Source organism: Strongylocentrotus purpuratus, unplaced genomic scaffold (genome assembly GCF_000002235.5).
Source record: "Strongylocentrotus purpuratus isolate Spur 01 unplaced genomic scaffold, Spur_5.0 spur5_scaffold_5, whole genome shotgun sequence".
NCBI classification, from domain to species: domain Eukaryota; kingdom Metazoa; phylum Echinodermata; class Echinoidea; order Camarodonta; family Strongylocentrotidae; genus Strongylocentrotus; species Strongylocentrotus purpuratus.
In genome coordinates, this window is record NW_022145611.1 from 4,536,216 (window position 1) to 4,680,394 (window position 144,179).

At 37.2% G+C, this 144,179-nt stretch overlaps 3 protein-coding genes across 7 annotated transcripts; 1 reads left to right on the forward strand and 2 right to left on the reverse strand.

Annotated features, from left to right (window-relative positions):
• Positions 1 to 1,675: 1,675 nt before the first annotated feature.
• On the reverse strand, positions 1,676 to 37,690 carry LOC100892670 (equilibrative nucleoside transporter 1). 2 transcript variants are annotated; one of them, XM_030999394.1, is made up of 13 exons: positions 37,613 to 37,690; positions 17,429 to 17,581; positions 16,173 to 16,254; positions 14,422 to 14,627; positions 13,303 to 13,397; positions 12,287 to 12,337; positions 11,501 to 11,635; positions 10,097 to 10,225; positions 7,497 to 7,597; positions 6,397 to 6,502; positions 4,675 to 4,757; positions 3,295 to 3,500; positions 1,676 to 2,629 (listed from the first exon to the last, which is right to left on the reverse strand). In XM_030999394.1, exons 1-13 carry the CDS (start codon positions 37,663 to 37,665, stop codon positions 2,518 to 2,520), a joined length of 1,512 nt encoding a protein of 503 aa, XP_030855254.1. In that variant the 5' UTR covers positions 37,666 to 37,690; the 3' UTR covers positions 1,676 to 2,517. The 2 variants fall into 2 exon arrangements, with proteins under 2 accessions (XP_030855254.1, XP_030855255.1); XM_030999395.1 differs by lacking the exon at positions 37,613 to 37,690 and adding an exon at positions 24,155 to 24,289.
• Positions 29,128 to 59,432, forward strand: LOC589738 (WD repeat-containing protein on Y chromosome). 4 transcript variants are annotated; one of them, XM_030999392.1, is made up of 24 exons: positions 29,128 to 29,262; positions 32,814 to 32,912; positions 34,855 to 34,935; positions 35,676 to 35,681; positions 40,696 to 40,764; positions 41,688 to 41,756; positions 42,647 to 42,649; positions 45,248 to 45,282; positions 45,573 to 45,738; positions 46,125 to 46,227; positions 47,549 to 47,633; positions 48,511 to 48,709; positions 48,931 to 49,049; positions 49,575 to 49,642; positions 50,689 to 50,837; positions 51,066 to 51,203; positions 51,931 to 52,284; positions 52,902 to 52,972; positions 53,338 to 54,022; positions 54,293 to 54,508; positions 54,883 to 55,234; positions 55,733 to 55,880; positions 56,128 to 56,350; positions 57,302 to 59,432. In XM_030999392.1, the coding sequence occupies exons 1-24, from the start codon at positions 29,143 to 29,145 to the stop codon at positions 57,551 to 57,553; spliced, it is 3,810 nt and encodes a 1,269-aa protein (XP_030855252.1). In that variant the 5' UTR covers positions 29,128 to 29,142; the 3' UTR covers positions 57,554 to 59,432. The 4 variants fall into 4 exon arrangements, with proteins under 4 accessions (XP_030855252.1, XP_011671807.2, XP_011671802.2 ...); XM_011673505.2 differs by lacking the exon at positions 29,128 to 29,262 and adding an exon at positions 32,183 to 32,256; XM_011673500.2 differs by lacking the exon at positions 29,128 to 29,262 and having other exon boundaries at positions 32,335 to 32,912.
• A 1,280-nt stretch (positions 59,433 to 60,712) lies between these two features.
• Positions 60,713 to 69,316, reverse strand: LOC100892604 (cysteine-rich PDZ-binding protein). The gene is made up of 4 exons (XM_030999396.1): positions 69,157 to 69,316; positions 64,120 to 64,185; positions 63,154 to 63,309; positions 60,713 to 61,287 (listed from the first exon to the last, which is right to left on the reverse strand). The coding sequence occupies exons 1-4, from the start codon at positions 69,170 to 69,172 to the stop codon at positions 61,223 to 61,225; spliced, it is 303 nt and encodes a 100-aa protein (XP_030855256.1). The 5' UTR covers positions 69,173 to 69,316; the 3' UTR covers positions 60,713 to 61,222.
• Positions 69,317 to 144,179: the final 74,863 nt, after the last annotated feature.

A 144,179-nucleotide genomic window follows, 5' to 3' on the forward strand; every position in this document is an offset into this window, starting at 1 on the left:
GAATTAGGCAGTTACTTCAAATGTATGTATTAGAAGTTTAATTGGACATTACTTGAAGCTCACATGGGTATTGACCATTTATAAAACGTCAGTTTTGGGTGGAGGCAAAGAAACATTGTTGAATGTTTCTGTAAAACTCAGATGACTTGACTTTCATATTGGGAGTCCTGCTCTAGGCAATGGAATCATTTATATGGACATCATACAAGGAAAATTCTTAGAACTATTCTGTGTGTTGGTTTGTTGTTTTGTTTCATTTTCCCCACTGCACATGTATCTCATTCTTTCTTCTTTTTTTACCTGTACAAACTTGCTACACATAACATATGAAATATATTTACCGGTATGCTTAAATATCTTTTGTAGAGAGGGAGGGAAGGATTTTTCCTGTATGACATAATAAATCATGGCTGAATTATCAACAGATTTCCCTAATTCACTTATGATCCCACCTTTAGAAGGTTCAAAACACTTTTTCTTATTCTTGGTCAGATTTTTCTAAATTTTCACTAATTTGTTAGATTTTTATCTGTATTCCACAAAGGTTCAATTTCCCCTTACATCACATTCATCTGACATAAAAGAATTATTCAGAATATCACTTAGCACAGGCCTACCTAGACCTTTGGAATTATGATCAAAGATAGAACAACTTTGTAATTGAAGTACTGAAAATACATACTACCTACATTTTCAGAATTCAATATTTGTAACAAACCTTTAATAGTACAAATATTTCAAGTAAAGTACGCATTTCCACATCCAAATTTATGTATATACTATATACCATATATCTTTCTTTTTTTCTAGGTACACTGTATAACATCAATGCTTTTAAATGCCAGTGGTTTCGGTAAAATATATATTTTTAAGGAGATGACAGAATAAACCAATATAAGTTAGAATATTATCTTTACAAAATTCATTGTTAAGGTACTCTCAAGTTTAAACTCCAGGATTTTTGCTCTTAGACGTATCTATTGAATTACACAGAAATAGACACTCTTTTATCCATGTGTTTACCGTACTTCAGTTTCGATAATCTTGTGAGAAATACTGCTCTCGATATTACATCTACATCATATGAAATCAGCTGTCATATTACACCTTCTAAATATTTCACAACAGATTGCGGATCTAAATAGTCTAATTTCAGTCATCTGATCAATGTTGCAGCTTCCTCTAATGAGTGCCAGATAAAATGCCTCGGTATGTATCTCTTGAATGATATTTGATTTCGTAGTACAAACCCGGTGGGGTCACTCAATGTGACTTCCGGACCGCATGACCGTTACCAAAATCGCGGAAAAAGGGGTCAATTTCAAGCAATGTCCGCGGACAAAATATTCCTCGAAATAAAGAAAATAGGGGGGCACAGGTGTCCCCGAAATTGATAAATAGGGGTCAGGAAAAGGGAAAAGAGAAAACCGGGAAGAAAAATTCTCGGAGCCGAGTCTTGTCCTTGAAATATGGTAAAATAGGGGTAAATTTTCGAAAGTGTCCTTACAATCTTATAAATAGGGGTATTCCAAAGTACGATTTTGTCCTTGTTTTGACGTAAAAAAGGGGGTTAAATTTCACAAAATGTCCTTGAAATTGACCGCAAAAGGGGGTTATATGCATTGGTGGTAACGGTCATACGTGTCACTCTTTGCAGGGGAGTGACCCCACCGGGAGTACAAATCATCTCGTCATCGAGACACAGGTACACCACACAACATATTGCGGATTTAAATGGTCTGTTTTTAAGCTATGGTACATTCTTCAGGTTTACTCCGATGAGCACAAGACAAAATAGCTTTGGTTTGCCTCTTCTCTTCCTTGATTTTGTAGTCCAAATCATCACTTAGCACCACAGATCAAACAATATCTAAAATATATTGGTAATGCAATATTTCACAAAGGTTCCCTTAAGCAGGATAAATCAACGGCATATAATGGCAGGATGTAGCATTCAACTGTAAGACCTTTATGGGATAGCTCCATATATATACCTGTACCTACATTCATTCAGTATCATACAACTCACTCCTAGATCCTAGTCAAATGGTTGGTCAAACATGGTCATGTGTGATTCGTTTATCTATCACACATTTTTTGATGAAAAAGCATGCAATAGTTTCCAGTACTATCCAACAATTTTTAAGTACCCGGTATGCAATGTGCAGCAGGGAATGAAGAGGTTAATGCACTTATACTGTACATGTACATGCGCAGCACTGCAGAGGTAAAGTCACCTCTGCATAAATAACAACGATCTAGGAGTTTTATTGTACAAAACATATAATGATGCACGTTTTCATTCGTTCGTTACAGGATCTATCAGCTTTTTGTTGAGGCTATTCATGCACCTATCATACTCAACCTAGCGGCTTTGTAAGATAGATGCATAGAGCTTCAACTTGAGAGCATCATTTATATAATGTTCTCTTTTTATCTAATCACATGATGCAGCCTTTATACCACCCTGTATCTTGTACTGTAACTTGCTTTGAGACTCATCATCATCATGACCTATCAAAGTACATATAAGACCAAGACTGAAATAGCTGATCCTGTAGCCAATCCTAATACCAGGAAGAATGCCATCATGTTGCCTGCTGTCTCCTGGTGCTCTGGCTGCACATACCTAAAAAAAAAAGTACAAACATAGAACAACACAATTAGTTTTCATGCATCTTCAATACTGGGTTCCCAGCATTTCATAAAAACAAATTCCTTATTTCCAAGATGTTTTGTCAAAATTCTAGAATTATTCATACGGGCACTATACACCATACTTTGCCCATTATTCCATGGATATGCTGTTTGGACATTAGAAAATGTGCCAATGAAATTCCTTGGTTTTTCCTCTTGTGATTTTTCTCAAATTTAACAAGATATTTTCTGGCATTTTTCAAACACTTTTATGACCCAGTGACCTTTGATCTTTGACCCTTTCTGCCTAACATCTGACTAATTCATCCCTGTATGCTCATTCGTATTTGGTTTGAATTGCTTTTTAACACTTTTATGAACCTGTGACTTTTGACCTTTGACCTCTTCCACCCAAAATCGAATCAGTTCATCCTTGCATGCACATACATATATGATCCATGTTTGGTTGAAATCCACTACATGGTTGTTGAGTAATTGCGGTAGCGAAAAGCAGAAAAGACAGACAAACAGACAACCTGAAAACATAATGCCTCTGCCACTGAAATAAGCCTAACCTACAGCTATTCTTCAATTTTGTAGTATTTATGATTTATTTATCTCAAAAACTAAGCTGACAAGCTTATTTTTTTTACTTACTTTGGGCCATACATCATACAGAGTGATCCGAGATAACCATTGGACACAGCAAAGAAGAACATGAAGACGATAGGGTATGCATCATGCATAAAGATAACCTCAGAATTCCTTGAGTCGGGACTGACGTTACACAGCGCAAAGAGAGGGAAGAAACCTAATCGTAGAACGACCAGCAGACTCACTATACCCATGTGGTTTTGGCTGGGCTGTTAAATAAAAGGGGGAAAAATAATGATTAACATATGACTAGATGAATACAACTGCCCTGATCTATGTTTGATTCATAGTCAAATCAATTAATCTATTTACTTATATTTTTGTCACTGTTTATGGTTCATGTAGTAATTCTGTGAGATTTCAATAAAACCTCTTGAAACAGTTTCCTTCACAAACCATATTGTAGCAGACTGACAGGAAAGGATTTATTTTTAGGGCTAAATTGATCACATATTGTTCTTCGAAGTGGCAACAATAATATCTTTCTTTGTATAGCTACATTGTTCAAATAAAATATAATCAATATAACCATGGGCAAGAATGTTGTCTAAAAGTTGAGAAATGGCCAAATTTGATTAACAAAAACAATGATTTGGAATGATTTAAGGATTTAAATGCTTATTTCTGTTTTTTCAATTCTGACATCAAACTCAATAACAAAAGAAAAAATGATGAAGTGAGTGCAGAAATTTTTGCTCTTTCTACTATTAATTGCATCTAGCATATTTTGTAGGGCTCTGAATTATAAGTCAATGAGCCAAACCCACAATATGTGGAATGATTATCGTGAAAGGGTTAAAACATGCACTAGCCCTTTCAGTTACTGTTGGCTAGAAATATATTACGACACCTCAGTCAGTAGAGCGTCCGCCTCACAACCGGGAGGTCGTGGGTTCGAACCCCGGCCGTGTCATACCAAAAGACGTTAAAAGACGGGAGTTGCTGCTACCTTGTTTGGCGTTCAACAATAAGGGATAGAGCAACGTCGATCTGGCGCTGCTCAGTGGCTGCAGGGCTCACGATCAATTGGGCAAAAAGAATTTCCATTTTTGGTTTAACTTAATAAAATTTGGAGTGGACTTTAAAAGATCATTATTATTATTACAACTGAATTAAAGCATGGTTGAAATACCACTTCAATGTGTTTATACTTTATAGTCACATATATACATTGGTATACACTGGCCAGGGAAATTATAGGATTGCAGGGCCCTCATGGAGAACAGTATAAATATTTATGAGGCTACCCTGGGTAAACAAGACATATTTTACTATGCCCATTATTGTTATTAGTTTTTCAATGCAGGGAATATTATTTCAATTGAATTTCACTGAATGAATGAAATATTCTGTTTATAAAGTGTTCAAAACAAAATAACTAACCTGCTGTATAAATGACATAGATCTACCAAAAAAATCCATTCCATTGAATAGCAGAAAGCAGAAGAGTGGCGTGAAGTATTTTTCTGAAAGAGAATACAGTAGAGTGGATTTCAGACAAAGAAACAGCTCTGTTTAATGTTGAAGGAAAATATGATAAAGGATTAAAAGGTATGATACTTTACAGTGGAGATCAAATGGCACACAAATTGGCAACTCTATGAAAACCCTTGGGAGCAGCTCATTCTTTTTTTCATACAATCTTTTTAAAATATCCTTTATATTTAATTATTGATGAAGGAAAAGAGTGATTTCACAGAGAGGTACCGGTACGTGTAACAACATGTCTCCAACAATATATCTATTACTGTTACAGGTTTAAATTGTTTACAAAGCAAATTGCGATAAATTTCCAGACGAAAACAACCTGAATGTGAAAGACACAGCACTTCATGTTTTATATTTTTCCTTCTGCTACACTTCAAGTACATCTTATTCTTCTTAGTTTCTTCACTTATGTGACATCTGAACAAAAGACAAAGTGAAATCTGGCATGGAGATGGGATTCCCCTATAAATGGTGTGTAATGTACACAAACAGGAAACAGGATGAAGTGGTATATTGCGCAGGTCAATGGCTTTTGATGGAGGAGTGGGGGAGCAAAAGACGTGTTGGGGATTTTTCTCTTTTTTTATTTATTTGTTTTTTTAAACAACTCTACTTTACATACATGAAAGGATATTCTCTGCAATTTGGTACAGGCCTTGAAATATGAGGAGAAACTTTCATCATGATCTCATCAATATCGAAACTATAACTTGTAAAGAAACTTCAAATCTTGACAGTATGTAACATGCCAACGTATTAGATTTTGACATATTTCCCTATTTGAGGTCCCAAATGGTCATGTGAATATCAATATTGAGCTTGTACGGTATTTAACTCTTAACATGTATATAACAAACAATTAATCTTTCTATGCCACATTGTATTATCATGGGATAAAGATACCAAAGGATTCTAGAAATATAACTGTTTCTAGGGTAAAATTAATCTAAATCTGTATCGAAAGGGTTGTCATGGAGCTAATCAAGACCAGAAATGGGTATTTTACAAACCAATTGTGTTGAACAAACCAATCCTTATGCAATTGGTGAGTATTGTTTTGTGGAAAAATTGCATGCGTAGTAAACGAGCAACCATGCAAAGAGGTAAATCAGGTAAAGTAAATGTTAAAGAGCAGAAGGAATGTCTAAGGCTATGGGACATGAAAAATCCCAATATATCATACATTATAGCATACAATAATAATAATAATTATAATAATTATTATTATTACAATGTAACTACTTAATCTTATGCATCATTTACATTAAACTGATATGTTTAACTTTATAACTCATGCATCACTTGTATAAGATTGTAGAGGTGTCGTGCACGAGTGGATATGTCAGCGGACATTTGCCACTCTCCACCCAGGTGTTAAATGGGTACCCGGTAGGATGCAAAATTTAATGTGGTTCGATGAGCATGTGTGCGCTTGTAAAAATAATGCCTGGCTGGAATGCTCCCCAGGGAGTGGAGAATGTGCATACATTGTGTGAGGGTAAGCCTGAATCCGCTGACTGGGGTAATATCTGTAAAGCGCTTTGAGAGGGCCTGCAGTCCTGAAAAGCGCTATATAAGAACAAAGTATTATTATAAGATAACAAGAGTTCCTCCTACCTGTCCACTCTGTTTGTTGCATAGATTCTATCTGTGATATAACACCAGGGAAGTTACCCAGCGTCACAGCAAATGTTAAAAATACCATTGATCCTGGAACCCATATCTGCAAGAGAAAAAGAATGTCAGATATAAAGAGTGCTTAAAAAAGTATACCCCTTTTGTGTTTGATTTGATAAATGAACGATTACCTCATTCCTTAAAAACATCATTGCAGTATGATACAACATGAATATTCCACAAGACAAAAAAAAGGCTTGACAATTTTGTCTTCCTTCATTCAAAACAGACCAAGGAAAATTTTCTGTTTCGTTTGTTGGAAGTAATTTTTGGAATATGCTTCCTACTGATCTAAGAATTGAGAAATCAAGAACCTCTTTTCGTAAAAAACTTACAAAATTACTCTTAAGTGAAAACCATGAATCATAACATTCGAACTATTTAGTTGTATATAGCAACCAGTCTCATTTTAATATTATACACAAATCTTATTTATAGGATTTGGAAACCCATCATGTATTTTTCAATTAATTTCATTTTAGGCTTTAAACGACGAGAGTCAGACTCGACTAGCACATTTGCTATTTTTTACTCTATTTTACCATCGATCACAAACTCATTGTAAACAGTCATTTATTGTTTTACTCTTGAAGCAAAGTTTATTTTATATTTGTCATAATGTACATGTATATCGCTGTAGAACATGTATTTTTTATAATTCATGTCATGCATTTATGTTATATTGACATTGTCATTGTACATTTATCTTTTGTTTCAATGTTTTCAATGGTGGTGAATAAATAAATTCAATTAAATTCAATTCAATATTAATTTATTTCATAATTCTCAGAACAAAAATACATGAGAACCAGCCCACTATGTTTAGAGATCAATGCATGAGTTCATCACGCTTACATCATGCGCAACACAAGATTTTTCTGTCGCAAAAATCATCTTTCTTTTTTTTTGCAATCCAGCGTTTTCCACGGTCAGTATTAAATCGACAAATCATTCAGAAGACCATGGTTCCTTTCTCCTTGAGTGTTGTAGCCAAACTTAAACAAACACGTCTTTTCTAAATGAAATGATACCAAGTTTACCTGGCTTAATATTTTCCAAAATGGTGGTTTGGTTGTCTTTTTCTCTTCAAAACTACTACTAAACGATGCAGAGACATCTATCATCCCGGTTCTTGGAGAAGCTGTGTGAAGGAAGAAGGAGAAAGAACAAGAAAAATGTGACTATGTCTCCAATATGCCTCCACCTAAATTCAGTTAAAGGGATCCGGTAACTTTGTCTCAGATTCTGAAACAAAATCCTGGATTTAGCTCATGCTGCAATGATTATTATAAACCTTTAGATCAGTCAGGAAATCCATGACTTTTACAAGCCGATCGCCTGTCTGATTATCAAGATATTTATGATTGGAATTACAAATTTTGAAAACCGTTCGCCGGACGGTTTTCATAACACTACAGTCTATTGGGGAAAACGAGTATGGTAAAACCGGTCACTCAAAGATTTTTACTTTTTTGAGGCACTTCTTGATCATTTTGAAGCGCGATTTTTTTAGGGCTTCAATATTACACCATACCACAGACACTGATAACACGTAGGGCCGTGTATCTCAGATTTTACATTGTTAAACGATCCCTTTAAGATCCTGGCTTGAAATATTCTTGGAATATCACAATGACAACAAAAAGCCTATACTTACATGCAGGCGCGTACGCAGGGGGGGGGGGGGGTTGGGGGGTTTGGGGGTTTTTTTTAGTAAAAGTTCTCGTACCCCCCCCCCCCCCCCCCCCCCCCCCCCCCCCCCCCCCCCCCTCTCCCCGCTTATTCAGCAGCTGGCTGAGTCGTTGCGATATTTTTGGCCTGATTTCAAAATGTTAAACCCCCCTCTTGAAAAAATCCAGTGTACGCCACTGCTTACATGTCAATAGATCTTCATGACCTTACCATTTTGTCCAAAAAGTGGGGTTTTTCAAATATTTACAAGATTTGTGGTTAAGCATTTTTTGAGATAAAAAGTGAAAATAATTCAATAGCATAGTTTCCTCACAATTAATGTCCCCATATGTCATGAGATGGAGTATGACCCCCGTTGTGCTTCTGTAGGGGCATAGGGACAAATCTTGTAAATATTTGAAAAAACCCCACTTTTTGGACAAAATGGTAAGGTTCAGAGTGGTTAAGCATTTTTTGAGATAAAAAGTGAAAATAATTCAATAGCATAGTTTCCTCACAATTAATGTCCCTATATGTCATGAGTTGGAGTATGACCCCCGTTGTACTTCTGTAGGGGCATAGGGACAAATCTTGTAAATATTTGAAAAACCCCACTTTTTTGACAAAATGGTAAGGCTCGGAGTGGTTAAGCATTTTTTGAGATAAAAAGTGAAAATAATTCAATAGCATAGTTTCCTCACAATTAATGTCCCTATATGTCATAAGATGGAGTATGACCCTCTTTGTGCTTTTGTAGGGGCATAGGGACAAATCTTGTAAATATTTGAAAAACCCCACTTTTTTTGACAAAATGACAATCCAAAAATCTGATCACTTGTCTCCCTACAGTGATGCATACTAAGTTCACTGCTAAAATATCTTAAAATAGTCATTGATTTGGTCATAACCAAGGTTAAAAAAAACTTTAATCTCAAGTAAATTGACATGCTGACCTTTGACATTTGACCTTCTTTTACCCAGAATCTGATCAATTTGTCTCACTATGGTGATGCATTCTAATTGGTTTTAGTGTGCATCACCATATGATAGCTCACGGTTCAAATCATATTTGATAAATGTACATTGCGATAACAGGGCTAAAGACCCAAGATTTTTAATGGAAATTAGCCGTTATGACCTTTCACCCCCAAAATTAGATTGTCTTCCTATGGTGCTACTTCATTGATTAAGTTTGAAGCTCGTATTTTTTAGGGCAGTTCTTGACATTTTGCTTGATAATGTGCTTAAAACCTGTATTTTCAGATTTGACCTCTATGACCTTTGACCTACCTATCCCAAAATCTAATCTGATCGTCTTCCTAAGGTGATACACACTATCACTGGGTTTGAATGTCATACCTGAACAAGTAAACTTATGTACTTATGCAAGGCATTTCTGCTACATTGCGTCCCTCTACCCAGGTGTTAATTGGGTACCTGGTAGGATGCAAATGTCATTGCGGTTAAATTAGTATGTATGCACCCGTAAAAAGGCGACTAGCTGGAATGATCGCCAGGGAGTGGAGAATGTGCACTATAATGTGTAGAATAGTAATTGAATCCAGTGACCAGAGTAGCACTTTGTTCATTTAATGGTTACATGTAAGTGCTATATAAGAAACTGGTATTATTATTATTATCGTTTGGATTAGCGGTATAGAAAATTAGTTCTGACAAGTCCAAAATTTGTTCCCCTGTGACGAGTAGAATGTCATGGTTCACACATACATATACTGGGCCAGGATTTGCGAAGCCATCTGGATCGACAGAGCACCTGACATAATGAACATAGACTAGGGCAATCACCAGCTGTCTGACATTTATAATGTGGTGATCACCAATTGGCATCTTGTGGTGATTTCAAAACTGGTAGCTAGGTTCAGTCTTCCAGAACACATCTGAACTAGAGATATTAGTACTGTCACAGGTAAACACTTTTTGGATATGTAATGGTGTAATGCATACATACCTTGCTTATTGAGATAGTACTCAGCATACTTATTTCTGGGTAACACTAGATAAGCCCCATACGTTATGAAGATGCATATGACGGATATGAGGAAATACACAAATCCAACTAGCGAGTTGTCATTCAGAGCTGTTAGGGGGGACACAAGGCAAAAAAAAAAACATAATTAGTCAGCAAAATACACATACACATGCTCATTTACCACATAGAGTAAGGAAACCATTGAGAGTATCATAATTGGATCATTGAGAATTAAAGGGGAAGTCCACCCTGAAATTAAGTTAGTTTTAATAGGAGTAGAAAAATGAGAGAAACAAGTCAGTGAAAGTTTGAGCAAATTCCGATTAAAAATAAGGAAGTTAGGATTTTTGAAGTTGTGATCAATCAAACACAAATTGGCAACTCTATGACGTATCATGCAAGCTCAACTTCCATTTGCTCAGTACTAAAAAAATCTAAAATTTTCATTTTCCCTCAAGAAAAATTTCAACCATACATGCACCCTAAATATAATAATTGCAAATATGTTTCTATACTCCCCCTGCAAGGAACAAATATATATTCCGTCATCAATAACGAAGAAAACATGATTTTATGGAATATTATGCACAAAGCAAATGAAGGAGAGCTCGTATAATAAGTCACAGAGTTGCCAATTTGTATTTGATCACAACTTCAATAATTCATAACTTTCTTATTTTCATTCAGAATTTGCTCAAACTTTCTCTCACCTGATTTTCTTATTATTCTGCCTCTATCGAAACAAACTTATTTTGGGGGTGGACTTTCCCTTTAATAGAGTGAAATGAGTACAGAAAGAATTTTCATCTGTCTTATCATTTTCAGTACAAACCTGGTATCTATAAATATGGTCAGATTGAGCAATTTCATTTTCATTATCAAGATATGATATTGTTGGTAGTGTTCTTTTTAGCATTGGTAATATCCCACTTCAAGAACATCAATGTCCTTTAATACATTTATATCCTTTTCAAATGATATAAAGGATAAGAGATAGAGAGAGAGAGAGAGAGAGAGAGAGAGAGAGAGGGGGGGGGGGCAGGAGGGAGGGATAGTGAAACGAGAGTGAAAGAGAAATAGAGAGGAGAGCATACATATGTATTTATAGGTATGTAAATGCTTGGAAGGAAAGCAGAGAGAGATAGATAGAGAGAAGGGGGCAGGGGTATGGGAGGGAAGGAGTGAAGGACAGATAAGAGAAGAGGAGAGCATACTCTTATGTATTTATAAGCATGTAAATCTATCTAAGCAGAGGAACATAACCTTGGTGAATTTTAGAATTGATAGCTACTGGCAAATAGGAAAGAAACTAACAAAAGACATCAGGTATGGGAACAACACTTATGAAATATAGTGAAGGAAATAAGGATTAAAGCAATTTACTTGCAAGACAGATGATCGAGACCAATGCTGGAACTATTCCACCCAATCCTTGTCCAGCCATCAGAGCTTGGGTATATTTCTTGGGCAGTAACCCTCCTAGTCCAAACACACTGCCCTGGAATACCGCACTAAAACCTGAAAGACAAAATATCTCATGATAAAAATAACAACTTGATTTGTTTTTATGCTCTAAATGCAAACTGACATGATCAGCCTGGCTAGGACCTTGTAACCCTGTTAGGGGTGGTAAGTAGAAATGTTGAGTGTTTGTTGATAATTTTTTTGTGTTTTTGTGTTTTTAATTTAGGGGGGATGGAAATTTTGCTTTTTTAAATTGATTTTCTCTGTCAAAAGGAGCCAACTTCTGTGCTTTTAGAGGAACAAAGGAAGGTTGAAGTATAATAATTAATCTTGTATCTCTATCTAAATACATGGATGCAATATTTGTATGCATGGATGGAGTGAGTTTGCAAGGAAATACCTCAGGCTTGAGTTATACTGAGGAAGGACAGAGCACATGCCATGAACTCATTTTCCCTCTTTCCGTCATAGAATAAACCCACTTTAAACTCTGTATCAGAAGTTTCTCATCGGGTAAATCCTTTCAAATCACACTCTAAATAGTCATTTGCATGGAACTCCAATTTGTTATATTATTCTGTTGCACAAACAAACCATAACTAAAAATGAGCATTCATTTGGGGGGGGGGGGGATGACATTACCCGGTACTTATTTTAAAGGGTAGTACAATCTTTCAGCTGTTTAAATGTGATCTTTGTACTCACAATTGATGACGACAACACTGGCTAGGGTAACCCAGAAAAACTCCTGCTCCCCTGTAAACACAAAGGGGGGAATGAAAAGTTAATAGAAAAACAATTTTTTTTTAAATACATGTATAAATGTTAGCATAAAAATGAATCTTGCCTTATCTCGAAGAAGTGCAAGAGATATTATGTACTAATGAGTGAAAGATCTATGTGTAGTAAGCCACATTTGTCATTAAATGTTCGTACAATTACCATTACATTTAATCAAAAATATAAAGCCATACATAAATACTCTACTATACATCATACGTTGTGCAGATAGTCCTCACTATGCATTCTACATGATCTGAACATGCACCATTAAGTATGCTTGTACTTGTGTGATGTATGATTTTCTGGGGAGCAATGTTTGCACCATGTAGCATTTAAGAAAGAGTAGTTCCTCTTAATACTACAAATAATTAGTTGAAAAATTTGGTGGAATTTGCACTCTCTATCACAATGATAATCACATAGACTGTCAAGTATCTCCATTAACATTCCTTGCCTTTTCCTTCTATCTTTTTTTAATACATTGACCTTATCTTGGACTTTGTTCAATTTGTGCATATCTTGCATTAAAATAAATATTCTTTAAACTTCCTTTTCCCAATAGTATCTGTGCGTTTTACAGGGTTTTTCTTTTAACAACTTCCTTTCACATGAAAAGTCGAAGTAAATATCACTTTTGTTTTTATTGAAAAAATCAAACTAACTTAAACTAGCAACATTCTTTAGATAAGTAACCTATTTTCTCATTAACTGAACCATGCCCATGGAATGCAAATAGTATTTTGTGTACCAGGTAATTTGCAGCTGAGATGGGCTTTCCAGTGTTGTCATATTCTTGAATTGTAACAGAACCTGTTCAGGGCCAAAAGGCTGTTAAATCTGTGCTAAAGTATATGAGTTAGTGCCCTACTGGTACTAAGCAGACAATATGTATAGTTCAATTATGCTATTAGAGAATTGAAAATAAAACTAGTACTCACAGCCATTAGTATCAACCCTGGTGAGTACTGTAGTGAAAATGAATATGACCAGCATGCCAGTAAGCGATGTAATCATTCGCACTTTGAGAGTTATTCTGTAAGAAAGAAAGAAAACAAAGAGATCATGAAATCAACTTGTCTTAAATCAATGTACCCTACTATGGTTTCTATATTTGACCTAAGATTGCATTGAAAAGGTTACCGGTAGGTACCGGTAAATATCAGATAGCAAAATAAACAATGATTACCCACAATAGCTGTAGGAAGGAGACACACTATGCATAATTTTTTGCACTATCTTCACATTCACAAGCTTACAGTATGAGATGTTTTTTTATGATTAAATGTTTATGAATATTTAACATAACATGGCTGACTTATCAGAAAATATTAGGATTCCAAAAAAAGAAAATTACTTGTCTTCAATACCAGTATTGAAAAATCCTATTACTATTGCGGTTATTGCAAACTGCTGGTGTACAAATATGGTAATAAGATTCTACATGATACCACATTCCCTGAGTACTCAATGTGCTATACAATTAGTTTCATTCCTGGTCACTGGGCAGCGTTTCATGAAACAATCAAAAGTACAGTTTTACCAGTTTTACACTGAGACACGTGTTTTTTAAATTATTAGTGTTACACGTTTCAATGGGATGTCAAGCAAACTTGTACTTCTGACAAGTTTGTGAAAGGGTGGCTGCATTTATCCCCTTAGCAATCCTTGTACATGTAAGTATCCATTCTTTACTTCTAGTTCATAAGAGTGGCAATGTTTATTCCTTTCTTTCTTATGATATTGGTACTGGGGCCGGGACTACAAACCATGGACCATTATGATCCACTTATCCACTAGACCATGACACCTCAAAAGTGGCAGAGGTTTTAACTCAGAAAGGGGTCATATTTTATACAATTAATAAGAGGTTATTTTTCTGCTCTGCTAAATATCATGCATTACACCTTTGAATATGAAGTAAGATCAAGAGGACCATGCATGCCTCTATTATTTATAACTCACTTGTGTTTAATGTCAGTATTAACAAGCTGTATGACAACGTTAGGTACTTGAGCTGCTATGGAGGGCCATGCATGCCTCTATTATTTAAAACTCACTTGTGTTTAATGCCAGTATTAACGAGCTGTATAACAACATTGGGTACTTGAGCTGCTATAGAGAAGTAGGATTCATACATGTCTTGTAGTTCTGTCTTAGATTGAGGTGCCGACGTAAAGATGGGGGTCTCTGTCATACCAAAGAGTGTTGCATTAGGTGTTGATGTGTTGCTCTCATCATGGTTAGAAAACTTGTAATCAAAGTACTAAATAAAGCAAACATAGGAAAACAAAGAGAAAGTAGATAAATCAAAACTCCATATTGGAGCTTTACAAGGATTGATAGGAAAATAGTCTTAAGTGAGGGTCCGATTCGCTTTATATTAATAAAAGTATTTACTGCACTTTAGAAGCAATGTGAGCATGAAAACAAACTTGTTTCTAACTTCTGAATAAATCATAAAAATCCTTTTCATAGAAATATAAATATTATATCAACACATGCTACCTATTCTCACTTTTTCTTGGTATGTATATCAAACCTAATGTTACCTAAGTCACTACAAATTCAAAAATATCATTCTTATTCCAAGAAGTGTTGAAGCAAAAATGAGAGAAACATACATTTTTTAAACATATTTAAAAGGATACAACTACTTGCACTATCCTCCAGAGAGAGCGAGTACAAATATGTTACACAAACACAGGTCAATGAAATAACACCCCCAAAAATGTATTACTCTGGTATGAGTGGAAGAAAACTAAACTTAATGATATCTTTATTTTTATTATAATAGTACGCATGAGAGTCCTTTTCACTTCGAAAACAGGCCTTTCTACTTTCTCTTTTTTCACTTTTAGACAATTGTTTTTTATGTTGATATACATGTATAAACAATGTATGTCCGGAGAAAAGGTGAATCAAAGTTACACATTTTTCTTGTTAGTTTCACGAGCAGGATCTTAGTAGTCACTCAAATCAAATACTAAATTTACTTCAACTCTCATTATATTAGTTCACATTCAAACAGAAACAAAAAGAATTAGAGATTGCAGACCTATTCCAGTTCACAAGACAAAGAAAGGGAGCTTTTAGACAAATCTGTTTCCTCCACTAAGAAAAATAACATTTTTTATTAACTTTCACTTCTTTTACAACTTCCTGAGATTAAGGGTGTTGTGTCAGATAGTCAAATGTGAGGGTTCATGTCCTTGCCATGGTTAATGGTTTCATTCTTGTCAAATAATTTCTGTACAAAATTAATTGTGACATTTCAATTGAGTCATGTTTGTTGCATATATACAACAGGGTGATAACAACATTTGCCATCTGTCCACATAAATGATTTGCTTTGATTTGATTAATTAATTTCTTTTTCAATATAAGCATGGCAAGTATATGTACAAAGTACATATAAAATGCAATAATTGACATTTTAATTTTCAAGCAATGTAATGAGATTGTATAAGAGGCAAAATAAATTTATACATTAAACATTAGTACTGCTCTTGCTCAAATTTTGTGACATTTTGGCACTGTTACTCTTGATAATACTAAGAGACCAAGATTTCATTTCTTTATTCATAAATTTTCATTAATTTCAAGTCAAAACTTTAGCATCACAGGCATAGAGCTCACTCATAAGTAAACTTGTATCTCTCCCCAGTGTTTTAAAATAGTACTTGTCCACAAGGGCCAGTGTAGCAGTTGACTGCATGTACAGAGATTTTTTATATTTTGCGCATAGTTTTAACCAGAACCTCTTAAGACAGTTTATATTTGTATACTATATTTGACCAGATACACTTACATTCTGAGCAGTGATGAACATATTCCATGGAAGAACTGAGCACATACCAAAGATGTAGAAGACCACATAAACAAAGCGATACCTGCACAAGAAGGATATCATAGTCGAAGTAAGGGGTGTGGTAAAAAAAAAATTGTTTTTGCATGTTAAGGTGCATCCCTATGGTCTGAAACTAAAATATATGAGTTCTTTATAGTTTAAATATGAATACCATATGTCTACATCCTTTAACTCTTATCCTGCCATGAGACTGCTAGCGCGCTATTGTTATAGTGCCATGTGCACGCGAGCGTGCTATCGATTGAAAGCCACGTTCATGCTAGCGAGCCACCGCTACGGTGCTTTGTGCGCGCTAGCGCGCAGATGTAATAACAGTTATTGTTCATGCCCATTGCACCGTGCTGAGTGCTTTTGCAGCGCTATTGAAAGTACCATCACGTGCATCAGATTATCAGCTTTGGATTACGCGTCTTTGTATACAACAGTCAGATTGGATTTTCTCGAGTAATTCAGCGATTTTTTGGTTGTAAAGATTTAAATAACACGCACTTGAACCAACCTTAAAATTAACTTGGCACGCAGGAGATTAGCACTGTGGCACAATAGGAATTAGCACTGTGGCACTGGGTGCATTGTATGGGTGGCAGCTTAAGAGTTAAAAAAAATGAATTTATCAGTCTGGGGAACATGCGTACGATTGGGTGACCAAATTTTGCGGACATATCAACAACTAATTAGGGATGTGAAACTCAATCCATAATTTCTCATATATATTCTATACAAATTTATTTAGATCAATTAGTACCAAATGAACATCCAACTAGAAAAATGATCGTCAAAAGAATTCGGGCCATATCAATTGATGTTGGATGGGAATGTGCAACAACTGAAGAAATGGTCATTAAAAAAACACATCCTTAATTTACCCATAAGAGTTTTAAAAAGCGATCCTTCAAAGGTAAGGTAATCGCATAAATTGCAAGTTAGATAACACATAATCAGTTGTTATCATTTTTTTCTTACTATTTTGATAACATATTCTCTCAAAATGAAGATTTGCCGGCCCAGTTTCGCACATTTTAAAATAATTTGCGACTCTACAGCAACAACAACAAATTTAATTAAAAAATGGAAGCCTCATCAAAATAATGACTTATACAATGTATGTCAAGCATAAACATGTACCATATACATGTACAGTGTATATATATGTCAAAACTGTTTGTAAAACATAAAAGCTTTGCACATTAACTAACCTGTCTGTAGGTGGATTTTCAGCTGGTCCTACATCACTAGAAGCTCTTCCAGATTTAATCTCTACATCATCATGGTTTACATAGCCATTGGTGTCAGCAGCATCACTGAAATGATCTACATCTTCTAACAAGGCAGTCCTCTCTGACATTGTGCTGTAGGTTCAAACAAATATTAGTTTATATTGACATACATATTAAATATCACACTTCTAAACTAATTGTAAAGTACTATTTACTACTACTGAGAAAAAGAATAAGAGTATTTGTTTCAGTTCCGCTTCCTTTAAGCTTCATAGTATGACTAATCACATTAGAAACTGATGTAAGGTCGTTATTGCTATTAAAGTGGCTGTCATAGAAAAGGCCTAATTTAGGCAACAATTTTATTAGCCAGGCAACAATTTTATTAGCCTGACAATAAGTTACAACAAGGTAGAAAGAACTATTAGCATTTCATGAAAACTAATGTCTCTATTTTTTCCTTAATGAAGCGACCATAGCAAATCATCCGGTAGATAATGGACACAAGACAAATCATATTAAGAGACAACTACTTTCATTATGGGCCTTAAAAATGCACTGATTTTTCTCTGATTTAAGAGACAATTCTCAAATCCTCTGTTTTCCCTGACTGGAAAAATGAACTAATTTTCCAAGTTTTCTCCAATATCCGAGATAGCTGTATACACGTACAAGTACATGTAACCATTCACAAAATATTGATTACAATAAAATTTAAAACAATACAATATTGCATTCTTACTCAATTACAAGACATTGTATGATTAAGCTATGATCTGTCTTTATGCTAAGTTCAGTCATTTTATTTCATTTTACACTTCCACTAAAACCTAAAACACATCATAATGGAGTATTATACAGAACTCACAGAAATAGTCAAGCAAAACATCAAAAAGAGCTGTAGAAAAAATAAATAGAATCTATGGGAATAATGAAGAGCAACAATGCCAAAATAATCACAGAAAAGATCAAGTGAGAAGGTTTGGATGGATGCCACACACATTTTTTTACAATAAAATGTAATTTTTGGCTCAAATTTAAAAGAATGATAATCATTAGGTCTATTATTAGTTTCTTTAACTTTAACTGGGGCCATCTTATTTTCAAGCAATCTGCTCACAATGACAGTGCTCCTTCAGCAAATAATTCTATGTTTGATGAAATATAGTATTTATAGGATGTAGAGGGTATGACAGTTTATCATTTCATTTTTTAAATTAACAATTGTTATATATATTTGCTTATTTATGATTAACTGTCAGAAAAATACTTATTGTATTTTATATTACTATGTACATGAAGCCATGTACATAGGCATATAATGAAACAAATATGTGTAATTTACTCAAAACATACATGTAGGTGTTGAAAAAAGCAAAATATACCTAGACTGACATGTATTATTTCTAGGATTTTTCACCAAAAATGAGTCTTATGAAACATTGATATTTCATTAAAATCATAACTGAAGTTGCATCACCCTAATTTTGCCCTCTCAGTAAAAAAAAAAATCATGTCTGTGCTGGTCTAAGTTATTTAATTTAGAAAGAATATAAAAATAGACCGGGGCTCCCGGTAAATTTTGATAAATTTTAAATAGCGCCTACAGCCGTACAATGGTAGCTGCGACCCTGAAAATCTCAGAATTAGCTAATCGGTCGATTTTAGTCAAGAAACATTGTTTTATAGCTTAATTAATATCTTGACCTTGAGAGGGAGCTATACAACATAAAGAGTTTATCATTTACAATTTCATAACTTAAGACTCAATTTCAACCGCGAGAACAATCACTGAATATTGTAGGATCGCATATGCTTCTAAATATGTTCATTTGAACCAACTTCATGACCCCATACCAAAACTTTGTATTACCTTTAATAAGTAGAGGCGTATTCATGTTTTGAAAGGCTATGTTAGTTGGGTTGGAGTGGCCCTTTAAGTTGGTTTCAATAGAAGCAGACAGTTGAGAGAAACAGGTCAGTAAAAGCTTGAGTAAATAAAATAATTACGATAAGAAAGTTATACATTTTTTAAGGTGGGATCAATAAAACACAAATTGGCAACTCTGTGACATACATGTATCTGGTGAGGTCCCCTCCAATTTGCCCTGTACTGAAAACAAATATTACTTTCAGAAATTTTTCAATCATACATTCAACCTAAATGCAATTAATGCAAATATGTTTTGAAACAGCCCCGGTATGAATAATGAAACATATTCTGTCATCAATATTAAACTAAGAAAATGAAAGTTAATGATATTTCATGTAGAGGGCAAATTGGAGAGGAGCTTGCAAGATACTGTATTCACAGCATTGCCAATCTGTGTCTAACTAATGACAACTTCAAATATTCATAACTTTCCTATTTTTAATTGGATACTGCTTCAAACTTTCACTAAGTTATTTAACTCATTTTGGGGGCTTTTATTAAAACCAACTTAAAATCAGGGTGGAATTCCTCTTTCATTTTGAATATGTGTACATGTATAATGATGTCATTGTTGGTACTATTTAGGAAGCAGAAGGGAAGTCTTAACATTTTGAAAATTATGTTGAATATCATACATAACATCTAGCATTAAAATGTACGTCAAATGGAGGTAATGTATGATCGTCAAGCATTTCTTGTGTACCAAGAATAAAATGGAACCATACAATAAGAGCCATAAACCGATACTTCTTGGTTTAGAACAATACCAGTTTGAGCATACAAGTACCAGTACATGGGATACAGAAAGCAGTCATATACATTTAGCATTCAACCACAACCTCAAGTACATGTACAGTACTTACCCTCTCATGGTATTTACATGTATTCCAAATTCATATTAGGTAATATTCACATTTTTAGAATTTTACTTTAGGTTAAAACACATCTGATTGAAGGGTCTGAGACTCCTAGCAAAATTGTAAGACCAGTAGTTTGAATAAAAGATATACAAATTATAGTAATAACAAAAAAACAAAACAAGAACAATCATCATCATCATCACGAATGTCAACATCACTATAGAACCAACCCATATAAAAATAAAAATTGGTAAAATGTAAATGTGCATGGTAGTAAACATCCATGACAGAAGTCAATCAATTTGAGAACACTAGTGGGAATGATTAGAACTGTCAATTTAGAGGTCAACACACTATTTGAGAATAATTTGTTACCAAGACTGGCAGTATTGCAGGTTACAATAAAGGTACATACATGTACAACACGTTTGTAGCTTTACACAGAAATTAGTTTACTACAATTTACCTTTCGTACATGGTATTTTACTTAAATGGAACATACATTGTACATTAAATACATGACATGAGTACCGGTAGTATAACGGGTCTCATGATAATTCTAAATGACAACTAAAGCATACCGGTACATGTACTTTATACAAGTTTGATGGTAGTTGGTTGCAGGCAGAACCCATTTGCAGTCACTGTGCGTAACAGTGTCTGCACTGTGAGACTAGGCTGACTTTATACTGCATTATGACACAGCCAGGGACTGACAGAGCTAGGCCCTACCCAAGGCTTTGGGAAATTGTGGCAAAGCGTCCGATTAGAGTATATGCTTGCAGACTAGTTTGAATGCTATGGCTTTTTCCAATAATTTGAGCACAAAGTTTATTTGATATTCCTACTCAGATGTAGAATAAAATATATAGTCACATGTTATCCCATATGACTCACAACAGGAAGACAAAGAACAATTTACCGGTAAACTTTACATAACGATAAGAAAGTCCAGTCCCGAAGGACATCCTTAGATAAACCAGGGGATAGTGATACCCAAGGATAAACAAATTAGCAGTAGATCAGACCACAGATATACTATCACACACACATTACTGTAATACAGCAGCACTTACATGTAGATAAGGTCAATCAGAAGGTCAATCAGTATCTCAGGGCAGTTCATATACATGTACATGTAATACCAGGGATTTGTGACTAAACAAAACACAGGATTACATATACACTGTAGTACTGCACTGGAAACAAATTCAAATTTACAAAGAATATTGTCAATGAGCTGTCAATTTATTTCTACTAGATGTAGTCTGATATCCCGTGACAGAAGTGATCTAGTGGAGGCAATTTTTGTTTTCTTTACATTTCCTGTTTCTCTAACAAAATTGGTAGTCAAGGACTTATACTGTTTTCACACTGGCAATATTTTGCTTAACCCCGTACTATAGGTGGGGTTAAGGGGGGGTCTTAGCCCCACCTATAGTACGGGGTTAAGCCTATTCCACTTTCTGTTCAGACTGGTTTTTACCAAAGTGGGCTAAAGTTGGCTAACCCCACCTATAGTACGGGGTTAACTAACCCTGCAAAATAGCAGGGCTAACTCCGCAATTGTGGTGCTAACTCCTGCTAACCCCGCAATTGCGGTGCTAAGCAAATGAATGAGAACAGAAACGAAAAATAGTCCGGTACTACGCAATGGAGCGTATCGCAGCTGGCCAGATGCGAAGTATGTCCAATCATAACATACACGATATCCGGGGTTAACGAAATGCAGTGAGAACAGCGGGAATTTTCTTATTCCGGAATAGGCGCTAGTACGGGACTAAAAACAGCAGATAGTACGGGGCTAAGCAAAGTACGGGGTTAAGCAAAACCAGTGTGAAAAGAGTATTAGTGGGTCAAGGTACAGTATTGAACAAAAGCAATTGACTCCTCATTACTGTTGATAAATACAACAATCATCAAGTACTCCGATTCCATAACACCCACTGTAACCAAGAGTAATGAAATACATGATGTACATGTGTGTATTAGTAAAAACCAGGTTGCAAAAGTGTGAGCATTGCGGCCATTGCCAGTTTGATTGAAACAATGCACACAGTGTTTATGGCCTCTAGTAGATATACTGTAGTAACAAAACAATCTCTTTTTAAAGTACAATTCATAATTTTGATTTGATAGGATGTGTTGTGGTCTAGTGGATAAGTCACTGGACTATAGATCACAAGGTACGGAGTTCGAAACCCAGCGCGGCGCTAACGTCCAATGGCAAGACGTTAATCTACATTTACCAGTCTCCACCCAGGTGTTAAATGATTACCTGGTAGGAAGTAAAATTTAATGTAGTTTCACATGTCGCCGTCACCGGAAAAGCGGCGCCTATTGGTTAGTCCGATGAAAGTTATTACTTGACATTGAAACATATTTACAGCTGATATTACAATTTACAATATACAGCAAAATTTTACATTTTAATCAAAATGTGAATTTGACTAAGAGTAAGAGTAAAAATAAAAACTAAGAGTAAAAATCTCTGCGAACTTTGGTCGCCCACCATACATCAAAAGACAGGAATGCATCTCATTTTTCAGAATATCTATACACTTATTAAGGTTTCCTTCAACAAAAATAAAGCCATCACTTTTGGATTTGGATTTTAACAAAAAGTATGCATCAGTGGGCAGCACCAATACATGTCATTCATTGGGTAGACTATGGATGGCAAAAAAGGACAAGAAATCCTACAGCTACATGTATTACCTTTGTACACATTCACTTAAACAGGGAGTTATTTTTTTTTATATTTGAAAATCTTTTGAAAATATGCCATTTTTTATATCTAAGGCTTTACACGTTTTTCCACATTATAACATCCTTGAAGGGAAGGGTAATCGGTCACAGCAGGCAAGCCATAGTCAGAAGTGGATTTTCTAGTTTTCAGACCCAGAGACCAATATTAATTTAATCTTAAAATGTGTAAACTGAATACTTTAAAACATACATGTTTGGAATGTTGAAGTTTTGTCATTTTTAATATTGTGCTGACGCCCAAAACATTCATAACATCGTATTTTTGTTAAGAATAATATAAGGGTGTATTTTTATAAACTATCAATTATCAAATGAAAATATTCAGGGGGTAGTCTATACCCATCTCAAAAACAAAACTGACTCATCGATCATGAAATGAAATACTCACAATTATATTTCACAGGTAATTCTATGGTATAATCCACACAAATGTTGAAGTTTATTGCATTTTTTATTCCCTGGTACTATTTTTTAAATCTGTTTTTTATTCCTATCTAATTCATTTAAATAATTGCAGTTTTCCCCAACATTACTTTTTTTTTTAAATCCGGTGAAATTGCGACCAAGGCTATGTCTACGTCTTGGCTCCTCTTCTCGCCGATAGTATCAATTTCACGAGATGTCTAGCTAGTAAGCTCTTCGTGAAACAGTTTAGGAAGATCGTAGCATAGTTTGCAGATAAAGTTACGGCTGTCTTGTTGTTGGTTTCGAGAAACTGGCCCCAGGCCCAGAAGGCAGAACACAGCAGAACTGAAGACAGTCTATTTAATTTTATTGAAGAAAAATAATTGGTATTCTAGATTCTATGCCAGTATAAATAAACATGTTATTTAATATTAACCAACGCAAATGCCTCTTTGCTTGGCGATCGCTAAGTAATACTAACTAACTAACACTAAATCATTAATCAATCATGCTTTGAAGCACTTGAACCCATACTGCTTCCGGTCCATGCTCTGTCTACGTATAGCCCGCGCCGCCGAAGTACCCGGCGGTATCGTAACCAACGACAAGGGTCCGTCTGCCTGGTCGGACTTCGAGGAGGAAGGAAGGTCGAAGGCGGGATATGTTTAGGCTGTAATATTTACTGTAATTAGTTTCAATCTATGTCAGCATGGCATTTAAAATGTTTAAGTTACATACCTATCTTCCATGATCCAAGCTAAGAATATTTTACTCCAATAATAATGCCAGCACTGAAGCTTCTCCGCGTTTCATGTTATTTTGTTAGAGATGTTGTTTACTCGATATGTGATCAGCTGACAAAATTTGTGATGATCTTCGACGTCGTCTATAGCTGGCAGCATAACGGATCAGCTTAATGCTAAACGAGCGAGCTGTCAACTCTCAAAAAAATAATAATAGTGGGTTCTTGTATATCGCTCATGTCAGATTTGACCCCCCCCCCCCCCTGCATGGCGCTCCCGATCATTAAAATAAAATGGAGTTGAATTATTTGCATATGGAGCAAACAAATGAGGAATTCATAAACAATATTCTTATTTTGCTTTTTTTATAATTTATTTAATTTGCTTTTATTCGACAATGTCGAGGCAAAGAAATTAAATATATAACGAAGGAAAAATTTACCTGGCAGGATATTACATGAAAGTTGTCAATTAGCTTAATTTCACTGGGGTCCTAAGACATTAAAATTCTATTTCTAATAAAAATTCCAAAGACATTGCTCATAATAGCAAACAGAAGTCATGAACTTCTAATATAGGGGCAACTTGTCCCCGGAAAAATGCACATCAAAGAAATAGAAAGATAACTTGCTTCACAATCAAAATGGGCACTAAACTTTAGGTATGATAATCATCAAATTGCTCATGAAGCCTTAAAATTACAGACATTTACTTTATAATATTGTGTTCAATCGCAATGCGACCTTCCAAACATTCTACTTCTTTAATTTCTTCTTATTCTTCTACCTCTTCTTCTTCTCCTTCCTCTTCTTCTTCTCCTTCCTCTTCTTCTTCTCCTTCCTCTTCTTCTTCTCCTTCCACTTCTTCTTCTTCTTCTTCTTCTTCTTCTTCTTCTTCTTCTTCTTCTTCTTCTTCTTCTTCTTCTTCTTCTTCTTCTTCTTCTCATTCTTCTTCTTCTTCTTCTTCTTCTTCTTCTTCTTCTTCTTCTTCTTCTTCTCATTCTTCTTCTTCTTCTTCTTCTTCTTCTTCTTCTTCTTCTTCTTCTTCTTCTTTCTTCTTCTTCTTCTTCTTCTTCTTCTTCTTCTTCTTCTTCTTCTTCTTCTTCTTCTTCTTCTTCTTCTTCCGGTTCGCTTATAATATACGTAATTGCGCTGTCACAGATTATTTATATAGGCTCATATTTTGTAAATATTGGTAAATTTGTACTTATATGAAAATTAAAAAAATAACATGAAGGATGGCGAAAGTATAAAATAAATCGGACCATTGGGGGTTTCGTGCGAAGGTAACCATTTTTTTCCTATTTGCAAAATTATGAAATTTGATTGATATGGTTATCGTTATATCATGTATTCATACATGTAATGTATCCATTTTCAGCTATCTTGTAAACAACCTAAGTGTATTAGTTAAAGAGCAATTGAATAAAAATTATGTTTATAACAATTTTGGTATCCCGTGCGTTAAGCTATATCAGATTATTAAATGAACGTTTTTAAAAAATGTATTTAATTTGAAAATTCCATTCACCTATTTCTTGTAAATGATCAAGGATGATTCTTGAATGATCAGTTATTTTCATGGGGATACCAATTAATTTGTATTTTACCTGTTATGCTTGTGTATTTATCTATTTTGTTTTTGATGCTGTTATTTGTTTTATTATTACCAAACAGGGCCTCATGGAAGACCACCAAATTGGTGATATGTGCCACCCTGTATACATATCAGAAATAAAATAAAAAGAAATTTGTGAATGTTTGAAATATGAGAATAAGTCTATGCGAATCTCAAGTTGGCAGTTTGGTCAGTCATTGTGACGTAGTCGCAAATAACTCTCCCGGATGGTGTACACAAATATCATATACATTTCTGTTTTTATCCTAAGTGTCTCCTCATTTGGAGGACTGCTCAAATTATTATGGATAACATAATTGTATAGGTATTAAAGACAAAGGAACTCCTGAGTCATATAACTTTTTGACAAACCGATATTTTAGTAATTTTAATTGTGTGTCGGAACAAGCGCGGGGGGAGAGGGGGGGGGGGGGGGGGGGTAGTGAGCACTACTTTTGATTATTGCTCCCAAAAATTTGTACCGGCCTGTTAACACCCCCCCCCCCCCCCCCCCCCCCCCCCCTTGAGCGTAAGGGGAGGGGGCCCGTCTCCTTTTTTTAAACAAAAAGATAAAATTCACGTGTTTTTTGCCAGGAGAGGGGGCACCCCCCCCCCCCCCTGGATCCGCCACTGGGAAAAGATTTAATATAGTATTTTTGAAGATGGACTTTTCTTTCTCTAGCAAATTAAGCTAAGAGCTAGAGCGCACCACGCCCAACAATGCAATACGCACAGGGGATAATCAATGGGCGCGCGCGCGGAGTTTTTTTTTTCTTCAGAAATCACGACCAAATTTTCTACACACGTTTACCACGCCAAAAAATATCATTAAGTTTGGCTGGTAAAATTCTTGTTTACCAGTCGAGTAAAAGAAACATTTTTCCATATTGCAGTTTCGATGGAAACTCGCTGGAACTGATCAACAATCATTTGCATCGTTTGTATGGTAAGATGCTTGTGCTTCGCAGAAACAGAATAATCGGGTTCAGGCAGATCTAGAATAGTCTACGGTAAGTTCTAATCTTCTTGTCTTCTTCTTGTCATCAAATTGCTAATGAAGCCTCCAAATTACAGATCATTATTTTCTCTAAAAATATTTTGTTCAATCGCGATGCAACCTGCCAAATATTGCGAGCATATAAAATTCTTCTTCTTTTCTTCCTCTTATTATTATTCTTCTTCTCATTTTTCTTCTTCTTCTTCTTCTTCTTCTTCTTCTTCTTCTTCTTCTTCTTCTTCTTCTTCTTCTTCTTCTTCTTCTTCTTCTTCTTCTTCTTCATGTTTATTTTCAATCCTGTATTTCTTCCGATAATTTCGAAGATCTGGGCCCTGTCTTACAAAAAGTTTACATCAGTCGCAACTTATTTTCGATTGATATCAATATCGCAACTATGTACATAAGAGCTTGGAGACTGCAAACTTGCGATTGATTTGGGTCTTACAAAGAGTTACGATTGAACCAAATCAATCGCAAGTCCTCCAATCAATCGCAAGTTTGCAGTCTCCTATCTCTTATGTATAGCTGCGATCGATTGTAAGACGGGGCCCAGAGAGAGGTAATAAATGCTGAAATCTTAAACATGAGTACTATTGTGTAGCGTTAGATCTGAGCATAAAGACTTTATGAAACAGGCAGAGAGAGGCACGAGTTGAGCAGACTGAATTAATGACGGTTTTCAATCATTAATCAAGTCTCAACTCTATTTGAATCATAATGCTGTTTACCATTTGTATTTAGGTGTGGCCAGTGGCGTTCGCAGAATTTTTTAAAAGGGGGTGTTTGAAATTCGATGGCATATTTTTTTTAATGACCCAGCGAGGGAGCAAAGCGCTTGCATTTTCGTGGGGGAACAAGGAAATACGATTTTTTTTTTTCCTTTTCTTTCTTTCCAGTGGTGGTGGTAGCGGGAAGAAGCATAGTTATCACTCTGTTTTCCACTGCGTCAAATTTTTAACGGTTAATATTACATGTTATGAGTGTGAACTTGGACAATAATTATTAATGAATTTGGTTACCTGAAGTGTTCCATTTTGGCAACATGCAATAATACTCGGGTCGAAATTGCTTTTCTGGGGGCGAATTTTTCATTTTTCAGGGAGGCAAAAGTGCCCTTCTAGAGCCAAAAATTGCCATATTCCGTTACTAAAATTGGCCAGTCAGGGGCGATTTTTAATTCCTTCAAGGAGGTAAAATTGTCCTTTTCGAAGGGCAAATTCAGTGCCCTTCTAAATTAGATCCCATCACTGTTCAAGCAGGGCGTGGCCCTACTATTGAGTGTTTTTTCCCCTCTGTGTCAATTTTTTACGATTCATTTTCACATGTTTATATTTAACATGGACAATATTGTGAATGAATTTGGTAACCTCAAGTGTTCCATCGGGGAAACATGCATTTGTTAACCCTCAAGGGAACGAAAGTGCCTTTTAGAGCATTATACTTTCCTAGTTACATAGAGTAACCCGTTATTAGGGGCGAAATTTTTATTTTTCTAATGGGACAAAATATGTGCCCTTCTAGGATCAAAATTACCCTATTCGGTTCTTAAGGTGGCCCGTCATGGATGACATTATCATTTTCAAGTGGCATAAAGTGCCCTTCTATAAAGAGGAAAGTGCCCCGTCATGGTCGAAAAATTCTCAGAGCCATTATCGAGTTATATAGTTCAATACAAAAGTTTCCCCGTCAGGGAAAAGGATAATATTTTTCAAGGGGCAAGAGTTTGCTTCTGGAGCCGAAATTGCCCAATGTGGTTATATAAAGTGCCCCCATCATGGTCGAAAAATTATTTTTCAATTCTAGCAAAGTGCCCCCCTAAAGCCAATATTGCGTTATTTCAAGTTGCCCCGTCAAGGGCGAAGGAAATATCCATTATCAAGGGGGCAAAAGTTCCCTTCTATAGCCAAAATTGCTCTTTTTGATAACTTAAAGAAAGAGTTGAGTTCTGGGAAGGGTCAGAAAGTTCAAATAATCTAATTGAGAAATTTGATTAAAGTATTATAAAATACTAATTACACTATTTAAGAGATCCCTTCAAAACAATTCAACCTAAAACTGCACAAAATCCAGTTTTTAGCCACATAAGATCTTTTTATGGTGGCGCACCATCATTACCCCCTTATACTGTTCCGCTTTTTTTTCAGGTTGTAGCCTTTGTCTAAACACTTTTTTTTTTTAAATGTTAGTAAACCTGTCTATTCAGATTTCAGCTGTCGAATTCATTTCCATTAGTATGATGGCATTTCTTAGAAAGCCCGTGTCTTTCTTCGTAGATGCACTGCTTTTTATGCATAATGCTAGACAATAAACTCTTTGCAACGTATACATTTTATATTCCATTTTTTCCTGTTGAAACTGCGCCATGATAGATGAAGTCTTCGCGGGATCAGAGAAAGAGCATGTTCCTCCCCCCAGGGTCCGCCTCTCAAACATCTATCCCAACCCCTGATGGTAGTAGCTCTACACCAGCAGATGCAAAGGCATCCAAGGTATGACAACATTAACTTAAGTATTTGTTTCATTTGCGGAGAAGGGGGCTATGAAAGATTAATTTGAAATATGATAATCATTGACTTTCTGCTGAGAATCAGAATTTTTGAGGCCGTCATTCTAGTCAAGTGTCGCTTATGATGGCGGTCTCCTGCACTTTTCCACAGATTGTTAGGATAATAAATCATTGTAAATTCATAATACTATATTATAGAAATATTGAGTTCGTTATTATTTGTATGTAAATCACATTTTGACATGAATTTATTATTGTTTGCATACAGTATTTGTTTTTTACCTAACGTGTACATTGTCATTTGTTCTTCAGTTATTGTATTTGGAAAAAGGCAGAAATCAAATCAAATCAAATTAAAACAAATATAAATATATATGTGTGTTCAGCAAAAGACAGAACGCCCTTCCGGCACAGCAGATGATAATTTATTTAAATTGACTGGGGAAAACACACACAAAAAGCAGTAAAGCACAAATAGAATTATTATATATATTGTTTTTTTTCTCCTCGAAGGGTATATAGGCCTACATGCATGATGGGGTCGTGTGTCCGGACACTTAACAAAATAATATAGCCGTCAGTTTTGCCTTTGAATTTACGAAAAATATGCATTAAATAGCACTAACTATCATAAATATTTGTCCTTTACAATATTCTTGTTATTGTTTGATTATAAGTCTCAAAATTTTTCTGAAACGTTGCATGTAAACTTCTTCAAATATCTGTTCAATCAACTATCTGGACAGACAACGTCTTACATCTCTAGATTGGGAGTCTAACTTGACTGAATATTTTGTAGGTCATTTTTTCCACATTGTAGGGATCGGTATGAAATCATGATACACCAATCCATAGTTCAATAAAAGCTTGATCATTGTAGTTGGAGCCGAATGAATATCAGCGATGAATAACTTAGAAACGAAGCACAGAGCCATGATAAAATTGACCAATTATATAGAGCTCTTATAGAGGGTTTTACATTCAGGATATTCTACTTCATTATCATTAGAGGATATAAAAGGAACTTTTAGATTTGCACAACGACAACGTGGATTGCTACGATCGACGTCCTTTTAATGCACTGCCTTGAATGGACGTCACACGTATCAGTCCACGCAAATCTAAAAGGCCCTATAAAGTCAATCATCAGTGGCATGGCATGGCGTGAATTCAGGCGATAAAGGGCAACGGTGTTATGGGTGGGGGCAGGGGGCAGGGGGCAGGGGGACCACTCTTACTCTATGGATGAAACGCAATGAATGCAGGACCTTTATGGGTACGATCCGTGTCATTCATTTTTACATAACCTTTCCCCTTCCAATTCCCCCTTTTTTATTATGTTCTTCGTTCGCCATTTGATAAGAGGGGGGGGGGGGGGCACGCGCCCCAAACTCATGCCATTGATTTAGTCAGCGTATGTGTTATGAGACTCGGGTGCATTTTATCATGCAATTATTTGGAGGAGCTGATATAGCGAGAAACATGCAGTTACTAAGGAAGTATGTTTGACTGAATATCAACGCAATCATGCACATGATAATTCGTATGAAAACATCTTCATCACAAAAAGAATGTGTCACTTGCTATAAATATATAGGAACACCTGCCGCGCTCCTTAAAAGACGCACAAAATTACGAAGTCGAAGACATGGGAGTCCACTGGTGTTTTGCAAATGTGATAAAGTCAAGAATTGATTTTTTTTTCCCCCTTCTTCATCATGCCACGCACCGAGCCTTATTTCTTTCTCTTTTTTTGTCTGGGAGCAAGCGGGGCAACGCTGATGCGGGAACAAAGAAACGTGTTAAAAAAATGATCACTTAATATTCCTCTCAAGATCTCCAGGTTACTAATAAATGATGATGATTCACAGCATTATGATGACATACTGTTCATAAACATCAAAGGCACAGGCTCCTCAGCTGAAGTCAGTACTAATATAGTGTTGACTATCAGCGATTCACTACTTTAGTTCTGTAATTATTGAATACATTATTTGTTCAATGGTTAAATGATACTCTGTTATGAGACCTATAAATAGAGAGGGCAACACGTGCATTATCATACTGTTTAGTGTATAGTTAAAACCTGAACCAAGCAATATTCTTTTTTTTTCTTTCATAGTGGCAAGAGAGACACATGGATGGGCACTGAAATACCCTCATTAACAATATACAAGTCATGTATAGAAAATAATTATTGTCTTGGACCCGCAACTCCAATAAATGGGATCCTGTATTATATACGAGTGTAGCAATCACCATTTCCATGATTGTAGTCTCAGTGCCTGTACCGAATGCCCGTAAGATTTGGCACACTACCTTAGTCATTCACAAATAGGTAACCAGGGGAATCCTCGAAAAAGACCCCGAAGTCTGGTTGAGTTCACCCCCAAGCGAGCCCATGAACCAAATGACTGTAACTATTACCACAATTATAAAACGTGCAAGTAATTTAATGAGATATCAACAACATTTCCGTCGTTTTGTTGACAATACTGTATATCTTTTTTTCTAATACCACCATTCCCGAAAAATATATTATTTTATCAAAATAAAATCTCTGCGATATAGAAGTTTTGGACAGGATCCTCTTGTCAAATAATAACTGCTTATGAGCACACCTTGACTGAGAAAAAAGAAAAAAGGAAGACACAAAAACTGATAACTGATTGAAATATGCGTTACAGACAGCATAGCTCGGTAAAAGCCAACATACCAAAATATTTGGAGCACTTTATCTATTTGCGATATGCGCTACTTATTGTCCTTATAACTCTGCCCACTTTTCAACAATCAACACTGCCAATGTATTGTAATAGAACCATAAAGTCTGTTTATCAACAAAAGACAAATCTTCAAAGCTTGCTCGTGCAAGGTTAGATGATGGTTAACCGCAGAACATTGTGTGACCATCCAAAATACACCGTCTATACCACCAGCGGACAAAGACCTAAGACCAATGCCTCACCATGTAACGGTATTATCAACTTATATTGGATTGATCAATATTATAGATTCATGCAAATGAGCGGGCTAAGACCTCCATTGACCGTACGGACTCACCTGTAGAGGAGTATCAAAGGAAATAGCAAGAATTGGACAAGCAATGTACTCCCCCGTTACCACTGTAAATAAAACACGGTGCATCATGGGAAGACTTTAAACCATCCACACTCATCTGATACTTATTGTATCACTTTGATCATCACGACGTGTCTTAAGATGTTTTCTTATAACGTATTTCGACTCGATTTGGAATGAAAATCAGCCTATAAGGAACAGCATTTGTTTAAGGAGATAACCCTTATTTTGTAATAAAGTGCAAACTGGTATATTATATCCGGGCTCGAGCGAAAGATGTATCTGAGTTCGAACCCCAACACTCCTGACCCTGGGTCGGTGAAACGGGGTGGTGGTGGTGGTGGTGGTGGTGGTGGTGGAGGGCCTGGATGGCGAGGGAGATCAAGCAGGATGACGGCGAGATCGAGTTACATATCCGACGATGACAGTAATGATTCTGACTCTGATTCACAGGGTTCGAAGACTTCGATGTCGGGTAAGCAGGAGGTTGGAGCACGCCTCGAAGATGAGATGAACAACGATCATTTACAGAAACTACAGGAAATATTCGAGGTGAGCATGTTATATTATTTTGTTCCTCTTCTTCTGCTTCTTCTCAAGTTCTCTCGTCCTCTTATTTGTCTCTGTGCTCTTTCTTAATATGTTTTTGTTTTTTCTGGTTGCCCTTCTTCATCCATTCCATAGGAATTATTCTACATAAACTAGTATATTTTACTATAGAGTCATTAGTATATAACCAATCAATCATTGAATTTACTCATTTAAAACGTATTTTTATTTGTAAAGTCATCAATGCAAATACATTTTCACTTTGATTCTTTAATGATGGATTTATGAAGTCAGATTATCAAAATCACATATTTACCTCAGCCTTATTGGCGTGACGGAAAGATTCTTGTCAATGATATAGATTTTATTTGAAATAGTTTTTTGATGTGTTAAACATTATCTTTTTACTTCCCATAATATTATGAGGCAAAAACCTCACGATTTATCAAAACAATATCTAGATTAAAATCTTGGAATAAACGAAAGAATAATTACTCTGACCCAAACTACTACTAATCATAATCCCGCAAACTTCATTCTTATTGATGTCGGTGAAACTTAATAACAACGAGAAGCATTTTATTGGAACGATACAAGAGGCGGCATTGAAATATTTGATTATACATGTACATTTAACAGTATAATTTTCTATAATAAATATAAAAAATAAGTTAAAATAGCTATCTTAATGCACTATGTTACTACAATCGTATAGCTAAAAGTGACCAAAACAGATGCGTTTTCAAAAGACTCTTGAACGATTCTACAGTAGCTGTTCTTTCCGTATATATTATAGTGGTGCTCAGTTATAGACGAAACCATTGAATAGATACAGAGGTATTGTAACTTTGAGAGGATTTAGGGCTTAGAAGAGAGATGACGCACTTGTCAATGAGAATCCCTTCTTAAATCTTAAAAGCGGCTCTCGATCCTTTGTGAACCACTGAGATACTTCTTCTAATTCCAATAACAAATAGTAAACAAAGGAACAGTGGATAGAATCTAGAAACTCTCGTTAAGAACGTTAGCATAGAAAACAGAATCCTTGTAAAGAAGAGCGTGCAAATAGACTGACCAATCTAGTGTAAATGCACTGAATGGAGCAGCACGATATCATTTATTTGCCGAAATAGATTCTTTTAAAAAGTATTTTTAATTCAATTCGTTTTACCTTGTTAAGCAATAAAATGTCAGGAAGCCTGACCACTACATAAAAATACTTGATGCAATTGCCTGTGTTGCCCGGGGGATGTGATCTCAGGGAGAGGACGGGAGGTAGATATACATTCAGCGTGCCAAGCAAACATAAAACTAAAATAGCGAAATGAATTTGAAATCACAACTCGATATTGAGATTGGGTGACTAACCTTGTCTTTCATTTCTCTTCTAACTCATTTTAGCATCCAATGGGAGCAAAGTACACTCTATTTAATAATATCAATTCGCTAGCTAAAATCAGACCAACTATAGATCGAAGGATTAGAAGAGGGGGAGGGAGTGGGGCAAAACAGACAGAGAAAGAATTAGAGAAGAGGGGGAGGGGGCAAAACAGACAGGGGGAGAAATGAGAGAAGAGAAAGGAGTAGAGTGGGGTGGCTATAGGAAATTACCATGGCAGAGCGGAAAAGCACCAAATTTTGCATAAACACTCCCGTTGACCTAGACTGTATACCTGTCAATATCAGTCGAGGTGCTCTTTTTTCAAAGCCACTCGATGTGTAAATCACAGAAATCCAAAATGGCCGACATCCACTATCATACAACAATTATGTTTCAGGCTCAATCATTTTATGAACATATTGTTTTGTTTGATGCAAATGAAATTTGGAGAGCATTGCACATATCCTTTCATATTCCATGGCAAATTGTTCCCTACTCAAATCTCTCAAGTTGGACTCTTGTTTTATAATATTGTTGTTTTGGCATTGATTTTGTTTATTATAGGAAGCTGATGAAGATGGCGGTGGTGGTTTGGATATTGATGAGTTCCGTGGTGCAATGCGTAAGATCATGGGTGAGGGAATGGTAAGTCTGCATGTAGCAATCCTTCCTTTACAGTAAAATCTCACACTAATTTCAATAAATGATTTTTCGTTCAACGCAAAAGCCATGACCTTCTTAACCCTCAATAATTGAATGAACAATTTTGTCAGTATGACCGATTTTCTTGCAGTAAAATTGCATCTCTCTATTATCATTTAAGCCAAAGTATTTATTATTGTGGATGTACCCTTACAATACTCTATTGATCGTTATGTTGTAAAATTTATTGCAATATCATATTTAATGTATTTTTAAAGTTGTTTGTATAGCCACATGTAGTAATCACGATTTGTTTTAAACCAAGAATAACTCAAAAATATTCCATTACTTAAGAACAAAATATAAAATATTCCTAACTAAAGCCCCTAAATGGTTAATCTTACTTTCTGAAACCATTTAGTCAGGTCACTATCATTTCATATTTTTCACTATGTTGATTTAAAACAATGTTCGAAGTAATAACGCATCAATTTGAGCCATACTTCTCCGCTGTTAACATGGTTTAACCTTAATTTAATCCGGTTAGGAATATTCATTCTGAGGCACTTATGACTCGAGTTACTGGATGAGTAAAGAAGGTTTGTTGACGGAATACAGTGAATGATTATTACGTTCTTCATATACTGTGCTATATAATCATGATCTTTAAGCGTTTCTTTGATATATCCGTTTCAATAATAATTAAATTTGTTCGTTTTGCATGCTTCTATTACATACAACAGGATGAAGTAAGTTAACCAGTTCCTTGTAATTACTGTTCAGTCCATCACCTGCATTTACAAAGCAGCACTCACTACATCCTTTAATACGCATCCATTATGTTTAGTTATGCACTACATCACTGGACACCTGCACTTGTGACGTCATGCACTAAAGATTATGGTGAAGCGGGAAAATCGAGACTTTTCCACCAATTTTGCCGATTATGCGACTGTTTCAATCGATGTGGTTAAATGTTACAATATTATACAATCATGTATACTTTATCAGCTCTAAACAATGTCTAACATAATGAGTCCAGGGTATGCGGTTGCACCTTTAACAGCAGTGGGATACAAGCCCATGCCACCAAATGGACTGGTGAATCTTTCATTACTAACATGGTGCCAGCGATGGGATACAAACCCATGCATTGCCATTGAACTGACTGGTGACTCTTTCATTAATAACATACGGTGGCAGCGGTGGGATACAAACCCATGCCACCAAAATGACTGGTGAATCTTTCATTACTAGCATGGTGGCAGCACTGGGATACAAACCCATGTCACCAAAACGCCTGGTGACTCTTTCATTATTAACATGGTGGCAGCGGTGGGATACAAACCCATGCTACCAAAATGACTGGTGAATCTTTCATTACTAACATGGTGGCAGCAGTGGGATACAAACCCATGTCACCAAAACGCCTGGTGACTCTTTCATTATTAACATGGTGGCAGCGGTGGGATACAAACCCATGCTACCAAAATGACTGGTGAATCTTTCATTACTAACATGGTGGCAGCAGTGGGATACAAACCCATGTCACCAAAACGCCTGGTGACTCTTTCATTATTAACATGGTGGCAGCGGTGGGATACAAACCCATGCTACCAAAATGACTGGTAAATCTTTCATTACTAACATGGTGGCAGCAGTGGGATACAAACCCATGTCACCAAAACGCCTGGTGACTCTTTCATTACTAACATGGTGGCAGCAGTGGGATACAAACCCATGCCGTCAAAACGCCTGGTGACTCTTTCATTATTAACATGGTGGCAGCGGTGGGATACAAACCCATGCCATCAAAATGACAAGTGACTCTTTCATTACTGACTTGGTGGGAAGTGATTTAAAAACCCATATCATCAAAATGAAACTGAGCCCTAACACCATTATCCATCAAAATACCAAATACCCTAACGGTTATCTAGAGGCGTTACCTTAGCAGGGCATATTCGAGTGCCCGTTTTTATTTATATAAATAATGTTTTCAACGGGAAACCGTTAAAAACGAATCAAACTAAAACTCACAGGACACTATATGTAAAACATATTTTGTATCTATACAATGTATACCTGATTCTTTTTATCCTGATTAAATATATTTCAATTAATAAAATAAATAAATATGATCCGACTACGATCCGATTTTAGAAGAATTTGCAATAGCATTAAATTTGAAACGTACATTCAAACATGTAAAAATGAGGATCTGAATAGTCATACGATTGGGCAAGTGTGCAGTGGGCTTTAATTAGGCAACTCAAACTGCCAACATGGAACTTAAGCAATTAATTAAAATTGTAATGAACGTATTGGGAAAGTAGCAGTTATAGTCGTTTTTATACTGACAGTCGTTTTGTTACTGACAGATGCCCGTCTTTGCGAATAAAAATGTTTTACATGGAGACCATTATCCACGAATCAAAATTTGGCAACCAAAACTACGTAAAGGAAGCCTACATGCAACTTCTACAAGTTTATTAAATTGTAATAAACTTTGAAACAATGGCTAAAATATCATCATGAATGGTGGCGGGACATGTAACGAACATTCGGCAGCTCCAGACATGCCAGAGTGTTGCATTGATTTTTTGTTTTGTTTTAAAGATCAGAAGTTAACCCCCAAAATAAGAACAAAACTTGAAATGAATGAAACTGAACAACTTACCGTTTGTGAAGTATTCCAGATCTCATGTAAAATATCCAGAATTTCGGATACATTTAGGTTCGTATTACAATGGACCTATGAGACGAGGTCTTTCCTGTCATGTGCCAGCTAGGTAATCTTCGGACTACCGGCATCAAGTTTCCGCAACGTTGGTATCCAAACTTTTATCTTAAAGGTAATACAAAGTTTTGGGAAATTTTTGAAAATTGGGTGGGTAGTAATTCTTTACAATGTTGATATATTTGGATGCCCCTGTGGATGTATTATAAGCACTAAACAAATTAGCCCCTAAAACACTTCTGCTTTCGAAACAACTTGAATATAAAAATTTACCGGTACTCCCGGTAAATTTTGAGAAATTTCAAATAGCGCCTACGGCCGTACAATGGTAGCTGCGACCATGAAAATCTCAGAATATGTAGTTGTGGTATATAATATCTAAACGGGAATAGCTAATCTGTCGATTTTAGTCAAGAAACATTGTTTCATAGCTAAATTAATATCTTGACCTTGAGAGGGAGCTATACAGCATAAAGAGTTTATTATTTACAATTTCATAACTTTAGACTCGATTTCAACTACAACGATCAATGAATATTGTAGGACCGCATATGCTTCCAATATGTTCATTTGAACCAAATTCATGACCCCATACCTAAACTTTGTAATACCTTTAAATAGAAAGACTAATAGGAAATTACTTAACGTAAACACATTGTGTGACTATGATACGTACATTGTCAAACGCAGCTTCGATAATAATTATGTACATGTATGTTTACGGAGTAGACAAAACTCATGCTAAATATGTCGAAGACTGAGGTAGTCAATTTTACCTTGCGATTTCGTAAAAACTTCTGTAAGAGATCTTGGTATCATACTTGATAGCAAAAAAGACAAATGGACGGACATATTCGTAATGTACATATATCGTGTGACCTCGTATGGAATATACAATATAGATATATTAAGGCGATATCTTGACCAGCGTTTTTCAGCCGTGGTGCCGCATGAGAAACTGATTTTCGATTTTGATCGTTCGCTTCGCTCGCTCGCACATTTTAAAAACAAAATGTGTCCGTAACTGTGTACATGGCACTTGATGTGTACCAAAGTGATGGAAAATGAATCTTCTGTAATGATTGTGGGATTAGGGTGACGCGAAAAAAATTATTTCTCAAAAAGGCGCCGTGACTATAAAAAGGTTTTAAAAAAACGCTGATCTATAGACCATCATTCCACTGAACGTTACTTTTGTATCATCACACTCATATTATTGTAAGTCTCCTTTTGGGTTTTCCATCAACACATTGAGTGCTAAGAGCAAAAATACCATGTATTATCTGATATCTTACCTTAACTACTAACCTATATCTCTTGTCTTCCATTTCCCTATAATGGTATGACAATAAATATTGACCCCATCACTTCTCCCCGGCCACCCTTCTTTACCGTACCAAGTACTTTGTATGTATGTCACACTCACAGAGAAGGGCAGAGAAGATTTGTTGCGTTATACTGAAAGTTAACATGGTTTTAAACCTTATTTCATGTTCGAAAATTCAAACCTTCAGGGGGGGGGGGGGAGACGTGTATACAATATTTGCACCTTTCACACACCAGCAACAATAGATTAATGGTTTAGATCAAACAACAGCACAATGTTCTCATGTTGTAAAATTATGGGTTCTTTATTTTCTGTTATGTTTTCTCTTACACATTATACATCTTGATTAACCGTAAAAACTTTCGGAACAGCCATTGTAAAACCGAAAACGGTTCATCCAAGTATTCAACATGCGAAGAGTGAAATATGACATTGTCCTTCTAAATTTGTAATTAATTGTTGATTTAACACTTGGTGTTTTAGAGTGTGATCTAAAATGATTCATAGTTACATGTACCCTGAAATTCACTTTGAGATACTGATACTTTTTGTGTGTTCACTTTTAATTATCACACCTGTATTGGATGTCATGACTTGTGTGCCGATTTTTTACCTTTCTTTTTACTTAATAATTAAACTACTCCTTTAATAACTGTCGTATAATTAAACTACTCAATCAATATCTGTCGTATCTGCCCGACTAACTTGCTGTTCTATAGACACTAACTGCGATAGATTTTTTTTACATGCTAAACGATATAATGATCTGGTTAATGTTCAGGGTTATTATACAACCTAACTGTGTTGACAAAGCGGCTATACCTTATCACGATTGTCTGCACTACAAACAATGAATAAACATTGGAGCATAAATTATGTTCTTACTTCTTTAAGCATTAGAATAGTTCGGGGTCTTAAATGAAATAGAATGCAAGACAAAATTAGGACTGCGTTGTCAGGTTTTGACTCTTTCAAAATTAAAAATTAAAAAATATATATATACATTTTTGGAAGATCGCAAAGTGACCACGAAACAATGCGCTGTTATCATTTATCGATATAGAAATGATGAACTCTCAGCAGGCGTTTGTGACTCTCTCTCTCGCTCTGTTTCTTTCCCTCTCTGATCAACTGAGTTTGATGCGCTGTCATATAAAAAATACTAAGAAATTGATTATTATTTTATTGTCAAACTCATATTAGTTTAAATTTATCACATGAATGAAAAAAAGCAAAGTGAATTCATCTTGCAATAGCGCGCCTTTATATTTCCTTCATGATAATTAATAAATGTACATATAGCTACTCAACAAAAATCAAGTTGACCTTTAACCAATCGTTGTCCATCAAAATGACTGTGACAATATGGTTAATTCTTGATAAATAAAGTTTATATCTTATCAGAATGTTATTGATCAATCTATATGACTCTTTAAACTGATCAATAAAGTTCTGAGAAGATATTATCTATCACGAAAAAAGCACATAATTATTGGCATAATCATTTCATAAAAAGAGGTAACTAAAAGTAATTTTACTTTATGGGCACCAATGCATTTTGGACGCATGTAGATTTAATTGTGCACACACAAAAAACATAAAACATGTAAAGGGTGAAACTTTGTGAGTGAGAATTACATTTCGGCCTATTCAGTATACACTGAAATCATAACATGTTGTGTGGTTTGTTTCTCAGGTTGACGATAAGGAGTTAGCGATCGTCTTCATGAAAGTTGACGCAAACTGCGACGGAACTGTTGACTGGGTGAGTATAGCATCTGATGTCATTCATAGATAGAGTCACTCATAACGTTTTACAAACTTTGATTATAATAAGACATGTTGCACACGAGGCGTCGATCATTCGATCGCGTCATCCCTTTCGGGGTAAGCATTCCACATTGTGTGGTTTGGATCAGTAACTTTTGATTCAAAGCCCTGAAAATATACCACATGAATGAAAAGAAGGGGCAACTATTTCTGCGCATTTTATGTCCATCATTGTTACATGACTACATTACGTTTGGCGCCATACATTTTTAAAAAAGTACAAGCTTTAAAATCCTTAAAATGGCAATACATTGAGAAGTTCCAAATAATTTTTTTCTAACAATATGTGATCAATTAATCCTAAAATAATCCAAGTCCTGAGTCTGAGTTGCCCCCCCCCCCCAAAAAAAAAAAAGAGAAGAAGATTGATTTGGTACAAATATCTACAAACGTGAAGGAAGAAGTATTATGCAGTTTGGTTGCTTTGTAGAACCAAAGGCGGATCCAGGGTTTTGTGGGGGGGGGGGAAGACATATACTTAAGACCCATATGACCCACCCCCCCCCCCCCCCGTCCCCGATACACCTTTATTGCTGGGTGATGATGTTAGAGATCCTAATATTCTCCGTTACGTGACTGTTAATCATGCTAATAGTGGGTTAATTAGGCCTGTTTATGTTTCTTATCCTGATACATGTTTATGTGTAAAATGTGGATAGATAAGTGTATCCACTAAAAACAGAGATATACACACCAATATCAAATAGAAATGGGATTTCTTTATCTTAACCGATACAAAAAGCTGATCTACACATCTTAATGTGTTTCCCCTTAATATCCTCTCCAAATTTGTTATAACACTTAAATCCAAGATGATAAACCTGTATTTTTGTTGTTCTAATTTGTTATTCTTGACAGGACGAGTATTTATCCTACATGCTTCTGGAGTACCAAGAGAGAGATCACATGAGTAATCTATTTAAAGATGTAAGTTATACTTAAACAGTCCCGCATCATCATGATTGTTTATAACACACGATACGTAATTTGTTCATTGAATCTCAAACATATTAAAAATGTATGACAATTAATACGTCCGATTCACATTGTTTTTTGTTTTCGGTATAGGAATTATCTTTACTTAAAAATGTGTTTATTCATAAGATAGTACAAACAAGATGTAACGCATGTATGATCGTTTTTGTGCCGTACCATGTCAGGAATATGTTAAACAAAAATATTATCTACTACTAAAGACTTAACCTTCATCATTAAACAGGCGTAGATCTTTCTAAAAATAAAACACTCATTGATTTACATGTTAACCATATTTTATAGTGTAGTTTCATAATACGTTACTGCTTCAGTGGGAGCTCATAAGATAGGATTTCTTGAATTATAGGGATTGCTAAATCAAATTGTTGCTTGTCGCAATTGACTGGTCGTCACGTTTGAGTGAAAGAGGAAGTTTGATGGAACATGAAATATAAAGCTATATGTTTGAAAGTTTGAGGCTCTAAAACTTAACAGAATAAGGCTGGTAAATCCATGGAAGATAACAAAAAGTGTGAAGCATTTAAAAGGGAAAACCTGACAAAAAGGAAGGTTAACAATTAAACCTCAAAATGTTTTAATTTCATTCTTAAAAATAAATTATTATGACATAATTGTAACACATTAACAATGTATGCAAACATTTGGTTTACCAAGGCCACTATTTGTACCCTAAGAATGTCCTTAGCACTTAGTAATTAATTAAACTGAATGATTGTACACAAAAAAAGAAGATAAAATTTGTTTTCCACATTGCCACGTCGAGTCATAATAATGTTTTCTTATTTTATCTGATATGCTACATTCTTTTGTTTGGTATACAGCGAGTAAGTAAACTCAAAGTTTCGATGTCATATAGATGTGATGTGAATATAATATCTAACTAGCTTAGAGTTGTATGCCTTATCCATTATTTTGCAATAGAAACTTTTGATTGTGTTTTTTTATCAACTTGAATTTTTTGTTTTCAAAGAGAATTTCATATAATTACATTGATGAGAAGGATGCTCGAGACAAGAAGAGGGGGAGGAAGTGTTGTCATGGCGCCGAAGTCAGTAACCCCTCGTATAAGGGAAAATTCTGACTTTAATAATGGCTGATGATGATGAATGACATAGATAGCCTGTGTTACCTACATTTTACAACAACGACGGTTTCATTATATTTGTATACTGGTGTGAAGCATTAGACTTCCATGTCATTATACATGTATTAATAATTATGTCTAGTCCATGTTTGATGTGCTTTGCTGTGCCTGACAATCTATATCCAACCCCTTAGTATATTGTGTTTAATATGCATTGATTTATGATGAGGATACTTTTGCAAGGCGTATGAAGGAAATAATGCTGAATTTAATGATGATAATGATGATGAAAAGTATAGACGGTCTGTGTTATTTTCATTTTACAACAATGTTTCGTCACCACATTAAATCATTAAGAATGCCAACGCTAGGATTGATGGTGAGCGGGATTAAGATAGGGAACAATCTTTCAAAATGTAATCTACGCTGACAGTCCCGGGACAGTCCAGAGAACTTTCAGGGACTACTTCTAAGGCATCTAATGCCCTTATCCCAATAAACAAAAGTTGTCCTCCTCACACCACTTGTAATCTTTGGTTCATTTTCATGATAGGAAACGTAGCCCTTTGAAGATTAACAGAAGAAGGAGAATAGACAACTGATCATAATGTTTACAAAAAATAACAAATAATCGTTATTATTGTCTTCTTGGCCATTGTCATCCGAAGCCCCATGTTCAAGTCGATGTGAATATTATGTGAAATGGGATCGTTTTTCTGAGCAGTCTCTGTATAGCTTATAGCTAATATATGTGTGCTTGCTGCAGGCGCGGATCCAGGATTTCTTAGGGGAGGGGGCCCAACTTTTTTTTTTTTTTGCTCCCGAAAATTTGAAAATCGCGCCGGCCGAAAAGTCGCTCAGTGGGGGGGGGGGGGGGGGGGTACAGAGCACAATTTTTTTTTTTTTTTTTTTTTTTTTTTTTTTTTTTTTTGCTCCCGAAAATTTGAAAAACGCGCCGGCCAAAAATTCGCTCAGTGGGGGGGAGGGGGGGGGGGGGGGGGGGGGGGGGTAGTGAGCACATTTTTTTTTTTTTGATCCTCAAAAAAATTTCAATTTGCACCCCCCCCCCCTTGAGCGCCAGGGGGGGGGGGGGGGCCCAACCCCCAAAAAAGGTAAAAATCACGTGATTTTACATGATTTTTTTCTCAAGGGGTGGGGGGGCCCGGGCCCCCCCCCCCCCCCCCTGGATCCGCCACTGGCTTGCTGAACTGGTCCTCATATTCATCAGCGTTCATTAAATTATACAACATAATATGAAGTTTAAATACAGGCCAATCAGTTAATTAAATAGCACAGGCTGCTTTTTGAAATTGTTATGATTTAAATTAGGTAACTTATGAAGGGGATGCTAGATCTTCCCGTCCCGCCTAGATTATAGGCGGAGAGGTCGAATATGGATAGGGACTGCAAAATCGAAAAAGCAACGAAAACGAGCATACTAAAGCTTTTCGTCTTGCCGTAATCGGAGTAAATCGCAAGAATGAATTGATCGCCGAAATCAGACAATATAATCGAAAGCTAAAGGAACAAACGCACGAAAGATTAAAGGGGTGTGATTGGCCGACGGATATTTGTGAGGGGGGGGGGGGGTGGGGACGCGCATAAAAATCACATCGGAACTTCTAGTTAAAACCCTCCTGCCATGCAGTCCCGCCGCTGAGATGGATGGAAAGACTTGAATTATCATGTCAGGAGGAACCGTGTAGGGATTAACTCGCCGTTTTTAATATTTCAGCTTTGAGACAATTCTGGACCCCCCCCCCCTTGAGCCGAGAAGCCAATTTGTTTTATTGCTCAGTAAACGCTAATTAAACGGTGTTACTCCTTTATATAAATTATAGATGCGGAAATAGTGTTAACAATTATTATGGTGTCGGTGTATCCCATATATCTCCTCGCTAGCATGTAATATGAGCACTTTGAAGTGTATTCAGCGACAATGAGTTCGCCGGTATATGCCTACTTAAACTTTTAAAAACCTTTCGATGGTACTTAATTGCTCTCAATTACCATCAACAGAAATATGTCTCCAGTGCATGGGCTTTCAACAGTAATATGGCACTAAGTATGTTTTCCTTGATACGGTCTATTTCATTATTTCCCGACTGCTTTTCTAAACCAGTTTGGTATGATCTTAACCTTGAGTAAACAGATAGCTTCAGTCTCTTATATACCACTGGCTGATCCTTTTGAGACTACGTCTAGCTCCGATGACAAGGTTGACAACTAGGTTTCAGTTTTATCGAAGAATTCCCCATGCATACCAGTCTGTTACTTCATTCTATCTTAAAGTAAACCTATGTATTTGATGTTTTCTTTATCTTTTTTTAACGTGCAGATTCCGTTTCCCAAACCTCTGAAAAACATCTTCAGGTAAGGTTTCATTGATTAAGCATAAAAGGGTATAGAAAAAATAAAAATGCACGTCAGTGACGTCGTGATTCAGAGAGAAAAAAGAGTGTTTAATCTTTTAGCCTAAGTATAACTTTATACAAAAATAATATTGAAAGGTTAAAAAACAAACTAATGTGTGTAGATGCATTTGATGATTCGGATTCTTGCCAATAATCTGTTTTCGATCCAAACATTTTGTTTAACTACACATCAAATCATTTAGTAAAGAACGACTTTAACTTTGTGTAATTTATTTTCCATGAATTTAGTAATCACCGTGACATGATTGCTAAGATCGGTTTCTATCAGACCATCAACCTGCGTCACGGGGGTATTGCAGATGAAGGCGAAACTAATGGAAGACATATCTCGGTCAGCAAAGAAGGCATCATTAACTTCTGGAACATGGAGATGAATCTCCTTAAATCGGTCACGGTCTGTATTATCCTCCACTTCCCTCCCCTTCAAATACTTCTAGTTCCCAAAAATCATCACCATCATCGTCATCTTCATTATCATCATTACCAACACCATCATCACCATCATCATCATCACTATCATCATCTTTATTTAAATAATGAAGATGTTTCCAATATTGCTGAATAAAATCACATTCTTAAGCGTTTTGATTTGCCATAATAATCTCAAATATTAAAGGCATTTATTTCTGTTTATTCTTGATACTTGACACTCCAGCATTCCTGAAATGCATTTACGTATCATGAGTTTGTATGAAGTGATTGAAGTTTGGAGCTAACCGATGTATGTCGTTTTAATTGAGTAAATATATTATTCTTCATGATTGATCTCTATCCAAACAGTTGGAGCTGCCTCGAGAAAAGACGAAAGCAATGTGGCTTACAGACATGATATGCATGCCAAATGTTAACATGATTGCTATATCATCTACAGAGAGAGAAATCAGTAAGTTTGTTTTTGAAATCAGGATCCTGTTTCATAAATATAAAAATTATCAGTAAGAAATGCTAAGATGCTATGCCAAATTTTCTACCGGACAATCAAATGCAATGATTTCAGTAGCTTATCACAGTTATGGAAACTTTAAATTAAAAAAATGAATAACAAGTTCTATGAAACGGAACATTGACCGGCGTTGGACTTAAGATTCTGGTTGATAAACCTTCTGCGGACATACTTGCGGCTCATTAATTTTGAACAAAATTATTTAACTAATACATCCTACTATATGCATAATTTTCGGGAAATTCGTTTAAGAAATATTGTCAAAAATTGAAATGCCGGTCACTTCGTTATAAGCTTTCAAATGTAGTATGGCGTTATTAAGATTTTAAAACCAACCCTTCTTTTTCTATCTCTTTTCCTCTCTCCCTCTCTGTCATTCCCCGCTCTCCTTCTGTCTTTCTATATATCCACATCTCTATTTCTCTCTCAGTTCACTATCTCTCTATCTTTCAATCCCTCACCATATCTACTGCTCTTTCAATCTCCCCTTTCCCCCATCCTCTCTCTCTCTCTCTCTCTCTCTCTCTTTCTCTCTCATGCTGTCTCTCAAATTTCTTGGTATCGGTTCTGTAAATGATTGCGAAATTACGAAGTAATTTTTGCTTACAAAACCAAGCAAAATTAATTTTGTACTCGACTCTTTTGTTGAAAGTCTTGTGATCCTGATCAATGATTGACGAAGCACAATACAGAAATAATATCATACTGGGTGTTTAAATGATATCATGGATAGGCACACAATTATTTCAAAGATAACCAGAAGTGAAGGATCCTTGATTCCTTGTTATCACGAACTGCCTGGTAGCTAATGAGGTCGGCTAGGCTTGAAACGTCATCTAATGACACTATGACAGTAATACTCATTACAGGCCTAATTATAATTGAGACTTCAACTAGTTATCAACTGCATATCACAGATTATCGTTTCCATCGGTATAAATTATGTTACATAAAGTAGGGGTCCGTATTCTAGTACTTCAGATGAACCCGACCATGGGTCTAAGATCAATTTGAGCAAGCAAACTTCGACCCCAAACTATATAACTTCCCTTGTTTAAAACCAATTTTGAACAAAAGACCAGCGTTGCGTTTAAACTTTAGCAGAATGCGGGCTTAAGTGTTGTTTCACTTTCACATACTCAATAAAATGATGCGATTTTAACTTACATTGCTATCACAATGATCCTTGATAGGCACCAATAGCATGACAATCCAAGACTTTAATAACGGTCTGATCATACGTCTTGTCCATCTAATACAGGTTTCTTTGATGTCAACGCAAGTAAATGTGACAAATGTTTCCAAGTGGCTGGTTTGGAACACTGCGCCCTCACCATGGATTATTGGTAAGGAAATACATGTATAACACGGTATGCATATCAACTACAGGGGTCACCCCCCCCACACACACACACACACACACACATCGAATGGTGGAGAGAACAAAATTAGATGAGAGAAAAAAAAGGGGGAGGGGAGAGAGAGGAAAGGAAGAAAAGGGCGAGAAAAGAAAACAATATGACCCCCTCCCGCACCCTCTCCATGTAGTGGCCCTGCCAATTCTGATTTATTTTTCAGAGTATGACACGCTCCCCCCCCCCCATGACGTCAGTGCCCCTTCACTGGCTGGACTGACTCACACTACACCACTGGAGGATAGGCGTGCCTTCAATCCCCAACCCATGCAGTTGTGTCAAGATTGGAAAAATGCCCCTTTTACAATAAAGGTGCATTCCCAACTCTCTTGCTCTGAAATAGAACAATTACTTTTAACCATATTGACTGATCAAGACAGTAGATAAGCAAGAGGTTGGCGGGACGTGGGATACACCGAAGCTGCCCCAACTCAAATGGCATAGATCATTTGCAAGTTTTGATTGTTTTTACTTTTCATTGGACTTCAAATGGGGGAGGGTACGTGGGCCAGTTCCGACTTTTGCTAGATATATACACCAATGTAAGATGCTTGTCCGCATCCCATCCTGATAAAAAATCTTCAAAGACGTTCATCTTCTCTTGATGGCACAGCACATTTGGAGAATTTTATTTAGATGTGCACACTTGAGTTAATAAAAGCGTTCTTATATTAAGAAGACTTTTAAATTATTGATGATTTTAATATCAAAAGTATGAAAACAGTCATTTAACCTTTTTGTTTTTTTACTCTTAAATCAAATGGCTTACAATTTCAAAGCTCATGAATTTGTTTATATGTTTATCCAGGTTTGATCCCCGCAATATGAACAAAGCAGTTCTTGTGTTCGGTGATGCTGGAGGTGGGGTATACTGCATCGTGTTTCAGGAGGCACTCGGATCGGCTCTCTTCGGAGCACAGAACGCCAAGTCAATTGGATCCAGGAGAGTACCCTTCCAGGAACTACTTAAAGGTCTTGTCAAAGGCATACAGGTTCTCAAGTTCTCGGTGGGTACATTAATTATATATACTTTTATCTTTAACTCAATGATCTTAATGGCTCCATCTACTTAATGTATCTGTTCAGATATAAATCTGAAGCTTTCCAATTATACTGATTTCAAAGTCGATTTCAGTTCCTTTATTCAGTTCTGATAAATACATATCATTAATTTTGTCATCGACCTTTCTAAGATCAGCTTTTTATTGTTGTTCGTTTCTGCTCTCAGCCTCTTCATGAAGATTGGGTTCGGAAAGTGAAGTACTGCTGCAACCTCAATTCCTTTGTATCATGTGCTACTACAAATGATACATCCATGTTCATTGGTGATTTGGACAGAAAGAAATCGTAAGTTACATGTGATTTCCTTGCATTCTTCCACTGCCAATGAGCCTGTCTCTGCATCTATACGATTGAGTATAAATAGGTGCAGACCTTCTCATCGTGAGCAGACGGAAAGACACAGGCTCATTTCATACCAATAGATCGGTATAACGTTTTTATTCTCTTGCATGACTTCCGAGAAGTTTTCAAGGTATTTCAACTATGAAATGATTATTGCAATGACTATTCTATCACTGCATTTGTGTATATCTTCATCTGAACGCTCACCATCTATCTGCAAATCCACAATATCCCGCAGTTCTCCGAGAGTGGAGGCATTCAACAGAAGAAGATTTTTTTCTAAAACATTGAATTTACGTCTATGTGACATACACTATGATACATTCTATCTAACGTTTCTGCCAACGTAATGAAAAGATAGAATATACAAATAACTCACATGGTGTTTTTTTTATGAATGATTGTCCTAACTATATATATTATTATTATCATTTTGTCAATCCTATCTACATGTATTTCCCTTTCCAGCGGGTCCTTCTTCAAGATCAGGAAAGGAATCCTATGTTTCGACTACGACAAAGATTCTAATGTTATTGGTAAGTAGGCCTATAATTATTTTATCATAAAACCACAACATTTCTTTTCCTTATCTGTACAATACGGTTCACGTTAAGCGCGTAGCCAGGATTTTATTTTAGGGGGGGGGGGCCGTAATAAGCATGCGAAGCGTGTGAATCACTTACAGAGCGCGCTCCCTAGGGGGTGGGTGCAGGGAGGGGGGAATATCCCCCCTGCCGCGTGATGCGCGTAAGCTTTGACGTTTCATTAGATTACTAGAGAAAGAAGGTGATTCGTTGTACCGTTCTCGACTCTTGATCCTTGTCTAAATTCAGTTTCTATTGACGTTTCAATAAATTATTCGAGAAAGGAGACGATTCGTTGTACCGTTCTCGACTCTCAATCCTTTTTCTTCCTACGTCCTCTTCCTTTCTTCTTTCTCTCTCTCTTTTTTTGGCCGGCGTTTTTTTTGGGGGCGACTGCCCCCACCGCCCCTCCCTGGCTACGCGCCTGGTTCACGTAGTTGTATCAACTGGAAATATAAAAACAGAAATAGGAGGAACTAAAGCGTTATTGTCATTTATAATTTCTCTTCATAATAAATGGCCGTTAGCATCTGCAACTGTAAGTGATATGATGTAAGCCTAATATTATTTATTTCTTCACTTTTGTCACGGGTTGTTCCACATCTTCATGTGATTTCCCCATCTCTCCACTATCTTGTTGAACAAGATATTATGCTCTGGTCAATTCAACCCTGAACGAAACACTATCCCTAGCTGACCTAGCTAAAACTCAACTGCAGCTCTAACCCGGCCTACACTACCTTTGTTGCTATAAACCTGTAGCAAAGTTGGATCATCATTCTTTATTGAATGGCACCTCTGAGTTAATTTCAACCTTAATGAACGGTTCAAGACCGTTGTTGGTTGTTCATTTGTTCTTAATATTCTAGTGGTCCTAGTTCAAACTTGTATTTTCTACTGGTTTCCAACTGGTACCAGTTGAGACCAGTAATCTCCTGGAATTTCGACCTGGGATATAATCAAAAGATCCCCGCATTCTTTCTCTTCTTCCTTTTTAGTGACTGGTGGGATGGATCGGTCTGTACGAACATGGAACCCTTACGTGACTACCAAGGCGACTTCAGTCATGAAGGGACATACGTCGGCTGTTGTATCTGTGGTTGTGAATACTCAGCATGGGCAGATCATCAGTGTTGGAAAAGACAAGGTACAATCACCAAGAAGCTATGAGATTCTCAGTAGACCCCCACATTTTCCCCACTACTATATTGTTCTAGATCGCAATCTGTTCATTATGATCTTTTTTTCTTCTCAAATCAATGTAAATATTTGTCATAAACTTGAATAATTTGAGGAATATGGATGAATAAATAAATATCATCATAAAAATCACTAATTATAATATTACCATGACTATCAATGATTAATGTTACAGGGTATCAAGGTGTGGGACATGAGAGACCAGACATGTCTTCAGAACATCAATCCCAGGAACATCGACCTAGGACCACATGCTATCAGCTCCATATGCTTCCACGCTAAGACAGGATCTCTTATACTAGGAACAAATCAGGTATTAACAAACCTCCCTAAATCTTTCATCATTTTCATCACTAAAGGGGTAAGGTAGAGGTGTTGTGGTCTAATTGGTAATAAGTAACCTGAAACAGGTATGGGCCTAATTCTACATCACAAACGTCCTTCGGCAAGACATTAATCCATTGGCCACTATCGACTTATGTGAAGGGAATGGGTAGGCTACCTGGTAGGTTTTATTTCTCTGATGCACTGAGCGCTTAGGTTGGCCAAAGTCCTCCAGACGCATATAGATTTAAAATTGTTGATAACGTAACATGCGCTATATAATGACTGAATATCATTATGATCATTAACTCTGAATTAATCACACAAACTACATTCAAACCAAGGTAACGTTACATTTTTAAACGTCAGTAATAAACACATACCCACACCCACACATATGCACGCACACTAAAAAATGTATGGCTGATGATATATGTGCAATTCACAAAATGATTTTTCAAAACAGGAACAAATCTGTATATTTTTATAATTACATCCTTTATGCAGCACCTGCCAGCTTATTATAACTGCTACAGAACAACAACACATCATTAATAGGTACTTTCAAGACAACAATTAAGTAGTCGAAGAATAATAATTTAATTGAAATTTCATGAAAAAAGTTTTATTTTGATCAAAGAAATGTCCTATAAAAACGGTCAATGTTTATATTCTTGGTACAGTTGATTAATATTCATTCATAATTATGTTAACAGCTTGCCTTACTAGAACACAAGTGGGAGGTGGAACGCGACGAAGACGAGATGACGTCACACAATCGACCCATCACACATTGTCTGTACAACAGTCTCTTCAACCAGGTTGTCAGTGGTTGCCATGATTCTGTAGTCTGTGTCTGGGACCTGGCCACGGGTACTAAGACTATTCAGTTCTCTAACGCTCATAAGTACATGGAGAAGGGCTTGGAAAAGTGTGCCGAGATCACAGCAATGACCTTCGACCCCACCGGTCGTCGTCTGATCACGGGAGGTAGGAATGGGACAGTCAAGATCTGGAACTTCAACAATGGGGCCTGCCTCAGAGAACTGGAGACATTTGATGACCTGGAGGTAAAGCTAATCATGTATAAACTCGAGTCCCTCTTGCAAAAAAAGTGTGATCAAATGCTACCCGAAAAGATCAAACCGTCTATGGAGAATCAAAAAGGCGTTTACTCTTGATGAAATGATATAAGTTAATTGCCTTCTAGTTCTGAAAAGTTGAAAAGCAAGCTGAATTTCATCCAGTCAAAATCATACATTATTTTTATAGGGACTTCTGTTTGATTTTGCGTGTTACATACTTAACCTTTTTTAATGGAAGAGACTAATTTTTTGACACTTTAAAGTTCTGTATAAGGTTCCTTTTAAATTTCTGAATCACCCAGTATTAGTATAGTCTTGAGAGGTTCTCTTTGAAACTATGGGCAAGAGTACTATTGGAGTCACCGGGGCCCATATAGTTATTAATATTACCTCGAAAAGAAGGCAGAGTACAGTTGTTTTATATCCTGCACCAAATATTTATTTTTTCACCAAAAAAAAAACCTCCCTGTCTCGTGATTTAATTTAAGCAATGTATATGTTTTGATTTGGTGGATTATTCAATTGCAAGATCATAATTATTTGTGAATTATAAGAGAATAAAAATTGTCTGTTACAAGTTTATGTTGTCTTGTTTTTAATAGGTGACAGGGATCGCATGCCCTAAGCAGCGTATTGTCACAGCCGGCTGGAATAAGCTGATTACAAGTTACATGTAAGTTTTATTTCTATTCAAGGATTGATGGGGAATGAACATATCAACAACGATTTGGCAAATGATAAAGCTTCTTAATTAAACCGATATTTAGAGAAGGGACAGGGAAAAGGGGCATATTCTTTGATTTGTTATGTTTCTGTATTCGATGTTGCTTGTCACAGCATGTTTCGATCAACATTATTAATATTTTAACTTATACCTCTTTTTTTTGGGCTCTTTTTCCCTCTTTTTTTGGACATTGGGTAGATGGGGAAAGGAGGCATATATCAAATCATATTCTCATGTAACTTTGTAATATTGTTACCCAAGGAAATTGCAAAAGTACATAAGTTATAATGAGTTCTCTTTGTTTTTGGATTCAGTGATTCAGACGATGATGAAGACACGCGTCAATGGGCAGCCAAGCACAACGAAGATATCCTCAGTCTTGCGTGTTCAAATACCAGTCGCTCACTCGCAACATCGTCTTACGACGGCGATATTTGGGTGTGGTCTTTAGAAACGGCGCACCCTCTCTGCAAGCTGAACGCCTTTGAGGGGGTCAAACCCCAGACGGGGTCACGCATGCTGAGTGTTTCCCGTGAGACAAGCTTCCATACTACTGGTGACGCATCAGTCTGTTCCAGTAGCTCATCCAGGCTACCAACAACAAGAAGTGATTCTAAGGATAAGCTGAATGGGGAGGGAGTCCAAGATAATGGTGACAAGGGAAGTCTATCAAATGACATTGCGAAGATGTCTGTCACAAATGACGAGGATGAGAAGACTAAATTACCAGAAATAGATCCTCAGAATGTTAGTCTAATACACGAGCGGGCTGCAAACCTTAAACAAGATTCACAGACCTTCTTTACCGAAAGTATTGGACCAAGAACCAAAGAATCCCGGCAGAAGAACGAATCTGACTCAAGAGAAAAGGAGAATATCAAAGCAAAAGAGAGGAGAGACAAGGACCCAAATACACGCCCACAGCGAGAGAGTTCCTACTGTCTAGGTGCAAAGAACAAAGATGAATACGTCAGGAAACATGAAGCTTCAGTTGATAAGGTAGAGTAATAGATGGTCTCTTGTAACAAAGATCCTGCCTCTCAGGATCAGTTCCTTTATTTTCTTGCTTTTTTGTAAAATTTCATATAAGAATATATAAATTCAATTCCAATTTCAATTGTAGGTTTACATGGTACCCTCGATATCTTTAGTTTGTGAAGTGGCAGGAATGCTCTTGTAATATCAATTAAGAGTATCCAAATTTTGTGATGTTAAAGATGGAAATACAAGTTAAAGAATCAACTGTTACCATGCCTTCTTCCTTTTTAGCTTTTATTTCTGCAATCACGGACAAACGACAAAGATACAGCGACTCTAATGGCAAGTGGATCTGATGGCTGGGTCAGGGCTTGGTCTATCCATCACAAAGGAGGACTTCTAGGTCAATTTAATGCTGCTCATAAGCCAGGGGAAGCAGTGCTAGCAATGGCCACGGATGAAGAGAATGAGATCCTCATTACAGCTGATACATTAGGCTACATCAAGGTATTTATCCTTATGATTCGAGTGACGAACAGACTTTTTTCCTAACTTTTTCCTTTCCGTGAGCGGCAAATCCAAGACTATCATTGTTCTACAGTACTTTATTTTTGATGAAAAATTGCAATTTTGTAATCCTGAAATCAAAACGTGCAATACACTGTGAAAGGTTCTTCCAATAAATGATAATTCAAGCCAAATCTGACAGCTAATTAAAACAAAGATTGGAGGTCTAAAGATTCTTTCTAGGGCATTCATGTCCCAGCAAATTTACATTTACAATTCAAATAGTTTTGCACATGTTATTGTTATACAGTTCAGTAATTTTTCAACTTCAGTGTATAATTAGCTTGAATCTTTATAAATGTATTCTCTAATAGGTATGGGACATTGCAGAGTACTGCATCGGTAAGCGCGAGATGGCTCGTCGTGCGCGAGAAAATATAGAAGTGGACTACAGCGACCGGGAAAGGAAGTACCCATACCTATCAGGCAACAGCGCACTCAAACAGCTCTCATTCCGGATGGAGATGAAATCTCGAGCCAACTTGAAGCAACCTCCACCCCAAAGTAACCCAAAGGATACCCTGCTCTTTCCACCTAAATTAAATTCCTTCCGTGCTCATCTCAAGGGAATCACATTCATTGACTTTGCCGATGATAAACGTCTGATCATCACAGGAAGTGTCGACTGCTCCATAAGGCTCTGGACGGTATGCGGTCGATACATCGGTAGGTGCTAGTTTTTCAAGTGTAATTAGTCAATCAATCCATCAATCTTCCAATCAGTGTAAAGTGAAAACCTGCATTGTACCATACTCTATCAATCATCTGGAACCATCCTGAGGCCGGGGTTGGTGGATATTTACCTCCATCTTCTTTAGATCCTCAGTCCTTGTTCAGATCTCTCCATATCAAAGTTCTATCCATTGCTTGATGATGTCCAACGAAGTGAATGATTTTCTACCTCTTTCTAATTTTTCTTCTACATGTATTCCTTCAAGTAATAATTTTGGTAATCCTCTCATCAAAAGTCTGGTATATACAAGTTTATGTTTTCTGTAGTGCTCAATAGTTTCCTCTCTCTGCTTGCTCCTTGTAGCATGTCTTCAATAATTGCTGATTTTCATAACCAAACTAATTCCCTGCATTCTCTATAGGCACCTCATTTCAACTCTATACTGTCTATGTATCACTGTTTTACGTGGTCTTGTTCCTTTTCATGTCCAGGTACGTTTGGTCAGAAAGGCGGTTGGCCCAAGCTGCCCGATGAGATTGACCCTCGAGGTTTATCCCGAGTGATGCCACGTGATGTCCAAAGAGTAGCTTCAGCTATCACACTCAAGGTCCTCAATGGAGGAAACATGCCAAGATGGAAGTAAGTATACAATTTAAACTCAACTGTTTTATTCATACGCAGCATTGTGTTGCCGAAACAGGAACGTATTTAAGAAAATAACAAAAATTGACAGGTATCAAAGTACATCAAATACCCCAAACTCATAAAAATACTAATTTCAGCAAAAATAAATGTACCAGTAAACAAAATCAAATTGATGTTTACATATTGCACTTGTGTTTGGAAATGTTTCATAATAATTGATGGTTTGTTTGTTGATTGACAGACTTGCGAAGACAATCATGATGGTGGTTGGAAGGAAGCAGATCCCCCAAGATGATCTTGAAGATTCCAATTCAAACAGCGATGGTGTGGATGATATTGAACAAGCAGAAGAAAAGAGGCAGTCATCTTGGGGCACAAGCTCCATCCTTGGAAAGTCCTACAAACCAAAGACCAGACACAAGATGCCTCCCATTCTTCCTGATATCAGACACAACCACAGTCAGGTTAATATTTGCTTCTACTAAACAAGCTCCATCAACATTTTTTCCATAGTCATTTTCAATACTCTAAATTTGCTTTCTCCTTTCAGCCATCCCCCTTCTCACTTCTTTGGATAACATTTCATCTTCACATTTATTTAGACTCATCAGCAGTAGATATGAATACAGACTGACTGAAATTATAATTGAAAATAATTTTTTCTGTCGTAATCCAAACCAAAATGTTACAATATGCATTGTGGAAAATTGCTATAAAATAACTTTCAGGGGCGTCACTGTAGATCAGTTTTAAATGGCAATAAAACTGGATGTAGGAGCAAATTTTGCCAAGTTGGCCCATAATTTCCTCCACGCTTTACAAACTACCCCCACCACTCAAAAGGGGCAATATTTCACACATTTTTAACAATAAAAATGTCAGTGCATACTTTCAATTTACCAAAATACCTTTGATCTGCCTAATCACCCCTGGGGGGTGTTTCATAAAGCTGTTTGTAAAGTTACGCATGGCTTAATGAACAACTTGTATATGAAGTGCCAGATAGGATGCCCAAAGTTTTTTCTGATATTTCCAATAACCTCAATTAAATTATGGCAAAAAATATTGTTTGCATTAAAAATGTTTGTTATAATAAGAATGTTAATCTACATCTGCACAGTTCAACTTAATAAATAATAATCAATAATGATTGAGCATTCCATTTGGCTTTTCATATACGAGTCGTTCGTAAAGTCATGCGTAACTTTGCGAACAGCTTTATGAAACACCCCCCAGGAATGCTGCAAAGCTCTCTCTTTGAGCCAAGGGTGATCAGTTTTCTGTTCAGAAATCGAATGTATGCCTACACAAAATGTCATTGCTGTCAGCCCATAAATAGGAATAGTGGACACTATGAAGGATCCCAATAACATGAGGTATAGATTGATGAGAGATATTTGTTTGTTTGTGTGCAGGTGATGGTGTACTCGTCCCTCCCATTCACCAACCTGACCCCAGTGAAGGATCCAACAGTACCCGCGTCTTTACAGGAGATCCAGTTACGCAACCAGTCATCGGATGATACCATGAACAACCCGCTCGCAGGGGGACCGGCAGGACAGCTCAAGAGGGGCGTCAAGAAGTCCAGGCTCCAGGAGTTTATTCAGAAGCATCGGGCTGTCAAGATGATGCAGAAGCGTCCCACCAAGCAGGCTCAAACTAAATAAAACTTCTCTGATGATTGTAGCATAATAAGTGGATGGTCAAACATGATGACAAAGGGACGCGAAACAAAGCCGGCTCATACCAAAGAAAACTTTTATGATTGATCATAGTGTAACCATCAGATGGCGATAGAAAATTGACAGTGACACAAAATGTGATACAAGTATAAATGTACATCTGTTCATATGTGTTAACAGAATTGTGGGCAAAGGAATTAAAGCAACAAATGTTGAATAACATTAATTTTTACAAGGGAAAAAAATGATGAAAATGAAGCCATTATTAAAGTACACTGCCAAACTTTTATAAGGTTATAACACTGCTGCAGGTAATGTAGTTATGAAGTGCCAAATAGATCAATCATATTCATATTCATAAAGGTATATATACATTAGTCCTACTTATTGTGTGAAAATGTAATGTGAAAATTAAAGGGCTTGATGATTTTGTGTTGTTTGGTTTTGGTAGGTGTCTATTGTTTCAACTTACGAGATTTAGGCTGATAGCGATGTTTGATTTACTATACATGTATCAAAACTAAATATAAAATGTGCTTGATAACTTGCAGCTAAATAGGCAAAACCTTCCTTCTCAAATGAACATCAGAGAGAAAGTAAGATCTTTGTTTTCATACATTTAACTTTGGGCAGAGGCTGGTTAGCAAAACAAATATAGTTGGGAGGAGATACATGATGTATATTTAACTTGAGATCCTAATGATTGAAGCCAATCGCACAAACTACAAGACTACTACAAAGTACAAACATATTTGTAGGGAGATTTCAGGCTAGATGGATGAAAGCATTAAGAATGTATTTTCTTTAGAATAAAGATTAATGCTTGTTAACTAAGAGATATACCTTAGAGATATTGTAAGTTTGAAAGCCTTCCAGTAGCACACAAGACCCAAGCTTGGAATCTACTGGGCTTTTTCTTGGACTGGAAGACTTGCCTCACAATTTGTCATAAATTCTGGTCGTGATCGGATCGTAATGTTGCTGTTAGAATTCATATGGTAAATGCAAGAGATTTCACGTTGTGATGCAGGGATTACGTGTACATTCAAGTTACTGTAAATGTTACTACACATACATTAATGCAAAACACACAAGTTCTATTATCATGTTTATGTACAATTGTACAGATATTTATTTTCATAGATTCTCATAGATTTCAAAATAGTAATAAAAAGAATATACATATATTTACAAGTTGTCTCAATTTATATGACTGTGATTTTGAGAATGCGAGTTTCAAATGATAATAGACAAGAAAAATACAGACATACTGCCCTAGCCTACCATCCACTAAGAAAAGTCAACAAGAATAAAAGCCAGATGGAATTTAAGAATATAAATGTGCAAAAAGTAAAACAGAATCTTTTTTAATATATACACAGAGATAAAGTGGGAGACCAGAGAAATAGAGTAAAAGACATAGATAAAGGCAGAGAGAATAAGAGGAAGAGAGAAGCAAGGGAGAGATTAGATGGCAATAGTTTTGTGACAATTTTAACCAAGGTACAGTAAATGAGCTCCTCCTTGGAATTCATTCACTACAGTATTACCTTACTGGTAGCCTAGCTAATGCCATGGTCACAACCCGCCATGCAGGCTCTGCGATCCGGTGGAAGGCCTTTATCTATGACTCACACGTCCTTGCACCCTCCTCACAAACATACTACCATCTTGCCTGCCAGAATCCTTTAGGTGAACTGGTAACAACTGTGCATATGCCTTGCAACTGGCTTGCAATGTCTTACAGCTCCTTATGGCTGTATTGCGACATGCAGCTCCATAGACCATGTGATGCTCTCAAGAAACTAGATCCTACTAGTTCAATATTGACATTATTCAAAACATTCGTCCTGATCACTATGGACAGTTTTAAAAAAATTTCCCCCTGCCTAGAGACTTAACTAACTATGCAAATGAGGGTGGAAAAATGCAGCTGCCTGCAACAAGGCCCCCAAGCTTACTTACTCTACATGAGTGGTTTGAGATACAGAATTGTGAAGAATAAAGCTTTACCAGTATGAAATTAGTACAAATCTGGAATTGAAACTTCTTAAATACACATAGTGCTCTTATTCATATATCAGAAATGCATACCATCAGCTTTTGTTTAACAATATAACGGTAATGAAAACTACATGTTTAATCAGAGAAATTTAGTACTCGATTAAGTGGATGATGGGAATTCTTTCTTTCTTTATCAAGCTTTGTGTATTTTCGATGGGTATTTTCTAAAAGTTGAAGACGCATAGTAGTGGGCTTTCATGGGGTATTTAATAATAATAATAATAATACATAAGATTTGTATGGCGCCAAATTCACTTGACAATCAAATGCTCCAGGTGCAGCTTGTGCAAGAGGTGAAATACATGATAAATATATACAAAAGTGCAATAGGAAAGGTACAGACATGAACGGTAATGGTAATCAATTATAAGCTAAATTAATTAGATATTACTGCTATATTTAATTCATTGAGGGAGAGTATTCCATAATGAAGGCCCATTTTGTTTTAACCTTAGGAATAACAAGTAAGCCAGAGTTTTGTGAACGTAGCTGTCTAGAGGGAAAGTAATGCTTGATCAAGCCGATGTTGTACTGCAGAGCAGAGCCATGTATACAGTGAAATAATAACAAACTAATCTTGAAAACAACATGTTCTTCTACGGGCAACTAATGGAGTGATTTAAGGACTGGTGGGCTCTTGTATAGCGCTCATGTCTGTCAGACTTCACACTCCTGGCGCCTCTGATTATTACCCTGGCTTTAGTATGGCTGCCATTACGGCGCTCTAGCATTTCAAGGAATTAATTCCTGCCAGGTACCCATTTTCATCACCTGGGTTGGGTGTGGCAAATGTAGATCAATGTCTTGCCAAAGGACATTAGTGCTGCAGCGGGACTCGAACCGTGGACCTTGTGATCGACAGTCCGGTGACATATCCACTCGACCACAACATCTCTTGACACCATTCAGGTGTTTACACAATAACAGATGTTCTCAATCACCAGGTGGCAGAGTATCCCCCCCCCCCCCCCCCCACTTTTTCAAGTACCCCCAAAGTGTCACTTTTACTTCAGATAAGTGCATCTTTTCCTTTAATAAGAGCCCCTTCCCCTTCTCATAAGTGCCCCTTTTCATCTCTGATAAATGCCCCCATGACACCCAACCATAAAAAGATAAACAAATATTGAAATCATCCATGAAATTGTAATCACAATGTAGGGTTATATACATGTACATATAAAAAATGTCTAAACGTGGTACATATTTCTGCTTTGAGGTTTCCTTTGTAGGTGTCCCTATATTCTAGAAAGTGCCATTTGATGTTGGTGCCCCCCCCCCCCACCCCCAACTTTGGAAGACACTCCACCACCCCTGATAAAAGTTAATAATACCAGTTCATTGTTGGTGAGTTTATACATGTACATGTACATGGGGACACTGGAGTACAACAGACTTCCATTTGTCTCTGTTGCTGCTGCTGCTCCTGCTCCTGCTCCTGCTGTTGTTGCTGTTTTTGTTGCTTTTGTTATCGTTGTTGCTGTTGTTGTTGGAAATATAGAGAAGACTCTCTGAGAACAAGTGTACTGGTAGCTGGATGCAGCTTAGCCATGTTCTAAATTAAGACACTCACCAATACATGCTTCACAGAGGCTAAACAGATGATTGCTTGTAGTTCTTAGTGTCTATTATTTTCTTTCCACACATTGCACAGATTCCTATAACAAAGAGAAGATTTTTGTTTTGGTAAAGGTACAAAATCAGTTGTTTACTTTCTATTCATTATTATCATCATTATCATCATTATACCTATATTATCATTATTATATAACATTATGTTATTATATTATTACATTGTTGTTGACAACTTCTGAACAGTTTCCTTAACGTAATTTTTTTTTTTTTTTTTTAATTACAATTTTTCTTTAAATCATGATACACGATACTTTGGAAAAGCATAAACCAGAGAAAACAGATCAAAATTCTTAACACATCTATCATCTATGCATTTTGAATTACAGAATTAATAAATTGGTGATCGCTCAAAAATTCCCATCAAAACATTGTTTTTTATGCAAGTAACAGCCTATCAAGTCATGCCATTACAATTTACAATACCAGAATGATATGAAAGGGTGAAACTCTTTCATAACTTGTCTGGAACCTCAATTACTAGTGTATCTGTGCTTTTATCAATAAATCTGTATCTCATTCATTTTCATAACGCTTATACACTGTATGTGAACTTATTAAAGGGATCCGGTAACTTTGTCTCAGATTCTGAAATAAAATTCTGGATTTAGCTCATGATGCAATGATATAAACCTTTAGGTCAGTCAGGAACCCCATGACATTTACAAGCCGATCGCCTGTCTGATTATCAAGATATTTATGATTGAAATTACAAATTTTGAAAACCGCTCGCCTGACGGTTTTCATAACACTAAAGTCTATTGGCGAAAACGAGTATGGTAAAACCGGTCACTTAAAGATTTTTACTTTTTTGAGGCACTTCTTGATCATTTTGAAGCGCAATTTTTTAAGGGCTTCAATATTACACCATATCACAGACACTGATAACAAGTAGGGCCGTGTATCTCAGATTTAACATTGTTAAACGATCCCTTTAAATAAAGCATTGAGGCAACTACCGGTAACACACTCTTGGCTACTAACAAATGAGTACTAAGATATTTATCTCTTTTCATCTATAGTACAAATTATTGTAAAATCTACAGAGAATTTAAAAAATCATTCTTAACAATCACTTTGGTCAGAACCAGATCTATCATGAGCTAAAACATGCATGTAGGTATACTCAATAATATCTTGAGTTAACAAATTTTTAATGTACATGTACATGTAAGCAACTCCGGAGACTACAATGCAGACCCTACTTTTGTACTATAATAGTTAAAGGGAAAGTCCACCCCCAAAATAAGTTTGTTTCGATAGAGGCAGAATAATAAGAAAATCAGGTGAGTGAAAGTTTGAGCAAATTCTGAATGAAAATAAGAAAGTTATGAATTATTGAAGTTGTGATCAATCAAATACAAATTGGCAACTCTGTGACTTATCATACGAGCTCTCCTTCATTTGCTTTGTGCATAATATTCCATAAAATCATGTTTTCTTCGTTATTGATGACGGAATATATATTTGTTCCTTGCAGGGGGAGTATAGAAACATATTTGCAATTATTATATTTAGGGTGCATGTATGGTTGAAATTTTTCTTGAGGGAAAATGAAAATTTTAGATTTTTTTAGCACTGAGCAAATGGAAGTTGAACTCGCATGATACGTCATAGAGTTGCCAATTTGTGTTTGATTGATCACAACTTCAATAATTCATAACTTTCTTATTTTCATTCAGAATTTGCTCAAACTTTCACTCACCTGATTTTCTTATTATTCTGCCTCTATCGAAACAAACTTATTTTTGGGGTGGACTTTCCCTTTAACCTGTTGACACAGAATTCGTACCAGGGCTTCATTCCCTATATGCGCAGCCAATTACAGAAACTACCCAGTTGCTATTGGCCATACTTGATGCCAAGAAAAAGAATTTATGTGAATTGCTTACCAACTTTGTAGGCACATGCTTGACAGTAGTGGGATCCTATCTGATGAACAGACTGTTTACAAATCCTGCACTTCTTGAAGTCTTTGGTGTAAGGATTCATGCGAGCCTTCTTGGCTGTCAGGAGCTTGTTCTCACCTACTTTCCTTCCTCCTCCCTCTGCAAATCAACAATTTTCACATCATAACATCAGCAAAACTGTCTACTGTAACACAAGGGGGGTGTTTCACAAAGATCCTAAGTTGAACTTATCTCTAAGTTGGACTTTAAAAATATGGAAAGCCATTAGCATCTTTGAAAATATTTTGTAAAAGTTATTTTGAAAGGCATTCATTGTTTATTGAAATCATTCATATTTTCTATCATCAAGGAGATTTCATGTTCTGGATGTGGAATTAATAAAAAGTCTAAAATACTTGAATTTCTGCTTTTGAATATATTTCATTTAAAGATTCCAATGGCTGTCCATAATTTTTAAGTCCAACTTAGAGTTAAGTTCTACTTAGGATCTTTGTGAAACACCCCCCTGAAACTTTAGTAATGTGAAACTTTCACACATTATCAATTGAACTTCTTTTGGACCCTTTCCCCAACTAAATTGTGGGAAAAGATTAGAATAGTTCAATAGTAAGAGAAAATAACCAAGACTCTCGACAAGCATGTGCCTGATACACATGGGTATGTGATTTTATTTGCAGATCCCTCTAAATTTGTATATCTTTGTTGTGGATGCCAGGATATTATTACTTCAATATATTGTATTATTTATTTGCTTAAAAACAAAAGAAAAAACAAACAAACAAAAACACTAATTCTTTCAACTTCAAAGCTTTTCAAATAGCAACTACTACTATAATCTTAGTGATCATCAATTTGTCTTACCTTTTTTGCCCCCCCCCCCATACACACATACAAAAAAGCAAAGATATCAGTCTAATAGGATTATAATTGTGGAATAATTCATCTTACCTGTAGTGTTCCTTGCCCCCCTTTTCCATGGATCTGGTGTTACAACTTTTCCAAGTTTTTTTTCACCTGGAGAGAAAAAGGAAAATGACTGATTATGGATCAAAGCAATACGGTTCTAACTCCAATAGAACCAACATATTTTCAAGATGTGTACACTAGGCTAGAGGCAGAATCATGAAGTTTTTTTCTTTTATGCTTATAGAGCCTGGCCACTGAAAACCGGTTGAACATTCTATTCTGCTTCTTTTCATGTATTCTGTATTATCATTCTGCTGCTTGAGTGCCAAGGGCTGAAGAATCAACAGAGGATTTTAATTATTTAAAAGGACCTCATCTTTCTTCATGCACAGTAGCAGTTTAAAATACAGCTGCAAGAATTTCAACAAAGAAAATCCGGGAAAAAGCCCCCTAAACGCATCATACAGTCAATCTGGTAAGTACTTGACCCCCATTATTAGCCTAGACCCCAGGCCTAATTTTTCAAGAATAAATGCATTTGATATGAATCCGCTAAAATTGATTATTTTAGGCAGAGTTTGCACAGCAGACCCTACGATCGGCTTCGGCTTATGCCAAAAGGATGGGTAGCGTCACGTCGCGTTGACTTGAACGCGAACATTCGTTCAAAGCCCCCCCCCCCATCGGTTGTGGTGCCGAAAGGGTGCGTTGGGTGTCATCAATGTCACTAAACTAAAGGGCGCTAGTGTAGTTCCGTATCCATTTTTTTTAGCAGTTTAAAAATCCATTCTTAGCAAAGGAATTTTAGCCCAATTTTTAACTAATTTTAATCATAATCATATATTGCATTTTCCACCTGAATTTGGATCACATTCGACATCAGGAAACCTTTGTTTAGGGCTTCGATTTCGACGTCGTCGCCCAGTACCATCTCTACGCTGTAAAATTATGCAGACTTCTCGTATGGTTTATGGTATCACGCATACGAAAAGTCTGCATAATTTTGGACTGATAGCTTCAGTTTGAGGTGCAGGACTACAGCGTAGAGACTGTACTGAGCGACGACGTCGACATCGAAGACCTAAACGACACTCCAGTAAAGTATAGAGAGTCAATGCTAATGCGTATTGACCTCTAGCACTGCATGCTTGCTGCGAGGCGGGTATTTTTAGACCCATACATAAATACACACACCACACAATATTGCATATATTGTACACAATCATGTCGATGCAGCTGTAAGCAAAGTTTGACACTAGACTTACAATTTGAATTTTTTAATTATTCTTTTTAACATCAGTAAGTTAAAAATAATGTATTTTACTGCTATTTAGGTGTCATTAATTGTCACTAAAGTACCAATTTTGAGTGAAATCAGTTGAGTTTTGTATACAGTGGTGTTTGAAATGTTGAGAATCAAAAGCACAGCTTTTACTACACAGCCAGGATATTGATGCTCCTATGTGTGCTAAACGAAGGTTTCCCGATGTCGGATGTGATCCTAATTCAGGTGGAAAATGCAATAGAGTAAAGGAGCCCGTTTTCGGCCACTTAAGACAAAATCCTATTTTTAGGACTCTTTACTTCCTATTTATTATCATTTCTTGTTCAAATCATGAAGCAAATATTATTATTATTTAAACAAAAAAAGAATCCCAGAAAAAATCGCGAATTGCCATGACAATATTCATTTCAATTTTTACTGTTTTGGAGCCCGTTATCGGCCGAGCGTTTCAGTTTACGGCCGCATGTACAAAGTCAATAGGAAGCTCTCGCGCGCGCCGTGCGTTTCCGCGCTGATGTACAGCACAAGCGGGCGGAGCAGGTATCCCACGCCGGAGCTCCCTGGTGCTCGCCTGGCCGAAGACAGGCACAGCGGTGATCGGAAGAGAGAAGAAGAGATATCGTGTGTGCGTCGCGGTGTGCGGCTGCATTGATTTAATACATGCGATGAGATACTTTTCAGCTTGCGACTAGCACAAAATCGGGCTCTAAATCTGAAAAATACTTGAAATAAAGCTCATTTTATGGTACCCATATTTCTTACAGACACGCGTAAGATACTCGATTTTTCAGATTTGGGTAGCGGGACCGGCGATTACATCGCTAAAATGTGATATTTTAGGATATATTTTCCATTGCAAATGTGGTTCTTCAGTGACACTGGCATGGTATGGTATGTGTGGGATATGTGTTATGCTATTATGCGATGTATTTTAGAGTGATTTTACCTTGCATCCAACCAATCGGCCGAAAACTGGAGCTGGCCGATTACGGGCTCCTTTACTTGATGCAAGGTAAAATCACTCTAAAATACATCGCATAATAGCATAACACATATCCCACACATACCATACCATGCCAGTGTCACTGAAGAACCACATTTGCAATGGAAAATATATCCTAAAATATCACATTTTAGCGATGTAATCGCCGGTCCCGCTACCCAAATCTGAAAAATCGAGTATCTTACGCGTGTCTGTAAGAAATATGGGTACCATAAAATGAGCTTTATTTCAAGTATTTTTCAGATTTAAAGCCCGATTTTGTGCTAGTCGCAAGCTCAAAAGTATGTCATCGTATGTATTAAATCAATGCAGCCGCACACCGCGACGCACACACGATATCTCTGTCTAATTCAGATTCCAACTTCCGATCACCGCTGTGCCTGTCTTCGGCCAGGCGAGCACCAGGGAGCTCCGGCGTGGGATACCTGCTCCGCCCGCTTGTGCTGTACATCAGCGCGGAAACGCACGGCGCGCGCGAGCGCTTCCTATTGACTTTGTACATGCGGCCGTAAACTGAAACGCTCGGCCGATAACGGGCTCCAAAACAGTAAAAATTGAAATGAATATTGTCATGGCAATTCGCGATTTTTTTTCTGGGATTCTTTTTTTGTTTAAATAATAATAATATTTGCTTCATGATTTGAACAAGAAATGATAATAAATAGGAAGTAAAGAGTCCTAAAAATAGGATTTTGTCTTAAGTGGCCGAAAACGGGCTCCTTTACTCTATATGATTATTATTAAAATTAGTAAAAAATTGGGCTAAAATTCATTTGCTAAGAATGGATATTAAACTGCTAAAAAAATGGATACCGATTTTTAGTGAAATCAGTTGAATTTTGTACAGTGGTGTTTGAAATGTTGAGAATCAAAGGCACAGCTTTTAATACACAGCCAGGCCAGGATAGTGAAGCTCCTAATGTGTGTATGAAGGGGTGACCAAAGTTCGCGGACATTTTAGAACATATTACAAAAAGTGATATTCGATCTGTGATTTCTCACATTCTACACAACTTTATTTATTTCAATTATTACCAAATGGACGGCAAAGTTTTTTACTACAGATTGGTTTAACTAGAAAAATTTACCGTCAAAGGATTTCGGAGATATCGCGATCTAAAAATTCGATGTCCGATCGTGCGTGCGCGCTGCATCTAAAAAAGTCATAAAAACAATGAGACCTAACTTCACGCACGGTGGTTTACAGTTGATTTATTAAAAAATGCGATTCATCAAAAATAAGGTAATATTAGGGTGTCTGAACGATTTTTCAATTTTCAATTTGGGATCGTTTTTCACCATTTTTGTTTGATATTTGAATAAAAAATGTTATCAGAATAATACATTTCAAATTTCAAGTCTCACCGATGTTTCTATCAAAAGTTACAGCCCCTCCAACACGCTGGTATATTCATATCATTTTGGTCAAAATCGTCGAAAAAGACGTCCACGCAGAGTGATGTTGTTTTGCTAAATTTAGCCAAACAGCTGTATCGCGCGATATGCAAGCGTATGCATATCGTACGCATGCTGCTAAGCCAATCCGCGACTTGCAGCTTGAGCTACGCTGTCTCCGCGACATGTGCGATTGACTAGTATGGTTGGCGTTCGTCGCACAATAAACCCGGAAGTGAATGCACGTTATAGTCAATGGCAATATCGCGGAGACAACGCACGTTGTCTCCGCGATATTGCCATTGACTATAACGTGTATTCACTTCCGGGTTTATCGAGGGAATTTCCAACCATAATTTCAGTCACTTGAATTTGGGGTTTCGTTCGTGCGCGGAGATGTTACGCGATGTAACCATGGTTTGGACTGAGCGGAGCGCACGCCCCCTCATTAGCTGATCCACCAAATAGCGAGAAGGGTATTTTTAAACTGTTATCAGTTGTGATCCCTGGGGGCTAGCGAAAATATAATCACATAGAATTGTTCCTTAGGACTGCGACTACTTATCGATCGGGGCGTCATATCTCAAAAGTGACAAACCTCAGAGTTAGCCAGGACACAATATTTAAATTGCTGTTTTGACCAAGATATTTTTAGAATTTCGGGGGCTACGCCCCTTTGGAAATATTGGAATTCACCTGCTCTTTCATATGACACCTCATTCATTGATTATCACCTTCAGGATCACAACTGATAAAGGTTTGAATCTCGATTTGAAAAAAAAAAATTGACTTTTTTTGCATGGTCGCGCAATGCACGTAGGCTGCATAGGGATGCGTGTAATCTCTATGGGAAGCATTTTAGCACACAACATCGGGTGCGCGATCAGACACCCTAGTAATATCATAATTTGCAAGGCAAGATATCGTACAATCAGTTAGTACCACTCTTTACTTACAATTTTGAGGATTTCTGATCTCAAAATGAAGATTTCCAGACCCTTATCGGTAAGTTGATAATTTTTCGGAACGGACGCAAATAACTGCAAAATTTGCCGATCTTTTGTCAATATTTTCACAATTTCGCACCCAATTCTAAAGAAAATTTCGTTTCTTGGTAATTTTATGACCCTCTTTCCATTGGTGATATCAGATTTTCGAAATCTTACCAATTTTTTGAGAAAGCGAACTTTGGTCACGCGCGAACTTTGGTCACACCGCCATACAGCCACGATAGTAATACAGCTATGTGTGCCCCTATCATACTGTCTGCCCACCCGTTGAGTATTGTGTAAGTCGTAATAACTTAGTCTAGAACAGCTGTGTTACAGATCAAAAGTTATAACGAGATTACTCTCGATCCAATTCATTAAAATTCGACATGATGATGCCTACTTACATTTCTCACACACCATCTTTCTCGAGAGCAAAAAATTGGGCGTAATTTGGTTCAAATGTAAGCCACACTCGGCCGGAATTCTCCACTCCAGCAAAGCATAGACTAGAGTAGTAGAGTCAATCGATTCGTTCGCTCATGATCAATGCAATGCAATGGTCCAAAATGTATTTATCTCGATTTTCTTTTCAACGACACCGTAGCTCAAAATCTTTTGCTGTGTGTTTCGGGTGCTGGGTGAAGCTTTTCTTCACACACCTAATCGGAGATGAAGGTAGCCCATCTTATGTGTAAAAAATGCCAATTTGATAAGTGTAAGGATCGCATTGTACACGTACAACAAATCCAAGTAAGTTTGAGTTCGTTGCGTACAACCGATATACTACACACACGCAATATATTCTTTGTGTATTGTATCCGTCAGGCATGATCAGTGCAACGATGGCTGGCTACCAATTAAAATAGGCATGGTGGTCGGATATAATGAGAGTAGATGATGGAGGGGGGGGGGGGGGGTAAAGCGCAGTACTTAGGGGCAAATCAAAGAATTATATTAAGACCTCACCTCATTTATGTTAGAAATTAAAACGTTATTATCTTCTTTCGAATTGCAATATATCCCCGCACCATAATTATAAGCATGTCATGCATATATATATGCCTTTTCTCTGGGAAAGGGGGCATTGACTCTTTAAATACCAAATCACATAAACTATTCACCATTATGTCACCGTCATGTACATATTTTCTATGGATATAATTTTTCACGATCTCAACTTTTCACCACCCTAGCGTCATATGTACATTGTCAATTATGGATAAAAGTGGAATATTAACTCTTCACCACCCTACGCTAACTTTTCACCACCCTACCGTCATGTACATTGTCTATGGATAAAGTGGAATAATAACTCTTCACCACCCTACGCTAACTTTTCACCACCCTTCCGTTATGTACATTGTCTATGGATAAACTGGAATATTCTTCACCACCCTACGCTAACTTTTCACCACCCTACCGTCATGTGCATTAATTGTCTATGGATAAGGTGGAATAATAACTCTTCACCACCCTACGCTAACTTTTCACCACCCTAGCGCCATGTACAGTGTATATGGATAAACTGGAATATTAATTTTTCACCACCCTACGCTAACTTTTCACCACCCTATCGCCATGTGCATTGTCTATGGATAAACTGGAATATTAATTTTTCACCACCCTACGCTAACTTTTCACCATATAGCGCCATGTACAGTGTCTATGGATAAACTGGAATATTAACTCTTCACCACCCTACGCTAACTTTTCACTACCCTAGCGCCATGTACAGTGTCTATGGATAAACTAGAATATTAATGTTTCACCACCCTACGCTAACTTTTCACCACCCTATAGCGTCACGTACATTGTCTATGTATAAACTGGAATATTAACTCTTCACCACCCTACGCTAACTTTTCACCACCCTATAGCGCCATGTACATTGACTATGGATAAACTGGAATATTAATTTTTCACCATCCAATTACAATACAGTTTATTGAAGTAATAAAACGGGTATTATGTCCTATGTGCAGGCCAAAAATAATGACGAGGTTAAATTCCAACGTAATTTGAATGATAATAATAATAATTTAGAACTTCCCTCAAAACCAAAAGGTTTGAAAATGTCTTTTTGTGAGAAAATAATGATCATTAGTTGTCGAATTGAATTTATCGAGCACGCTCGTTTAATTAGTCTGATTTTTACATAATAGACAAATGTACATTTAGTACATGTAGAGAGGCGCGGATCAAGGGGGAAGGCGAGCGGGCCTTGCCCCCCCCCCCCCCCTCCGAAAAAAAAAGGAGAGAAAGCAAAGGAAAAGAAGGGAAAGGGAAAGAGAAGAAAAAGGAGAAAAAAAGAGGAAGAAGAAAAGAAAAGAGGGAAGAAGGAGATCGGGGGGGGCAAAAGGAATTGCCTCCCAGGCTGCTGCCCCCTCCCCACAATCAAAAAAATAAAAGAGAAGGAAGGAAAGGGAAAGAAAAAAGGAAAAGATGAGATAAAGGGAAGGAAAAAAGAGAAAGAAGAAAAGAAAAGAAGGGGGATATCAGTTGCAATTTTCCCGATCGGGGGGGGGGGGGTGGAGGCAAAAGGCCCCCCCCCCCCCCCCCCCCGTCCCCGCGTTAAAAAAAAGAGAAGGAAGGAAAAGGAAAAGAGGAGAGCTAAAAGGGAACAAAAAAGAGGAAGAAGAAAAGAAAAGGGAGAAAAGAAGGGGAGATCAGTCAACAATGTGTGGAGCGGAGTGGGGGCCAAAATGACCTCCCCCCCCCCCCCCAGGCAAACTTAAAAGAGAGAGAAGGGAAGGGAATGGGAAAGAGGAGAGAAAGGGAAAGAGCAAAAAGAGAATGAAGAAAGGTAAGGGATATCAGTTGTAATTTTCTCGTCAACAAGGTGTAAATCGGGGGGGGGGGGGCACTGGCGTACTGATAGGGGAGGGGGGGATTTGGGGAAATAAATTCAAACGTGGTTTATTTCTAATTCCATAACGGGGGTTTACAAATAATGCTGAAATGACATAATTTTCCGAGATTTTTCATCACTTTTAAGTAAATTGTACTTTTGTATGCGTTTGTTGGAAAATGACAATTCCTAAATTTACAGCCAGGCAAGAAAATGCTTCTTGAGATGCCTACATGTCAGGGCCCGCGGAACGGCGGGGATCGGGATCCTCGAGCCCCCCCCCCCCCCCCACTTTTTTGAAAAAGTATATTAAAGAGAAATAGAAAGAAAGAGAGCAAGAAAGAAAAATAGTTAACTGCCAGTGTCACATTATGATGTATCAAAATATGCTCATCTGACCATGATTAAATTAAATGCCTAAAACCACGAGGGCTCAGCCCCCTGGATTCCACCTAGGGCCCTAAGGCGGGCCCTTAGATGCTCACCTGACAGTAATTAAACGCCTAAAACCCCTGAGCTTCCGGGCTATGCCCCTGACCCCAACGAAAAGCCTCAAGTCGGGCCCCTTGATACTCATCTGACCGTAATTGAGTGCCTACAACCCTTGAGTTTCCGGGGGCTCCGCCCCCTGAACCCCAAGCCAATTAGTGACCTGCAAATGTCACAATTAGGTATCAAAATCATGCTCATCTGACCGTAATTAAATGCCTAAAACCCCTGAACTTCCGGGGGCAGACAAGGTATCAACATAAGTTCATCTGACTGCAGGCGCGTAGCCAGGGGGGCGGTGGGGTGGTCCCCCAAAAAACGCATAGCGAGGGAACTGAATTAAGACAAGGATTAAGAGTCGAGAACGGTACAACGAATCGTCTTCTTTCTCTAATGATTTAATGAAACGTAAAAGCTTCCGCGCATCGCGCAGAAGGAAAAAAATAAATTCAGACGAAGAATATTTTCGAGAGCGGTACAACGAATCGTCTTCTTTCTCTAAAAATTAAATGAAACGTCGAAGCTTCGGTGCTTCGCACGGGAGAGGGGAACTGAATTAAGACAAGGATTAAGAGTCGAGAACGGTACAACGAATCGTCTTCTTTCTCTAATGATTCAATGAAACGTAAAAGCTTCCGCGCATCGCGCAGAAGGAAAAAAATAAATTCAGACGAGGATTATCTTCGAGGGCGGTACAACGAATCGTCTTCTTTGTCTAATAATTTAATGAAACGTCGAAGCTTCCGCGCTTTGCGCGGGAGGGGACTGAATTTAGACAAGGATTAAGAGTCGAGAACGGTACAACGAATCGTCTTCTTTCTCTAATGATTTAATGAAACGTAAAAGCTTCCGCGCTTCGCACGGGGGGGGGGGGGACTGAAGTTAGACAAGGATTAAGAGTCAAGAACGATACAACGAATCGTCTTGTTTCTCTAATGATTTAATGAAACGTAAAAGCTTCCGCGCTTCGCGCGGGAGGGGGGGGAACTGAATTTAGACGAATATTAAGAGTCGATAACGGTACAACGAATCGTCTTCTTTCTCTAATAATTTTTGAAATGTCAAAAAATTCTCGGCCCTACTTGCACCCACCCCCCTCCCAATTACGTCACTGCTGGTCACCATAACGTACCAATATTTGGCTCGCATGATTTCAAATTTGCCCCCCCCCCTAAAAAATCCTGGATCCGTGCCTGCATGTAGTGCTCATGTACCCCTTACAGCTCTATTTATTACCAAAGCAAGTCAATCATTCATTCAATAGCGTCTGACGGTCAAGTCTTAAAAGTAAAGAGGTTTCCTTGCATAATTTGAATTCTATAGGACACTGCTGACAGATAGAACATACGGACATATTCACAATTCCTGCAAAGTTCTTCAGACTTTCATGTTGGCTGAAAAAGAGATCATGGGGTTCAAATAAAACCTTTAAGAGATTTATTACTTCCGATCGGTGGGTTTTATGTATAAGCAATTGCTTCACGAGGATGAACTGAAATAAACAGTTGCGATCCCCTTCTGTCGCCTATATAAATTAAAAAAAAATATACAGTGCTTGATATGTAGACGGATGAGATACTTTAACAATGAAACAGTCCTCTTTATTTAACAGACTATCAAACAAATTATAAAACTTGCACTCTCCAAAATATTATCGTCAAGAATTTAAAATTCTATTGTACTAGCCTGTATATCTTTTTCTAATACAACTGTACACAGTTAAAAATTTAGTGAACATGTTGTTTAAAAGTTTAAACAACTGTTGATTAACGGGTGACCTGATCTAAGAGTTGTTTAAAATGTTAAGCAACTCGAGTTGTTTAAAGTTTAAACACTTAGTTGATCAACATTTTGAACAACTTGTTTAAAATCACAATTTAAACAACTGGTGTTGTTTAAAGACGGTTGTTTAAAACGGAGCTGTTGTTCAGTGGGGGTTGTTTACACCAACTGGGTTGTTTAAAGAAAGTTGTTTAAAAAGGAGCTGTTGTTCAGTGGGGGTTGTTTACACCAACTGGGTTGTTTAAAGAAAGTTGTTTAAAAGGAGCTGTTGTTAAATAATAATAATAATATTTGATTCTTATATAGCGCACGTATCGACCTTGCAAGGTCCTCAAGGCGCTCCAACATTACCCGGCTATGCTAGGCTGCCATAGGACATTAGTTCCGCGGCGGGACTCGAACCGTGGACCTTGTGATCGACAGTCCGGCGACGTTTCCACTCATCCACGACACGTCTACAGCTTGGTTGGCCATGATTTGAAACAAATCTTTTAGCCAACGCGCACTTTACTGGCACGTGACACATGACGTCATATGTAAACAACACTGTCTAAAAGCTCTCGTATAGTAAATAAAGCAGTCATTAAATTTTAAACAGCGAATGTTTAACAAAATTACTTTCGTTTCGAGCAACATTGTTTACAATTTGTTCAACTGTTGTTTAAGATAGTGTACAACTGTAAGTGAACATCACTTTTTTAAGCAGCGTTTTTACTGTGTAGAGAAAACATATATTGTAACATTCTGTAATATGTGGAATATATTTTACAAATGAACCTCAATATACCTGGCAAATGCGCAATTACACCTTGTTCCCGAAATATTTTGCGGTACCGCAAGACCTTATGCAGGTACATGCAACTGGGAAACTGTTGATTCATCGGAAGTTTGCAACTTGAATGGATCTTATTTCAGTCGTTATGAATTCAAGAGAATCGGAAATGAACGGCGAAATTGTAGTGCTGTTTATGCAGGGATATGTGAGTTAAACTCACATATCCCTGGTTTATGTAGGACCTCCACACAATTCCACATTGATTCCAAAGGGATGACAACATAATGAGCACGAAGGCAAAGCTGGTCTCGTAAATGTTTTTAATAATATGTGGTTTTCATTGTGACTTGGTTGCCATGTCTAATGTTTTAAATATGTGCACAGCTGCATTTGAGATGTAAACTGACTGTACAACATTGAATTTATCTCCCATATAATTATACTAGAGAGAATGTGAATAACAACGAATTTGTTAACAAGTTTGTGTTGTCTTGGTCTACAAAATACTATATTAAATGTCTGCAAGGGCGGTGGTAAAACATGAGATGGAGAGGGAGGAGTTAATTGTGATAAATCGTTATTGAACGAATTAATTAATATTTTGAATATACTAGTAAGAAAAATAAACTCGTATGAGAGTTTAAAAGCGTACATGCATGATTGTGTATATAAACGTAAACAGACATACAATAAAATGGGCAAATACCATTAATCCCTTTTCCATAACCAACAGGCACATTTGACACATGCTATAGCATGTAAGGAAGCTCCTTCTGTTGATGTTGTTTGTTTGAAACATTGTCTTATCTTATTTGTGTCGTGTATAATTATGGGAAAAGTGTTTGTACTTTAACATGTTAATACGTTTCCTGATCATGTACTTGACAGTACGTCATATATGCCGGCCGATTTGCAATGGTAAAAAGGCTGTTTGTGTCGGCTAACAATCATCATTATGATCTCTTCAAAATTGAAATTAATGTACAATCTTGTACAGTATCTGAATGTAATACTTTCCCAGTTGCTCACTATGAATGTCATAGTCACAAGGGAGAGTGGTAAATGAGCAAAGAGACGCACTTTCGTCGCAACTTTCTTCTCCAATAGATAAGTTTGATATTACCATCTATATCATAGGCGCCGGAAGTGGGGGGCAGGGGGGGGGGACAAAACGCATTTGCCCCCCCCCCCCCCCACAAAAAAACGCCCCCCCCCCCCCTCCGAGAAAAAAACAGTAAAGGAGGACACATGGTTTGTATTTTTAACCCAAAGAACATAACAATAATAAAATCCTGAATTAAATCACATATACAATTCCATTCAAAGAAAAGAAACGTTCACAGGAATTAAATTTCATAAACATTGCGCATGCCACCTATACGGTATTTATCAATGGAGGTCTTTATAATAGCGCATATCATGGACATATTGTGCGAGAATGGGAAAGCGTGTCTGTTTTTTTGTTATAGGGGTGAGAAGACATGAGCCCCCGAACGCTGGCGTACTGATGGGGGGGGGGGTATTTCTTATTCGATACCAGTGATTTACAAATGTTGTTGTTATGACATGATTTTCCGGTATTTTTTCTCCATTTTTTTTTGTAAGTCTTTTTTATGCGTTTGTTGGACGATAAGAAATTCCCAAATTACAGTCGAGCCTTTATGTCATGGTCTGCAAAGTGGCTGGGCTCGAGCCCCCCCCCCCCCCCACCTCACTTTTGGAAAAAAGTATGTTAAAGAGAAAAAGAAAGAAAGACGGAGAGAAAAAATAAGTGACCTGCCAATGTCACAAATAAGGTATAAACAATGCTCATCTGACCGTAATTAAATGCCTTAAACCCCAGAGCTTAAGGGGGCTCCGCCCGAACCCCACCAAAGGCCTTAAGGTGGCCCCCTTGATGCTCATCTGACCGTAATATACCTAAAACCCCTGAGCTTCCGGGGGCTCTGTCCTTTGGATGCTCATCTGACCGTAATTAAATACCTAAAAACCCCGAGCTTTCGGGGTTATGCCCCCTAGACCCCACCAATGTCCCTAAGGCGGGCTCCTGGATGCTCATCTGACCGTAATTAAATACCTAAGCCCCTGAGCTTCCGCGGGCTCTGCCCCCTGGAGCCCACCAGGGGCCCTAAGGCGGGCCCGTGGATGCTCATCTGATCGTAATTAAATACCTAAAACCCCTGAGCTTCCGGGGGCTCTGCCCCCTGGACCCACTATAGGGCGGGCCCCTGGATGCTCATCTGACCGTAGTTAAATATTAAAACCTCTGGGCTTCTGGGGGCTCCCCCTCCCTGGAACACGTCAATGGCCCTAAGGCGGGCCCTGGATGCTCATCTGACCGTAATTAAATACCTAAGCCCCTGAGCTTCCGCGGGCTCTGCCCCCTGGACCCCACCAAGGGCCCTAAGGCGGGCCCGTTGATGCTCATCTGATCGTAATTAAATACCTAAAACCCCTGAGCTCCCGGGGGCTCTGCCCCCTGGACCCACTATAGGGCGGGCCCCTGGATGCTCATCTGACTGTAGTTAAATATAAAACCTCTGGGCTTCTGGGGGCTCCCCACCTGGAACACGTCAATGGCCTTAAAGAGGGCCCCTGGATGCTGTTATTTAATACCTAAAACCCCTGAGCTTCCGGGGGCTCAGCCCCTTGACCCCCCTACCGAGACTCATGCCCTGGACCCTACGCCAATTTACGCTCTACCTGATCGTTAATACTCCACTTTGAAAAACGTTCCGCGGGAGCTGCATGTAACATGTAAGACTGGTGGTGATGCAGATTTTTTCGTCTGCCCCCCCCCTTCCGAACGTTTTTTCTCATTACGTCACTGCCCCTGGAAGGTGAGCCCCCTGGAATGTTTGCCACCCCCAACCACCCCCCCCCCCCCATCCCAAACTGTTTCCGGCGCGCCTGATCTATATAGTACTAGTACTGATTCTTTATTCTAATGTTGCCATGTATTACCGTAGAGGCTATGTCTACGAGAACGAAGAAGAGAAAATAGAATTGAAAGGGAAAAAAAGTCATGTATGTATTGGCATTTCCTGTAATTTCTCAATAAATGTTTATTAGTTTTCGAAATATTCTGGTGTCCGCAGTCTTAATATTGTTTTCAAACTTCAGATGTGTATCATTGTGAGAATTTCATGAGAGCTTGTCCCCGTCTTATAGAGTTACGATTGATCCAAATCAATCGTAAGTCCTCCAATCAATCGCAAGTTTGTAGTCTCCACTCATTGGGGAAAAGGGGCGGCCGAGCGACTTCGAAAGAGGGGGGGGGGGCACCAAGAAAAAATGACACTTTCTGAAGAAAAAAAGGCACCTAGGCTACAAAGGGAAATCTCAAAGAGAGACATTGTTTAGACTTCGGTATATACCCCTACATTGTGTTTACATTATCAGGGATGATTTCAATATTTGTTTCACTTTATACACCATACAAGATATTGCATAATGCATCATGCTTTGCAGTTGGGTGTGATGGTCTTAACATTTATTTGCGAGCGAGGAAAAGTGTTAAGATTTGTGAGGTCGCAGTGCGAAAAATTACATCTTATAAAGAGGAAAAAACCCAATCCTGATAGGGTTATAAGTACGTGCCCCCAAAAAATTGAAATTTGTTAGACCCCTCCCCAGAACGTCGATCAATTACATGTATGTGTCCCCCCCCCCCCCCCCCCCCCTAAACATCAAACTCTGGCTACGGCCCTGAGAGGGAGCAACAAGATTTAATAGATTCTGGGTCAGGACCATGGTGTCTTATGGATTTATTTCGGGTATACTAGATGAAAATTTGAGGAATTACGAGTAGGGTAAGAGTAAATAGCTTTATTCATAGTGTAAGAGTTTTGAAATGAAAGGGGGAGCATATTTTTTAAATACTTAAACATGATCAGTAAACATTGTAGCGAATTTATGTCGAATACTGTAAGGGTTTTCAGTTTGTAAAATATTGGACTTGTGTGAGATAAATAATGGTGTATAAACAGACAATTTTCTGCATTTATCATACATGCATAGTTTGAACAGCTCTTTTTCGAATCCTTCTTTAAAATAATCCTAACAGTATTTGATCTACATGTATATTACCGTTAGTTTTAGTTACACATTCATTTATAAATTATGTTGACCTTATCTTTATATTTTGTTTTATGTATGCACCAGCCAATGTGGAGAGCCTCTCGACAGAATTTTTTTAATTCTTTTAGGTGATCCTCAGGCATTGGCTGGTGCTAAATATCATTATGTTTACAGTATGTTCTATCATTTGTTAACCTTGTGATGTTTTGTATGTTATCATCTTGCCTGGAAATGAAATAAATAAATAAATAAATAAATAAATGGTGAACCAGTACATAATACGAAGGGCTTTCTTTTGCAATTAATAAATAGAGTTGATTTTGATTTTGGCGCTGGTGGCCCATACTAAATTGCAATATGTTATATACTGTAATATCAATGAATTATAAAGCATAACAAGCTGATAACATGGGATTAATTTCTTAGTCTCCAATTCCCCACACCTACCCTAGTACTAGAGATTAAAGAGGGCACTTACGAGAATGGAAAATGGACACTTATTGCAATGGAAAATGGGAACTTGTCGAAGGAAAAGGGGCACGTGTCAAAATAAAAGGGGCACTTATCAGAGTAAAAGGAGCACTATTCCATTATATATTCCTATGTAAAAAGGGGCACTTTTCGGGTGCTTGAAAAAGTGGGGGCACTGTGCCCCTACTCCCCCCCCCCCCCAAGGAGGGCGGCCTCTGCTGGGGAGTATTCCTACCATTATGGTCACCGTGAAGGCATAGGCATAACTAACACAAACTAACGAGTTAATATTCCAGTTTATAGACAATGTAAATGGCGCTATAGGGTGGTGAAAAGTTACCGTAGGGTGGTGAAGAGTTAATATTCCAGTTTATCCATAGACAATGTACATTGCGCTAGGGTGGTGAAAAGTTAGCGTAGGGTGGTGAAGAGTTAATATTCCAGTTTATCCATAGACAATGTACATGACGCTAGGGTGGTGAAAAGTTAGCGTAGGGTGGTGAAAAATTAATATTGCAGTTTATCCATAGACAATGTACATGGCGCTATAGGGTGGTGAAAAGTTAGCGTAGGGTGGTGAAGAGTTAATAATTATTCCAGTTTATCCATAGACAATGTACATTGCGCTATAGGGTGGTGAAAAGTTAGAATAGGGTGGTGAAAACTTAATATTGCAGTTTATCCATAGACAATGTACATGGCGCTATAGGGTGGTGAAAAGTTAGCGTAGGGTGGTGAAGAGTTAATATTCCACTTTATCCATAGACAATGTACATGACGCTAGGGTGGTGAAAAGTTAGCGTAGGGTGGTGAAAAGTTAATATTCCACTTTATCCATAGACAATGTACATGACGCTAGGGTGGTGAAACGTTAGCGTAGGGTGGTGAAGAGTTAATATTCCACTTTATCCATAGACAATGTACATGACGCTAGGGTGGTGAAAAGTTAGCGTAGGGTGGTGAAGAGTTAATATTCCAGTTTATCCATAGACAATATACATGACGCTAGGGTGGTGAAAAGTTAGCGTAGGGTGGTGAAAAAATAATATTCTAGTTTATCCAGGGATATCCCTGGTTTATCCGTATACACTGTACATGGCGCTAGGGTGGTGAAACGTTAGCGTAGGGTGGTGAAGAGTAGTATTCCACTTTATCCATAGACAATGTACATGGCGCTAGGGTGGTGAAAAGTTAGCGTAGGGTGGTGAAGAGTTAATATTCCACTTTTTCCATAGACAATGTACATGACGCTAGGGTGGTGAAAAGTTAGCGTAGGGTGGTGAAGAGTTAATGTTCCAGTTTATCCATAGACAATATACATGACGCTAGGGTGGTGAAAAATTAGCGTAGGGTGGTGAAAAGTTAATATTCCACTTTATCCATAGACAATTTACATGACGCTAGGGTGGTGAAAAGTTAGCGTAGGGTGGTGAAGAGTTAATATTCCAGTTTATCCATAGACAATGTACATGGCGCTAGGGTGGTGAAAAGTTATAGCGTAGGGTGGTGAAGAGTTAATATTCCAGTCTATCCATAGATAATGTACATGACGCTAGGGTGGTGAAAAGTTATAGCGTAGGGTGGTGAAGAGTTAATATTCCAGTCTATCCATAGATAATGTACATGACGCTAGGGTGGTAAAGAGTTGAGATCGTGAAAAATTATATCCATAGAAAATATGTACATGACGGTGACATAATGGTGAATAGTTTATGTGATTTGGTATTTAAAGAGTCAATGCCCCCTTTCCCAGAGAAAAGGCATATATATATGCATGACATGCTTATAATTATGGTGCGGGGATATATTGCAATTCGAAAGAAGATAATAACGTTTTAATTTCTAACATAAATGAGGTGAGGTCTTAGTATAATTCTTTGACTTGCCCCTAAGTACTGCGCTTTACCGCCCCCCCCCCCTCCATCATCTACTCTCATTATATCCGACCACTATACCTATTTTAATTGGTAGCCAGCCATCGTTGCACTGATCATGCCTGACGGATACAATACACAAAGAATATATTGCGTGTGTGTAGTATAGCGGTTGTATGTGTACAATGCGATCCTTACACTTATCAAATTGGCAATTTTACACATTGGATGGGCTACCTTCATCTCCGATTAGGTGTGTGAAGAAAAGCTTCACCCGGTTTCATGCTGAAAAATGGCAGATTGTTCCTGGTAAAAAAAAAAGATGGTGGTATAATGGAATTATGCGCTCGTATTAACTCAATGATGGTAAAAGCAGAACCAGAGATCCAGTTTTATTCGCCCCACTTTTTGAAATTGTCCAATTTATATCTATCTGGAAGAGGATTCTGGGAAAAGGAAGACATTTTAGAAATGATTGCTGGACAATGGCACATTGTTCCTGGAAAAAATGTAGTGGGAGAGTGGAAAGATGGCCCCTAGTTTACCCAATGGTGTTTAAAGTGGGACCACAGGTCCAGTTAAACTAGCCCCACTATTTAAAATTTTAAAGGCTAAGTCCACTTCAAACGTAATTTGCTTTTAATAGAAGCAGAAAAGAAAGAGAAACAGAGCAAAAACAATTGAGTAAAACCGGATAACTGATAGAGAAGTTATGAATTTTGTTTAAAGTGTGAACAACTATGGAACTTTAAACAGAAAATCACTACACAAATTGCCAATTTGGTTATCAGTTATCAGTTTGTTACGTCATTTCTTTATATATTCGTATACCTGATTGATTTCCCTTTTTATCCCCCAAAACTTGATTTCCCCATGCCTTTGCCAAGGTTATATTGGATTTGTATTGTATCATATCGCGTGCATGACATTTCACAAAATCTTTTATGAACTGAAGAATTGATACTATTTTCTGAATATTGCATATTCATAATCATTGTTTTATATACAAATAGTTTATCAAAATTCACATTTGTTATGATTCAACTGAAAAAAAATTACTCTCTATCAGTGCATCCACGCAAAAACATATTAGTATCAAAGGCTTGGATGCTGGTGTGAGGAAATAGGAGGGAAATTGGAAATTTATATTATCAATATAAAGAAAACAATTAGTAGATAGTGAGGCAATGACGCCACAGACTCATGAGTGAGCTGCCAAGTTGTCTTGTTATTTTCAAAGTTTTTCATTTCATAAAAAATCATAATCTTTCTTATTAATTATCCGATTTCGCTCAAACTTTGTTTGATCGGTTTGTCTGATTTTTCTGCTTCTATCGAAAGTAAGATATTTTTGGAGTGGACTTGCCCTTTAACTTAATTTCAATCTGGAAGAGGAAAAAGGTAGAATCTTTGACAAATGATTGTTTGGAAATGGCAGAATGTTCCTGGTAAGCCTAGGGTGGCATAGTAGACGGATCCACCCCATGGTGGTTAAAGTTATAAATTGCTGATTGGTCTACACTAGTTCGTCTACTACCCAATTAGTCTATTCCCATATGGTCTACACCAAGCCCGTCTGCTACTCTGCCAGGGGCGGATCCACGTAGCGATTTTTCTGGCCCTGGCCACCCCCCCCCCCAGCCCCCCCAAAACGATAAAAAAAAAATAGGATAATAACGTAAAGTTAACCTTTATAAAACAAAAAACAAAAGCGCCCCCCCCCCGCTTATTCGCCGGCCGGCTGAGACGGCACTAAATTTTGTATTAAGATTTGGCTACCCCCCCCCCCCTTTGACGCCGGCTGGATCCTCAGCAGGCGTGGTTCCACGGGGGGGGGGGGGACTGACGGGTCAACAACAACAAAAAAGAATTAAAAAAAAAAATCTCACGAATTAGGTTAAAAATAAAAAATAGTGGTCTCACCCCCCCCCCCCCCCCGCTTATTCACCGGCTGACTGAGTAGGCGCAAAGTATTTCCTGAAAATGGACCAAAAAGAAGTGCCTCCTACCCCCCCCCCCCCGGCTTATTCAACGACGGCTGAGTCGCAACTAATATTTTCTCACGGATTGGGCCCCCCTCTTCCCGCCGGCTGGATCCGCCACTGACTCTGCTATCAACATTGTCGAATAATCATTTCGTCTACTTATCATTTGGTCTAATCTCCAATAAGTCTATACTACCCATTTGTTATATAATAAAAATAATAATAATGGTGGCTTCTTACATAGCGCACATATCGGTCAAGTTGTGACGCTCCTGGCGCTGCTCCGATTATTACCCTGGCTTTAGCAAGGGGGCCACTGCGGCGCTCTAGCATTTCAAGGACTTTATTCCTGCTAGTTCATCTAGTCTAATAACCAGTTTGTATAATGCTCATTTCGTCTACTATCCTAATAATAATAATAATTTAATGATTATTATTATTTATGATTTATGTCCAATTTTACTAGCCCTCTTTTTAGATTTTTAACTTTATCGCACTCTGAAATGATGCAGGATCTAGGTGGAAAATAATTATACGAAGTGATTGATGGCAATTGTTTTAGGTGGGGTAGTTAATGGATACTTCAGCCAGTGGCGGACCCCCCCCCCCCCCCCACCCCCTCCTAGGAAAAACACGTGTTTTACGTGTATATTCGATGAAAGGAAGCAACTCGGTAAATCATGTGGTAGACATTTTTTCTACAAATTACATCATAATAACTCTCTACAATTTTTTTAAAGCAAATGGGCCAGTCCTTTATTCTATGAAGGCAAACTCGTGCAAGACATCGCTTCACAATGCGGATGTACTCGGTTCGATTCCCAGCTACACCTTTCTAACTCGCGTTTTTTTTTCATCTCTTTTTTTTTGTTGAGGGGACACCCCCTCCTCCTCAACAAAGGAGTACAGTAGTTTATCAGCATATCTTTTTTAAGTCATTAACATCAGAAAGTGTTAACATCTTGAACCGAACAAGTTAATATCAGTGAAGCACAGTGGTCATGTGGATAAGACATCGCTTCACATTACAGATTTACTCGGTTCGATTCCCGGCTATGCCTTTCTACCTCGTTTTTTTTCAATCATTTTTTTTCTTCATATTGATTTGTCCTTCTCTTTTTTGTTTGTTTAGTTGACACCCCCTCTTTTTCAACAGAGGAGTACCAGTAGTTTATCAGCATATTTTTTTAAGTCATTAACATCAGAAAGTGTTAAGATCTTAAACCGAACAAGTCAATACCAGTGAAGCACAGTGGTCATGTGGATAAGACATCGCATCACAATACAGATGTACTGGGTTCGATTCCCGGCTATGCATTTCTACCTCGTTTTTTTTTAATCATTTTTTTTCTTCATATTGATTTGTCCTTCTATTTTTTGTTGTTTAGGGGACACCCCCTCCTCCTCAACAAAGGGGTACAAGTAGTTTATCAGCACATTTTTTAAAAGTCATTAACATCAGAAAGTGTTAACATCTTGAACCGAACAAGTTAATATCAGTGAAGCACAGTGGTCATGTGGATAAGACATCGCTTCACAAAACAGATGTACTCGGTTCGATTCCCGTTATGACTTTCTACCTCGTTTTTTTTCAATCATTTTTTTTCTTCATATTAATTTGTCCTTCTCTTTTTTGTTTTTGTTTAGTTGACACCCCCTCTTTTTCAACAGAGGAGTACCAGTAGTTTATCAGCATTTTTTTTTGAAGTCATTCACATCAGAAAGTGTTAAGATCTTGAACCGAACAAGTCAATACCAGTGAAGCACAGTGGTCATGTGGATATGACATCGCTTCACAATACAGATGTACTGGGTTCGATTCCCGGCTATGCCTTTCTACCTCGTTTTTTTTTAATCATTTTTTTTCTTCATATTGATTTGTCCTTCTATTTTTGTTTGTTTAGGGGACACCCCCTCCTCCTCAACAAAGGGGTACAAGTAGTTTATCAGCACATTTTTTAAAAGTCATTAACATCAGAAAGTGTTAACATCTTGAACCGAACAAGTTAGTATCAGTGAAGCACAGTGGTCATGTGGATAAGACATCGCTACACAATGCAGATGTACTCGGTTCGATTCCCGGCTATGCCTTTCTACCTCGTTTTTTTTTAATCATTTTTTTTTCTTCATATTGATTTGTCCTTCTCTTTTTTTGTTTGTTTCGGGGACATCCCCTCCTCCTCAACAAAGGAGTACAAGTTGTTTATCAGCATATTTTTTTAAAGTCATTAACATCAGAAAGCGTTAACATCTTGAACCAAACAAGTTAATATTAGTGAAGCACAGTGGTCATGCGGACAAAACATCACTTCTCAATGCAGATGTACTCGGTTCGATTCCCGGCTATGCCTTTCTACCTCATTTTTTTCTTCATATTGATTTGTCCTTCTCTTTTTTGTTTGTTTAGTTGACACCCCCTCTTTTTCAACAGAGGAGTACCAGTAGTTTATCAGCATATTTTTTTAAGTCATTAACATCAGAAAGTGTTAAGATCTTAAACCGAACAAGTCAATACCAGTGAAGCACAGTGGTCATGTGGATAAGACATCGCATCACAATACAGATGTACTGGGTTCGATTCCCGGCTATGCATTTCTACCTCGTTTTTTTTAATCATTTTTTTTCTTCATATTGATTTGTCCTTCTATTTTTTGTTTGTTTAGGGGACACCCCCTCCTCCTCAACAAAGGGGTACAAGTAGTTTATCAGCACATTTTTTAAAAGTCATTAACATCAGAAAGTGTTAACATCTTGAACCGAACAAGTTAATATCAGTGAAGCACAGTGGTCATGTGGATAAGACATCGCTTCACAAAACAGATGTACTCGGTTCGATTCCCGGCTATGACTTTCTACCTCGTTTTTTTTCAATCATTTTTTTTCTTCATATTGATTTGTCCTTCTCTTTTTTGTTTTTGTTTAGTTGACACCCCCTCTTTTTCAACAGAGGAGTACCAGTAGTTTATCAGCATTTTTTTTTAAAGTCATTCACATCAGAAAGTGTTAAGATCTTGAACCGAACAAGTCAATACCAGTGAAGCACAGTGGTCATGTGGATAAGACATCGCTTCACAATACAGATGTACTGGGTTCGATTCCCGGCTATGCCTTTCTAACTCGCGTTTTTTTTTTCATCTCTTTTTTGTTGTTGAGGGGACACCCCCTCCTCCTCAACAAAGGAGTACAAGTAGTTTATCAGCATATCTTTTTTAAGTCATTAACATCAGAAAATGTTAACATCTTGAACCGAACAAGTTAATATCAGTGAAGCACAGTGGTCATGTGGATATGACATCGCTTCACAATACAGATGTACTGGGTTCGATTCCCGGCTATGCCTTTCTACCTCGTTTTTTTTTAATCATTTTTTTTCTTCATATTGATTTGTCCTTCTATTTTTGTTTGTTTAGGGGACACCCCTCCTCCTCAACAAAGGGGTACAAGTAGTTTATCAGCACATTTTTTAAAAGTCATTAACATCAGAAAGTGTTAACATCTTGAACCGAACAAGTTAATATCAGTGAAGCACAGTGGTCATGTGGATAAGACATCGCTTCACAAAACAGATGTACTCGGTTCGATTCCCGGCTATGACTTTCTACCTCGTTTTTTTTCAATCATTTTTTTTCTTCATATTGATTTGTCCTTCTCTTTTTTGTTTTTGTTTAGTTGACACCCCCTCTTTTTCAACAGAGGAGTACCAGTAGTTTATCAGCATTTTTTTTTAAAGTCATTCACATCAGAAAGTGTTAACATCTTCAACCGAACAAGTTAATATCAGTGAAGCACAGTGGTCATGTGGATAAGACATCGGTTCACAATACAGATGTACTGGGTTCGATTCCCGGCTATGCCTTTCTACCTCGTTTTTTTTAATCATTTTTTTACTTTATATTGATTTGTCCTTCTATTTTTTTTTTTAGGGGACACCCCCTCCTCCTCAACAAAGGGGTACAAGTAGTTTATCAGCACATTCTTTAAAAGTCATTAACATCAGAAAGTGTTAACATCTTCAACCGAACAAGTTAATATCAGTGAAGCACAGTGGTCATGTGGATAAGACATCGGTTCACAATTCAGATGGGTTCGATTCCCGGCTATGCCTTTCTACCTCGTTTTTTTTTAATCATTTTTTTATCTTCATATTGATTTGTCCTTCTCTTTTTTGTTTTTGTTTAGTTGACACCCCCTCTTTTTCAACAGAGGAGTACCAGTAGTTTATCAGCATTTTTTTTTAAAGTCATTCACATCAGAAAGTGTTAAGATCTTGAACCGAACAAGTCAATACCAGTGAAGCACAGTGGTCATGTGGATAAGACATCGCTTCACAATACAGATGTACTGGGTTCGATTCCCGGCTATGCCTTTCTACCTCGTTTTTTTTTAATCATTTTTTTTCTTCATATTGATTTGTCCTTCTATTTTTTTTTGTTTAGGGGACACCCCCTCCTCCTCAACAAAGGGGTACAAGTAGTTTATCAGCACATTTTTTAAAGTCATTAACATCAGAAAGTGTTAACATCTTGAACCGAACAAGTTAATATCAGTGAAGCACAGTGGTCATGTGGATAAGACATCACTTCACAATACAGATGTACTGGGTTCGATTCCCGGCTATGCCTTTCTACCTCGTTTTTTTTTAATCATTTTTTTTCTTCATATTGATTTGTCCTTCTATTTTTTTTTTTAGGGGACACCCCCTCCTCCTCAACAAAGGGGTACAAGTAGTTTATCAGCACATTCTTTAAAAGTCATTAACATCAGAAAGTGTTAACATCTTCAACCGAACAAGTTAATATCAGTGAAGCACAGTGGTCATGTGGATAAGACATCGGTTCACAATTCAGATGGGTTCGATTCCCGGCTATGCCTTTCTACCTCGTTTTTTTTTAATCATTTTTTTATCTTCATATTGATTTGTCCTTCTATTTTCTTTTTTTTTAGTTGACACCCCCTATTTTTCAACAAAGGGGTACCAGTAGTTTATCAGCATATTTTTTTAAAGTCATTAACATCAGAAAGTGTTAACATCTTGAACCGAACAAGTTAGTATCAGTGAAGCACAGTGGTCATGTGGATAAGACATCGCTACACAATGCAGATGTACTCGGTTCGATTCCCGGCTATGCCTTTCTACCTCGTTTTTTTTTAATCATTTTTTTTCTTCATATTGATTTGTCCTTCTCTTTTTTTGTTTGTTTCGGGGACATCCCCTCCTCCTCAACAAAGGAGTACAAGTTGTTTATCAGCATATTTTTTTAAAGTCATTAACATCAGAAAGTGTTAACATCTTGAACCAAACAAGTTAATATTAGTGAAGCACAGTGGTCATGCGGACAAAACATCGCTTCACAATGCAGATGTACTCGGTTCGATTCACGGCTATGCCTTTCTACCTCATTTTTTTCTTCATATTCAATCAAGCAAGAAAAGTATTTATCTCATATACCAAATATAAATTTAAGAAAAAATATCACCAAACTACGTCTAAGCGCGCACAACTTACCCATAGAAACAGGAAGGTATAAAAGACCAGAAAAAACTCCCCCGAATCTACGATTCTGTGAAGACTGTAATATGAATCTTGTAGGAGATGAATTCCATATAATTATGAAATGTGACAAGTATAAAGATTTACGAGTAGATTTTATAGAAACAATTAGTAATCTGGAAGAAAATTTTTGTAATTTGGATAGTCAAGAAAAATTCATATTTATAATGAGATTAGATAATGAAGTTGTAATAGATAGTTTTTCTTTGTTCACCAAAAACATAATTGCAATGAGGGGTAATTTTTAGATACTATATGTTATAACAAAGTAGTCGTGTACAATCTTATGCTTTTGTTTTAGTTCTCATTTACATATTTCGTATTGCATGACTTATTGTTTATTTAGAAAGGTGTTGTAAATGTTTTATATTATGTTTTATATATCGATTGTTGCATTACATTGTAAAGTGATTATAACTATGTCTATGAACAGAATATTGATGTACATCAATGATGTTTAATAAATACAATACAATACATATTGATTTGTCCTTTTCTTTTTTTGTTTAGGAGACACCCCCTCTTCCTCAACAAAGGAGTACAAGTAGTTTATCAGCATTTTTTTAAAAAATCATTAACATCAGAAAGTGTTAAGATCTTGAACCGAATAAGTCAATACCAGTGAAGCACAGTAGTCATGTGGATAAGACATCGCTTCACAATACAGATGTACTGGGTTCGATTCCCGGCTATGCATTTCTACCTCGTTTTTTTTTAATCATTTTTTTTCTTCATATTGATTTGTCCTTCTATTTTTGTTTTGTTTAGGGGACACCCCCTCCTCCTCAACAAAGGGGTACAAGTAGTTTATCAGCACATTTTTTTTAAAGTCATTAACATCAGAAAGTGTTAACATCTTGAACCGAACAAGTTAATATCAGTAAAGCACAGTGGTCATGTGGATAAGACATCGCTTCACATTACAGATTTACTCGGTTCGATTCCCGGCTATGCCTTTCTACCTCGTTTTTTTTCAATCATTTTTTTCTTCATATTGATTTGTCCTTCTCTTTTTTTTTTGTTTAGTTGACACCCCCTCTTTTTCAACAGAGGAGTACCAGTAGTTTATCAGCATATTTTTTTAAGTCATTAACATCAGAAAGTGTTAAGATCTTAAACCGAACAAGTCAATACCAGTGAAGCACAGTGGTCATGTGGATAAGACATCGCTTCACAATACAGATGTACTGGGTTCGATTCCCGGCTATGCCTTTCTACCTCGTTTTTTTTTAATCATTTTTTTTCTTCATATTGATTTGTCCTTCTATTTTTTTTTTGTTTAGGGGACACCCCCTCCTCCTCAACAAAGGGGTACAAGTAGTTTATCAGCACATTTTTTAAAAGTCATTAACATCAGAAAGTGTTAACATCTTGAACCGAACAAGTTAATATCAGTGAAGCACAGTGGTCATGTGGATAAGACATCGCTTCACAATACAGATGTACTCGGTTCGATTCCCGGCTATGCCTTTCTACCTCGTTTTTTTTAAATCATTTTTTTTCTTCATATTGATTTGTCCTTCTATTTGTTTTTGTTTAGGGGACACCCCCTCCTCCTCAACAAAGGGGTACAAGTAGTTTATCAGCACATTTTTTTTAAAGTCATTAACATCAGAAAGTGTTAACATCTTGAACCGAACAAGTTAATATCAGTGAAGCACAGTGGTCATGTGGATAAGACATCGCTTCACACTACAGATGTACTCGGTTCGATTCCCGGCTACGCCTTTCTATCTCGCGTTTTTTTTTTCCATCTCTTTTTTTTTGTTTAGGGGACACCCCCTCCTCCTTAACAAAGAATTACAAGTAGTTTATCAGCATATTTTTTTAAAGTCATTAACATCAGAAAGTGTTAACATCTTGAACCGAACAAGTTAGTATCAGTGAAGCACAGTGGTCATGTGGATAAGACATCGCTACACAATGCAGATGTACTCGGTTCGATTCCCGGCTATGCCTTTCTACCTCGATTTTTTTTAATCATTTTTTTTACTTTATATTGATTTGTCCTTCTATTTTTTTTTGTTTAGGGGACACCCCCTCCTCCTCAACAAAGGGGTACAAGTAGTTTATCAGCACATTTTTTAAAAGTCATTAACATCAGAAAGTGTTAACATCTTGAACCGAACAAGTTAATATCAGTGAAGCACAGTGGTCATGTGGATAAGACATCGCTTCCCAATACAGATGTACTGGGTTCGATTCCCGGCTATGCCTTTCTACCTCGTTTTTTTAAAATCATTTTTTTTCTTCATATTGATTTGTCCTTCTCTTTTTTTGTTTGTTTCGGGGACATCCCCTCCTCCTCAACAAAGGAGTACAAGTTGTTTATCAGCATATTTTTTTAAAGTCATTAACATCAGAAAGTGTTAACATCTTGAACCAAACAAGTTAATATTAGTGAAGCACAGTGGTCATGCGGACAAAACATCGCTTCACAATGCAGATGTACTCGGTTCGATTCCCGGCTATGCCTTTCTACCTCATTTTTTTCTTCATATTGATTTGTCCTTTTCTTTTTTTGTTTAGGAGACACCCCCTCTTCCTCAACAAAGGAGTACAAGTAGTTTATCAGCATTTTTTTTTAAATCATTAACATCAGAAAGTGTTAAGATCTTGAACCGAATAAGTCAATACCAGTGAAGCACAGTAGTCATGTGGATAAGACATCGCTTCACTATACAGATGTACTGGGTTCGATTCCCGGCTACGCCTTTCTATCTCGCGTTTTTTTTTCATCTCTTTTTTTGTTTAGGGGACACCCCCTCCTCATTAACAAAGAATTACAAGTAGTTTATCAGCATATTTTTTTTAAGTCATTAACATCAGAAAATGTTAACATCTTTAACCGAACAAGTTAATATCAGTGAAGCACAGTGGTCATGTGGATAAGACATCGCTTCACAATGCAGATGTACTCGGTTCGATTCCCGGCTATGCCTTTCCACCTCGTTTTTTTTTAATCATTTTTTTTCTTCATATTGATTTGTCCTTCTCTTTTTTGTTTGTTTAGGGGACATCCCCTCTTCCTCAACAAAGTAGTACAAGTAGTTTATCAGCACATTTTTTTAAAGTCATTAACATCAGAAAGTGTTTACATCTTGAACCGAACAAGTTAATATCAGTGAAGCACAGTGGTCATGTGGATAAGACATCGCTTCACAATACAGATGTACTCGGTTCGATTCCCGGCTACGCCTTTCTACCTCGCGTTTTTTTTTTCATCTCTTTTTTTTGTTTAGGGGACACCCCCTCCTCCTCAAGAAAGAAATACAAGTAGTTTATCAGCATATTTTTTAAAGTCATTAACATCAGAAAGTGTTAACATCTTGAACCGAACAAGTTAATATCAGTGAAGCACAGTGGTCATGTGGATAAGACATCGCTTCACAATACAGATGTACTCGGTTCGATTCCCGGCTACGCCTTTCTACCTCGCGTTTTTTTTTTTCATCTCTTTTTTTTGTTTAGGGGACACCCCCTCCTCCTCAAGAAAGAAATACAAGTAGTTTATCAGCATATTTTTTAAAGTCATTAACATCAGAAAGTGTTAACATCTTGAACCGAACAAGTTAATATCAGTGAAGCACAGTGGTCATGTGGATAAGACATCGATTCACAATACAGATGTACTCGGTTCGATTCCCGGCTATGCCTTTCTACCTCGTTTTTTTTTAATCATTTTTTTTCTTCATATTGATTTGTCCTTCTATTTTTTGGTGTTTAGGGGACATCCCCTCTTCCTCAACAAAGTAGTACAAGTAGTTTATCAGCACATTTTTTTAAAGTCATTAACATCAGAAAGTGTTTACATCTTGAACCGAACAAGTTAATATCAGTGAAGCACAGTGGTCATGTGGATAAGACATCGCTTCACAATACAGATGTACTCGGTTCGATTCCCGGCTACGCCTTTCTATCTCGCGTTTTTTTTCATCTCTTTTTTTTTGTTTAGGGGACACCCCCTCCTCATTAACAAAGAATTACAAGTAGTTTATCAGCATATTTTTTTAAAGTCATTAACATCAGAAAATGTTAACATCTTTAACCGAACAAGTTAATATCAGTGAAGCACAGTGGTCATGTGGATAAGACATCGCTTCACAATGCAGATGTACTCGGTTCGATTCCCGGCTATGCCTTTCTACCTCGTTTTTTTTCAATCATTTTTTTTCTTCATATTGATTTGTCCTTCTATTTTTTTTTTTTTTAGTTGACACCCCCTCTTTTTCAACAAAGGAGTACCAGTAGTTTATCAGCATTTTTTTAAAAGTCATTAACATCAGAAAGTGTTAAGATCTTTAACCGAACAAGTTAATATCAGTGAAGCACAGTGGTCATGTGGATAAGACATCGCTTCACAATGCAGATGTACTGGGTTCGATTCCCGGCTATGCCTTTCTATCTCGTTTTTTTTTAATCATTTTTTTACTTTATATTGATTTGTCCTTCTATTTTTTTTTTTTTAGGGGACACCCCCTCCTCCTCAACAAAGGGGTACAAGTAGTTTATCAGCACATTCTTTAAAAGTCATTAACATCAGAAAGTGTTAACATCTTGAACTGAACAAGTTTATATCAGTGAAGCACAGTGGTCATGTGGATAAGACATCGCTTCACAATACAGATGTACTCGGTTCGATTCCCGGCTATGCCTTTCTACCTCGTTTTTTTTTAATCATTTTTTTTCTTCATATTGAGTTGTCCTTCCCTTTTTTGTTTGTTTAGGGGACATCCCCTCTTCCTCAACAAAGTAGTACAAGTAGTTTATCAGCACATTTTTTTAAAGTCATTAACATCAGAAAGTGTTTACATCTTGAACCGAACAAGTTAATATCAGTGAAGCACAGTGGTCATGTGGATAAGATATCGCTTCACAATGCAGATGTTCTCGGTTCGATTCCCGGCTACGCCTTTCTACCTCGCGTTTTTTTTTAATCTCTTTTTGTTTGTTTAGGGGACACCCCCTCCTCCTCAACAAAGTAGTACAAGTAGTTTATCAGCACTTTTTGTTAAAGTCATTAACATCAGAAAGTGTTAACATCTTGAACCGAACAAGTTAATATCAGTGAAGCACAGTGGTCATGTGGATAAGACATCGCTTCACAATACAGATGTACTCGGTTCAATTCCCGGCTACACCTTTCTCCCTCGCGTTTTTTTTTTCATCTCTTTTTTTTTGTATAGGGGACACCCCCTCCTCCTCAACAAAGGGGTACAAGTAGTTTATCAGCACATTTTTTAAAAGTCATTAACATCAGAAAGTGTTAACATTTTGAACCGAACAAGTTAATATCAGTGAAGAACAGTGGTCATGTGGATAAGACATCGCTTCACAATGCAGATGTACTCGGTTCGATTCCCGGCTATGCCTTTCTACCTCGTTTTTTTTTAATCATTTTTTTTCTTCATATTGATTTGTCCTTCTCTTTTTTTTTTTGTTTCGGGGACATCCCCTCCTCCTCAACAAAGGAGTACAAGTTGTTTGTCAGCATATATTTTTTTAAAGTCATTAACATCAGAAAGTGTTAACATCTTGAACCAAACAAGTTAATATAAGTGAAGCAGAGTGGTCATGCGGACAAAACATCGCTTCACAATGCAGATGTACTCGGTTCGATTCCCGGCTATGCCTTTCTACCTCATTTTTTTCTTCATATTGATTTGTCCTTTTCTTTTTTTGTTTAGGAGACACCCCCTCTTCCTCAACAAAGGAGTACAAGTAGTTTATCAGCATTTTTTAAAAAAAATCATTAACATCAGAAAGTGTTAACATCTTGAACCGAACAAGTTGATATCAGTGAAGCACAGTGGTCATGTGGATAAGACATCGCTTCACAATGCAGATGTACTCGGTTCGATTCCCGGCTATGCCTTTCTACCTCGTTTTTTCAATCATTTTTTTTCTTCATATTGATTTGTCCTTCTCTTTTTTTGTTGTTTAGTTGACACCCCCTCTTTTTCAACAAAGGAGTACCAGTAGTTTATCAGCATTTTTTTTTAAAGTCATTAACATCAGAAAGTGTTAACATCTTGAACCGAACAAGTTGATATCAGTGAAGCATAGTGGTCATGTGGATAAGACATCGCTTCACAATGCAGATGTACTCGGTTCGATTCCCGGCTATGCCTTTCTACCTCGTTTTTTTTTAATCATTTTTTTTCTTCATATTGATTTGTCCTTCTATTTTTTTGTTTGTTTCGGGGACATCCCCTCCTCCTCAACAAAGGAGTACAAATTGTTTGTCAGCATATATTTTTTAAAGTCTTTAACATCAGAAAGTGTTAACATCTTGAACCAAACAAGTTAATATAAGTGAAGCAGAGTGGTCATGCGGACAAAACATCGCTTCACAATGCGGATGTACTCGGTTCGATTCCCGGCTATGCCTTTCTACCTCATTTTTTTCTTCATATTGATTTGTCTTTTTCCTTTTTTGTTTAGGGGACACCCCCTATTCCTCATCAAAGGAGTACAAGTAGTTTATCACCATATTTTTTAAAAGTCATTAACATCAGAAAGTGTTAACATCTTGAACCGAACAAGTTAATATCAGTGAAGCACAGTGGTCATGTGGATAAGACATCGCTTCAAAATGCAGATGTACTCGGTTCGATTCCCGGCGACGCCTTTCTACCTCGCGTTTTTTTTTCATCTCTTTTTTTTTGTTTAGGGGACACCCCCTCCTCCTCAACAAAGAATTACAAGTAGTTTATCAGCATATTTTTTAAAGTCATTAACATCAGAAAGTGTTAACATCTTGAACCGAACAAGTTAATATCAGTGAAGCACAGTGGTCATGTGGATAAGACATCGCTTCACAATGCAGATGTACTCGGTTCGATTCCCGGCTATGCCTTTCTACCTCGTTTTTTTTTAATCATTTTTTTCTTCATATTGATTTGTCCTTCTCTTTTTTTGTTTGTTTCGGGGACATCCCCTCCTCCTCAACAAAGGAGTACAAGTTGTTTGTCAGCATATTTTTTAAAGTCATTAACATCAGAAAGTGTTAACATCTTGAACCAAACAAGTTAATATTAGTGAAGCACAGTGGTCATGCGGACAAAACATCGCTTCACAATGCAGATGTACTCGGTTCGATTCCCGGCTATGCCTTTCTACCTCATTTTTTTCTTCATATTGATTTGTCCTTCTATTTTTGTTTGTTTAGGGGACACCCCCTCCTCCTCAACAAAGGAGTACAAGTAGTTTATAAGCATATTTTTTTTTAAGTCATTTACATCAGAAAGTGTTAAGATCTTGACCCGAACAAGTCAATACCAGTGAAGCACAGTGGTCATGTGGATAAGACATCGCTTCACAATGCAGATGTACTCGGTTCGATTCCCGGCTATGCCTTTCTACCTCATTTTTTTCTTCATATTGATTTGTCCTTTTCTTTTTTTGTTTAGGGGACACCCCCTCCTCCTCAACAAAGGGGTACAAGTAGTTTATCAGCACTTTTTTAGAGTCATTAACATCAGAAAGTGTTAACATCTTGAACCGAACAAGTTAATATCAGTGAAGCACAGTGGTCATGTGGATAAGACATCGCTTCACATTACAGATTTACTCGGTTCGATTCCCGGCTATGCCTTTCAACCTCGTTTTTTTTCAATCATTTTTTTTCTTCATATTGATTTGTCCTTCTATTTTTTTTTTGTTTAGTTGACACCCCCTCTTTTTCAACAAAGGAGTACCAGTAGTTTATCAGCATTTTTTTTTAAAGTCATTAACATCAGAAAGTGTTAAGATCTTGAACCGAACAAGTTGATATCAGTGAAGCACAGTGGTCATGTGGATAAGACATCGCTTCACAATGCAGATGTACTCGGTTCGATTCCCGGCTATGCCTTTCTACCTCGTTTTTTTTTAATCATTTTTTTTCTTCATATTGATTTGTCCTTCTATTTTTTTGTTTGTTTCGGGGACATCCCCTCCTCCTCAACAAAGGAGTACAAATTGTTTGTCAGCATATATTTTTTAAAGTCTTTAACATCAGAAAGTGTTAACATCTTGAACTAAACAAGTTAATATAAGTGAAGCAGAGTGGTCATGCGGACAAAACATCGCTTCACAATGCAGATGTACTCGGTTCGATTCCCGGCGACGCCTTTCTACCTCGCGTTTTTTTTTCATCTCTTTTTTTTTGTTTAGGGGACACCCCCTCCTCCTCAACAAAGAATTACAAGTAGTTTATCAGCATATTTTTTAAAGTCATTAACATCAGAAAGTGTTAACATCTTGAACCGAACAAGTTAATATCAGTGAAGCACAGTGGTCATGTGGATAAGACATCGCTTCAAAATGCAGATGTACTCGGTTCGATTCCCGGCGACGCCTTTCTACCTCGTTTTTTTTTAATCATTTTTTTTTTGTTTAGGGGACACCCCCTCCTCCTCAACAAAGAATTACAAGTAGTTTATCAGCATATTTTTTAAAGTCATTAACATCAGAAAGTGTTAACGTCTTGAACCGAACAAGTTAATATCAGTGAAGCACAGTGGTCATGTGGATAAGACATCGCTTCACAATGCAGATGTACTCGGTTCGATTCCCGGCTATGCCTTTCTACCTCGTTTTTTTTTAATCATTTTTTTCTTCATATTGATTTGTCCTTCTCTTTTTTTGTTTGTTTCGGGGACATCCCCTCCTCTTTAACAAAGGAGTACAAGTTGTTTATCAGCATATTTTTTTAAAGTCATTAACATCAGAAAGTGTTAACATCTTGAACCAAACAAGTTAATATTAGTGAAGCACAGTGGTCATGCGGACAAAACATCGCTTCACAATGCAGATGTACTCGGTTCGATTCCCGGCTATGCCTTTCTACCTCATTTTTTTCTTCATATTGATTTGTCCTTTTCTTTTTTGTTTAGGAGACACCCCCTCTTCCTCAACAAAGGAGTACAAGTAGTTTATCAGCATTTTAAAAAAAAAATCATTAACATCAGAAAGTGTTAAGATCTTGAACCGAATAAGTCAATACCAGTGAAGCACAGTAGTCATGTGGATAAGACATCGCTTCACAATACAGATGTTCTGGGTTCGATTCCCGGCTATGCATTTCTACCTCGTTTTTTTTTAATCATTTTTTTTCTTCATATTGATTTGTCCTTCTATTTTTTTGTTGTTTAGGGGACACCCCCTCCTCCTCAACAAAGGGGTACTAGTAGTTTATCAGCACATTTTTTAAAAGTCATTAACATCAGAAAGTGTTAACATCTTGAACCGAACAAGTTAATATCAGTGAAGCACAGTGGTCATGTGGATAAGACATCGCTTCACAATACAGATGTACTCGGTTCGATTCCCGGCTACGCCTTTCTATCTCGCGTTTTTTTTTCATCTCTTTTTTTTTGTTTAGGGGACACCCCCTCCTCATTAACAAAGAATTACAAGTAGTTTATCAGCACATTTTTTTAAAGTCATTAACATCAGAAAGTGTTTACATCTTGAACCGAACAAGTTAATATCAGTAAAGCACAGTGGTCATGTGGATAAGACATCGCTTCACAATGCAGATGTACTCGGTTCGATTCCCGGCTATGCCTTTCTACCTCATTTTTTTCTTCATATTGATTTGTCCTTTTCTTTTTTTGTTTAGGGGACACCCCCTATTCCTCGACATAGGAGTACAAGTAGTTTATCAGCATATTTTTTTAAAGTCATTTACATCAGAAAGTGTTAAGATCTTGAACCGAACAAGTCAATACCAGTGAAGCACAGTGGTCATGTGGATAAGACATCGCTTCACAATACAGATGTACTGGGTTCGATTCCCGGCTATGCCTTTCTACCTCGTTCTTTTTTAATCATTTTTTTCCTTCATATTGATTTGTCCTTCTATTTTTGTTTTGTTTAGGGGACACCCCCTCCTCCTCAACAAAGGGGTTCAAGTAGTTTATCAACACTTTTTGTTAAAGTCATTAACATCAGAAAGTGTTAACATCTTGAACCGAACAAGTTAATATCAGTGAAGCACAGTGGTCATGTGGATAAGACATCGCTTCACAATACAGATGTACTCGGTTCAATTCCCGGCTACACCTTTCTCCCTCGCGTTTTTTTTTTCATCTCTTTTTTTTTGTATAGGGGACACCCCCTCCTCCTCAACAAAGGGGTACAAGTAGTTTATCAGCACATTTTTTAAAAGTCATTAACATTAGAAAGTGGTATATTCTCATCCTTCATTACTCAGTTAATGACTCACAGATTACATCAATAACAATCTTTATGGAAAAGCCTGCCAGACCGACCAAGCCAGCTTTTATTCGAATTGTATCTTTTTGAACAATCATGAACAATCTTTGTTATTATATCATTTTGAACATCAAAATAATTTCAATTTTTTAAACTCATTCTTGATTTTGAAAATATCAAGTGTAAATATTGTTAACATTGCATAATTTCAATCTCAATCGTCAACGTTCACACCTCAATATATACTGACATTGTATAGAATAAAATATTAATTTTGATCCCTAACCTGCATGGGGCTTTGCCTTTTTTCCCCACGCCCGGACCGATTCCCTAGGTTGAAAAAACCAGAGATAAACTAAATAAGGCAAATGCTCTGGAAAAACCTAATGGCAAATCGTCCCAATAAAAATAATCTATTTGAATCTCTAAACCTCCTACAAAAACAAACACCCAACTATTGTTCTGTATTAAAATTTCCACTTGAAATTTGTGTCGTGTATCTAGTGTCTGACAAAGCTAGAATGGCTACCACGCCCATTTCCCTCTCTTATTATGCCTTTCTGAACATTCCTTTCCTTCTCAATACAATAACTTACACCTGCCTAAGTTATTCAAACCATCCCGCTTCGCGGAATCGTGGCGTCTCGCCACTCCCATTACGTAATCATTAAACGGATCCGCATATACAACATTTTCCTGCTATACGTTGTACCGCAGGAAAATACAAGTATATTCTCATCCTTCATTACTCAGTTAATGACTCACAGATTACATCAATAACAATCTTTATGGAAAAGCCTGCCAGACCGACCTAGATGTAAAAAAGAACGGATGCATTTCCTTGTAGCACACTGAACAATTTAACAAAAAATATTTAACCATCTATTCCAATTTAATCCGTCTCAAGATTTAAATGATCATCTTTCTTGAATATCCTTTTTGTCGAATATCCCTTTCTGATTATTTAACAAAACATAATCACTTAACCGTTATTTGCAGAAAAAATGTATTACATGAATTCATATAACGATTACTCTTTCCTTTCTTTCATTACTCTTCTTTAATAAAAAAAAAAACCTATTGTCGGACATTATATCTGTTTTTCCAAGACAATTCATACTCCACATTCAAAATAAACACGTTTCCTATGATGGAAAACATTCATAATATGCCTAAAGCATTAAGGATTTTGTCACCTCAAGTTTATTATCTAATGTATCTACAACATATCCATCCTTCGCCTTATCTGTCTTCCAACGACCATGTATTTTCCACAATCTGTCTTTAGTTGATGTATTAGCAACCATAGTGGCTCCACCTGCCCTCAGTGAATGCAATCCGAGATTTGCATCCCCACATACTTCTTTCAACAAAGAAATTACCCTCTCTCTAGCTGTCGTGTAACTTAAAGGTTTGTCTTTCCTTATAAGCGCACTAACTCCTTTAGACCTGTAAGCCGGTTTAAAGAAAAAATGATTGGAATCTAAAGAAATCCGAGCCACATTGATATACTTCTTTACCATTTTGACCGGACAAGCTTCAGTCACACCGGCACTAATGACTACACTATTACCTTGTCTATACTGATCTGTCTTACTCTTAGCAATATTAAGAGAAATATAATCATCACAAATTGACACATCATTACACTTCAAAGATCTTGCTTCATCATATCTAAGAAACCCCGTGAAACACAAAATCAATAATGTTAAGTCTCTGAGCAAAATTGCGTCCTCTGTATGAACATGCTTCTTACATAGCTCTTTAACTTGATCTGAAGTAACTGGATCTTTCTTGTTTACTTTTTTCTTGCATTGCCGTTTGGCAGATTCCAACAAATTCTTTACAAAACAATTGTCTGTGGGATCCCTGAACCCTCTACACCCCATTCACAGTGGCCTCAAACACCGCGACAGCAGCGGGACTGTCCCGCTGCTGTCGCGGTGTTGTCTTCAGTGTGAAGGCTCGGACCCGTTATAAACTATCGCGGGATAACGCCGCCTCGCGATAACGCCGCGACAAACTATCGCTAGGCTCGCCTAGCTACAGCAGCGGGACAGTCCCGCTGCTGTCGCGGTGTTTACTTAGTGTGAAGGCTCTCCGCTATAACACCGCGACAAACACGTGTGATTTGTTTACTTACCTATCACTGACCTCTTTTCTCCAGCAATGGGGAACATAAAGTGAAATAGAAATAAAGTAACCAGTGGATTCAAATTGATTTTATTATTATGTAGATTTATAATTATCCAAATAAAAATATTTCACACTTCAAAAAATTAAAATATTCTGACTGGAAGCAATAAAAATGCTAGTTTTTTTAAAAAGTAATATGATCGAGGATACAAAAAGCAACTTGACATGTTTACCCTAAAACCCCGCGCTGAAGTATCTCCGGTCATATCGGGGTCACTCGCGGGTCATGAGCCATGCATACACGTGTTTGTTACGGAGGTAATAAAAATCACCCGCTGCAGCGTGAATGGGTACATGATATTTATCCCGCTGCTGCAGCGGGATAATTTTTCTACTGTGAATGCATTTATAGCGGTGTTATGGCGGTGTCGCCGCTCCGCTACAACGCCGCTACAAATTTCAAAACCACTGTGAATGGGGTATCAGACTATGAGCCCACTTAATGGCGTATACAGCACCTTCTATGACACTCGATGAATGTCCTTTGTCAATAAGATGAGTCACATATAGGGCGACGTGAATAGATTCAGCTGGAAGAGAATTCCCTCCTTCTGCACTGATGAATAGATCCCATCGGTTAAATGCTGCGAAATACTTCTTGTTTGTGTTTTCGCTTCTCGATTTAATGATATGCGATGACATCTGTTCTGCTAGTTGGATGAACTTTGATGACGTAACTTGAGCTCGCTTCATCTCTTCCTTAACGGCGGTCCTTACCCCTAGTGCTGTATGTAAAAATTAAAAAACAAATCAAAATGCAATTTCCATTGCAACCATACCGAACCTGTATCTCTGATTACCAAAAATACCGTTATTTCCTCTTCCTTTCTTCGTTATGCCAGAATCAAAAAATTCAACATCCCTAATAAAGTGCACAAACTCCCCATTATGGCTTATTTTGGGCCAAAAAGGCGCAGATTTCCAAACTGGTACAATGAGAGTACCTTGCGCTTTTTCCTTCATTATTTTTTACTATAGTCTGTCCGACTAGTCTTGGTGGCGGCACCCACCAATTTCTGCCTTCCTTCCAACTTTGGCTGAAAGCATCAATACCGTTTGTTTGGCTACACCACCATCTGGAGTTGAATTTTGTACATTTAGCATTGTACTCGTTAGCAAATCTATCGATATCATATGGACCCCATTTCGAATCCAAGTATCCGAATATCTCATCTGTGACATACCAATCATCACTATCTCCTCTCCTACTTAAATTATCAGCTTTGCAATTTGTTTCTCTCCTTATCCATACTGGATCTACAGTAATATTGCTAGATTCACATTTATTATGAATACCGATAGCCTGTTCTTGCAATTCACTCTTCTTACTGCCCTTCTTTAGTATAGACACAACATTCTTATTGTCTGTGTTCAACTGAACATTCTGCCCCTTCAATTCTCTTTCAAATGAAAACAAAGTTCGTTTCATGGCTTCTAATTCTCTCCAAGTGGAGCTCTTAACGGCTTCTACGTTTGACCAACTGCCCACAAGCTCTAAATCTTCTTTCTCGGCTACAAATCCGCCGAAACCTGTTTCAGAAGCATCTGTAAACATGGTATATGCGACAAACGGCAACCTCTTTATCTCTATCCCATTTATTCTTTCAACATGATGCAACCAGAATTTCAATTCGTCTTTTGCTTCTCTTCCGACCTTTATCGGTGCCTGCCAACTGGCCTTCGTGTTCAGACTGTTACAAATATTCCTTGTTCTTATTTGAACTATTTGACCCATTGCGGTGTGCATTGAGCTAATTTGACCTGCTACTCTAGCCAATTCCTTCACATGCACTATGTCGTTATTACTTTGCATCCTGTCTAATAGATTCTCTATGTTCTTCTTCAACTTCCCCACTCTTCTCTGAGAGATATACACTTTGTTTTCTGAGGTTACCCAATCTAATCCCAACCACGTCTGTCTCGTTGTGGGATCCCAATTACATTTTTCCTCTGCTATTAGAAAACTCAACTGTTTTAACTCTTCCCTGATCTGTCTGCTTAGTGTAATAGCAGACATCCTATCTTTGCAAATTACCAAGCCATCATCCAAATACATAATCACATTATTTCCCTGCGATCTCCAATGAGCAATTACAGGTCTTGTCAATTTTGTGAAAATATAACCTGCTGTGGAAATACCAAATGGTAGAACATTGAATATGAAATATCTCTTTTGATCTTCGTAATCCCAAGAGAAACCTAGATAGGTTCTGTGTTCTCTGAATATCTCAACATGATGGTAAGCAGATTTCAAGTCAAAAGTGAACATATAATCATCTTCTTCTATCATTTCCTTTGCTATATCCTCACCTTCATATCTTACCTTTTGCTTAAAAAGATGTGGATTTATGTTTCTACAATCCAGAACTAATCTCGGTTTTTCTTTGTTTCCTGCAACTGTCAGTGGATTTATTACTTCAGGTTTTTGGAAAACTTCAGTAACACATCCTTTCCTTGTTAGATTCTGTATTTCCTTTCCTACAAATTCTGCGTTTTGAATAGCAGACCTATTATTCTTACTTTCGGTTTTCTTGGGGCGAGTTATGAATGGTATTTTATACCCTTCAGAAATGATATCCAATATGAATTCGTTAGTTCCGATTTCTTTCCATTTATCTTTTGCCGATTTAAGCCTTCCAACCGGAGTAACAACTTTGCAATTCTTTTCAGAATTTAGCCTTGACTCTGTGGAGTCATTCTTGTCTGCAAATGCATTCCTCTTATGAACCTTCATATCATTCAACTGAATATCAAATGAATTTTTACTTATCTTTTCATTTCCTGCTTCTCTGCTTGATGCCAGCTCCCTGCATTCGAACCTCCAATGCCCGAATTTACCACAGGCGAAGCATGCTCCCGTTTTCCTCTTGAAATCCCATCCCTCTGTCTTGGAGCTAGGATTTGACCATGGCCTTGAAGACTGCTGAGATGCTGGTTGACGATCTGTTGAATAGGGACGTATCTGATTGCGTGAAGCTATCTTCCTTCGAGGCGCTTGATTCATCTTGCGTTTCGCTCTGGCCTCCGCCTTCCAGATTCTTTTCTCGTCGTCCGAATCCCGAGCGAGGCTATTGGTTTCATATTCAGAAACTGTAAGCCATCCAAAAGGTGATTGATCAGCAAGCTTGATGATTTTCTGCCTATGCTCTAAAATGCCTTTACCTTCGGCGATTTTGTTCTGTGCTGCCGTAGAAGCTCTGCTCAAATCTGCGTCTTTCTTCAGCAAAGATTCTGCTTCAGACAACTTCTGATAAACCTTGGTATTGCTCTTGTACTGCTCCTCGTTTCCCTTCTTTTTAAACTTGTACGTCGTGTTGGTTATTTCCTCCATCTTTGATAGCTGTACTTCGCTCATAGCCATTTGTGAATCGTTTATGTCCTTCTGGAAATGATTAAGCTTATCTGAAACAAGCGTTTCTAATTTATCCAGTAATGTATTCTGTGAATCCCTCACTTCGCCGCGGACAAGCTCGGCAATGTCCATCGGCTCCATCGTATAGTAGCTGTCGCTCCTGGCTCAGTCCCCGTAGTCGTGTCGTGTATCTAGTGTCTGACAAAGCTAGAATGGCTACCACGCCCATTTCCCTCTCTTATTATGCCTTTCTGAACATTCCTTTCCTTCTCAATACACCATCCCGCTTCGCGGAATCGTGGCGTCTCGCCACTCCCATTACGTAATCATTAAACGGATCCGCATATACAACATTTTCCTGCTATACGTTGTACCGCAGGAAAATACAATTAACATCTTGAACCGAACAAGTTAATATCAGTGAAGCACAGTGGTCATGTGGATAAGACATCGCTTCACTATGCAGATGTACTCGGTTCGATTCCCGGCTATGCCTTTCTACCTCGTTTTTTTTTAATCATTTTTTTCTTCATATTGATTTGTCCTTCTATTTTTTGTTGTTTAGTTGACACCCCCTCTTTTTCAACAAAGGAGTACCAGTAGTTTATCAGCATTTTTTTTAAAAGTCATTAACATCAGAAAGTGTTAAGATCTTGAACCGAACAAGTTGATATCAGTGAAGCACAGTGGTCATGTGGATAAGACATCGCTTCACAATGCAGATGTACTCGGTTCGATTCCCGGCTATGCCTTTCTACCTCGTTTTTTTTTAATCATTTTTTTTCTTCATATTGATTTGTCCTTCTCTTTTTTTGTTTGTTTCGGGGACATCCCCTCCTCCTCAACAAAGGAGTACAAGTTGTTTGTCAGCATATATTTTTTTAAAGTCATTAACATCAGAAAGTGTTAACATCTTGAACCAAACAAGTTAATATAAGTGAAGCAGAGTGGTCATGTGGATAAGACATCGCTTCACAATACAGATGTACTGGGTTCGATTCCCGGCTATGCATTTCTACCTCGTTTTTTTTTAATCATTTTTTTTCTTCATATTGATTTGTCCTTTTCTTTTTTTGTTTAGGGGACACCCCCTATTCCTTATCAAAGGAGTACAAGTAGTTTATCAGCATATTTTTAAAAGTCATTAACATCAGAAAGTGTTTACATCTTGAACCGAACAAGTTAATATCAGTGAAGCACAGTGGTCATGTGGATAAGACATCGCTTCACAATACAGATGTACTCGGTTCGATTCCCGGCTCACCTTTCTACCTCGCGTTTTTTTTTTCATCTCTTTTTTTGTTTGTTTCGGGGACATCCCCTCCTCCTCAACAAAGGAGTACAAGTAGTTTATCAGCATATTTTTTAAAATCATTAACATCAGAAAGTGTAAACATCTTGAACCGAACAAGTTAATATCAGTGAAGCACAGTGGTCAATGTGGATAAGACATCGCTTCACAATGCAGATGTACTCGGTTCGATTCCCGGCTATGCCTTTCTACCTCGTTTTTTTTTAATCATTTTTTTTCTTCATATTGATTTGTCCTTCTCTTTTTTGTTTGTTTCGGGGACATCCCCTCCTCCTCAACAAAGGAGTACAAGTTGTTTGTCAGCATATTTTTTTTAAGTCATTAACATCAGAAAGTGTTAACATCTTGAACCAAACAAGTTAATATAAGTGAAGCACAGTGGTCATGCGGACAAAACATCGCTTCACAATGCAGATGTACTCGGTTCGATTCCCGGCTATGCCTTTCTACCTCGTTTTTTCAATCATTTTTTTTCTTCATATTGATTTGTCCTTCTCTTTTTTTTTTGTTTAGTTGACACCCCCTCTTTTTCAACAAAGGAGTACCAGTAGTTTATCAGCATTTTTTTTTAAAGTCATTAACATCAGAAAGTGTTAACATCTTGAACCAAACAAGTTAATATAAGTGAAGCAGAGTGGTCATGCGGACAAAACATCGCTTCACAATGCGGATGTACTCGGTTCGATTCCCGGCTATGCCTTTCTACCTCATTTTTTTCTTCATATTGATTTGTCCTTTTCCTTTTTTGTTTAGGGGACACCCCCTATTCCTCATCAAAGGAGTACAAGTAGTTTATCAGCATATTTTTTAAAAGTCATTAACATCAGAAAGTGTTAACATCTTGAACCGAACAAGTTAATATCAGTGAAGCACAGTGGTCATGTGGATAAGACATCGCTTCAAAATGCAGATGTACTCGGTTCGATTCCCGGCGACGCCTTTCTACCTCGCGTTTTTTTTTTCATCTCTTTTTGTTTGTCTAGGGGACACCCCCTCCTCCTCAACAAAGAATTACAAGTAGTTTATCAGCATAATTTTTAAAGTCATTAACATCAGAAAGTGTTAACATCTTGAACCGAACAAGTTAATATCAGTGAAGCACAGTGGTCATGTGGATAAGACATCGCTTCACAATGCAGATGTACTCGGTTCGATTCCCGGCTATGCCTTTCTACCTCATTTTTTTCTTCATATTGATTTGTACTTTTCTTTTTTTTGTTTAGGAGACACCCCCTCTTCCTCAACAAAGGAGTACAAGTAGTTTATCAGCATTTTTAAAAAAAAATCATTAACATCAGAAAGTGTTAAGATCTTGAACCCAATAAGTCAATACCAGTGAAGCACAGTAGTCATGTGGATAAGACATCGCTTCACAATACAGATGTACTGGGTTCGATTCCCGGCTATGCATTTCTACCTCGTTTTTTTTTAATCATTTTTTTTCTTCATATTGATTTGTCCTTCTATTTTTTTGTTGTTTAGGGGACACCCCCTCCTCCTCAACAAAGGGGTACTAGTAGTTTATCAGCACATTTTTTAAAAGTCATTAACATCAGAAAGTGTTAACATCTTGAACCGAACAAGTTAATATCAGTGAAGCTCAGTGGTCATGTGGATAAGACATCGCTTCACAATGCAGATGTACTCGGTTCGATTCCCGGCTATGCCTTTCTACCTCGTTTTTTTTTCAATCATTTTTTTTCTTCACATTGATTCTTCCTTCTCTTTTTTGTTTGTTTAGGGGACATCCCCTCTTCCTCAACAAAGTAGTACAAGTAGTTTATCAGCACATTTTTTTAAAAGTCATTAACATCAGAAAGTGTTAACATCTTGAACCGAACAAGTTAATATCAGTGAAGCACAGTGGTCATGTGGATAAGACATCGCTTCACAATACAGATGTACTCGGTTCGATTCCCGGCTACGCCTTTCTATCTCGCGTTTTTTTTTTTCATCTCTTTTTTTGTTTAGGGGACACCCCCTCCTCATTAACAAAGAATTACAAGTAGTTTATCAGCATATTTTTTTTAAGTCATTAACATCAGAAAATGTTAACATCTTTAACCGAACAAGTTAATATCAGTGAAGCACAGTGGTCATGTGGATAAGACATCGCTTCACAATGCAGATGTACTGGGTTCGATACCCGGCTATGCCTTTCTATCTCGTTTTTTTTTAATCATTTTTTTTACTTTATATTGATTTGTCCTTCTATTTTTTTTTTTTTAGGGGACACCCCCTCCTCCTCAACAAAGGGGTACAAGTAGTTTATCAGCACATTCTTTAAAAGTCATAAACATCAGAAAGTGTTAAGATTTTCAACCGAACAAGTTAATATCAGTGAAGCACAGTGGTCATGTGGATAAGACATCGGTTCACAATGCAGATGTACTGGGTTCGATTCCCGGCTATGCCTTTCAACCTCGTTTTTTTTTAATCATTTTTTTTCTTCATATTGATTTGTCCTTCTATTTTATTTTGTTTAGTTGACACCCCCTCTTTTTCAACAAAGGAGTACCAGTAGTTTATCAGCATTTTTTTTAAAAGTCATTAACATCAGAAAGTGTTTACATCTTGAACCGAACAAGTTAATATCAGTAAAGCACAGTGGTCATGTGGATAAGATATCGCTTCACAATGCAGATGTTCTCGGTTCGATTCCCGGCTACGCCTTTCTACCTCGCGTTTATTTTTAATCTCTTTTTTTTTGTTTAGGGGACACCCCCTCCTCCTCAACAAAGTAGTACAAGTAGTTTATCAGCACATTTTTTTAAAGTCATTAACATCAGAAAGTGTTTACATCTTGAACCGAACAAGTTAATATCAGTAAAGCACAGTGGTCATGTGGATAACACATCGCTTCACAATGCAGATGTACTCGGTTCGATTCCCGGCTATGCCTTTCTACCTCATTTTTTTCTTCATATTGATTTGTCCTTTTCTTTTTTTGTTTAGGGGACACCCCCTATTCCTCGACATAGGAGTACAAGTAGTTTATCAGCATATTTTTTTAAAGTCATTTACATCAGAAAGTGTTAAGATCTTGAACCGAACAAGTCAATACCAGTGAAGCACAGTGGTCATGTGGATAAGACATCGCTTCACAATACAGATGTACTGGGTTCGATTCCCGGCTATGCCTTTCTACCTCGTTCTTTTTTAATCATTTTTTTCCTTCATATTGATTTGTCCTTCTATTTTTGTTTTGTTTAGGGGACACCCCCTCCTCCTCAACAAAGGGGTTCAAGTAGTTTATCAACACTTTTTGTTAAAGTCATTAACATCAGAAAGTGTTAACATCTTGAACCGAACAAGTTAATATCAGTGAAGCACAGTGGTCATGTGGATAAGACATCGCTTCACAATACAGATGTACTCGGTTCAATTCCCGGCTACACCTTTCTCCCTCGCGTTTTTTTTTTTTTCATCTCTTTTTTTTTGTATAGGGGACACCCCCTCCTCCTCAACAAAGGGGTACAAGCAGTTTATCAGCACATTTTTTAAAAGTCATTAACATCAGAAAGTGTTAAGATCTTGAACCGAACAAGTTGATATAAGTGAAGCAGAGTGGTCATGCGGACAAAACATCGCTTCACAATGCAGATGTACTCGGTTCGATTCCCGGCTATGCCTTTCTACCTCATTTTTTTCTTCATATTGATTTGTCCTTTTCTTTTTTTGTTTAGGGGACACCCCCTATTCCTTATCAAAGGAGTACAAGTAGTTTATCAGCATATTATTTAAAAGTCATTAACATCAGAAAGTGTTTACATCTTGAACCGAACAAGTTAATATCAGTGAAGCACAGTGGTCATGTGGATAAGACATCGCTTCACAATACAGATGTACTCGGTTCGATTCCCGGCTACGCCTTTCTACCTCGCGTTTTTTTTTCATCTCTTTTTTTGTTTGTTTCGGGGACATCCCCTCCTCCTCAACAAAGGAGTACAAGTAGTTTATCAGCATATTTTTTAAAATCATTAACATCAGAAAGTGTAAACATCTTGAACCGAACAAGTTAATATCAGTGAAGCACAGTGGTCAATGTGGATAAGACATCGCTTCACAATGCAGATGTACTCGGTTCGATTCCCGGCTATGCCTTTCTACCTCGTTTTTTTTTAATCATTTTTTTTCTTCATATTGATTTGTCCTTCTCTTTTTTTGTTTGTTTCGGGGACATCCCCTCCTCCTCAACAAAGGAGTACAAGTTGTTTGTCAGCATATTTTTTTTAAGTCATTAACATCAGAAAGTGTTAACATCTTGAACCAAACAAGTTAATATAAGTGAAGCACAGTGGTCATGCGGACAAAACATCGCTTCACAATGCAGATGTACTCGGTTCGATTCCCGGCTATGCCTTTCTACCTCGTTTTTTCAATCATTTTTTTCCTTCATATTGATTTGTCCTTCTCTTTTTTGTTTGTTTAGTTGACACCCCCTCTTTTTCAACAAAGGAGTACCAGTAGTTTATCAGCATTTTTTTTTAAAGTCATTAACATCAGAAAGTGTTAACATCTTGAACCGAACAAGTTGATATCAGTGAAGCACAGTGGTCATGTGGATAAGACATCGCTTCACAATGCAGATGTACTCGGTTCGATTCCTGGCTATGCCTTTCTACCTCGTTTTTTTTTAATCATTTTTTTTCTTCATATTGATTTGTCCTTCTATTTTTTTGTTTGTTTCGGGGACATCCCCTCCTCCTCAACAAAGGAGTACAAATTGTTTGTCAGCATATATTTTTTAAAGTCTTTAACATCAGAAAGTGTTAACATCTTGAACCAAACAAGTTAATATAAGTGAAGCAGAGTGGTCATGCGGACAAAACATCGCTTCACAATGCGGATGTACTCGGTTCGATTCCCGGCTATGCCTTTCTACCTCATTTTTTTCTTCATATTGATTTGTCCTTTTCCTTTTTTGTTTAGGGGACACCCCCTATTCCTCATCAAAGGAGTACAAGTAGTTTATCAGCATATTTTTTAAAAGTCATTAACATCAGAAAGTGTTAACATCTTGAACCGAACAAGTTAATATCAGTGAAGCACAGTGGTCATGTGGATAAGACATCGCTTCAAAATGCAGATGTACTCGGTTCGATTCCCGGCGACGCCTTTCTACCTCGCGTTTTTTTTTCATCTCTTTTTTTTGTTTAGGGGACACCCCCTCCTGCTCAACAAAGAATTACAAGTAGTTTATCAGCATATTTTTTAAAGTCATTAACATCAGAAAATGTTAACATCTTTAACCGAACAAGTTAATATCAGTGAAGCACAGTGGTCATGTGGATAAGACATCGCTTCACAATGCAGATGTACTCGGTTCGATTCCCGGCTATGCCTTTCTACCTCGTTTTTTTTCAATCATTTTTTTTCTTCATATTGATTTGTCCTTCTATTTTTTTTTTTTTTAGTTGACACCCCCTCTTTTTCAACAAAGGAGTACCAGTAGTTTATCAGCATTTTTTTAAAAAGTCATTAACATCAGAAAGTGTTAAGATCTTGAACCGAACAAGTCAATACCAGTGAAGCACAGTAGTCATGTGGATAAGACATCGCTTCACAATACAGATGTACTGGGTTCGATTCCCGGCTATGCATTTCTACCTCGTTTTTTTTTAATCATTTTTTTTTCTTCATATTGATTTGTCCTTCTATTTTTTTTTTTAGGGGACACCCCCTCCTCCTCAACAAAGGGGTACAAGTAGTTTATCAGCACATTCTTTAAAAGTCATAAACATCAGAAAGTGTTAAGATTTTCAACCGAACAAGTTAATATCAGTGAAGCACAGTGGTCATGTGGATAAGACATCGGTTCACAATGCAGATGTACTGGGTTCGATTCCCGGCTATGCCTTTCTACCTCTTTTTTTTTAATCATTTTTTTTCTTCATATTGATTTGTCCTTCTATTTTATTTTGTTTAGTTGACACCCCCTCTTTTTCAACAAAGGAGTACCAGTAGTTTATCAGCATTTTTTTTAAAAGTCATTAACATCAGAAAGTGTTAACATCTTGAACTGAACAAGTTTATATCAGTGAAGCACAGTGGTCATGTGGATAAGACATCGCTTCACAATACAGATGTACTCGGTTCGATTCCCGGCTATGCCTTTCTACCTCGTTTTTTTTTAATCATTTTTTTCTTCATATTGATTTGTCCTTCTATTTTTTTGTTTGTTTCGGGGACATCCCCTCCTCCTCAACAAAGGAGTACAAATTGTTTGTCAGCATATATTTTTTAAAGTCTTTAACATCAGAAAGTGTTAACATCTTGAACCAAACAAGTTAATATAAGTGAAGCAGAGTGGTCATGCGGACAGAACATCGCTTCACAATGCGGATGTACTCGGTTCGATTCCCGGCTATGCCTTTCTACCTCATTTTTTTCTTCATATTGATTTGTCCTTTTCCTTTTTTGTTTAGGGGACACCCCCTATTCCTCATCAAAGGAGTACAAGTAGTTTATCAGCATATTTTTAAAAGTCATTAACATCAGAAAGTGTTAACATCTTGAACCGAACAAGTTAATATCAGTGAAGCACAGTGGTCATGTGGATAAGACATCGCTTCAAAATGCAGATGTACTCGGTTCGATTCCCGGCGACGCCTTTCTACCTCGCGTTCTTTTTTCATCTCTTTTTTTTTTGTTTAGGGGACACCCCCTCCTCCTCAACAAAGAATTACAAGTAGTTTATCAGCATATTTTTTAAAGTCATTAACATCAGAAAATGTTAACATCTTTAACCGAACAAGTTAATATCAGTGAAGCACAGTGGTCATGTGGATAAGACATCGCTTCACAATGCAGATGTACTCGGTTCGATTCCCGGCTATGCCTTTCTACCTCGTTTTTTTTCAATCATTTTTTTTCTTCATATTGATTTGTCCTTCTATTTTTTTTTTTTTTAGTTGACACCCCCTCTTTTTCAACAAAGGAGTACCAGTAGTTTATCAGCATTTTTTTAAAAAGTCATTAACATCAGAAAGTGTTAAGATCTTGAACCGAACAAGTCAATACCAGTGAAGCACAGTAGTCATGTGGATAAGACATCGCTTCACAATACAGATGTACTGGGTTCGATTCCCGGCTATGCATTTCTACCTCGTTTTTTTTTAATCATTTTTTTTTTTCATATTGATTTGTCCTTCTATTTTTTTGTTTTAGGGGACACCCCCTCCTCCTCAACAAAGGGGTACAAGTAGTTTATCAGCACATTCTTTAAAAGTCATAAACATCAGAAAGTGTTAAGATTTTCAACCGAACAAGTTAATATCAGTGAAGCACAGTGGTCATGTGGATAAGACATCGGTTCACAATGCAGATGTACTGGGTTCGATTCCCGGCTATGCCTTTCTACCTCTTTTTTTTTTAATCATTTTTTTTCTTCATATTGATTTGTCCTTCTATTTTATTTTGTTTAGTTGACACCCCCTCTTTTTCAACAAAGGAGTACCAGTAGTTTATCAGCATTTTTTTTAAAAGTCATTAACATCAGAAAGTGTTAACATCTTGAACTGAACAAGTTTATATCAGTGAAGCACAGTGGTCATGTGGATAAGACATCGCTTCACAATACAGATGTACTCGGTTCGATTCCCGGCTACACCTTTCTACCTCGCGTTTTTTTTTAATCTCTTTTTTTTTGTTTAGGGGACACCCCCTCCTCCTCAACAAAGTAGTACAAGTAGTTTATCAGCACATTTTTTTAAAGTCATTAACATCAGAAAGTGTTTACATCTTGAACCGAACAAGTTAATATCAGTAAAGCACAGTGGTCATGTGGATAAGACATCGCTTCACAATGCAGATGTACTCGGTTCGATTCCCGGCTATGCCTTTCTACCTCATTTTTTTCTTCATATTGATTTGTCCTTTTCTTTTTTTGTTTAGGGGACACCCCCTATTCCTCGACATAGGAGTACAAGTAGTTTATCAGCCTTTTTTTAAAGTCATTTACATCAGAAAGTGTTAAGATCTTGAACCGAACAAGTCAATACCAGTGAAGCACAGTGGTCATGCGGACAAAACATCGCTTCACAATGCAGATGTACTCGGTTCGATTCCCGGCTATGCCTTTCTACCTCATTTTTTTCTTCATATTGATTTGTCCTTTTCTTTTTTTGTTTAGGGGACACCCCCTCCTCCTCAACAAAGGGGTACAAGTAGTTTATCAGCACTTTTTTAGAGTCATTAACATCAGAAAGTGTTAACATCTTGAACCGAACAAGTTAATATCAGTGAAGCACAGTGGTCATGTGGATAAGACATCGCTTCACAATACAGATGTACTGGGTTCGATTCCCGGCTATGCCTTTCTACCTCGTTCTTTTTTAATCATTTTTTTCCTTCATATTGATTTGTCCTTCTATTTTTGTTTTGTTTAGGGGACACCCCTCTTCCTTAACAAAGGGTTCAAGTAGTTTATCAACACTTTTTGTTAAAGTCATTAACATCAGAAAGTGTTAACATCTTGAACCGAACAAGTTAATATCAGTGAAGCACAGTGGTCTTGTGGATAAGACATCGCTTCACAATACAGATGTACTCGGTTCAATTCCCGGCTACACCTTTCTCCCTCGCGTTTTTTTTTTTTTCATCTCTTTTTTTTTGTATAGGGGACACCCCCTCCTCCTCACCAAAGGGGTACAAGTAGTTTATCAGCACATTTTTTAAAAGTCATTAACATCAGAAAGTGTTAACATCTTGAACCGAACAAGTTAATATCAGTGAAGCACAGTGGTCATGTGGATAAGACATCGCTTCACAATGCAGATGTACTCGGTTCGATTCCCGGCTATGCCTTTCTACCTCGTTTTTTTTCAATCATTTTTTTTCTTCATATTGATTCTTCCTTCTCTTTTTTGTTTGTTTAGGGGACATCCCCTCTTCCTCAACAAAGTAGTACAAGTAGTTTATCAGCACATTTTTTTAAAAGTCATTAACATCAGAAAGTGTTAACATCTTGAACCGAACAAGTTAATATCAGTGAAGCACAGTGGTCATGTGGATAAGACATCGCTTCACAATACAGATGTACTCGGTTCGATTCCCGGCTATGCCTTTCTACCTCTTTTTTTTTAATCATTTTTTTCTTCATATTGATTTGTCCTTCTATTTTATTTTGTTTAGTTGACACCCCCTCTTTTTCAACAAAGGAGTACCAGTAGTTTATCAGCATTTTTTTTAAAAGTCATTAACATCAGAAAGTGTTAACATCTTGAACTGAACAAGTTTATATCAGTGAAGCACAGTGGTCATGTGGATAAGACATCGCTTCACAATACAGATGTACTCGGTTCGATTCCAGGCTATGCCTTTCTACCTCGTTTTTTTTTAATCATTTTTTTTCTTCATATTGATTTGTCCTTCCCTTTTTTGTTTGTTTAGGGGACATCCCCTCTTCCTCAACAAAGTAGTACAAGTAGTTTATCAACACATTTTTTTTAAGTCATTAACATCAGAAAGTGTTTACATCTTGAACCGAACAAGTTAATATCAGTGAAGCACAGTGGTCATGTGGATAAGATATCGCTTCACAATGCAGATGTTCTCGGTTCGATTCCCGGCTACGCCTTTCTACCTCGCGTTTTTTTTTAATCTCTTTTTTTTGTTTAGGGGACACCCCCTCCTCCTCAACAAAGTAGTACAAGTAGTTTATCAGCACATTTTTTTAAAGTCATTAACATCAGAAAGTGTTTACATCTTGAACCGAACAAGTTAATATCAGTAAAGCACAGTGGTCATGTGGATAAGACATCGCTTCACAATGCAGATGTACTCGGTTCGATTCCCGGCTATGCCTTTCTACCTCATTTTTTTCTTCATATTGATTTGTCCTTTTCTTTTTTTGTTTAGGGGACACCCCCTATTCCTCGACATAGGAGTACAAGTAGTTTATCAGCATATTTTTTTAAAGTCATTTACATCAGAAAGTGTTAAGATCTTGAACCGAACAAGTCAATACCAGTGAAGCACAGTGGTCATGCGGACAAAACATCGCTTCACAATGCAGATGTACTCGGTTCGATTCCCGGCTATGCCTTTCTACCTCATTTTTTTCTTCATATTGATTTGTCCTTTTCTTTTTTTGTTTAGGGGACACCCCCTCCTCCTCAACAAAGGGGTACAAGTAGTTTATCAGCACTTTTTTAGAGTCATTAACATCAGAAAGTGTTAACATCTTGAACCGAACAAGTTAATATCAGTGAAGCACAGTGGTCATGTGGATAAGACATCGCTTCACAATACAGATGTACTGGGTTCGATTCCCGGCTATGCCTTTCTACCTCGTTCTTTTTTAATCATTTTTTTCCTTCATATTGATTTGTCCTTCTATTTTTGTTTTGTTTAGGGGACACCCCCTCCTCCTTAACAAAGGGGTTCAAGTAGTTTATCAACACTTTTTGTTAAAGTCATTAACATCAGAAAGTGTTAACATCTTGAACCGAACAAGTTAATATCAGTGAAGCACAGTGGTCATGTGGATAAGACATCGCTTCACAATACAGATGTACTCGGTTCAATTCCCGGCTACACCTTTCTCCCTCGCGTTTTTTTTTTTTCATCTCTTTTTTTTGTATAGGGGACACCCCCTCCTCCTCAACAAAGGGGTACAAGTAGTTTATCAGCACATTTTTTAAAAGTCATTAACATCAGAAAGTGTTAACATCTTGAACCGAACAAGTTAATATCAGTGAAGCACAGTGGTCATGTGGATAAGACATCGCTTCACAATGCAGATGTACTCGGTTCGATTCCCGGCTATGCCTTTCTACCTCGTTTTTTTCAATCATTTTTTTTCTTCATATTGATTCTTCCTTCTCTTTTTGTTTGTTTAGGGGACATCCCCTCTTCCTCAACAAAGTAGTACAAGTAGTTTATCAGCACATTTTTTTAAAAGTCATTAACATCAGAAAGTGTTAACATCTTGAACCGAACAAGTTAATATCAGTGAAGCACAGTGGTCATGTGGATAAGACATCGCTTCAAAATGCAGATGTACTCGGTTCGATTCCCGGCGACGCCTTTCTACCTCGCGTTTTTTTTTCATCTCTTTTTTTTTGTTTAGGGGACACCCCCTCCTCCTCAACAAAGAATTACAAGTAGTTTATCAGCATATTTTTTAAAGTCATTAACATCAGAAAATGTTAACATCTTTAACCGAACAAGTTAATATCAGTGAAGCACAGTGGTCATGTGGATAAGACATCGCTTCACAATGCAGATGTACTCGGTTCGATTCCCGGCTATGCCTTTCTACCTCGTTTTTTTCAATCATTTTTTTTCTTCATATTGATTTGTCCTTCTATTTTTTTTTTTTTTAGTTGACACCCCCTCTTTTTCAACAAAGGAGTACCAGTAGTTTATCAGCATTTTTTTAAAAAGTCATTAACATCAGAAAGTGTTAAGATCTTGAACCGAACAAGTCAATACCAGTGAAGCACAGTAGTCATGTGGATAAGACATCGCTTCACAATACAGATGTACTGGGTTCGATTCCCGGCTATGCATTTCTACCTCGTTTTTTTTAATCATTTTTTTTTCATATTGATTTGTCCTTCTATTTTTTTTTTTTAGGGGACACCCCCTCCTCCTCAACAAAGGGGTACAAGTAGTTTATCAGCACATTCTTTAAAAGTCATAAACATCAGAAAGTGTTAAGATTTTCAACCGAACAAGTTAATATCAGTGAAGCACAGTGGTCATGTGGATAAGACATCGGTTCACAATGCAGATGTACTGGGTTCGATTCCCGGCTATGCCTTTCTACCTCTTTTTTTTTTAATCATTTTTTTTCTTCATATTGATTTGTCCTTCTATTTATTTTGTTTAGTTGACACCCCCTCTTTTTCAACAAAGGAGTACCAGTAGTTTATCAGCATTTTTTTTAAAAGTCATTAACATCAGAAAGTGTTAACATCTTGAACTGAACAAGTTATATCAGTGAAGCACAGTGGTCATGTGGATAAGACATCGCTTCACAATACAGATGTACTCGGTTCGATTCCCGGCTATGCCTTTCTACCTCGTTTTTTTTTAATCATTTTTTTTCTTCATATTGATTTGTCCTTCTATTTTTTTGTTTGTTTCGGGGACATCCCCTCCTCCTCAACAAAGGAGTACAAATGTTTGTCAGCATATATTTTTTAAAGTCTTTAACATCAGAAAGTGTTAACATCTTGAACCAAACAAGTTAATATAAGTGAAGCAGAGTGGTCATGCGGACAAAACATCGCTTCACAATGCGGATGTACTCGGTTCGATTCCCGGCTATGCCTTTCTACCTCATTTTTTTCTTCATATTGATTTGTCCTTTTCCTTTTTTGTTTAGGGGACACCCCCTATTCCTCATCAAAGGAGTACAAGTAGTTTATCAGCATATTTTTTAAAAGTCATTAACATCAGAAAGTGTTAACATCTTGAACCGAACAAGTTAATATCAGTGAAGCACAGTGGTCATGTGGATAAGACATCGCTTCAAAATGCAGATGTACTCGGTTCGATTCCCGGCGACGCCTTTCTACCTCGCGTTTTTTTTTCATCTCTTTTTTTTTGTTTAGGGGACACCCCCTCCTCCTCAACAAAGAATTACAAGTAGTTTATCAGCATATTTTTAAAGTCATTAACATCAGAAAATGTTAACATCTTTAACCGAACAAGTTAATATCAGTGAAGCACAGTGGTCATGTGGATAAGACATCGCTTCACAATGCAGATGTACTCGGTTCGATTCCCGGCTATGCCTTTCTACCTCGTTTTTTTTCAATCATTTTTTTTCTTCATATTGATTTGTCCTTCTATTTTTTTTTTTTTAGTTGACACCCCCTCTTTTTCAACAAAGGAGTACCAGTAGTTTATCAGCATTTTTTTAAAAGTCATTAACATCAGAAAGTGTTAAGATCTTGAACCGAACAAGTCAATACCAGTGAAGCACAGTAGTCATGTGGATAAGACATCGCTTCACAATACAGATGTACTGGGTTCGATTCCCGGCTATGCATTTCTACCTCGTTTTTTTTTAATCATTTTTTTTTCTTCATATTGATTTGTCCTTCTATTTTTTTTTTTTAGGGGACACCCCCTCCTCCTCAACAAAGGGGTACAAGTAGTTTATCAGCACATTCTTTAAAAGTCATAAACATCAGAAAGTGTTAAGATTTTCAACCGAACAAGTTAATATCAGTGAAGCACAGTGGTCATGTGGATAAGACATCGGTTCACAATGCAGATGTACTGGGTTCGATTCCCGGCTATGCCTTTCTACCTCTTTTTTTTTTAATCATTTTTTTTCTTCATATTGATTTGTCCTTCTATTTTATTTTGTTTAGTTGACACCCCCTCTTTTTCAACAAAGGAGTACCAGTAGTTTATCAGCATTTTTTTTAAAAGTCATTAACATCAGAAAGTGTTAACATCTTGAACTGAACAAGTTTATATCAGTGAAGCACAGTGGTCATGTGGATAAGACATCGCTTCACAATACAGATGTACTCGGTTCGATTCCCGGCTATGCCTTTCTACCTCGTTTTTTTTTAATCATTTTTTTTCTTCATATTGATTTGTCCTTCTATTTTTTTGTTTGTTTCGGGGACATCCCCTCCTCCTCAACAAAGGAGTACAAATTGTTTGTCAGCATATATTTTTTAAAGTCTTTAACATCAGAAAGTGTTAACATCTTGAACCAAACAAGTTAATATAAGTGAAGCAGAGTGGTCATGCGGACAGAACATCGCTTCACAATGCGGATGTACTCGGTTCGATTCCCGGCTATGCCTTTCTACCTCATTTTTTTCTTCATATTGATTTGTCCTTTTCCTTTTTTGTTTAGGGGACACCCCCTATTCCTCATCAAAGGAGTACAAGTAGTTTATCAGCATATTTTTTAAAAGTCATTAACATCAGAAAGTGTTAACATCTTGAACCGAACAAGTTAATATCAGTGAAGCACAGTGGTCATGTGGATAAGACATCGCTTCAAAATGCAGATGTACTCGGTTCGATTCCCGGCGACGCCTTTCTACCTCGCGTTCTTTTTTCATCTCTTTTTTTTTGTTTAGGGGACACCCCCTCCTCCTCAACAAAGAATTACAAGTAGTTTATCAGCATATTTTTTAAAGTCATTAACATCAGAAAATGTTAACATCTTTAACCGAACAAGTTAATATCAGTGAAGCACAGTGGTCATGTGGATAAGACATCGCTTCACAATGCAGATGTACTCGGTTCGATTCCCGGCTATGCCTTTCTACCTCGTTTTTTTTCAATCATTTTTTTTCTTCATATTGATTTGTCCTTCTATTTTTTTTTTTTTTAGTTGACACCCCCTCTTTTTCAACAAAGGAGTACCAGTAGTTTATCAGCATTTTTTAAAAAGTCATTAACATCAGAAAGTGTTAAGATCTTGAACCGAACAAGTCAATACCAGTGAAGCACAGTAGTCATGTGGATAAGACATCGCTTCACAATACAGATGTACTGGGTTCGATTCCCGGCTATGCATTTCTACCTCGTTTTTTTTTAATCATTTTTTTTTTTCATATTGATTTGTCCTTCTATTTTTTTGTTTTAGGGGACACCCCCTCCTCCTCAACAAAGGGTACAAGTAGTTTATCAGCACATTCTTTAAAAGTCATAAACATCAGAAAGTGTTAAGATTTTCAACCGAACAAGTTAATATCAGTGAAGCACAGTGGTCATGTGGATAAGACATCGGTTCACAATGCAGATGTACTGGGTTCGATTCCCGGCTATGCCTTTCTACCTCTTTTTTTTTAATCATTTTTTTTCTTCATATTGATTTGTCCTTCTATTTTATTTTGTTTAGTTGACACCCCCTCTTTTTCAACAAAGGAGTACCAGTAGTTTATCAGCATTTTTTTTAAAAGTCATTAACATCAGAAAGTGTTAACATCTTGAACTGAACAAGTTTATATCAGTGAAGCACAGTGGTCATGTGGATAAGACATCGCTTCACAATACAGATGTACTCGGTTCGATTCCCGGCTACGCCTTTCTACCTCGCGTTTTTTTTTAATCTCTTTTTTTTTGTTTAGGGGACACCCCCTCCTCCTCAACAAAGTAGTACAAGTAGTTTATCAGCACATTTTTTAAAGTCATTAACATCAGAAAGTGTTTACATCTTGAACCGAACAAGTTAATATCAGTAAAGCACAGTGGTCATGTGGATAAGACATCGCTTCACAATGCAGATGTACTCGGTTCGATTCCCGGCTATGCCTTTCTACCTCATTTTTTTCTTCATATTGATTTGTCCTTTTCTTTTTTTGTTTAGGGGACACCCCCTATTCCTCGACATAGGAGTACAAGTAGTTTATCAGCCTTTTTTTAAAGTCATTTACATCAGAAAGTGTTAAGATCTTGAACCGAACAAGTCAATACCAGTGAAGCACAGTGGTCATGCGGACAAAACATCGCTTCACAATGCAGATGTACTCGGTTCGATTCCCGGCTATGCCTTTCTACCTCATTTTTTTCTTCATATTGATTTGTCCTTTCTTTTTTTGTTTAGGGGACACCCCCTCCTCCTCAACAAAGGGGTACAAGTAGTTTATCAGCACTTTTTTTAGAGTCATTAACATCAGAAAGTGTTAACATCTTGAACCGAACAAGTTAATATCAGTGAAGCACAGTGGTCATGTGGATAAGACATCGCTTCACAATACAGATGTACTGGGTTCGATTCCCGGCTATGCCTTTCTACCTCGTTCTTTTTTAATCATTTTTTTCTTCATATTGATTTGTCCTTCTATTTTTGTTTTGTTTAGGGGACACCCCCTCTTCCTTAACAAAGGGGTTCAAGTAGTTTATCAACACTTTTTGTTAAAGTCATTAACATCAGAAAGTGTTAACATCTTGAACCGAACAAGTTAATATCAGTGAAGCACAGTGGTCATGTGGATAAGACATCGCTTCACAATACAGATGTACTCGGTTCAATTCCCGGCTACACCTTTCTCCCTCGCGTTTTTTTTTTTTCATCTCTTTTTTTTTGTATAGGGGACACCCCCTCCTCCTCACCAAAGGGGTACAAGTAGTTTATCAGCACATTTTTTAAAAGTCATTAACATCAGAAAGTGTTAACATCTTGAACCGAACAAGTTAATATCAGTGAAGCACAGTGGTCATGTGGATAAGACATCGCTTCACAATGCAGATGTACTCGGTTCGATTCCCGGCTATGCCTTTCTACCTCGTTTTTTTTCAATCATTTTTTTTCTTCATATTGATTCTTCCTTCTCTTTTTTGTTTGTTTAGGGGACATCCCCTCTTCCTCAACAAAGTAGTACAAGTAGTTTATCAGCACATTTTTTTAAAAGTCATTAACATCAGAAAGTGTTAACATCTTGAACCGAACAAGTTAATATCAGTGAAGCACAGTGGTCATGTGGATAAGACATCGCTTCACAATACAGATGTACTCGGTTCGATTCCCGGCTATGCCTTTCTACCTCTTTTTTTTTTAATCATTTTTTTTCTTCATATTGATTTGTCCTTCTATTTTATTTTGTTTAGTTGACACCCCCTCTTTTTCAACAAAGGAGTACCAGTAGTTTATCAGCATTTTTTTAAAAGTCATTAACATCAGAAAGTGTTAACATCTTGAACTGAACAAGTTTATATCAGTGAAGCACAGTGGTCATGTGGATAAGACATCGCTTCACAATACAGATGTACTCGGTTCGATTCCAGGCTATGCCTTTCTACCTCGTTTTTTTTTAATCATTTTTTTTCTTCATATTGATTTGTCCTTCCCTTTTTTGTTTGTTTAGGGGACATCCCCTCTTCCTCAACAAAGTAGTACAAGTAGTTTATCAACACATTTTTTTTAAGTCATTAACATCAGAAAGTGTTTACATCTTGAACCGAACAAGTTAATATCAGTGAAGCACAGTGGTCATGTGGATAAGATATCGCTTCACAATGCAGATGTTCTCGGTTCGATTCCCGGCTACGCCTTTCTACCTCGCGTTTTTTTTTAATCTCTTTTTTTTGTTTAGGGGACACCCCCTCCTCCTCAACAAAGTAGTACAAGTAGTTTATCAGCACATTTTTTTAAAGTCATTAACATCAGAAAGTGTTTACATCTTGAACCGAACAAGTTAATATCAGTAAAGCACAGTGGTCATGTGGATAAGACATCGCTTCACAATGCAGATGTACTCGGTTCGATTCCCGGCTATGCCTTTCTACCTCATTTTTTTCTTCATATTGATTTGTCCTTTTCTTTTTTTGTTTAGGGGACACCCCCTATTCCTCGACATAGGAGTACAAGTAGTTTATCAGCATATTTTTTTAAAGTCATTTACATCAGAAAGTGTTAAGATCTTGAACCGAACAAGTCAATACCAGTGAAGCACAGTGGTCATGTGGATAAAACATCGCTTCACAATGCAGATGTACTCGGTTCGATTCCCGGCTATGCCTTTCTACCTCATTTTTTTCTTCATATTGATTTGTCCTTTTCTTTTTTTGTTTAGGGGACACCCCCTCCTCCTCAACAAAGGGGTACAAGTAGTTTATCAGCACTTTTTTAAAGTCATTAACATCAGAAAGTGTTAACATCTTGAACCGAACAAGTTAATATCAGTGAAGCACAGTGGTCATGTGGATAAGACATCGCTTCACAATACAGATGTACTGGGTTCGATTCCCGGCTATGCCTTTCTACCTCGTTCTTTTTTAATCATTTTTTTCCTTCATATTGATTTGTCCTTCTATTTTTGTTTTGTTTAGGGGACACCCCCTCCTCCTTAACAAAGGGGTTCAAGTAGTTTATCAACACTTTTTGTTAAAGTCATTAACATCAGAAAGTGTTAACATCTTGAACCGAACAAGTTAATATCAGTGAAGCACAGTGGTCATGTGGATAAGACATCGCTTCACAATACAGATGTACTCGGTTCGATTCCCGGCTACACCTTTCTCCCTCGCGTTTTTTTTTTTTTTTCATCTCTTTTTTTTTGTATAGGGGACACCCCTCCTCCTCAACAAAGGGGTACAAGTAGTTTATCAGCACATTTTTTAAAAGTCATTAACATCAGAAAGTGTTAACATCTTGAACCGAACAAGTTAATATCAGTGAAGCACAGTGGTCATGTGGATAAGACATCGCTTCACAATGCAGATGTACTCGGTTCGATTCCCGGCTATGCCTTTCTACCTCGTTTTTTTTCAATCATTTTTTTTCTTCATATTGATTCTTCCTTCTCTTTTTTGTTTGTTTAGGGGACATCCCCTCTTCCTCAACAAAGTAGTACAAGTAGTTTATCAGCACATTTTTTTAAAAGTCATTAACATCAGAAAGTGTTAACATCTTGAACCGAACAAGTTAATATCAGTGAAGCACAGTGGTCATGTGGATAAGACATCGCTTCACAATACAGATGTACTCGGTTCGATTCCCGGCTATGCCTTTCTACCTCGTTTTTTTTTAATCATTTTTTTCTTCATATTGATTTGTCCTTCTATTTTTTTTTTTTAGAGGACACCCCCTCCTCCTCAACAAAGGGGTACCAGTAGTTTATCAGCATTTTTTTTAAAAGTCATTAACATCAGAAAGTGTTAAGATCTTGAACCGAACAAGTTGATATCAGTGAAGCACAGTGGTCATGTGGATAAGACATCGCTTCACAATGCAGATGTACTCGATTCGATTCCCGGCTATGCCTTTCTACCTCGTTTTTTTTAATCATTTTTTTTCTTCATATTGATTTGTCCTTCTCTTTTTTTGTTTGTTTCGGGGACATCCCCTCCTCCTCAACAAAGGAGTACAAGTTGTTTGTCAGCATATATTTTTTAAAGTCATTAACATCAGAAAGTGTTAACATCTTGAACCAAACAAGTTAATATAAGTGAAGCACAGTGGTCATGTGGATAAGACATCGCTTCACAATGCAGATGTACTCGGTTCGATTCCCGGCTATGCCTTTCTACCTCGTTTTTTTTCAATCATTTTTTTTCTTCATATTGATTTTCCTTCTCTTTTTTGTTTGTTTAGGGGACACCCCTCTTCCTCAACAAAGGAGTACAAGTAGTTTATCAGCACATTTTTTTAAAAGTCATTAACATCAGAAAGTGTTAACATCTTGAACCGAACAAGTTAATATCAGTGAAGCACAGTGGTCATGTGGATAAGACATCGCTTCACAATGCAGATGTACTCGGTTCGATTCCCGGCTATGCCTTTCTACCTCGTTTTTTTTTAATCATTTTTTTTCATATTGATTTGTCCTTCTCTTTTTTGTTTGTTTCGGGGACATCCCCTCCTCCTCAACAAAGGAGTACAAGTTGTTTATCAGCATATATTTTTTTAAAGTCATTAACATCAGAAAGTGTTAACATCTTGAACCAAACAAGTTAATATAAGTGAAGCACAGTGGTCATGTGGATAAGACATCGCTTCACAATGCAGATGTACTCGGTTCGATTCCCGGCTATGCCTTTCTACCTCGTTTTTTTTCAATCATTTTTTTTCTTCATATTGATTTTCCTTCTCTTTTTTTTTGTTTAGGGGACATCCCCTCTTCCTCAACAAAGTAGTACAAGTAGTTTATCAGCACATTTTTTAAAAGTCATTAACATCAGAAAGTGTTAACATCTTGAACCGAACAAGTTAATATCAGTGAAGCACAGTGGTCATGTGGATAAGACATCGCTTCACAATACAGATGTACTCGGTTCGATTCCCGGCTATGCCTTTCTACCTCTTTTTTTTTTAATCATTTTTTTCTTCATATTGATTTGTCCTTCTATTTTTTTTGTTTAGGGGACACCCCCTCTTTCAACAAAGGAGTACAAGTAGTTTATCAGCATTTTTTTAAAAGTCATTAACATCAGAAAGTGTTAACATCTTGAACCGAACAAGTTTATATCAGTGAAGCACAGTGGTCATGTGGATAAGACATCGCTTCACAATGCAGATGTACTCGGTTCGATTCCAGGCTATGCCTTTCTACCTCGTTTTTTTTTAATCATTTTTTTTCTTCATATTGATTTGTCCTTCCCTTTTTTGTTTGTTTAGGGGACACCCCCTCTTCCTCAACAAAGGAGTACAAGTAGTTTATCAGCACATTTTTTTAAGTCATTAACATCAGAAAGTGTTAACATCTTGAACCGAACAAGTTAATATCAGTGAAGCACAGTGGTCATGTGGATAAGACATCGCTTCACAATGCAGATGTACTCGGTTCGATTCCCGGCTACGCCTTTCTACCTCGCGTTTTTTTTTAATCTCTTTTTTTTTGTTTAGGGGACACCCCCTCCTCCTCAACAAAGGAGTACAAGTAGTTTATCAGCACATTTTTTTAAAGTCATTAACATCAGAAAGTGTTAACATCTTGAACCGAACAAGTTAATATCAGTGAAGCACAGTGGTCATGTGGATAAGACATCGCTTCACAATGCAGATGTACTCGGTTCGATTCCCGGCTATGCCTTTCTACCTCATTTTTTTCTTCATATTGATTTGTCCTTTTCTTTTTTTGTTTAGGGGACACCCCCTATTCCTCGACAAAGGAGTACAAGTAGTTTATCAGCATATTTTTTTAAAGTCATTAACATCAGAAAGTGTTAACATCTTGAACCGAACAAGTCAATATCAGTGAAGCACAGTGGTCATGTGGATAAGACATCGCTTCACAATGCAGATGTACTCGGTTCGATTCCCGGCTATGCCTTTCTACCTCATTTTTTTCTTCATATTGATTTGTCCTTTTCTTTTTTTGTTTAGGGGACACCCCCTCCTCCTCAACAAAGGGGTACAAGTAGTTTATCAGCACTTTTTTAAAGTCATTAACATCAGAAAGTGTTAACATCTTGAACCGAACAAGTTAATATCAGTGAAGCACAGTGGTCATGTGGATAAGACATCGCTTCACAATACAGATGTACTGGGTTCGATTCCCGGCTATGCCTTTCTACCTCGTTCTTTTTTAATCATTTTTTTCTTCATATTGATTTGTCCTTCTATTTTTGTTTTGTTTAGGGGACACCCCCTCCTCCTCAACAAAGGGGTTCAAGTAGTTTATCAGCACTTTTTTTAAAGTCATTAACATCAGAAAGTGTTAACATCTTGAACCGAACAAGTTAATATCAGTGAAGCACAGTGGTCATGTGGATAAGACATCGCTTCACAATACAGATGTACTCGGTTCGATTCCCGGCTACACCTTTCTACCTCGCGTTTTTTTTTTTTTCATCTCTTTTTTTTTGTTTAGGGGACACCCCCTCCTCCTCAACAAAGGGGTACAAGTAGTTTATCAGCACATTTTTTAAAAGTCATTAACATCAGAAAGTGTTAACATCTTGAACCGAACAAGTTAATATCAGTGAAGCACAGTGGTCATGTGGATAAGACATCGCTTCACAATGCAGATGTACTCGGTTCGATTCCCGGCTATGCCTTTCTACCTCGTTTTTTTTCAATCATTTTTTTTCTTCATATTGATTCTTCCTTCTCTTTTTGTTTGTTTAGGGGACACCCCCTCTTCCTCAACAAAGTAGTACAAGTAGTTTATCAGCACATTTTTTTAAAAGTCATTAACATCAGAAAGTGTTAACATCTTGAACCGAACAAGTTAATATCAGTGAAGCACAGTGGTCATGTGGATAAGACATCGCTTCACAATACAGATGTACTCGGTTCGATTCCCGGCTATGCCTTTCTACCTCGTTTTTTTTTAATCATTTTTTTTTCATATTGATTTGTCCTTCTATTTTTTTTTTTTTAGGGGACACCCCCTCCTCCTCAACAAAGGGGTACAAGTAGTTTATCAGCATTTTTTTTAAAAGTCATTAACATCAGAAAGTGTTAACATCTTGAACCGAACAAGTTAATATCAGTGAAGCACAGTGGTCATGTGGATAAGACATCGCTTCACAATGCAGATGTACTCGGTTCGATTCCCGGCTATGCCTTTCTACCTCGTTTTTTTTTAATCATTTTTTTTCTTCATATTGATTTGTCCTTCTCTTTTTTTGTTTGTTTAGGGGACACCCCCTCCTCCTCAACAAAGGAGTACAAGTAGTTTATCAGCATATTTTTTTAAAGTCATTAACATCAGAAAGTGTTAACATCTTGAACCGAACAAGTTAATATCAGTGAAGCACAGTGGTCATGTGGATAAGACATCGCTTCACAATGCAGATGTACTCGGTTCGATTCCCGGCTATGCCTTTCTACCTCATTTTTTTCTTCATATTGATTTGTCCTTTTTTTTTTTTTGTTTAGGGGACACCCCCTCTTCCTCAACAAAGGAGTACAAGTAGTTTATCAGCATATTTTTTAAAAGTCATTAACATCAGAAAGTGTTACATCTTGAACCGAACAAGTTAATATCAGTGAAGCACAGTGGTCATGTGGATAAGACATCGCTTCACAATACAGATGTACTCGGTTCGATTCCCGGCTATGCCTTTCTACCTCGCGTTTTTTTTTCATCTCTTTTTTTGTTTGTTTAGGGGACACCCCTCCTCCTCAACAAAGGAGTACAAGTAGTTTATCAGCATATTTTTTAAAGTCATTAACATCAGAAAGTGTTAACATCTTGAACCGAACAAGTTAATATCAGTGAAGCACAGTGGTCATGTGGATAAGACATCGCTTCACAATGCAGATGTACTCGGTTCGATTCCCGGCTACGCCTTTCTACCTCGCGTTCTTTTTTCATCTCTTTTTTTTTTGTTTAGGGGACACCCCCTCCTCCTCAACAAAGAATTACAAGTAGTTTATCAGCATATTTTTTAAAGTCATTAACATCAGAAAATGTTAACATCTTGAACCGAACAAGTTAATATCAGTGAAGCACAGTGGTCATGTGGATAAGACATCGCTTCACAATGCAGATGTACTCGGTTCGATTCCCGGCTATGCCTTTCTACCTCGTTTTTTTTCAATCATTTTTTTTCTTCATATTGATTTGTCCTTCTATTTTTTTTTTTTTAGGGGACACCCCCTCTTCCTCAACAAAGGAGTACAAGTAGTTTATCAGCATTTTTTTAAAAAGTCATTAACATCAGAAAGTGTTAACATCTTGAACCGAACAAGTTAATATCAGTGAAGCACAGTGGTCATGTGGATAAGACATCGCTTCACAATACAGATGTACTCGGTTCGATTCCCGGCTATGCATTTCTACCTCGTTTTTTTTTAATCATTTTTTTTTTTCATATTGATTTGTCCTTCTATTTTTTGTTTTAGGGGACACCCCCTCCTCCTCAACAAAGGGGTACAAGTAGTTTATCAGCACATTTTTTAAAAGTCATAAACATCAGAAAGTGTTAAGATCTTGAACCGAACAAGTTAATATCAGTGAAGCACAGTGGTCATGTGGATAAGACATCGCTTCACAATGCAGATGTACTGGGTTCGATTCCCGGCTATGCCTTTCTACCTCTTTTTTTTTTAATCATTTTTTTTCTTCATATTGATTTGTCCTTCTATTTTATTTGTTTAGTTGACACCCCCTCTTTTTCAACAAAGGAGTACCAGTAGTTTATCAGCATTTTTTTTAAAAGTCATTAACATCAGAAAGTGTTAACATCTTGAACCGAACAAGTTTATATCAGTGAAGCACAGTGGTCATGTGGATAAGACATCGCTTCACAATACAGATGTACTCGGTTCGATTCCCGGCTACGCCTTTCTACCTCGCGTTTTTTTTAATCTCTTTTTTTTTGTTTAGGGGACACCCCCTCCTCCTCAACAAAGTAGTACAAGTAGTTTATCAGCACATTTTTTTAAAGTCATTAACATCAGAAAGTGTTTACATCTTGAACCGAACAAGTTAATATCAGTAAAGCACAGTGGTCATGTGGATAAGACATCGCTTCACAATGCAGATGTACTCGGTTCGATTCCCGGCTATGCCTTTCTACCTCATTTTTTTCTTCATATTGATTTGTCCTTTTCTTTTTTTGTTTAGGGGACACCCCCTATTCCTCGACATAGGAGTACAAGTAGTTTATCAGCATTTTTTTAAAGTCATTTACATCAGAAAGTGTTAAGATCTTGAACCGAACAAGTCAATACCAGTGAAGCACAGTGGTCATGCGGACAAAACATCGCTTCACAATGCAGATGTACTCGGTTCGATTCCCGGCTATGCCTTTCTACCTCGTTTTTTTTTAATCATTTTTTTTCTTCATATTGATTTGTCCTTCTCTTTTTTGTTTGTTTCGGGGACATCCCCTCCTCCTCAACAAAGGAGTACAAGTAGTTTGTCAGCATATTTTTTTTAAAGTCATTAACATCAGAAAGTGTTAACATCTTGAACCGAACAAGTTAATATCAGTGAAGCACAGTGGTCATGTGGATAAGACATCGCTTCACAATGCAGATGTACTCGGTTCGATTCCCGGCTATGCCTTTCTACCTCGTTTTTTTTCAATCATTTTTTTCTTCATATTGATTTTCCTTCTCTTTTTGTTTGTTTAGGGGACACCCCCTCTTCCTCAACAAAGTAGTACAAGTAGTTTATCAGCACATTTTTTTAAAAGTCATTAACATCAGAAAGTGTTAACATCTTGAACCGAACAAGTTAATATCAGTGAAGCACAGTGGTCATGTGGATAAGACATCGCTTCACAATGCAGATGTACTCGGTTCGATTCCCGGCTATGCCTTTCTACCTCGTTTTTTTTTAATCATTTTTTTCTTCATATTGATTTGTCCTTCTCTTTTTTGTTTGTTTCGGGGACACCCCCTCCTCCTCAACAAAGGAGTACAAGTAGTTTATCAGCATATTTTTTTTAAAGTCATTAACATCAGAAAGTGTTAACATCTTGAACCGAACAAGTTAATATCAGTGAAGCACAGTGGTCATGTGGATAAGACATCGCTTCACAATGCAGATGTACTCGGTTCGATTCCCGGCTATGCCTTTCTACCTCGTTTTTTTTCAATCATTTTTTTTCTTCATATTGATTCTTCCTTCTCTTTTTTGTTTGTTTAGGGGACATCCCCTCTTCCTCAACAAAGTAGTACAAGTAGTTTATCAGCACATTTTTTTAAAAGTCATTAACATCAGAAAGTGTTAACATCTTGAACCGAACAAGTTAATATCAGTGAAGCACAGTGGTCATGTGGATAAGACATCGCTTCACAATACAGATGTACTCGGTTCGATTCCCGGCTATGCCTTTCTACCTCTTTTTTTTTAATCATTTTTTTTCTTCATATTGATTTGTCCTTCTATTTTATTTTGTTTAGTTGACACCCCCTCTTTTTCAACAAAGGAGTACCAGTAGTTTATCAGCATTTTTTTTAAAAGTCATTAACATCAGAAAGTGTTAACATCTTGAACTGAACAAGTTTATATCAGTGAAGCACAGTGGTCATGTGGATAAGACATCGCTTCACAATACAGATGTACTCGGTTCGATTCCAGGCTATGCCTTTCTACCTCGTTTTTTTTTAATCATTTTTTTTCTTCATATTGATTTGTCCTTCCCTTTTTTGTTTGTTTAGGGGACATCCCCTCTTCCTCAACAAAGTAGTACAAGTAGTTTATCAACACATTTTTTTTAAGTCATTAACATCAGAAAGTGTTTACATCTTGAACCGAACAAGTTAATATCAGTGAAGCACAGTGGTCATGTGGATAAGACATCGCTTCACAATGCAGATGTTCTCGGTTCGATTCCCGGCTACGCCTTTCTACCTCGCGTTTTTTTTTAATCTCTTTTTTTTTGTTTAGGGGACACCCCCTCCTCCTCAACAAAGTAGTACAAGTAGTTTATCAGCACATTTTTTTAAAGTCATTAACATCAGAAAGTGTTTACATCTTGAACCGAACAAGTTAATATCAGTAAAGCACAGTGGTCATGTGGATAAGACATCGCTTCACAATGCAGATGTACTCGGTTCGATTCCCGGCTATGCCTTTCTACCTCATTTTTTTCTTCATATTGATTTGTCCTTTTCTTTTTTTGTTTAGGGGACACCCCTATTCCTCGACATAGGAGTACAAGTAGTTTATCAGCATATTTTTTTAAAGTCATTTACATCAGAAAGTGTTAAGATCTTGAACCGAACAAGTCAATACCAGTGAAGCACAGTGGTCATGCGGACAAAACATCGCTTCACAATGCAGATGTACTCGGTTCGATTCCCGGCTATGCCTTTCTACCTCATTTTTTTCTTCATATTGATTTGTCCTTTTCTTTTTTTGTTTAGGGGACACCCCCTCCTCCTCAACAAAGGGGTACAAGTAGTTTATCAGCACTTTTTTAAAGTCATTAACATCAGAAAGTGTTAACATCTTGAACCGAACAAGTTAATATCAGTGAAGCACAGTGGTCATGTGGATAAGACATCGCTTCACAATACAGATGTACTGGGTTCGATTCCCGGCTATGCCTTTCTACCTCGTTCTTTTTTAATCATTTTTTTCCTTCATATTGATTTGTCCTTCTATTTTTGTTTTGTTTAGGGGACACCCCCTCCTCCTTAACAAAGGGGTTCAAGTAGTTTATCAACACTTTTTGTTAAAGTCATTAACATCAGAAAGTGTTAACATCTTGAACCGAACAAGTTAATATCAGTGAAGCACAGTGGTCATGTGGATAAGACATCGCTTCACAATACAGATGTACTCGGTTCGATTCCCGGCTACACCTTTCTCCCTCGCGTTTTTTTTTTTTTCATCTCTTTTTTTTTGTTTAGGGGACACCCCCTCCTCCTCAACAAAGGGGTACAAGTAGTTTATCAGCACATTTTTTAAAAGTCATTAACATCAGAAAGTGTTAACATCTTGAACCGAACAAGTTAATATCAGTGAAGCACAGTGGTCATGTGGATAAGACATCGCTTCACAATGCAGATGTACTCGGTTCGATTCCCGGCTATGCCTTTCTACCTCGTTTTTTTTCAATCATTTTTTTTCTTCATATTGATTCTTCCTTCTCTTTTTTGTTTGTTTAGGGGACATCCCCTCTTCCTCAACAAAGGAGTACAAGTAGTTTATCAGCACATTTTTTTAAAAGTCATTAACATCAGAAAGTGTTAACATCTTGAACCGAACAAGTTAATATCAGTGAAGCACAGTGGTCATGTGGATAAGACATCGCTTCACAATACAGATGTACTCGGTTCGATTCCCGGCTATGCCTTTCTACCTCGTTTTTTTTTAATCATTTTTTTCTTCATATTGATTTGTCCTTCTATTTTTTTTTTTTTAGGGGACACCCCCTCCTCCTCAACAAAGGGGTACCAGTAGTTTATCAGCATTTTTTTAAAAGTCATTAACATCAGAAAGTGTTAAGATCTTGAACCGAACAAGTTGATATCAGTGAAGCACAGTGGTCATGTGGATAAGACATCGCTTCACAATGCAGATGTACTCGGTTCGATTCCCGGCTATGCCTTTCTACCTCGTTTTTTTTTAATCATTTTTTTTCTTCATATTGATTTGTCCTTCTCTTTTTTGTTTGTTTCGGGGACATCCCCTCCTCCTCAACAAAGGAGTACAAGTAGTTTGTCAGCATATATTTTTTAAAGTCATTAACATCAGAAAGTGTTAACATCTTGAACCAAACAAGTTAATATAAGTGAAGCACAGTGGTCATGTGGATAAAACATCGCTTCACAATGCAGATGTACTCGGTTCGATTCCCGGCTATGCCTTTCTACCTCATTTTTTTTCTTCATATTGATTTGTCCTTTTCTTTTTTTGTTTAGGGGACACCCCCTTCCTCAACAAAGGAGTACAAGTAGTTTATCAGCATATTTTTTAAAAGTCATTAACATCAGAAAGTGTTAACATCTTGAACCGAACAAGTTAATATCAGTGAAGCACAGTGGTCATGTGGATAAGACATCGCTTCACAATACAGATGTACTCGGTTCGATTCCCGGCTATGCCTTTCTACCTCGCGTTTTTTTTTTCATCTCTTTTTTTGTTTGTTTAGGGGACACCCCCTCCTCCTCAACAAAGGAGTACAAGTAGTTTATCAGCATATTTTTTAAAAGTCATTAACATCAGAAAGTGTTAACATCTTGAACCGAACAAGTTAATATCAGTGAAGCACAGTGGTCATGTGGATAAGACATCGCTTCACAATGCAGATGTACTCGGTTCGATTCCCGGCGACGCCTTTCTACCTCGCGTTTTTTTTTCATCTCTTTTTTTTTGTTTAGGGGACACCCCCTCCTCCTCAACAAAGAATTACAAGTAGTTTATCAGCATATTTTTTAAAGTCATTAACATCAGAAATGTTAACATCTTGAACCGAACAAGTTAATATCAGTGAAGCACAGTGGTCATGTGGATAAGACATCGCTTCACAATGCAGATGTACTCGGTTCGATTCCCGGCTATGCCTTTCTACCTCGTTTTTTTTCAATCATTTTTTTTCTTCATATTGATTTGTCCTTCTATTTTTTTTTTTTTAGTTGACACCCCCTCTTTTTCAACAAAGGAGTACCAGTAGTTTATCAGCATTTTTTTAAAAAGTCATTAACATCAGAAAGTGTTAAGATCTTGAACCGAACAAGTCAATACCAGTGAAGCACAGTAGTCATGTGGATAAGACATCGCTTCACAATACAGATGTACTGGGTTCGATTCCCGGCTATGCATTTCTACCTCGTTTTTTTTTAATCATTTTTTTTTTTCATATTGATTTGTCCTTCTATTTTTTTGTTTTAGGGGACACCCCCTCCTCCTCAACAAAGGGGTACAAGTAGTTTATCAGCACATTCTTTAAAAGTCATAAACATCAGAAAGTGTTAAGATTTTCAACCGAACAAGTTAATATCAGTGAAGCACAGTGGTCATGTGGATAAGACATCGGTTCACAATGCAGATGTACTGGGTTCGATTCCCGGCTATGCCTTTCTACCTCTTTTTTTTTTAATCATTTTTTTTCTTCATATTGATTTGTCCTTCTATTTTATTTTGTTTAGTTGACACCCCCTCTTTTTCAACAAAGGAGTACCAGTAGTTTATCAGCATTTTTTTTAAAAGTCATTAACATCAGAAAGTGTTAACATCTTGAACTGAACAAGTTTATATCAGTGAAGCACAGTGGTCATGTGGATAAGACATCGCTTCACAATACAGATGTACTCGGTTCGATTCCCGGCTACACCTTTCTACCTCGCGTTTTTTTTTAATCTCTTTTTTTTTGTTTAGGGGACACCCCCTCCTCCTCAACAAAGTAGTACAAGTAGTTTATCAGCACATTTTTTTAAAGTCATTAACATCAGAAAGTGTTTACATCTTGAACCGAACAAGTTAATATCAGTAAAGCACAGTGGTCATGTGGATAAGACATCGCTTCACAATGCAGATGTACTCGGTTCGATTCCCGGCTATGCCTTTCTACCTCATTTTTTTCTTCATATTGATTTGTCCTTTTCTTTTTTTGTTTAGGGGACACCCCCTATTCCTCGACATAGGAGTACAAGTAGTTTATCAGCCTTTTTTTAAAGTCATTTACATCAGAAAGTGTTAAGATCTTGAACCGAACAAGTCAATACCAGTGAAGCACAGTGGTCATGCGGACAAAACATCGCTTCACAATGCAGATGTACTCGGTTCGATTCCCGGCTATGCCTTTCTACCTCATTTTTTTCTTCATATTGATTTGTCCTTTTCTTTTTTTGTTTAGGGGACACCCCCTCCTCCTCAACAAAGGGGTACAAGTAGTTTATCAGCACTTTTTTAGAGTCATTAACATCAGAAAGTGTTAACATCTTGAACCGAACAAGTTAATATCAGTGAAGCACAGTGGTCATGTGGATAAGACATCGCTTCACAATACAGATGTACTGGGTTCGATTCCCGGCTATGCCTTTCTACCTCGTTCTTTTTTAATCATTTTTTTCTTCATATTGATTTGTCCTTCTATTTTTGTTTTGTTTAGGGGACACCCCCTCTTCCTTAACAAAGGGGTTCAAGTAGTTTATCAACACTTTTTTTAAAGTCATTAACATCAGAAAGTGTTAACATCTTGAACCGAACAAGTTAATATCAGTGAAGCACAGTGGTCATGTGGATAAGACATCGCTTCACAATACAGATGTACTCGGTTCAATTCCCGGCTACACCTTTCTCCCTCGCGTTTTTTTTTTTTTCATCTCTTTTTTTTTGTTTAGGGGACACCCCCTCCTCCTCACCAAAGGGGTACAAGTAGTTTATCAGCACATTTTTTAAAAGTCATTAACATCAGAAAGTGTTAACATCTTGAACCGAACAAGTTAATATCAGTGAAGCACAGTGGTCATGTGGATAAGACATCGCTTCACAATGCAGATGTACTCGGTTCGATTCCCGGCTATGCCTTTCTACCTCGTTTTTTTTCAATCATTTTTTTTCTTCATATTGATTCTTCCTTCTCTTTTTTGTTTGTTTAGGGGACATCCCCTCTTCCTCAACAAAGTAGTACAAGTAGTTTATCAGCACATTTTTTTAAAAGTCATTAACATCAGAAAGTGTTAACATCTTGAACCGAACAAGTTAATATCAGTGAAGCACAGTGGTCATGTGGATAAGACATCGCTTCACAATACAGATGTACTCGGTTCGATTCCCGGCTATGCCTTTCTACCTCTTTTTTTTTAATCATTTTTTTTCTTCATATTGATTTGTCCTTCTATTTTATTTTGTTTAGTTGACACCCCCTCTTTTTCAACAAAGGAGTACCAGTAGTTTATCAGCATTTTTTTTAAAAGTCATTAACATCAGAAAGTGTTAACATCTTGAACTGAACAAGTTTATATCAGTGAAGCACAGTGGTCATGTGGATAAGACATCGCTTCACAATACAGATGTACTCGGTTCGATTCCAGGCTATGCCTTTCTACCTCGTTTTTTTTTAATCATTTTTTTTCTTCATATTGATTTGTCCTTCCCTTTTTTGTTTGTTTAGGGGACATCCCCTCTTCCTCAACAAAGTAGTACAAGTAGTTTATCAACACATTTTTTTTAAGTCATTAACATCAGAAAGTGTTTACATCTTGAACCGAACAAGTTAATATCAGTGAAGCACAGTGGTCATGTGGATAAGATATCGCTTCACAATGCAGATGTTCTCGGTTCGATTCCCGGCTACGCCTTTCTACCTCGCGTTTTTTTTTAATCTCTTTTTTTTTGTTTAGGGGACACCCCCTCCTCCTCAACAAAGTAGTACAAGTAGTTTATCAGCACATTTTTTTAAAGTCATTAACATCAGAAAGTGTTTACATCTTGAACCGAACAAGTTAATATCAGTAAAGCACAGTGGTCATGTGGATAAGACATCGCTTCACAATGCAGATGTACTCGGTTCGATTCCCGGCTATGCCTTTCTACCTCATTTTTTTCTTCATATTGATTTGTCCTTTTCTTTTTTTGTTTAGGGGACACCCCCTATTCCTCGACATAGGAGTACAAGTAGTTTATCAGCATATTTTTTTAAAGTCATTTACATCAGAAAGTGTTAAGATCTTGAACCGAACAAGTCAATACCAGTGAAGCACAGTGGTCATGTGGATAAGACATCGCTTCACAATACAGATGTACTCGGTTCGATTCCCGGCTATGCCTTTCTACCTCGTTCTTTTTTAATCATTTTTTTCCTTCATATTGATTTGTCCTTCTATTTTTTTTTGTTTAGGGGACACCCCCTCCTCCTCAACAAAGGGGTACAAGTAGTTTATCAGCACTTTTTTTAAAGTCATTAACATCAGAAAGTGTTAACATCTTGAACCGAACAAGTTAATATCAGTGAAGCACAGTGGTCATGTGGATAAGACATCGCTTCACAATACAGATGTACTCGGTTCGATTCCCGGCTACACCTTTCTCCCTCGCGTTTTTTTTTTTTCATCTCTTTTTTTTTGTTTAGGGGACACCCCCTCCTCCTCAACAAAGGGGTACAAGTAGTTTATCAGCACATTTTTTAAAAGTCATTAACATCAGAAAGTGTTAACATCTTGAACCGAACAAGTTAATATCAGTGAAGCACAGTGGTCATGTGGATAAGACATCGCTTCACAATGCAGATGTACTCGGTTCGATTCCCGGCTATGCCTTTCTACCTCGTTTTTTTTTAATCATTTTTTTTCTTCATATTGATTTGTCCTTCTCTTTTTTTGTTTGTTTCGGGGACATCCCCTCCTCCTCAACAAAGGAGTACAAGTAGTTTATCAGCATATATTTTTTTAAAGTCATTAACATCAGAAAGTGTTAACATCTTGAACCAAACAAGTTAATATCAGTGAAGCACAGTGGTCATGTGGATAAAACATCGCTTCACAATGCAGATGTACTCGGTTCGATTCCCGGCTATGCCTTTCTACCTCATTTTTTTCTTCATATTGATTTGTCCTTTTCTTTTTTTGTTTAGGGGACACCCCCTATTCCTCAACAAAGGAGTACAAGTAGTTTATCAGCATATTTTTAAAAGTCATTAACATCAGAAAGTGTTTACATCTTGAACCGAACAAGTTAATATCAGTGAAGCACAGTGGTCATGTGGATAAGACATCGCTTCACAATACAGATGTACTCGGTTCGATTCCCGGCTACGCCTTTCTACCTCGCGTTTTTTTTTTCATCTCTTTTTTGTTTGTTTCGGGGACATCCCCTCCTCCTCAACAAAGGAGTACAAGTAGTTTATCAGCATATTTTTTAAAATCATTAACATCAGAAAGTGTTAACATCTTGAACCGAACAAGTTAATATCAGTGAAGCACAGTGGTCATGTGGATAAGACATCGCTTCACAATGCAGATGTACTCGGTTCGATTCCCGGCTATGCCTTTCTACCTCGTTTTTTTTTAATCATTTTTTTCTTCATATTGATTTGTCCTTCTCTTTTTTTGTTTGTTTCGGGGACATCCCCTCCTCCTCAACAAAGGAGTACAAGTTGTTTGTCAGCATATTTTTTTTAAGTCATTAACATCAGAAAGTGTTAACATCTTGAACCAAACAAGTTAATATAAGTGAAGCACAGTGGTCATGTGGATAAAACATCGCTTCACAATGCAGATGTACTCGGTTCGATTCCCGGCTATGCCTTTCTACCTCGTTTTTTTCAATCATTTTTTTTCTTCATATTGATTTGTCCTTCTCTTTTTTGTTTGTTTAGGGGACACCCCCTCTTTTTCAACAAAGGAGTACCAGTAGTTTATCAGCATTTTTTTTTAAAGTCATTAACATCAGAAAGTGTTAACATCTTGAACCGAACAAGTTAATATCAGTGAAGCACAGTGGTCATGTGGATAAGACATCGCTTCACAATGCAGATGTACTCGGTTCGATTCCCGGCTATGCCTTTCTACCTCGTTTTTTTTTAATCATTTTTTTTCTTCATATTGATTTGTCCTTCTATTTTTTGTTTGTTTCGGGGACATCCCCTCCTCCTCAACAAAGGAGTACAAGTTGTTTGTCAGCATATATTTTTTAAAGTCATTAACATCAGAAAGTGTTAACATCTTGAACCAAACAAGTTAATATAAGTGAAGCACAGTGGTCATGTGGACAAAACATCGCTTCACAATGCAGATGTACTCGGTTCGATTCCCGGCTATGCCTTTCTACCTCATTTTTTTCTTCATATTGATTTGTCCTTTTCCTTTTTTGTTTAGGGGACACCCCCTCTTCCTCAACAAAGGAGTACAAGTAGTTTATCAGCATATTTTTTAAAAGTCATTAACATCAGAAAGTGTTAACATCTTGAACCGAACAAGTTAATATCAGTGAAGCACAGTGGTCATGTGGATAAGACATCGCTTCAAATGCAGATGTACTCGGTTCGATTCCCGGCGACGCCTTTCTACCTCGCGTTTTTTTTTCATCTCTTTTTTTTTGTTTAGGGGACACCCCCTCCTCCTCAACAAAGAATTACAAGTAGTTTATCAGCATATTTTTTAAAGTCATTAACATCAGAAATGTTAACATCTTGAACCGAACAAGTTAATATCAGTGAAGCACAGTGGTCATGTGGATAAGACATCGCTTCACAATGCAGATGTACTCGGTTCGATTCCCGGCTATGCCTTTCTACCTCGTTTTTTTTCAATCATTTTTTTTCTTCATATTGATTTGTCCTTCTATTTTTTTTTTTTTTAGTTGACACCCCCTCTTTTTCAACAAAGGAGTACCAGTAGTTTATCAGCATTTTTTTAAAAAGTCATTAACATCAGAAAGTGTTAAGATCTTGAACCGAACAAGTCAATACCAGTGAAGCACAGTGGTCATGTGGATAAGACATCGCTTCACAATACAGATGTACTGGGTTCGATTCCCGGCTATGCATTTCTACCTCGTTTTTTTTTAATCATTTTTTTTTCTTCATATTGATTTGTCCTTCTATTTTTTTTTTTTAGGGGACACCCCCTCCTCCTCAACAAAGGGGTACAAGTAGTTTATCAGCACATTTTTTAAAAGTCATAAACATCAGAAAGTGTTAAGATTTTCAACCGAACAAGTTAATATCAGTGAAGCACAGTGGTCATGTGGATAAGACATCGGTTCACAATGCAGATGTACTGGGTTCGATTCCCGGCTATGCCTTTCTACCTCTTTTTTTTTTAATCATTTTTTTTCTTCATATTGATTTGTCCTTCTATTTTATTTGTTTAGTTGACACCCCCTCTTTTTCAACAAAGGAGTACCAGTAGTTTATCAGCATTTTTTTTAAAAGTCATTAACATCAGAAAGTGTTAACATCTTGAACTGAACAAGTTTATATCAGTGAAGCACAGTGGTCATGTGGATAAGACATCGCTTCACAATACAGATGTACTCGGTTCGATTCCCGGCTATGCCTTTCTACCTCGTTTTTTTTAATCATTTTTTTTCTTCATATTGATTTGTCCTTCTATTTTTTTGTTTGTTTCGGGGACATCCCCTCCTCCTCAACAAAGGAGTACAAATTGTTTGTCAGCATATATTTTTTAAAGTCTTTAACATCAGAAAGTGTTAACATCTTGAACCAAACAAGTTAATATAAGTGAAGCAGAGTGGTCATGCGGACAAAACATCGCTTCACAATGCGGATGTACTCGGTTCGATTCCCGGCTATGCCTTTCTACCTCATTTTTTTCTTCATATTGATTTGTCCTTTTCCTTTTTTGTTTAGGGGACACCCCCTATTCCTCATCAAAGGAGTACAAGTAGTTTATCAGCATATTTTTTAAAAGTCATTAACATCAGAAAGTGTTAACATCTTGAACCGAACAAGTTAATATCAGTGAAGCACAGTGGTCATGTGGATAAGACATCGCTTCAAAATGCAGATGTACTCGGTTCGATTCCCGGCGACGCCTTTCTACCTCGCGTTTTTTTTTCATCTCTTTTTTTTTGTTTAGGGGACACCCCCTCCTCCTCAACAAAGAATTACAAGTAGTTTATCAGCATATTTTTTAAAGTCATTAACATCAGAAAATGTTAACATCTTTAACCGAACAAGTTAATATCAGTGAAGCACAGTGGTCATGTGGATAAGACATCGCTTCACAATGCAGATGTACTCGGTTCGATTCCCGGCTATGCCTTTCTACCTCGTTTTTTTTCAATCATTTTTTTTCTTCATATTGATTTGTCCTTCTATTTTTTTTTTTTTAGTTGACACCCCCTCTTTTTCAACAAAGGAGTACCAGTAGTTTATCAGCATTTTTTTAAAAAGTCATTAACATCAGAAAGTGTTAAGATCTTGAACCGAACAAGTCAATACCAGTGAAGCACAGTAGTCATGTGGATAAGACATCGCTTCACAATACAGATGTACTGGGTTCGATTCCCGGCTATGCATTTCTACCTCGTTTTTTTTTAATCATTTTTTTTTCTTCATATTGATTTGTCCTTCTATTTTTTTTTTTTTAGGGGACACCCCCTCCTCCTCAACAAAGGGGTACAAGTAGTTTATCAGCACATTCTTTAAAAGTCATAAACATCAGAAAGTGTTAAGATTTTCAACCGAACAAGTTAATATCAGTGAAGCACAGTGGTCATGTGGATAAGACATCGCTTCACAATGCAGATGTACTGGGTTCGATTCCCGGCTATGCCTTTCTACCTCTTTTTTTTTTAATCATTTTTTTTCTTCATATTGATTTGTCCTTCTATTTTATTTTGTTTAGTTGACACCCCCTCTTTTTCAACAAAGGAGTACCAGTAGTTTATCAGCATTTTTTTTAAAAGTCATTAACATCAGAAAGTGTTAACATCTTGAACTGAACAAGTTTATATCAGTGAAGCACAGTGGTCATGTGGATAAGACATCGCTTCACAATACAGATGTACTCGGTTCGATTCCCGGCTATGCCTTTCTACCTCGTTTTTTTTTAATCATTTTTTTTCTTCATATTGATTTGTCCTTCTATTTTTTTGTTTGTTTCGGGGACATCCCCTCCTCCTCAACAAAGGAGTACAAATTGTTTGTCAGCATATATTTTTTAAAGTCTTTAACATCAGAAAGTGTTAACATCTTGAACCAAACAAGTTAATATAAGTGAAGCAGAGTGGTCATGCGGACAGAACATCGCTTCACAATGCGGATGTACTCGGTTCGATTCCCGGCTATGCCTTTCTACCTCATTTTTTTCTTCATATTGATTTGTCCTTTTCCTTTTTTGTTTAGGGGACACCCCCTATTCCTCATCAAAGGAGTACAAGTAGTTTATCAGCATATTTTTTAAAAGTCATTAACATCAGAAAGTGTTAACATCTTGAACCGAACAAGTTAATATCAGTGAAGCACAGTGGTCATGTGGATAAGACATCGCTTCAAAATGCAGATGTACTCGGTTCGATTCCCGGCGACGCCTTTCTACCTCGCGTTCTTTTTTCATCTCTTTTTTTTTGTTTAGGGGACACCCCCTCCTCCTCAACAAAGAATTACAAGTAGTTTATCAGCATATTTTTTAAAGTCATTAACATCAGAAAATGTTAACATCTTTAACCGAACAAGTTAATATCAGTGAAGCACAGTGGTCATGTGGATAAGACATCGCTTCACAATGCAGATGTACTCGGTTCGATTCCCGGCTATGCCTTTCTACCTCGTTTTTTTTCAATCATTTTTTTTCTTCATATTGATTTGTCCTTCTATTTTTTTTTTTTTTAGTTGACACCCCCTCTTTTTCAACAAAGGAGTACCAGTAGTTTATCAGCATTTTTTTAAAAAGTCATTAACATCAGAAAGTGTTAAGATCTTGAACCGAACAAGTCAATACCAGTGAAGCACAGTAGTCATGTGGATAAGACATCGCTTCACAATACAGATGTACTGGGTTCGATTCCCGGCTATGCATTTCTACCTCGTTTTTTTTTAATCATTTTTTTTTTTCATATTGATTTGTCCTTCTATTTTTTTGTTTTAGGGGACACCCCCTCCTCCTCAACAAAGGGGTACAAGTAGTTTATCAGCACATTCTTTAAAAGTCATAAACATCAGAAAGTGTTAAGATTTTCAACCGAACAAGTTAATATCAGTGAAGCACAGTGGTCATGTGGATAAGACATCGGTTCACAATGCAGATGTACTGGGTTCGATTCCCGGCTATGCCTTTCTACCTCTTTTTTTTTTAATCATTTTTTTTCTTCATATTGATTTGTCCTTCTATTTTATTTTGTTTAGTTGACACCCCCTCTTTTTCAACAAAGGAGTACCAGTAGTTTATCAGCATTTTTTTTAAAAGTCATTAACATCAGAAAGTGTTAACATCTTGAACTGAACAAGTTTATATCAGTGAAGCACAGTGGTCATGTGGATAAGACATCGCTTCACAATACAGATGTACTCGGTTCGATTCCCGGCTACGCCTTTCTACCTCGCGTTTTTTTTTAATCTCTTTTTTTTTGTTTAGGGGACACCCCCTCCTCCTCAACAAAGTAGTACAAGTAGTTTATCAGCACATTTTTTTAAAGTCATTAACATCAGAAAGTGTTTACATCTTGAACCGAACAAGTTAATATCAGTAAAGCACAGTGGTCATGTGGATAAGACATCGCTTCACAATGCAGATGTACTCGGTTCGATTCCCGGCTATGCCTTTCTACCTCATTTTTTTCTTCATATTGATTTGTCCTTTTCTTTTTTTGTTTAGGGGACACCCCCTATTCCTCGACATAGGAGTACAAGTAGTTTATCAGCCTTTTTTTAAAGTCATTTACATCAGAAAGTGTTAAGATCTTGAACCGAACAAGTCAATACCAGTGAAGCACAGTGGTCATGCGGACAAAACATCGCTTCACAATGCAGATGTACTCGGTTCGATTCCCGGCTATGCCTTTCTACCTCATTTTTTTCTTCATATTGATTTGTCCTTTTCTTTTTTTGTTTAGGGGACACCCCCTCCTCCTCAACAAAGGGGTACAAGTAGTTTATCAGCACTTTTTTTAGAGTCATTAACATCAGAAAGTGTTAACATCTTGAACCGAACAAGTTAATATCAGTGAAGCACAGTGGTCATGTGGATAAGACATCGCTTCACAATACAGATGTACTGGGTTCGATTCCCGGCTATGCCTTTCTACCTCGTTCTTTTTTAATC

Excerpts from the sequence above, each read along its gene's own strand:
- LOC589738 (XM_011673500.2), top strand. The coding sequence starts at position 32,637 with ATGTATCTGAGTTCGAACCCCAACACTCCTGACCCTGGGTCGGTGAAA. Across the intron at positions 47,634-48,510 it reads GCCCTCACCATGGATTATTG|GTTTGATCCCCGCAATATGA; the intron begins GTAAGGAAATAC and ends ATGTTTATCCAG. Across the intron at positions 50,838-51,065 it reads TCAGTGTTGGAAAAGACAAG|GGTATCAAGGTGTGGGACAT; the intron begins GTACAATCACCA and ends TTAATGTTACAG.
- LOC100892670 (XM_030999394.1), bottom strand. The coding sequence starts at position 37,665 with ATGTATCCGAAATTCTGGATATTTTACATGAGATCTGGAATACTTCAC. Across the intron at positions 11,636-12,286 it reads CAGTGTTGTCGTCATCAATT|GTTTTAGTGCGGTATTCCAG; the intron begins GTGAGTACAAAG and ends TTTGTCTTTCAG. Across the intron at positions 6,503-7,496 it reads TTTGGAAAATATTAAGCCAG|ATATGGGTTCCAGGATCAAT; the intron begins GTAAACTTGGTA and ends TTTCTCTTGCAG.
- LOC100892604 (XM_030999396.1), bottom strand. Across the intron at positions 63,310-64,119 it reads GGGGGCAAGGAACACTACAG|AGGGAGGAGGAAGGAAAGTA; the intron begins GTAAGATGAATT and ends GTTGATTTGCAG. Across the intron at positions 61,288-63,153 it reads AGCATGTGCCTACAAAGTTG|GAATCTGTGCAATGTGTGGA; the intron begins GTAAGCAATTCA and ends TCTTTGTTATAG.